The following is a 144,179-nucleotide window of genomic DNA, read 5'->3' on the forward strand; positions in this document are numbered from 1 at the left end:
CCCTTGTCAGTTTATCTAAAGTTTAACCTGCTATGAATGGGAGATGGGCATGCAGCAGTTGCTCACAGTCATCGAAGAGGAGGAAGAACTGGGTAAGAGAGACACACAGTAAAATCCATAAAGAAGGGCAAAAAAGGCATTCTCAAATGTGTACAACTCTATGGAAAAAATGGTGGTTGAAAGACTAAAAATACTCCAGAGAAAGCAGATGCTTCTCTCTTCACAGGTGACACATGAACTTCAGAAAGGTTGAAATGGGATTGTAAATTTACCTGTGTGGCCATCAGTCAATTTAAGACCCCAATACAAATACATTTCAAGCTACATTTCTGTCTCTCACACATGCACACCAACAGCAGGAGAGATGCTCAACAGCACTTTATTATTTATTAAAATGTGTAACCCACTTTTCCACTCTATGTGCCAAGGAAGCTAACAGTACAAATGCAATATAAAAATAAATATTAAAAAACCAAATGAAACCACAATTAAAAATAATAATTAAAAGCAAGAGCAGATAAAAACAGTAGAGCAAATTAAAAACAGCAGCCAATGAAAAACTAGCAGCAAAAAACCAAGTCACCTCAGCGGGCCAAAGTCTCATCGACATAAGAAGGCCTTTGCCTGCTGATGGAAAGTCAACAGAAAGGGAGTTAAATGGACTTCCTGGGAAGACAGCTCCAAAATCTTGGTGAAGCCCCTGAGAATGGCTTCAAGTGGCATGTGGGAATTTTGCAGTCAATAAAATATTGCTATTTACAAGTAAGACAAAAAAGGCGTTTTTCCTCAATGTTCTGTCATATGATTCTATATGTTTCTGCTGTCAGGGATTCCACGCTGCCCTTGGAAAAATTGCTGAGCAGTGCAATCCTATCGGGGTGGGGCAGGGGAGAATCTATGGTGAAGAACCACCAACTCCTGGGTTTGCACCAGCTAAGGCAGAAAGAAGGGGAGGAGTGGCTTTTTCCTCCCCACCATTTCCCCATTTTGTTGATTGGGGGGGGGGGATTTTTCCAATGGGAGAGAAACTCACTACCCCAGCTCTATGGCAGGTGTAGTTTCCCCCTCGTCTGGTGGCATGTCTGGGGAATAAGGGGGCTTTGGATCTGGGCCTGATCTGATAGCCCCCCCTGGTGGAATGCTCCATTTTGCCCTTACTGAGCACCAATGGCAGGGCAGCCATGCTGGTGGAAAGCTCTGCTGACTTCCAAGGAGAACATCTGCAAGTGCACCTCCTTCTCCACTTGTGGGTGGAGAGGTTCATAGTATTTTATGACCCCTGGGAGATCCTCCTGAGGACCATAGGATTGCTCTGTAAATTGTTAAAAGGTTCATCTACTTTAAGGGCACAGTCTTTTGGGGATGGCTGTAAGCCTCCAAGCTCAGAGGCTTATGGCCATCCAATGCAGACTGGGAGGAGTGGCGGAGATGATCTTGGCCTCCATGCTCCCCTTGCTCTGCATTTTAGGTAGACAGGCATTTTTGCCTGTCTAGCTGAGGCATTGGGGAGGGGAAGAGAAAGAGGCTGGGAAGGCCTCTGGATGTGATATAAGCCTCCCCAGTCCCCTCCCGGCCAACCATCGCATCCCCTTTACATTCCCTCTGAAGATGCTTTTGTGGAGAGACATGTGGCATGGTTCTCTCTGTGCCAGCTGGGAGGGGTGGAGAGCTCGAAGTCCTGGGTCTAAGGTCAGACCTAGGACTGACCCCAGGGTGCTGGGTCCAAGGTTGGAGCACTGTCTCTGACTTCAGATTCAAGAATCCAAACTATCCTATGGCCCCCCAGACTCTGTCCAGGGGCCATAGGATTGCTCCCTAAGTTACAAATGGGGGTGGGTGGGGGAGTCCAATTACTTGATGAGCTTTGGAAGAAAAAGGGTTATTACAGCTAGAAGCTACATATGGGAAAAATGTCTTGGAAAGGTATGAAATATATTCTTATTAATGTTCAGCATGACTGATGCTTTTTCCAAAGAAGCTCTACTTTTAAAATAATATCTGTATTCTTTTTATAACATATTTCTAATGTAATAGCTAGTTACTAATACATAGTTCTTCCAATAAGTGATTGGCACAATCTGGTCTCGGGTATTACCACATTAAAAACTCCCATACTTATCTTCCAGCTTTTCCGGTATTAAAATCCTAAGAATAAGAAAATGCTTGTGTGATTGGCAAATTCCCACATGGGATTAGTATAACTGCTGGTGGTGATGTGCCAGCCTCCAAATCCCAGTCATTCACCAGGTTGTCAGACAATAGCAGGAAGAGGAAACACTGCATACATGTGTGTGTGACAGTGAGAGAGAATATTTAATGTTCGTAGCTGATGAAATATGAGTCAGTCAAGCCTCAGTGGTGCTAAATAGGCAGAGTGGTTTAGAAAATAACTGCTTGATTATAGAATTATGGGTGTATTCAGCACAACTGAAGTTTCCCCGCAAAAGTACTGCTGTTAAAGGAATATTTATTTATTTATTTCATTTCTATACCGCCCAATAGCCGAAGCTCTCTGGGCGGTTCACAAAAATTAAAACCAAACAACACACAATAAAACAATTTAAAATATATAGAACATTAAAACCACAATATAACAATGCAACCACAATAAAACCTAGCAGCAGTACAGGAGTTTAAAATACAGATTTAAAACAGCAAAGATAAAAATTTAGAAAGCTAAAATGCTAAAATGCCTGGGAAAATAAAAAGGTCTTCACCTGGCGCCGAAAGGAGTACAATGTAGGCGCCAGGCGAATCTCACTAGGGAGCACATTCCAGAGCCGGGGTGCCACAGCAGAAAAAGCCCTCCTCCTAGTAGCCACCCGCCTCACTTCCTTTGGCAGGGGCTCACGGAGAAGGGCCGCTGATGATGATCTTAAGGTCCGGGCAGGCACATATGGGAGGAGGCGATCCTTCAGGTAACCTGGCCCCAAGCCGTTAAGGGCTTTAAATGTTAACACCAGCACTTTGAATCGGGCCCGGAAATGGACTGGCAGCCAGTGCAGCTGGAAAAGTACTGGCATAATATGAGCTGAATGAATATGTATATTCATTAATATCAGGAATGAGGAACACCCAGCCCGCTGGCTGTATCTGGACCATGGAGGTCCCCATTTGGCCTGTCAACTTCCCTGCTGGCTTATCTCTGATCAGAGAGTAGAGATAAGAGATTTTCCATCCTTCCTCCCATGCTGAAATTAGACTTTTAAGAAGCCTCCATTGGTGCCCATGGAAGCTTTTAAAAGCCTTATTGCCCTGGGGGGTGGCACATTATGGGGAAGAGGGAATCACTGGGGAGGGAAAGTCTAACCCTACTCTTCCTAAAACTGCAATGCCCCCACCTCAAAAAACCACCCCTCTCCTGCTGCAGTCAAGCTAAGGGAAGCTACAGGTCCAACCTGTAACCATCACATGACCTGTTAAAGGCTAATTTGAATGTCTGCAGACCCCCCTCCCTTATTCCATCTTGAGACTCTGATCATGCAGACACCATAACTCCACTCTTAAGTCAGCATCTTTTTCTCTCCTGTTCCCCCTCCCTTTGCTTTTTGTAACATCTAGCCTGATAAGAGATCTTGAGATCTTGAAAGCCTGCATACTTTGGTGACCTTTTGCTTGGCCTAATAAAGCTATTACACTAATATGGACTACATGATCAATGTTTAAGATCTTGCAAGCCTTAATCAGGTAAAAACCATAAACAAACATCCTCTGAACAAAATTTATCACTAGATGTATTTAGTTAAAAAGAGAGAGACCAAACCTAAGCAAATTACATAATAAAATCAACTTTATTACAATAATAATAAATAAGAAGTAATATATTTCTGTCCAGAACATAATAGAAAATGTGACTTTAAAAAGTACAAAAAACATGTACCTACTCAACAGATACTAGTAAGTCATGGAAATCCTCTAAAATGTTGATTCACAGTTTGAACCTCCAAATGCTGGGCAGCAAAAGTTGCAGTACAATGCTTGGGACGTGTGCTAATGATAGTAACGCTACTGTCTGGAGCCAAGAAACTAATTGGATATTACAGTTATATTCCAGGGTTATAGAAATGAAAAACATTAATCCACAGCACAATCCACCAACCTTTGTTCCTACAGAATCTCTTTCCAGCTTAAGTGATATCCCAAAAGACTTGTCAGCATCTTTATTTGGTGCAGAGAACCTCTGTAAAATGTACAAGGCTGTTACTGGTGGCTGCTCTTTTTATCTCTGTATTTTATATAGCTGTGATCCAATCAGAATCATAATGTATCAATTTGCATTAAGTTATGCCTAAAAAAAAACAGGTAAAGGTGTCCCCAACCAGTCGTGTCCGACTCTAGGGTGTGGTGCTCATCCCCATTTCTAAGCCGAAGAGCCAGCGCTGTCCGAAGACGCTTCCGTGGTCATGTGGCCGGCATGACTGAACACCGAGGTGCACAGAACGCTGTTACCTTTCCCGCCGAGGCGGTACCTATTTATCTACTTGCAATTTCTTGCTTTCGAACTGCTAGGTTGGCAGGAGCTGGGACTGAAGACGGGAGCTCACTCTGTCACGCAGCACTCAGGTCTCGAACTGCTGACCTGCCGACCTTCCAGTCTGCAGTTCAGCGTCTTAACCACTAAGCCACCGCGGCCAAGTTATGCCTACTTTACTTTAAAAAAACCCTATTTAAACAAAGTAAGTGGCTTTTTTGTTCTAGAACATTATTAATAAGTGGAAGGTACTACTGCACTGTATGTAGCATTACCCAAGCATAAGAGAAAGGATCAAGATTTAGGGCAGGTTGGTTCTTTGCTTTAAAGTCTCATGGGTTATGGTTGGAGAACAGAATTAAACTATTGAGCAAATAGGAAATATTGAGAGACTGGTAAGGCTTGGCATGGCACGGCATAGAAAACTAGAGACTGCTACACAGTAATTTCAGTTCAGAATTTGTAGCTGGGATGGGTATCTAAGTTCCCTGTGTTTTTTCTAACTGAAAAAATTGACATTATCAGTGCAATTATACGTGTTTACTTGGAAGTTAGTTACATTGTGTTCAATGGGTATTATTCCTAGGTAAATATGCATTGTGGGAGGAAAATTCTGAGAGTGCTTTGGACTGCAAGAAGATCAAACCAGTCCATACTCCAGGAAATCAAGCCAGACCGCTCACTTGAGGGAATGATATTAAAGGCAAAACTGAAGTACTTTGGCCACATCATGAGAAGACAGGATACCCTGGAGAAGATGCTGATGCTAGGGAAAGTGGAAGGCAAAAGGAAGAGGGGCCGATGGATGGATGATATTCTGGAGGTGACGGACTCGACCTTGGGGGAGCTGGGGGTGGCGACAACCGACAGGAAGCTCTGGCGTGGGCCGGTCCATGAAGTCACGAAGAATCAGAAGTGACTGAACGAATAAACAACAAAAATATGCATAGGATTATAGCCTCAGTTGCTCCTTTAAAATGGAATTCTATGCAAATTTACCTAAGAGTAAGACCCATTGAACACAGTGCAACTTATTTCTGAGTAAACATTCATTGTTGTTGTTGTTGTTCAGTCGTGTCCGACTCTTCATGACCCCATGGACCATAGCACGCCAGGCCTTCCTGTCCTGCGCTCTCTCCCGGAGTGTGCTCAAGCATAGGATTGGATTAATAATGTTCAGTTTTTCAGTTTGAACACCAAGGCCTCACCAGCTCTCACTGAAGTTTTATTTATTTTTAAATGGCCATAATAAATATAGCAAATTGCATTGAAGGAGATATAATGAAGTAGCAGTTTGGGACATTATCTACATATAATAGATATTGCATCAAGGTTCTTTTCTTTTACCAAGATTAAAACAAAATGACATTGTATCAATAGATTACTTAGCTTTGCAACTCTGCACTTCATAATAATTTTATATGAGTAAACATTTTTGGCACACCTAATACATGCATATTATATGTAAAGTTAACCATATTGCCTCATATTTGATACACAGTTATCTAGTAAATCAATGGATATTACATGTACGTTAAGGCTACAATCCTATACACACTTACCTGGAAGTAAGTCCAATTGAACTCAATGGGCCTCATGTATGAATATATACATGTATAGGATTGAACTGTAGGTCTCTTAATCTAAATGCCAGAACAAGTCATTAGTGGTCAGGATTGCACAGAACAGTTAGGGCACAATCCTATGCAGATAGGTGGCTGCCTCCGAACTTGGAGGTGACCACCTCTCCAATGCATGGCAGGAGAAGCATGGAGGGGATTGTTCCCTCCCCGCTTCTCCTGCTCTGCATTTTTGGCTAGACAGCTGATTGTGGCTGCCTGGCCACAGGAGGGCTGAGCGGGGGAGGAGGCTGCTGTACAACACATTGGATGTGTTGTACAGGCATTTCCGTCCTCCCCGCCCCAGAACACCCCTTTTTGGCTACTCGGTGCTCCTCTTGCAAGCGTGGAGGATGGGGCTGGTCCGCACTGCCTCCGAGGCAGCATGGAAGTGGGGGGAGGTCGGTTACTGGAAAGCCAGATACCCTATGGCTGTCTAGCTGCTGTCTAATGGACATAGGATTGCTCCCTTATTCAGCACCATAATTTGTCTATTAAAACCATTTCTTGGGAAAGCTGCTTAATAAAGAAGCCATTACTATAAATAATTGTACTCTAAACTGAGTGAACATCTATTTGTAATCTTTATTAGATCACTCTGAATCTTTGCAGAATCCATTAGTATAAAGGCAACAGCAAGTGCTTTTAGTGGAGAATCAGTGCCCCAAATCACTGTAGGCTACAGTGATGTCCCAAAATGGTAATCAGTATACGCCATTCTAAGAATTCATTTTCTGATGCCATAAGTCATAGAGTTATACCATTGTCTCTACTGATATTTTTAGACCTCTATGGGTGCTCACACATGCTTGAGCTCACATACAACACACATATTCCACTTACTTTAACCAAGTGATCATGTACACAGGCACATGTGTACATGATTATGTATGCAGACACAACTACATGAAGAAAAATATTAGGATCCAAAAGCTGCATGTACGAGCAGTTATGCACACCCAAGAGGGCTTTGCCAATTTTCTCTTCCAATTTCATGGTCCGTTAGAAGCTTCTACATGTCAAGGTTGATGAAGTGCATGGCTATACCCAAATGTAGCCTGTAGGTGTCTTCTTCTGTTGGGTTGTGTCTCCACAACAATGGAAGGAGAAGCTAATGGAGGAGTATCAGGGTTTTTAAAAAGAATCAGCTTTGCTGTGCTTTGGTCTCCACGAGCAGGTTCTCTGCACCAGTAAAAATCACTTCACAGAACATACTTGCTGGTGGGGCTTGGAGTGAACATCTGACTGGCAGGAGCTGCTCAACCAATAAGAGAGTCTTCCCCCCCTGATCTCCCCCCCCTTTCTCCTTTCCCCTGAAAGTCCAGATGCACCTGCATTTCAGGAGCAAGCCTCACTGAGCACAAGGGGAGTTACTTCTGAGAGGACGCTAATGGGTTTGTTGTGGGAAAGAAAGCAGTAAACACAAAGAGGGAAACCAGCCTCCATTTTAACCCACAGGATCTCTATAACGAAGGGTCAAAGTAGTTACTTCCTAAGGCAATAAACCAAACAAAGGAGAATCAGAGCCTCAAGATTGTGCTTTACTGCATTTAGGGAACTGGGCTTTAAACTGTGCCATGTCAATTGAGGGGGATCACTGTAAGTTTTGAAGTGGGCAAGCCTCATTCAGCACAATGGGAGTTACTTCTGAGAAAACACTAATTGGTTTGTGCAGGTATGGGAAACACGCAGGAAACTCCCCTTGATCAGGGTCTTGGTGAAAGGCACACCCCTAGGCAGGGCTAGCATTCCCGAGGTAAATGTGGAGGCTAGGGCACATAGCAACTATACTGAGGAGCACCCGACATAAGGAAAAGAATCATACTCTAAGCAGTCTCATGAAATCTGGTTTTTCCCTGATAAGCTCTGGGGTGGCTGCTGGATGGCCTCGACGTCATGTATCCCTAACGACCTCAACACGCAGCCAGCTCGGAATAAATCACTGGTGGAAACATCCCCTTGGTCATTTTACAGGTCAGTGTTTTGAGCTGGAAGTTTGTGCTGGAAGTGCAGCTAGCAGAATCAAGTGTTGTTAACCATGCCAAGGAATAGGGCCAGGCACCTAGTATTTACACCAAGCTTGGTCAACCCAGTATAGCGATGAATGAACACTGTTTCAATTTGAAATAGCCTCAGCATTTACACATGTCTTTGTTAAGCATTTGGAAGAAGGGTGTCTGTTTTCAGAGAATCTCCTCCTAGCTCATAACGCTGATGCATGTGTGTTGATGATGCCATGCATATCCATATTGTATTGCCCCTTGGGACTAGTCATTTGGTTTCACCTTCCTTGCATCCACAGTATGGTACCAGCTGTGGTAGAAAACTACCTTGGGAATTTGAGGTAGACTCTCCCCTCCAGCAAATAACCACAAAAGGTATTTGTAAGCGTGAAGAAATGCCACGTGTATAACTGTTGTTGTTCTGTAACTACTTTATGTGGCCTCTGAGAGGCTATAAGATATCTGTGTAGGACTGAGGCTTAGTGTTGTTACTGTGTTGAAGGCCTGTTTTTAGTAGTAGCTGCTTGGTGATGTTCTGAAGGGGAGAGAGAGATAATTGCTTGTAATACTTTTAGATGGGGCCTGGATCAGGTAAATTCAATTTTGATTGGCTGGGGATTCTAGCTAGGTGGAAAGAGCAGTTGCAAAATGACAGCTGACAGTTATGGATTCAGGGAGCCAGTCGTTAGTCTGTCAGGAGGAGATCTGCTTGTTGGTGGGTAGTGTTATAGAAGGACTAGGAGAAAGCTGGGGAGAAAGTGAAAAGCTAAGGCCTCTGTATTAAGGTATTCCTTCTCTGTGGAATAACCATACATGGCTGGTAAGGATCAGGAGTAGGGAGCAGGTGACTGTGTTATGCCAGGAGGCTGCCCTAAGATCTTGCCAGAAGGCCAGAAATACAAGAGGAGGAGCTTTGGGGATCAGAAGAAATCTGACCCAAGAGTGGGACATGGTTGTGAGTGTATTGGCTGGGGTGGAGGTTTAAGGAATTTGACCTGAGGTAAAAAAAAGTCATTAAGAGGTTTGCATTAGCAACAGCATCTCTTGAATCCTTAAGAAGCATCAGCAAGCACTCTTTTGAAACCCCCCAAGTAACTATTAGTGTTCCCTTATGTATAAAAATATCCCTTTAATAAATTAAATTCTTTAATACTTCATCTTTCTCTCATGTTGGTGCCCATCTCACACCTAAGCCTCTTATACCAAGCTAATAGGAGGTTTTAAATTGTCTAAGAGAACTGGTGGCAGCAGAAAAGGGTTAGCTTGAGTTATAGTGGCAGAGAGTTCCTTAGGCCCTGAAATATAAGCATTTGCTAAAAATAAGAAACCCCGTGGGTGGGACTCCTCAATTAAGGAGCAGTTTCCCCAAATGAGGAGGCAGCTCTGGAGGAGGAGGGAGAATCCCCTGTAATAAGAAACAATTAAGAGAATTGATTGACTGAAATAGAGAAAATATTAATGAAGCAAAAGCCCCCAGGGTCCATGGTCTGAGAATGTAGTTCATAGCAACCAACTAGAATTCCACTGATAGTAAAAGGTTAATGATGAAGAACATCTGGGCATGGGCCTATAAAGCCACTGGTTTTGGGTACTTGGTCTGCTGAATGCCGACTCTACACGCTTAGAATCTCGTATAATATTCCAAGCCAGAGAAGAACATGGGGGAAACAGCATGAAATACTTATCCACTCTGTTAAACATGTTTATGAGCACTGGCTTCCTTCCTTGCAATTATGTTCTACCAAGTCGTTGGTCTAGTCCTTTTTGTTTGTTTTGGCTGAAATGTTCACACATCACTAGCAGCCCAGGTGCTGTCAAGTCCTCATTCATATTTTGGTCGGAAAGAGCCATCTGCTCCTTTTAATATTTTGTCAGCGATGTTCCCCATATTTTTCTTCATAGTTTTCAGAGGATTCTCATGCAGGAGTGTCTGTATTAGATATTTCTCTCGTTTAATTTTGCTCTTGGTTTTCTTTGACACGTCTGGAATGGTGTATGAAATAATGAATTTCACAAAGTAGATGATATGCTGGAAAAAGAATATATCACCATTATTAGAGAGAAAAGCATTGCCAGTAATATATTTGTGGCCCAGTTTGGAATTCTATGTACACTCTGATAGAAATATGAAGCTCTGTTTATTCTCAGTCATTTCAACAGAGGGAGCTAATCCTCAGATACAAATAAATGTGCCCACAGACTGGTCTCCTCCACTGAACTGAAAAGGAAGGTGTTTCTTTAAGAATTCTTGCAAATTGCTAAGGGAGGTTTCTCAGAGCATGTCCAGGCAGCCCTTCCTTCCTTCCTTAACTAAATGCTTGTCTGCTAGTGAACTACCAGTGAAGCTGCTATATATATGTCACAATGTGACATATGCCATGCAGGCTACACACCTACCCATCATTTGTGCAATGTGGGCAGGGAAGGACCAGTACTGGGGTCACCAATGTGTACAGATTTTGTGAGGCAGAAATGTCCTGGCTGCACAGCCACCCTGTCAGAATCTAGATATGTTACCGGTAGCAACTGCATACCATTCTTCAGGGGTCACTTACAATAACCAACCAGGATGGCAGCGAAAGGGCTTAGTGGGTCCTAAAAATACAGATGGGCTTAAAATAAAGATCATGCCAATAAAATAAGTAAATATTAGAAGTGAATTCATAAGAGTTTCAACTAGCACAATATTAACTTTTGATCTCCCCTTTGCCTTCTCAGTCTTCATGGAAGCAGTGAAAATTCAGTATCCAATATCTGTTCTGTATTTGCTCATCCTCCACCCAAGAGGAGAATACAGACGAGCTGATGGCATTTGGTTAGACTCACTGTAAAGGAATAAATCCATGACGATTTATTTTTGCACACATCTTCACAATCTTCACTGTAATTTTCTTCACAAATGTACATATACTATAATATATACCATGAAATAAAGCTGTGCCAAAATCACCCAGCCAGTTCTGTTTTCATTTAGTGCCCCTCTATGATTGATTTTCACTGCTATTACATTAGGCAGTCTCTGAGTGACATGTCTGGAGTGGATTTACAAAAATGATACAAAGGGAGACTGGGGCAGCTCTGGGGTGAAGGAATGGAAAGACATGTACTGACATAATATAAAATGTTGAAGATACTTGCTAAAGTTCAGGATAAAAGATACTGACCTCCATGACAATGATAAATGATAACTTGGCTGCAATAACATGCCAGTAATAGATATTGTGTTCATACTGATGTTCATGCCCAGGAGGATATCGGAAGTCTCGGTATCTAACACAGTCAAAAACACAAGTAATTATTTCAACAGATTCTGCAATAATGTATTTTGGCCAGAAGGGGGAGGAAAACCTGTCCCTTTCCTCCGATTTTATATAGCGCACAATATATAAGCAACATGCAATTAGAACGACTGTAGAACTAAACTAGAGAATGTTAGATGCTGAGATACATCATTTCACCTTTATAGTATGTAAAATAATAAATATTTTGTAGAATCTTAAAAAATAAAAAAAATCATTTAAACTTTCCTTTGACAACTTTTGCCATTCAATGTAACTTTGCACTGTTGAGCAGTTCAATCAGCAGAGAAATGCTGTTTTTTTATTTCTAAAAATAAAAATAAAATAGATCAGCTATTTTAAATAGGTCCTAGGTCATAGTCTGAAGGCACATGAGGCAGCCACCTTGCTGAAGCTAGGCAGGTCTGGGTCTGGTCAGTGCCTGGAGGAGAGACCACCTAGGAACCACATGTAGCCACCTTGAGTGCAACAATGGAAGAAAGGTGGGATATAAATGGAATGAATGAATGAATGAAATAGGATAATAGACTTGCCTGCATGTTGTTTGGTTTGCAAACATGGGAAGATCAATTGGCTTGCTTTCATTTCTGAAGTCTGATACAGCAAAGACAGAAAGTGTATTGTTTATGTACCCCTTCATGGTATGACTGTTGTGATTTCCATAGGGAGGGACCGAAAATGACCAGTAATAAACCAGGCGTGGAATCATATCGGATGTAAAAGCAATTATCATGGCCTGCATTTGAAATGATGGGAAAATGAACAAAATTTAACAGCGCCTTGAGATAAATACTTTTCTTCCCTGTATGTTCCTTGAAAAGCAATATAAGCATATTATTGTACTAATTGGAAGCCAAGCACATCCAGGTCTCTGCAGCATCTGGTTGGCAAATCACTTGGGAGTCTAATTTTATTGTTATTGTTGTTCTAATAAGAAGCTATGTACAATAGCCTGTCTTCTTTGATGGAAGAGTGGGATACAAACATAACAAATAAAAAATAAGGCTTCTCTTCATAGACTATCACACATTAGATCCAAGAAACCCTACAGCCAAACACTGCTTCCTTTCCTGGTCACCACCAATCTGCAACTGCAGCTATTTATTTATTTATTTATTTGTGATATTATATGTCTTTAAATATAATAAAATCCCTAAACAGATTTCCCCCCTAGGTATTCTGTTCATATTAAACTTTGTCCTCATTTCATATTAAAAAATATGTGCCCTCCTCTTATGTGCCCTATTAAAGTTGAAAATGTCATGACTAATTTAAGTCCCATTGATTTCAATGGGTCTACTCTAAGTATGACTAAGTCTGGATCCAATACATAAATAATGGAAAACAACAAATAACATAACAAATAAAATAGCAGCATAAAAAAATTCAGTTAAAAGCACAGCATACTAAAATAAACCAAATGCAGGCTGAAATAAAGCTCTTTAAAAGCCTCCTAAAGACCAGCAAACGGGAGTCATATGCATTTCTTGGGAGACAGAATTCCAAAGATGTATAGAAATTTGTTATATGTATAAGTAATAACCTGGTGACTTTACAGAAATAAAGATAAGAGTCAGGTTTTACATACTATTAGGCAACAATGTCTTGCGATCATAGTATTATAAGCTTCTAGTGCTGCCACAGCATCAAAACATTGTGCTGCTTTTTCTGCATATGATTACACACTGATTTATCCCCCCACCCAAATGTTTTGAAATTCAGTGGGTTTTGTTTGCTGTCTTACACTGCCTTTCCCCCTAAGTATTCTTTTCATTTTAAACTTTCTCCTCTTTTCATTCTTGCCCTCTTTTCAAATGATCTCCAGATGTGCAATAGTCAGCTGTGTGCAGGAGAGTTAATTCTTCTGTGCAGTCTCTAAAAGGCAACATTCCTGCCCTTGATTTGTAGACTGATTTTTAGAGAATAATACTAGAAAAATACTCTGATCTCCATTTTCCAAGTTATAATGACTTTTCCATATACTTGAGAACAACTGAAAACTGGTCTTAAAATTGGCAACATATGCTCCTGTATGGTGATGTCAGCTGTGCTGGATGAACTATAAGTCTCAGGGTAGTTTTGCACAACATCCACTTATAGCTCTGTTGGTACTGCAGAGCTAATACATGAAGTGGAAAGAAATGGGGCATACTGTAATAGCCCAGCATCAATTTTAGGGCAGATTTACAGCATGCACCTCCATTGCTGGCAGTAACAACCGGGCTTCCTGGACCATGAATTTCCAGCCACTGCCAATATTGTCACCTGATTAAAGAAACCTTGATCAGCCAGTTAAATTTGAATATGAAGAAAACATTAATTCAGGAGAAAAATGGTGTTTTGTTTAGATGACTTGTGTTGCAGAAGACATATTCTTAGAAGAAACTTTCCTTCTAGTATGAGAGAAAGGGGAATACTACTTCTAACATGACGAAGAGTTTTGTAGCACCTTAAAGCCTAACACGTGTATTATGGCCTAGGCTTTCATGGTTACTGCCCACTTCATCAGATGTGAGGTTAACACTTCATGCATCTGATGACGTGCATAGAATGAAGACCTTATGCTTGACTGAAGACTACTTCCGCTGGTGAAATAACTATTCAGACTGTAACATTTAGGGCACAATTCTATGCATGTTTAGACAGAGAAAAGGCCTACAACTCCCAGGATGCCCCAGCAATCCTGGGGAATGCTGGGAGTCATAGGCTTTTTCTCTGTCTAAACATACATAGGATTGCACCCTTAGGGTAGGAAGTGGTTGTTGCTGTAAGAATGTACTTACGTTTGTCACCACAGCAAGAATGGTTATTCCTTGCATGATTGGTTGCCATGCTCCGATGTCCTGAGCTTTCTGAGGAACCATGCGCCTGAACTGTGTTGTAATCTTCCAGGCATCCACACGTATTTCCAGTAAATTGTTAAAGAGAGCCAGAAGGGGTGCCAGTGGGAATGATGCCACAAATAAGGTGACAAATCCAAATTGTATAACTGAGAATGACAAATATGACATATATTGGTGAAACGTTAGCATGGGCTATATTTTCAGAGGTCAGATCAGCCTAAGACTGTGGCTACACAGGTGACTCTAGGCCACCCAAAAGCACTGAATCCTTGATAAATACGGACTGTTGTATTACAAAATTATCAAGAGTCCTTTATGCTATCAGCACTCTGCAACCATCAAGGAACAAGGGCATCATGAAAAGGAATCTGTGTTGCTAATTAGGCCAGATTTTTGTGTGTGAGAGAGAACCTAAATAACCTTTGGTTAAATACTTATACCTTACTGCAAGGGAGAATCAATAAATAACTTAAAAGTTATAATTCATATGAAAGCTCACGGTGTAGGTATTTTGAGCATGATCCATGGGAGTAGCTTCATGATTGCAAAAAGACCAGCCGATCAGCACTTTGCCCAGCTGGCTTCTGCGGAAAACAGAAAGAAGTAGGGATGGCGGAGAATTTCTCCCCGAATCTTCGGGAGGCTGAGTGCCGACGCATTCGGCCCCCCGAAGTTGGTTGGGAAATTCTCCGCCGGCCCCCTGCCCCCCCCGGGACGGGACTTACCTCCAGCGAATGTCCCTCTGGGCGGCGGGTCCCGGCGGCGGTTCGTCATGGGCGGGGGCAGCAGCTGGTCTCCCGACCGGCCGCCGCCGCCGCCATTGCAAAAAAAAAAAAGAAAAAAACCTAAAGTAAAAAAAACCAAAACACCCGTGATAGGCTATGTAACGATTTACGTAGCCTATCACGGCTAGATTTCCAAAGTCAGCCATGATAGGCTACGTAAATCGTCACGTAGTCTATCACGGGTGACTTTGAAAAAAAAAAAAAAGCGCGTACACAAATGGCGGCGGCCCATGGGTGCCGCCATTTGCGTTCCTTATTTTGGCATGTCTAGTCTACGTAAAGATTTACGTAGACTACGGCGAAAATAAGGGCACGCTATTTGCGTTGCCCTTATTTTCGCCGTAGTCTACGTAAATCTTTACATAGACTAGACGTGCCAAAATAAGGAACGCAAATGGCGGCACCCATGGGCTGCCGCCATTTGCGTACACGCTTTTTTTTTCTAAAGTCACCCGTGATAGGCTACGTGATGATTTACGTAGCCTATCACGGCTGACTTTGGAAATCCATCCGTGATAGGCTACGTAAATCGTCACGTAGCCTATCACGGGGTCTTTTTCTTTTTTTTTACTTTTTTTTTCGCGGCCGGGGAGACGGGGTGCTTCTCGCGGCCTGAATTTCGGCCGGGCGAGGCGGGAAGCCTCCCCCCCGGCCTGAATTTCGGCCGGGTGAGGCGGGAAGCCTCCCCCCCTCGCCTGAACTTCGGGGGGAAAAGCGAAGCGCCTCCCCCCCACCGCGAAGCCAAGCTGCGAAAAGGTAAGTGACTTTCGTACATCCCTAGGAAGAAGTGGTTGCTCCCACACTCAATTATCTTAGAAAGATTGCACATCTGTCCAGAAAGGGGTAAGTGTGGATCCCCAGTGGGTTTATTGTTCAAGATATGTATATCTATTCATAGCCTTATTTGATTTGGAAGACTGACCAAAATATATCTACAGTGCAATCCTATACATGTTTACTCAGTAATAAGCCTCACTGTGTTCAGTGGGGCCTACTCCCAGGTAAGTGTGCACAGGACTGCAGCTCAGTGAGTTCCATACAACCCCAGTGAAGTCCTTTGTGTTAGGATTTTAAAAAAAGAAAACCAAACCCATCAAATCCACACACACTCTTTTTACACATTTGTACATTTCTAAGTAGCCTTAATTATTTAATAGAATTCTAGCAACATTTTTGGGTTCAGTAATTATCACATAAACAGCAAATAAATGCTGGCTTACCCATTTCAAGATATTCATAAAACAATCCAAGTTTGCCAATGGATTGCAGGTGGTAATCCTGTTCCCAGCGTGGGACAATCTTTTCGGAACGATTAGCTGAGCAGCATCTTCCAATCAGATTCTTAAGCCACCTATGAGTTTGGATCATCAACAAGATTTATTCTGTCTGCTAGAGATTAGTGAATGTTTGCTGAGCAATTGTTCATTTGGAATAGCCAGGTTTGGCTGTTTACTTTGATAATGATGGACTCTATGTTTTAGTGACTGGCACTCATGATCAGGAACAAACTACATGGTACACACAAGCACAGGTGTCTTTTCTCTGATGTTTTCTTTTTGTAACTAAAATAATCTCTGAAACTGTATTTCAGCAAGGGAATGGGGTGATGTTGGAGAGAGGAGTCCAAGGTCGATGAGGAATTGCACACAGAACATAGGAAGCTGCATTATACCAAGTCATACCGTCGGTCCATCTAGCTCAGTACAGTTTCCAGCCAGTTTTCCATTGAAAATCACCCTCCCACATAGTAACCAGAAGCAATTTTTCACTTAAAAACCAGGGGTGAGGGTGGGGTTGATTTTTAATAGAAACCCACTAGAAGGAAAAGTGTAAAATAGTCATCTTCATCTCCATTCCTTAGAAGAAATCTCACAGTCTTGGAGTTATCTTAGATTTTAAAAATTATAACAGGTGGCTAGGTATATTTTGGCCCTCAATACCAGCTAACTTGTATATAACTGGAGCAGTCGTATTTTACACCCACTAGGTACAAATGCTGAGAACAGAGGATGATACAGAGTAATTTTTCTGAATGATGATATTCTTCTTTCACTATGCTTCCCAAAGATGGAATTGCAATAAATAATTTCAGAACTGGCTGTGAATCAAGACAAAATTAGAACTCTTTGGGCTTGTTTTCAAAAGCAATATTGCAACTGCCTGTGGTTAAACAAAGGACAATTGTGATATTCTTTCTGGATGGCTACAGACTTTTCCAAAGTGATCACTCAGACATGCATGCATTTGAAACCCTATGCATGGCTACTCAGACATAGGTCCTATTGAGTTCTATAGGGCTTACTCCCAGGTAACTGCAGCCCTAGTTTTTCACTTGCTTTATATGAAACACCTGATTTCATAAGTAGACACACTGGTGCTGAAGCTTCTGTTTTGAGTTAGTTAATAATATCTAAAGGATCTTGAGCAGCTCCAGTTGAACAGTTGTACCAGGGCATCTTTGGTACCTTAGAGTTCCATCCCAGAACTATTTGTTTAACCAATTTTAAAATTTCAGAGCATCGGTGCATTGGTCTATTGCAGCAAAACAACAAATAATCTTGTGGCACCTTAAAGATTAACAAATCTATTCTGGCATAAACTTTCATGGACTATAGCCCACTTCATCAGATGCATGCAATTTTGCATAATACTACATTAATCTGATGAAGAGGGCTATAGTCCGTGAAGGTTTATGCCAGAATAAATCTGATCGTCTTTAAGGTGCCACAAGGCTCTTTGTTGTTTCATTTTTAAAATGTTTGCTTTATTCCCATGAAGTTTAAGGAATTGTTTTATTCCTTTTCATACTTGCTTTAACAAATTCTTACAATGACAAAGGTAGCAAACTTTGGAACGTTATCCTTCCAGGACTTGAAGGTCCATTAGTCAAATGTCTTCTAGCACTCTGTCAATGATGGTATCAAAGTATTAAAAATTTGGGTTCCATTCTGCACCAGGTTTATCAGTGTTTTTTAACCTCCTGATTCCAGTCCGTTTTAGATAGTAACTCTAAAAAATGGATCAGCAACTGATCCAGTCAGTCTGAACCAGTTCAGATAATTTTTTTAGATAACACTATAAACTCTTACAATTATAATGTAACCACTATAAAATTAATATCTTTAACATGAAAAAGTTACAATTTTTCAGTACACTAATTGCATGCACCAATTCTATATCCTCTAGATTAGAACTTTGTCAATCTTAGTTGTCCACTGAAAGGACAGTCCCTAAATTCAGTCCCTAAAGATGCAATCCTACACATATTTTAATACGGCTATATCCCACTGAACACATTGGGACTTACTTCCAAGTAAACATGCACAGGATTCTGCTGCACATATTCTTACGCTGACCTGCACAGGAGAAACTACGAAGTCAATTTTAGCCGATTTCAATTTTTTTGTTTAAAATTCTGCCAGAAGCAAAGACCAGCAAGCATGCCATTAAATGAATCTGTGGTATGACCACATATAATGCATGATGTACAGTTATGCTAACACATGTACAAATAATAACAGAGATCTGCAGAAGGCACAGAAAGGCACTTAAAATGATGAAATGTTTGGTACCTTCCTATGAAGAAGAGTTAAAGTGTTTTGGAATGTTTAGTTTAGAAAAAAAAAGTAAGACTAAGTGGGGATGTGACAAAGGTTTATAACATCATGCTTGGTTGAAAAGAGCGGAATGACATTTTCCTCCCACTATCAGTACTAGAACTCAGGAACACCTAAATGAGGTGAGTGGAAGTAGGTTCAGAATTGGCAAAAGAAAGTAGCTCTTCCTACAGTGCATAAATAATTTGTGAAATTACAAGATGTAACTATGAACAGTAGGTTAGATAGCTTTAAAAGAAAAGGTTTAGAGAAAGCTTTTGATAGACCTATCTTCCATTAATATTAGCCATGATACTTAAGTGGAAACTCCATGTTCAAATGAAGTATACTGAGTAGTACTAAATTTCATCTGAACATGGAGATTTCGTTTAACTATGATGACTAATAGAGCCAAAGAAGGCATGATGTAGGAGTTCCATTATCAGATCTTCCAATGATGAAGAGTGAGCCACTTTTTTTGCACCTGGAAAAGTCTTCCTGAGCTTCTGATAATTAAACTGCTTCTTTAAACTGGTTGCATGTTTTTGTAGTTAAGGGTTTAGTTCTGGTTTAAATTCAAGGCAACTGAGTGATTTTATGATCAGGTTCAACTCTGGTTCACTAAAAACATTTCTGAGCTAGTTTTTGAGTTCAGGTTTGATTCAACTCGACTCCCTGCTATCAACACTGTTTTACTTACGGGAAAAGCACTTCTTGAATGTTATTCCAGATTGCTTTGCCTCCCATTATTATTGTCAGCTGTGTTGTAAGTTCAAGAAGACACCCACCTGGATCACACTACAGTTGAAAGGAAAATAAAATTAACTGCAATTCTAATATTACTTAAAAGAACATTATGCTAGACTTATGAGCATTTTTCTACCCAAGTAACTATCCTAGTTTTGTGTAAATGGACATAACTGCACACACAAAAGTGACACAGCGTTTTTATTTACTTCATTTATACGTTCCTCAGAGGAGCAAGGAGGCGCTTACATAAGGTGCCCAGGATATCCTCTTCACAGAGTTTACAGGCCAGACCATCTTCAGAACTGAAGAGCTGCTCATGTACTTTTACTATCCTCTGCACGCCCCCCCCCCAATAACTGATAATCATGGTGGGGATGTGTGCACGCTTCTGGATAGAGACATAGCATCTGTTTGGACAAGGTAAGTGCAGGAGACAGGTACCTCTTGCAGTTAAGGATACACACTTAGAAGCATGCTTCTGTTAGTGCCCTGATCTGGCTCATGGTAAACTGGAGGGTGGGGAACACTAGGGCAGTATCAAGTTTTTTGTACAATTCCAGAAAAGCAACAGTATTAAATAAATGCAGTACTGTCCACAGTGGTATTACTGTTCACTATGTTCACAGCCATCATGAGAAGTCAGTTAATTAGAAATGATTCAACATGAATAATAGCTGCATGGGGGAAACCCACCCTTCACCTTGATTTGGAATGGGTTTGGCTAATGAGAGTAATTCCTCCCCAACTCAGAAAATAACCTGTCCTGCTTCCAAGCCCATTTTGAAGTTGGACCACATCATATTTATGAAGGCATCAAATACAGGATAGCCACGAGCACTTCTATAAAAATCACTGCAATTCCCTGAGCCCTTCCCCTCCCCACCCAATGGACCTGGTGGTACCTGCAACACAAGGGAGATCTCATGGAAGGCCTTTCTGTGGAGCCTAGAATGTTGAAATGAGTGTCCTGGGTGTCAGGGATCTTGGAATATGTAGTTTTTCAAAGTGCCTGAGTACTTAGCAGTGACATCAGGTGGCCTGAAACTGCATGCCCCAAGGCAAGAACATAAGAAGAGCCCTACTGGATCAGACTAAAAGGCCATCTAGTTCAGTGTCTTGTTTCTCAGGTGCCTCTGGGAAACCCTCAAGCAGGTCATAAAGGCAATAGCCATCCAGCTGTTGCTCTTGGGCAACTGGTATTCAGTGGCATACTGCTTCTGAAACCCGAAGATTCAATCTAACCATAACAACTAATAGCCACTGACCTCTCTCTCTCTCTCTCTCTCTCTCTCTCCATGACTTCATCTAATCCACCTTTAAAACTATCTTCAGTTCATGGCCATCACTACATTTTGTGGCAGCGAATTCCATAAATTCATTTGAGTTGTGTGAAGAATTACTTTCTTTTATCCATTCTTAATATCGTGCCCATACTGGTTGATCTTAAGCTCTAGTATTATGAGAAAAGGAGAAAAATGCCTCACTATCCAGTTTCCACCCTATGCATAATTTTATCAAACCCTGTCATGTCCGTCCTTATTCACCATTTTTCTAAACTAAAAAGCTCCAATTCATTGTTGTAGCCTTTCCTCGCAGGGAAGCTTCTCAAAGCCTCTAGTCATTTTGGTTGCCCCTTTCCCAGCTTTGTAATATTCATTTGAAATGGGGTGACCATAAATGTACACAGTATCTGAAGTGTGGTCTCGACACAGATTTTTATAAGAGCATTATAGTACTGGCCTAAGGCCTCTTGAATTATGGTGCCCTCTTTGGAGCTAAGTTAGTTTTTGGTGGAAGGGAAGGGAGCGGGTGCAGCCACAGGGAATGATGGCACTGAGGGAAAATCATTACTTTGGGCCCATAATAAGCTTGGGGGTGGTGGTGATAGTTGTGGAGGTGAAATCTTAAGTTCAGCATTGCAACACTGGCTAGACAGATATCCTGATATCTTTTATTTCTTTTCAGTGTACGTGTTCTGATAGTTGTTTTGTAAAAAAAAATAAAAAAATCTAAATAAATTTAAAAATAAATAAATACATTTTTTAAAAAGACTCCAATTTCCAATTTTGGTGCCATCTCTGTTTTGAGTGTACCCTTAGAACTGACAGTGTCAGCTGAGAGCCAAACTAGATGTTACATGCAGAGATGCGCAACATTATCTGGATGGATGGGATGTTTCAAAAATTGAATGAGGCTTTTGGAATGGGCAATCAGGAATGCAGCAGCAGGAAGAAGAGGAAGAGGAGTTCCTAGATTTTCCTTCTTGCTGTTTTTCTACTCCAATTTGATACCCCACTTCTGCCTTTTCCCCTGTTGGATTTCAAATCCATGTTTGTCCTACAGAAATAGAGCTGACGGTGAAAGGGTTAAGCATCCCCTTTCCATCCTGGAAAAGATGCTTTTAGCTTTAAAATGCAATTGGGGAAATGCTACATACACACATCTGCATGTTAATGTGTAGTCTGGCCCTGACATCCTATGCATGCTGAGACAGAAAAAAGTCCTACAACAGCATTCCCCAGCCAGCCATGCTGTCTAAACATGCATAGGATTGCTCCCTTAGGGCACAATCCTATGCACATGTAGACAGAAATAAGTCCTACAACTCCCAGCATTCCCCAGGCAGCATGGCTGGCTGGGCATGCTGGGAACTGTAGGACACTTTTCTGTCTAAACATGTATAGGATTGCACCCTTAGTTATTTAAAAAGCAATGACAAAAATTAAAAATGGACAGTTCATTCATACCTCTTCATTTCTGTATTTTCCCAGCCAATAAACTGGGTCACCAGGGTAACCTACAATTTTACCCTTAAAGAATGCAATGTAGAAACATGAAGAATAATAGTTGACGAACTGGAATAAAAACATCTTCATAGTCAGGCTGTTTTCATAATCAGTCTGTGTCCTTGGTAATTCTGCAGTTTGCAGGGCAAGGGAGAGAGAAATTGTTAACCTGAGAACAGCTTTGGAGACAAATATATATGTCTGTTGCAGCCTTGAATACAATTTACATTGTTATAATTTAGATTATTTCGAATTATCTAATATAGTGTACCCATTATGCTACTTCCATGGCTATGTGCTGGAAAAAAAAAAGGGGGGGGGAATGTACTGTTCCACAGGAGAACAAGCAGCAATTCTCAATGCAAAAAGCCTGTAGCAGATTCAATACATAATGAACATAACATTTTGATGTGATGCAAATGAAAGAATATTAAAATGCAGCTTCTTTAGATGCACCGAGATAGGCCAGTTCCTTTAATGTAAATGACCTCGATGGGAAGAAAACCAGCAGTCTTGCAATGGTTTAGCTATTTACTTAGGAGATAAAGCTTTCAAATAGTGATTCTTTTCCTATTTATTTACAAGAAAATGGCTATCCTATCTATAAACAATAGCTAATGTAATTTAATGTGTTATGCAGTGCTGATCCGTTTTCATAAAGCTGGAATTATTATAGTAATCTTCTGTGCTTTGTCAGTTTCATAAACATACAGCTTGATATACAATTGATCTTTCATGCTGGATATACAAGGATTTCTTAGACAAGAAGCTGAATGTCATTTCTTTGTTCACTGAGAAAGTCTGTATTTAAAAATATTTAGAAGTCACTGCAAGCAATGGTGGAAAAGTTCTAAAGTACATGGCCCATTCATTCTATCTGTTGGGTTACCACTTAGGAATACAGCATTTTTCTCCATTTACCCTGGATGTTTTGTAGTTGGCCTATTACATGCTAACCTTACCGAAGTCAGTAATCATGATTGCTACTTTCTCATAGAACATGTTCAGAATCATAATGATTACGAAGCTGATGACTGAGGCAGATACTGAAGTTGCTGCTTGTGGAGTCAGGTACTTCTGGATCGCTTCTGTTCCATTAATGTGCCTGGCAAGTGTTGCAGAAAACACCAGGAAAACAGACAGTCTGTACACAATTATGCCAATAACTGAGGCGATAATGAGCAGGATCTGGAAACAAAGAGCAACCGATATATCATTAATATATAATGTGTGCATACATGCACATTTGCATTTCTTCTTTTTTTAAAAAAACAAACTTTAATTTTGTTGGGGGGGTTTCCCCAGACTTCCAAATAGCATCCAAAATAATCACCTGCAGGAAGAAAGGGTGCTACAAGACAGTGGGCTTCTAGCATTACCAATCAAAAGATGTTGTGCAGCTATTCTGTCTCTCCCTTCTTAACAGATATTTTTATGATAAGAAAAAAAGACAAACAAAGCAAAGGGAAAACATGTGAAAGTTACAAATGGAAGATGACAACATCTGGACCTCACATAAAATTCCGTGAATGAGGCAGGGCAATTGCACAATAAAAACCTTGTTGGAAGGACCCAAACACACACGAAAAGTGAATAGACTATATAGGTAGATAGTGAGAATGAGAAAAGAGCAAAATGAAAAAGCAGATGGGGACTGGGTATTAATAAAGATTTAAAAAAAGAATACAAGAATAGCATGCAGGACAATGCATAATAAATAGGGATGTATGGATTGTGTAAAATCTGTTCTGTCTGTGTTTTGTGGATTGTCTGGCGCCTTTTGTTCTGTCATTTGCCCATCAGAAGAATCAGATTTTTTGTTTCCAGATTTGTGAAAATTTGCATTTGCACAAATTTGCACTTGTGAAGATGCACAAATTCTCCGCAAATACGCATTTTCATGCTTTAGCCTATAGGGGAAATGCACATTTTTGGCTAGGCTTTTTAAATTTTGTGTATTTTTCTACCGTAAAATCTGCATGAAATTTGGGAAAATTAGGAAACTGGTCTGCAAGTTTGCAGAATCTGCCCGACAGACGAAAAGCCAGTTCACTGCAGAATCCACAGGTCGGATTCATGAAAATCTGAACTCATTTGGTTCCATTGCGGATTTTGCCGACATCCCTAATAATAAAATACATGACTTCTATCTTGGAAATAATTTTAGCTTCTTCTGTTTCACCTCTTTCCCTCTTCTTAGCCTTTACAACACTTTCCTTGGGAGGAAGAAAAGTTTGTGGTACTACTGTCATGACTGTCTCTCTAAGGCCAAGGTAGTACCTGCAGCCATGATAATGACAATCCCACCCATCTTCATTGAAATGTCTTAAAGTGATGGGAGAGGCATTCAGGATAGCATCTCGATGCACCTTCTAGGTAGTGAAAGAGTGGTGTAGCAGCCAGGAGGACATACTATCATTTACTCCAAGCAAATTCAGCATGTTATGCTTGCTGCAGGTATAAATAGGACTCTACCCTCCATCCCAATGCAGCTACATTAAAAACCAGATGCATTAAAAACCAAACAAGTACTGGATATTTAAAACATGCTTAAAGTGCAATCCTATGCATGGTTAGACAGAAAAAAAGTCCTATAACTCCCAGCATTCCCATGCTGGGAATTGTAGGACATTTTCTATCTAAACATGCATAGGATTGCACCCTAAATAGTATAGTGATAAAATTCTGTCTTTTATTTCACTCCCATTCCCCAAGCCTTTTCTCCTACTTTACTCGGGGCCAATCTAGGGTTGATCAGGGAAGCCACAGGATATGTCTGCCCTGCTCACATATAAAGCAGAGTTGGGGAATTATTTTTTTACAAGTAAAAAGCATGCAGGTGAGGGAAGCTAAATCCACCCTGTTGCCTGCCTTACCTCACTGCACTCTACTACTTCCTTGAAGCACTTTGCTCCTAGCGCAGCTCCAGTGCTGGAAAGTGCTGGAAACAATGGAGTGCAGCAAGGTAAGGCAGGGAAGGATTTAGAGTGTCCTCACCTCATCTGTGTGCTCCTTTTCATGTAAAAAATAAATAAATAGACCTTCTCTGCTTTTGACCTGAATTGGACAGATTTGTGAATAAATGCATATGGTTGCTCCCATCTCATCTAGTGTGGCCCTCAGACTGAGACTAACAGTGGTTCTTGGAGGCATCAGTTCTTCTTGCTCTAACCATCTTAAACTCCAGAATATGAGGCACATGCCTAAATCAATATCAGTAAATATTATCATGGGCACAGCATTCCTTGGGATCTGTAGGGCAAGGGGATCCTATTCAATGTTGATAAAAGTGGATAAAGCCAAGGCAGGAGTGGAGAAACACTTTAACATGTTAAAATCCTGTACCCTGGGTCTAAATAATATCCTTCTCCTGCTCCTCCTATGGATTTTTGTTGTCCTTGCATGACACCCAAGGTGAGACCCACACATAATTCATTGAAAGGAATGAAACACACATTCAGATCTGGATCTCACTAGTAAGCATTAGCTTGGATTCTGAAGTTTTTTCCCCACTGGCAGGAATGTCCCAGAGCTCATGATGGGATTATCCCACAAGTGGAAGTGGGGAGAGGCACATTTCATTGTTCCTCCCTTTCTCCTGCAGCCCCTTATGACCCCCCAAAATCTGTTCCAGAGGTTTGGAGGACCCTCCAAAGTAGGATGGCAAGGTGCTGCAGGAGGAGGACAAAATTGACAGAAGTCGGCTCCTTTGCACCAGCGCGATGCTCTGCTGGATTGTAAACCCTGATGAAATTAATTTACAGATACTACTAGATATCAAGCCAAGGTCTTCATTGTATTTTGTATTTAAAAACACCTGCTTGGTAGCTGTGCTGTAATAAGTTCCTTTGGGGTATGTGGGTTATAATGGCAGCAGTGCAGTATTGTAAAATTGAGTTACCACTAATTTCTTATAAAGCAGAAGGTGCAGAGGGCAATTTTAAGGGCAGCATGGGCAGGCCCAATAAAAGAAAATCAGCTGGGGAGAAGCAGTTTTGGGGTGGGGAAACACAGTCAGAAACCTCTTGCCACCAACCCATGCTCCATATTAACCCCCCCCCCTGCAAATCGGCATGATCTATATTGGCCCTGTTCAGACATCATGCTAAACCATTATGGTTATGAATTTTGAACTAACCATGTTGGCTTAGTGTGCTGTCTGAACAGGTGTCCGTCCCATCCATGGTGGTTTATTAACCATGGACTAACCACATTCACTAACCACTTGCTGCAAGATGGTTAGTGGGCTCTACTATGGCTTAGGATGAAGTCTGAACAGTCTACGTGGTCAATTGAGAGCTGCCATAGAGCTCCGCAGCAAGAGCAGCCAAAGAAGGAGTAGCTGCCAAGCACCAAAATGGCCAGCAGTGCAAAGGCTGCTGGGATGCATGGTCACCCATCTGGAGGACTGTGGGTTCCTGCAAGAGGGAGGGAAGTTAGAGAATGGTTAGTCTAACCATGTTGCGGAACATGGTTACTATCACATGTGGCGGTAGCATTCGCAGTGGTTAGTAGTAACCACCATGCACCGTGGTTAGCCTAACCACCCTTCCCTAATGTGTGTCTGAACAGGGCCATTCTGACATATGAATTGTGCTACCTAGTTTGCACCTTCTAGCTGGTGTAAGGAAAAATAGTGGAATTCATAATGCCTCTTAGATAGGGGTTACAATCTGAACTGTACTTGATGAAAAAAAAGAAGCCTTACTCCATATTCCCTTTTCATGTGGTGGTTCCTGGGGGTGGGGAGGGGGTGGCAGAAGCGCTGTTACAGCACTTCCTATGCACTGTCCGGCCTCCCCCACCCCCGCTCTGAGGTGCCCAGGCTAGACAGTAGACATCAGCCTTCTAGCTGCAAATGCAGGGTGGCTGGAGCATGGAAGAGAAGATCCCGAGTTTGGAGGCGGCCAACTATCCCCATAGGATTGTGCCTTAAGTGGATTTTAAGTCCCAAATTTGTCTTAAAGTGCATTTAGGTTTATACAAAAAACTTGACATCAATGGCCACCATTCTCAGGGACCTATAATATACTAAGGTCTTTATGGGTTTTTTTAACATAAAGTGCTCCACGGTGTTACATTTTTTTCATGGTTGGCTTGACTTCTTTTAACTTTTACTTTTAATTAAAGCAGAAACATGGGGAAGATTAAAGGAGCTCTGCTAGCGGAAATGAAAAAGCTAAAAAAGACCCATTCATCTGTAACATGACATTGAACCACATTGCTGGAGCAACAAGTATGAAAAAAATAGAAGGGAGGTTAATTTATCTTCAAAATAACTCACTTTGCTTTTATGGTATGGAACAAGGCATTTAATAAAAAATGCAGTGTAAGGAAACAAGAGTCTAAATTTTCAAGCAAAGTCCTCAAAATTGAAAAGGAATTTGCCTAAGAACAGATTTGCATAACAAGTATCTACTTTGCATGAGCAAATATTCATTGAATAAATAGTTCACATACTATTCTGACCTAGCCAGTACAACAGAGCTACTGTGTTCAGTGCCCAAACACGACCTAGATTACAAAGACTGGACTTAGCTTCACTTCATGTGTGTTTTGCACAAAGGGAAGCCATGGGGAATCCCAGCTCCTTGGAATGTGACCCCTATTATAGAAGCAGCTTAAAAAATGTTTCACTGTGCATACCTGTTACATTTAGGTGCACTCTAAAGCATTTTAAAACATACCTTTAAAATTTGACCTGTGAAGTGGCCCATAGAATCCAAGAAATTAAGCTGAGAAACCTGATGTACAAGATGTGTCAAGAGGTGAGAAGGGGGTTCAGAAGCTGGGGGATCAAGTTGGAGTAAGAAGTCAGAAATCCAGAAATATAACCATCAGGAGGAAATCCAGCTGTGCAAAGATGCCTGGAATTCAATACAAGATAGCAGAAGGAAACAGGAAATGGGAGAAGGAAAGAGAGCAAGTCTGGAATAAGAAAGAGAAATGCTGGACTATTATAGGAAAAAAAGAAAGAAAAGACCAGGGATCCTGAGAGCCAGTTTAAACGTAGAGGTGCTTTCATGGCACAATCCTCTCATTTCATTATATTCTCTCAAAATACATTTGGAAGATAGTTTGTTTTCAAAATGCTCCAAGGCCAAAAATATCCCTCTCTGTTGAAAGCTTGAGAATGCTAGGCTTGAAATCCTTCTCTCTGATGTTAGATTTCCATGTACTGGGAAATATTGGGGGGTGGGGGGGAGGGGTACTTTGCAAAAGGCAAAGTCCTATACCATTCTGAGGCAGTACAGCCATGAGAGAGAACTGTACCACACAAGTACCTGTCGTTTAGGCAGGGGCCATATCACGTTGCTCATTTACGACATCTATCATGCTGATGGAGCTAAATAAAATGCTTAGTAGCAGTAGCAGTAGTAATTTTACCCAGAATAAGACAGCACTTGTACAGAAGGTCATCCTTATACACTTTCCACAGGCTGTATATGGGACATGCTCTTCTTGCTGTGAAGAAAGTTGATTGAGAATGAATTATTTGTATGTCCAGTGTCATATGCACACTTTTTTTTTTCTTTTTTTTTTTTTAAGAGAACCCACTTTAGTATTTGGTCTTTAGGAAAGACAGTTTGGGTTTCCAATCTTTTTCCAGACTAGAATCCTTTATGTTCCATGTTGGCTAGTCATTCTTTTAGGTTAAAAATGTCACCCTCAACCTCATTTAGCCTGATGAATCTAATTTTGACAGGCTTGGATGGCTTCCCACATTACAATTTCATACCCAAAGGCCAGGATCCAAGGAACCATTCAGTTAGTTACAAACGCCCTAGGGGGAACGGTTTTTTAAATAGGAGCCCCCCTCATGTCATATAGATATCTGTTTTAGAATTGAGCAGACTTTCAAAAGCAGTTTCTGATATGCCACGGAGATCTGCTCTTCAAGGAAAAAACCAAAACGCAAATCTCACTGGGCATCCCCAAGCCCTTGGCCTGCATGCCTGAAGTAATTCTTTGGATTGTTGCCATAGATGCGTGTATTTTGTAATGTTAGAATGTCTGTGTAAGTTTGGTTTTTGTGGCACAATATGTATGTCTGAAAAGAGAACTGGGAATCAGCTAAAGACATATTTGTGAGACCATTTCCAAATTACAAAATGCCCATCTTTGCACATAGTTGAGGAGCTCTATATATATTAAATGAGAAATTCAGACCCTTCAAGCCATGAGCCTAATCTGGCCCACAGAGGTTCCACATCCCACCTGTTGAGCCTCCTTGAGTTCCTCCAGTGGGCAGCATTTGGGATGCGGGTGGGATGGGGATGCGGGCGGTGACTGGACAGTGCTGGGAGGAGAACTCTTCCCAGTGCTGGTTGAGTCCTTTTGCATGGTATGCACCACCCCCACAGTGACAAAACCTGCCATGTGCTCAGCACTGAGAAAGGCAAAATGGGTGGGGCAATGACAGTTCCCCCCCCCCCCATACACACAAATTTGTTTGGCATGATATTGTAAGAAGCAGCCCTTGGAGTCCAATCCTAACCACATTTACTTGTAAGTAATTGCAACATATTTCAATCAGACTTCCTTCCAGGGAAGTGTGCTTAGAACTGCAGCCTTAGTTAAAGGACTCTTGTGAATCAGAGCTAAAATGACTTTTTAACTTTATGTCAAAGAAAAAGCTTACAATATGAAAGGAGTATAGAACAATTCCTTTTGCTTAAAATCAGAGAGCCAGTAATGTTTTAGCTTTTGCTTGAAAAATGCTCAAAATAAGGCAGCTTCAAAATCTTACCACTAAAATTAGCTATTGTTTAACACAAGATGCAAGCATCTTAGATTCATTCAAGTCCATCATGGAGTGACTTAAAAGGGAAGTAGATTATACTTGCAGTGTAATAAGAAATAGGATTCTGATCACCATAGTGAGGTCTAAGAGTAGTTCTCTCCTAGGTGAAATTGGGAGGTGATGCTTTCAAACGTTATTATAAAAACATTAAAGAATCAGCAACAAAGCACATCAGAGTGAGGAAAACATATCCACTGCTTTTCAACACCAAACCACAAAAAGAAGGGGCAGGGGAAGGAATGATTTTTCAGATGTTAATATCTAGTTGTTCATACATAGGGTAATAATGAAAGAATATCATAGGAAAAAATGCAACATATTAATAAACTGCATTTTGGCATCCATCATGCTCATGAAGATAATTTTGGGCACAAACTAACTGTGATATGATAGATTTCCAATATGGCTCTCATGGATAAGTATATTCTAGATATACTGGACTACAGAATGAAAAAAAATATAAGGTAGGCATTTAATTAAATCAGCTCTACAGCTTGTTTCTACTAAGGTGATTGAGTGGGTGGTGGCGATGCAGTTGAAGGCACACTTGGAAGAAGCCGATTATCTAGATCCATTTCAATTGGGCTTCAGTCCTGGGACAGAAACGGCCTTGGTCGCCTTGGTGGATGATATGAGGAGGGCTCTGGATAGGGGCGAATGCTCCTTACTTGTTCTCTTCGACCTCTCAGCAGCTTTTGATACCATTGACCATGGTATCCTCCCGGACTGCCTGGAGGGGTTGGGCATTGGAGACACCATATTACGGTGGTTCTAGTCCTTCCTCTCTGGCAGGTACCAGAGGGTAGCACTGGGAGAGGAGGTTTCAGACCCGTGGCTGCTCACTTGTGGGGTGCCACAGGGTTCCATCCTCTCCCCGATGCTATTCAACATCTATGTGAAGCTGTGGGGGCTATCATCAAGAGATTTGGGGTGTGGTGTCATCAATATGTGGATGACATACAGCTCTACCTCTCGTTTAAATCTTTACCAAGGTTGGCCGTAGAATCCTTGTCCAAATGTCTGGAGACAGTGAGTGGCTGGATGGGGAGGAATAAGCTGAAGCTGAACCTGACAAGACTGAGGTACTTTTGGTGGGAGACAAGAGGAGGCTGGGGGATGTTGACCTGGTGTTGAATGGGGTATGCTACCCTTGAAAGACCAGATCCGCAGCCTGGGGTCATTTTAGACTCCCAGCTGTCCATGGAGGCTCAGGTGTCAGCTGTGAGCCGGACAGCGCTGTATCAACTCCATCTGATACGGCGGCTGCACCCCTACCTTCCCAACCATCTGCTCCCATCAGTAGTACATGCCCTGGTCTCCTCTCATTTAGACTACTGTAATGCAGTCTATGTGGAATTACCTTTGAAGATGGTTCCGAAGCTGCAGCTGGTACAGAACATGGCGGCTCACCTGATTAAAGGCAGCCACCGGTGAGATCACATCACTCCAGTGCTGAAGGAGTTGCACTGGTTACCAGTTGTTTTCCAGGCCAAATTCAAGGTGTTGATTTTGACCTTTAAAACCCTATATGGTTCCAGCCCAGCCCATCTTACGGAGCACCTCCAGCAACACCAGACAGGCCACTCAACAAGATCAGCCTCGGATGGCCTTCTCTCTGTCCCATTAGCCAGGACAGCTAGGCTGGTGAGGACGAGGGAGAGGGCCTTCTCTGTGGTGGCCCCCACTCTGTAGAAGTCCCTCCCTAGGGAATTCCGCCATGCCCCCTCTTTAATGAGCTTCTGCCATGCATTAAAAACATGGTTGTTCAGGCAGGCATTTGGGGTGGGTTAGGGTATTTGTAGAAGTATGATGTTTTTAATGTAGAATTTTATTGTTTTAAACTGTTTTTATTATTGTACATCACCCAGAGTAGCTGGGTGACCAGCCAGATGGGTGATTAATAAAATAAATAAATAAATAAATAAATAAATAATCTATTTTATCCCTCATTGATTGATCAATTGATTGATCTAAATTATACACTTCACCTTCATAAAAATAATAAAAGGAGATGATTTCTTAACAAAGACTACGTTGCTATCTTGCCATCGCTCAGCCAAATATATTAATTTAATTCTGACAATTCAGCCAGCTTCAAAACTTTTGCTACCCATTCTTTCAAAGAGCAGTTTGATCACACCATTTCCTGGCACTAAAGTCTTTGCTTCTGTCAACAAATTTCAAAGTGTTCTCTCTCTCTCTCCTATTAAAGCCCTACACGGGCTTGGCCCTGAGTATCTCAGGGAACTCTAAGGTGGCCCTGTGCCCTATTTTACATAGGACAGGCCTCTTTTTGAAGGCCTCTCAGAGGACCATCCTCTATTTGAAGGGCTGTCCATTCCTGGTCTGTTTTAAAGATAAAGAACCATCAGAAGGGAGAGCTGGGCCTTGAAATTTCCCACCAACTGTGAGCACCTGGACAGAAGACTGAGCAAGGCACACAGTTAACCCGGTCACAGTTTTCCCCAGTATGGTGAGATGTACTATATTTCTATTGAAATTATATCAATTATTTCTAAATGTGCATTGATGCATATAAATTAGCATATGCAAATTTCATGCATATCTATGTCCTCTTTTGCCTTCTTTTTTGGTGTTGCTTTTCCTCGTTTTTTGGAGGAAAAAGGCCACCCTAGCGAACCCCTTTCTCCTATATCACTTCCATAGGGTTTTCTCCTATATCACTTCCATAGGGTTTAACATTTCCCAGTGAAGTTCTGCACATGTAACCAAAATGTAACAAAACTAGGGCCCTAGCTAGTGATAAAACATTTACTTTGCATGCCAAAGATGCCAGGTTTAATGCCTGGCATCTCCAGGAAAGGCTGGAAAAACTCATGTCTACAGTCTTGGAGTCCTGCTGCCAGTCATCATAAAGAATACTGAGCTAGATGCATCAATGGTCTGACTTCGTATAAGGCAGCTTCTTCTACAAAACATCACTCCTATCACTCTGTTCTGATGGTAGAATTCCTTTCTGGGTTATAAGGTTATTTTGTTACATTCCCTTACTTCTTAGTAATTCTGTGTAGTCATCTAGTTCACAAAACATTTTTAATTACAGAAAGTTGCCAACCTCTAAGTTGGTGAGAATCAACACAACTACCAGCAGAGACAAAGATGATCTTATTATGCTGACGACTAATTTATATCACCTAGATGTCTGACCTGACTTCTACAATGACCTTGCCACAATTTTTGGTTTTATATCTTTATGTTTTGAGCATCTTTAAGTACTACACTGCTGAAGACTGAGAGTGAATAACAGGAACTGGAATACTCATAAGGCTATAAACAGCTACTTTATAAAGGGTCAGTGGTCATTCTTGTCTATTTCACCAAGAGCAACTGGCAAATGGGTTTAAACTTAATTCTCCAAGTTTCCCTTTGAGACTTTTCCCAGTCCTTCTAATTAAGATCCTTGAAGTTGCGCGCGCGCACACACACGCGCGCGCGTGTGTGTGTGCACAGTATATGCATTCTATTGCCAGACTATGGGCAGTATCCAATAGCAGCCATGTGTGTGCAGCCAGCCTCGCTGGCCTCAGTCCGCACGCAGCTGCGATATAGCACTTCCAGGGGAAAGCCCTGACATGAAAGAAAACACTTGCTTATGGAAGAGGCGTGGCCTGCCCCTTCCAGAAATGAGCGTTTTCTTTTGCGCTGGGGCTTTCCCCTGGAAGAGCTATATCACAGCCACGCATGGACCTGGTCCTGGCAGGGCTGGCCATGCATGCAGAGTCCCTATTAGATACTACCCTATGACACCTTCTCCATAGTAGCTTTGTATCATCTGTGCTGTTAAACATCTTTTTAATATACACCCCTGGCCACTGACAAAGAAGGGATAAATGGGCAGAGCATTCAGAATTTTTCATATAATATTTCCAACTAAACAATTAAAAAAATTAAAATGCGATTAAAAAAAAATCCTTACCTGTGTGATTTCATTCACTACTACATGATGGCATCTTGCTTCATACTCTGGACGTACTTGTTCTTCTTGCTCTAAGAACTCAACAGTGTCCCATTCATATTCCAGCTCAGCCTGCTGTCGTTTCCAAAACTCCAGAAACAAAGTAACTGACCGAAGCATAAAATAAGAAGAACTAGAGCAATGTTCAAGAGTTATTCATTTTCTTTGCCATTCTATGCAGAAGCAGAGTATAATGGAATAGCACCAAGTTTTTATGACGGGAATAGTGAAACCTATTTCTTAAGAAAATGATTACTCTGATTATTTGGCTTCTTTTTGTGATGCATCAGCATTTCTATACATGCAGTAAAAAGAAGGCATTACTGTTTGTTTTCACCACTACCCTGGATACTATATATAATAAATTAACCTGAAATTTGTACTGCAAAATTGTCAAAAACGTCAGTGAACCCTTTCCACATCAACTTATTTGCCAAGGGACTCCAGTACATCGTACCAAATTCTGAGGCATGCTAAAGTACACACTTGCTTCATACTGGATACAGGTCAGGCGTATGGTGCTTCCTATTGCCTTTCTTGAACCTCAAATCCATGACCTAAAATATACCCAACACTCTCCTGTAGATACATATTGCAGAGGAAGATTACTATAAGGCTTGTAGTATAAGCTGTCTTTCAGGGAAACTTGTCTTCTGGTGCTGATTTTTTTCATCAAGAAACCCCTGATAAGTTTCTGACAAACCCAAAACTGGGACACAGTTTGAAAACACAACTATAGTAGGGAAAATATAAGCCCAGATCTATTCATTTTCCTATAACATCTGCCAAAGTGACCCTTCATCACTTATAGAAAGAGAACTAATTCTAGCATATGTCATATACGACAAATCACCTCTAAAACAGTGCTGGATAATGCCGATAACGTGGTTTTTTTTGCTGGCTGCATGTTGGCCCAATATACTTCAGTGTAGCATCCTATTCTTATTATTTTCAGAATTTCAAGTTTGATTATAAGCTGGATTGCCAGTGTAAAGCTGCTGACTCCTTAACTATGGTTAAGGAATCAGAGCAAGGATATGGGTTTTCACACCACCACCACCACTCTGGCAAACATTTTCCCTGTTGGTCTTAACTATGATTGGCACCTAATCTAGCCACAGCTGTTAATAAGGATTTGAAACTCACAGATGCCATGCTATCTCTTCGGACACAGCAACAGGAGACAATACACTAAAATAATGATGACTGTCAAATCTTGGTTATCGAAAATCCCTGCATCCAGTGAAACTACTACTGTTATGTAGTAGATCAAAACTAAGCTGTTGTTTTGTGCCAGACAGCCATTAAGCATTTTTAAACAGTTGATTGATGGATGGTGACCCACAGGTACTTAAGAAACAATGCAAACCTACATATGTCTACTCAGAAGTAAGTCCCACAGAGTTCAATGGGACTTACCTCCAGGTAAGAGTGTATAGGATTGCAGAATAAGGGCGCAATCCTACCGGGGTAGGCAGCCGCCTCTAAGCTGGGAGGTGACTGCCTATCCCATGTATCTTAAGGAGCACCTCCAGCAACACCAGACAGGCCGCTTAACAAGATCAGCCTTGGATGGCCTTCTCTCTGTCCCATCAGCCAGGACAGCTAGACTGGTGGGGACGAGGGAGAGGGCCTTTTCTGTGGTGGCCCCCACTCTGTGGAACTCCCTCCCTAGGGAACTCCGCCATGCCCCCTCTTTAATGAGCTTCTGTCGTGCATTAAAAACGTGGTTGTTCAGGCAGGCATTTGGGGTGGGTTAGGGTACTTTAGAAAATGTTTTTACTGTAGAATTTTATTGTTTTAAACTGTTTTATTGTATGCTGTACATCGCCCAGAGTGGCTGGGTGACCAGCCAGATGGGCAATTAATAAATTTAATAATAAATAATAAAATAAATATAGGCCAGGAGAAGCTGCCCCGCATTTGTGGCTAGATAGCTGATTTCAGCTGTCTAGCCACGGGAAGGCAGAGCGGTGGAAGCGGTTGCAGGATGACACGTTGGATGTGTCATACCAGCATTTCCGCCTTCCCTGCACCGGAACACCCCCTGGAACGCCCTGTTTTCGTCACTCCGTGCTCCTCTTCTGAGCATGGAGCATGGGGCCATTCTGAGCTGCCTGCAAGGCAGCACAGGGAGGTCAGTTTTCAAGGAACTGACCTTGGAGCATGGGCTCCGAGGTCATTTCCCAGAAACAGACGTATCCTATGGCCGTCTAGCCTCTGACTTATGGTTCCATTACTGAAATGATAATTACTTATACATATTTAGAAATTGTGCTGCAGAGTACATGACTGAAAAAGCTTTAAATTATATTTAATATAAATATGTTAGAAAATAAGTAGCTTTGATCCCTTTTAACATTAAGTTAGAAACAAAGCTGTGACATATTTAATGTAAAAAGCACATTTGTTCTTGTCAATTTGCAATGTTTGGCTGAAATGTTACAACAGCACTTTTTGTATATTAACCTTTCCACAGTGCTAATGGTAGTCTAAATGTTCCTTTACATACTGTGCAATTAGATTTCAATATAGCATTAGTTTTAATCACAAGCAAGTAAGTACACTGATTAAATAGGAGTGGTTAATGCTAGCTGTAGTGAGACCTTGTAAATGGCATCAATTCAGTCAAACAAAGTGCTTTCTGGGTAAACAACTTTACTTTGACCACTGAATACAACATTAATCAGTCAATGGGAACATTCTGGTTAAGGAAGTATTTTTCTTACCAAGAGATGGCCCTATTGCTTATAAGTACTGCATGCCTAGCATATCAACTAGGGACATCAGAGGAATCTGGTTGCAGGGGTAGAGCTTGGCATGTTTTTGCCATCTCAGCCCCCTGGACTCCAGCTTGCAGATTCTCAGGCTTGCCTGACTCGATGCACACTGAGTTGGGCAAGCTCACCATTTTCTGCTTTTTAAAATTTTTGCAAATCATGATTTGCACAAAAGTGTGGGTACAAATATTTACAGAAATCATGATTTGCACAAAATCACAGCTGTAAATAGCACAATTTGTGTAAAATTGCAGGCATAAATGGCCATTTATGCAACCATTTTGTGCAAATCACAATTTCCATAAATATTTATACCTACGTTTTTGTGCACATCGTGGCTCAGAGATTAAAAAAAGGGAAAGTTCCCAAGTTTTGGGAACTGACCTACTGCTCGGTGAGCATTGGGCCACTGAGGGAATCCATTGAGCCAAAAGTGATCAGGATTTCCTCCTGACAGCCATCCCCAACTACTAAAATGAGGAAAGGAGAAAGCATGGAAATATTTATAACCCTTTAGTCATTTTCTCTGACACACACCAGCTTCCTTCTTGATGTGATAGTTTATTACATGCAGTGTCTTTTTTTTAATGGGGTCACATTACAAAAAAAATCATACCTCCACCTGCAGTCTGCAATGGTACAGTCCAGTAGTCTATCACTCATTCTATCACCCCATTCTGCATAATCTGTAAATGGTTCTGCATCATTTTTGGAGTGTGAAATCAAAACACTATAAAAGGATTCATTCATTCAAGTACAAATGAACACATGGACGGATTGACAGGCGTCTGCTGGCATCACCTATGGCCAATGTGCCTTCAAGCGTATCATTCTCAGCAAGCCTAAGTGTGAACAACTGAATCTGCATATGGTTCTCTACATGAAATCTAGGACCCTAGGAAATTGAGGGTAGCATGCAGAAGCCTATGGACATTCTTGTGTATGTACCCATTCGCTGTACAAAACATAAAGTGTGATGGAGTATTTGAAATTTGCTTTTATATATCTTGTCCCAGTGCACATATTTAAAATCCCCCATCGAGAGTGGCCACATCAGCAACCACATGGGGAAAGTTGTGTAGTATTTGGAACACAGAGTGGCAGTGTGGTGTAATGGTTAGAGTGTTGGTCTGGGACTTGGGAGCTCTGGGTTCTAGTCCCCACTTGGCCATGAAACTCACTGGGTGACTTTGGGCCAGTCATCAACTCTCAGCCTAACCTACCTCACAGGGTTGTTGTGAGGATAAAATGGAGAGGAGGAGGATCATATAAGCCACCTTGGGTTCTTTGCAGGAGGTAAAAAGGTGGGATATAAATGTAACAAACAAACATCCTAATACCCAACCCCTACACTTATGCAACTTCTTGCCCTCATACTGGTGGTTGTGAGAACTTGCATGAGTTGGACCTCCAGGGGATATGTCAGATTGGACTACTGTAGTAATGGTGCCACTTTGTATGAGGAATTTTTAACAGAGTGGAGGAAATATGTAAAAACCTACTCCCAATATCCCATCAGAGGCTAGCATGACTTAGACATGCCTCTACATAATGTGATAAACTGAGATTTTTTTGGAAAATATATGAACTGGGACATAGATATAAATGATCCAAAATAACTATTACTGAAATATTTTAATTTATTTCAGGAAATTGAGATGCTTTCCTTCAAGGTGGCACAATTGTTGCAAGATATTGCTTTTTCCCAACATTCAAATCATACTACTTCATTGTTGAAAAAAATGTCATCCTTCTCCCACTAGTACCCCAGCCTCTTTTAGCAGATCCATTGTTCTTACAATGTGGCTTCATCAGTGTCATGGGTACTTATCGGACAATGCCTGTGTATTGTTAGCCGCTAATCAAGTCAGCTCTCCAGATGAATGCTTCTGCCATTTTGTAAGCGTATGTATGTATGTATGTATGTATATATGTATATACAGAGAGAGAATGAGAGAGAGAGAGAGAGAGAGAGAGAGAGAGAGAGAGAGACTGCTCTCTTGTGTTATCATTCAGGTGTAGTCCTTTACAAATGAAAAAAAATGAAGCAAACATCAGGAAGGGTACCCCCCACCATCTGCAACAATGCTCTGCCATTTGGTATACCATTGTTTTCTTTCTTTCCCTCAATTTTTCTGAAGGATATACACCCTCTATTCTCCATGAGCAGAGGTGTGATTTCAGGAAGGGATTACCATAGGACTCAGAGTCTTTTCTCTCACCTCCTATTCCTGGCATGCTGCTGAGGGACAATTAGGAAAGGGAAAGTGCAAAGAGGTTTATTTGAGTGTTATGCTGATCATTTCCTGTGTACATAGCTGTGCTGGGCTGGGCAATGAATCATGTTCGCAGTTTCCTACTCATCTGAATAAGCATGTAGGCAGACTCTGTGATGCCTGTACATGATCTTCATGCACAATTCTATACTACACAATTGCTGCAAAATATAAATGATGTTATAAACATAGCCATATGTTCCTGCTTTGATTTGCATTAAACAAATACTCCTACAAATAATATATTAGCTTACCCCATATTCCCATAAATACCGCAAACACCAGTGTTCCAAAGCTATCAAATATGCACAGTTTCTGGAAAACAGTAAGGGGAAAAATAGCTTAACATATAATGCTATATTATCTTTTCACACAGAAAAATAACATCCTCATTTGTTCCTGCGGTTATTGTTGTATACAGCCTGATTCCATGAGGAGTAATCAAGTACCAAAACAGTTTTTCATGTGCAGATCGACTGTTATGTCATGCAACCAACGGCTCTGTGCTTGATATTCTTGGCCCATGCACACAGTGCCAAACCAACAGTGCTCATTATCCTTTCTGTCTTCTTGCCCCACAGCTGATGAGCTGAAGGTTCTGACTGTTTGCTAGAGGGAAGAAAGTGGCTACCAACTGTCAACCACTTCGTTGCTGCTGTAGGAGAAGCCATCTGGTTAAGGGCCTCTTGAGTTTTATGGTTAAAGAACCCCATTTTCTAGTGTTCCACCAAATTTTATAAATCAGAAAACTGTAACACCAGCCCAGTTCCATATTATTAAAAACATGACCAAATTTGCTATAGATGGGATTTAAAAAGGGACACCATTTTTAAGCCTACATCATGTCCTGAAAAGAGGGACAATACTTAAATGTTAGGAATATGAAATGCATGCATTAAAAACCAGAGCAAACGAAAAACCAGGACGCAGATGAACTGCCTCAGGCTGGATTTAAACAATATGTTCCTTCTGTGATGGTAGCAACTGTCAGATGATAATGTGATTGTGTAAAATTAATATCACAGATCATCTATTCCAGCTGTTGCATACTTATCATTAAACAAAGTTCCACTAATGGAAGGCAAGCTATAATGTGATAAGCTTATCACATGAAAGATGTGATACATCTTGGTCTATTTAATAATGCATAGATTTTTTGAACGGTTTCAGCCTCTGATCTATTTTTTTTCATGTTTACCCTTTTCATATCCCTTACATTATTGTTCTAACAGGAACCTTAATGAAGAGAAAGGATATGCTAGCTCAGTGCTGCTCTATTTATGAAGGAGAAGAAAGTATTTTTGATCCCAGCTTTGCCACACATAGCATCAGACAATTACTGCCTCTTTGGACACAGTTGTGCAGGACAAGGCCTCAGGTATAGTGCAGCAGTTCAATGGAGTGTCTATTTTGTCACAGCTACTTCATCACAGCTACTTCAAAAATGAGCAGCACATGGGATACAGAAATATAACGTAGACGTTTGCTTGAAAAGGTATTTTGACTGTTGGGGATGATGAGGCCATGGGGGGAAAAGCATTCTTAGATCACTGAAGTCTTCACTAATTTTGCCCAGAAACAGTACTGTTTGTACTTTTTGTAACCACTTTGATATATTTTAAAAATATGGTAAGTGGCATATACATTTCTTAAATAAATAATACTGATTTCTACTTTCCTGATGCTCCTTCTCAGCCTCTAAATTAATAAATAAGCAGATTGTCTCCAAGATACCATTTGCACTGTTATGCATCCAGACTCTTTCAATAGTTAATGAGCCTTTCCTCAAGTTTGATTTACTCAAAACTGCCCATCAAGCCCACCCATGATATGCTAAGAACTGTAATCAGCTAGTTGCATTTACCCCATTTCTTTTCACAGTGAACTTGGTGTACTGAATTATTATATGAAGTCCTTCCTTTTTGTTGCTTGCATTTTACCTTTATTTCAAAATAAAACATCATGCCACCAAAAAAGAATGCATTTTCTTATGCTGCCAAAGGAAATGCTGTTACCTTGGATGATTCACAGGTGATTGTGAGGTTCCAATATGTACACTGTTTATCACATTGTGGGCACATGATGATGTTACCTCCTATGTTAGGGTCACATACTTCTTGGCTAAAAATAAAAAAGAATCCATCTTATATATTATGTAATTCAATGTACAAGTTGCTAAATCCACCGCTTTCATAAACCATTGTCCATCCCTACCATATTCCTTTAGACTGAAGGCAGACATTACTTTAAAGGCCTAGCTAGCAGCTGGGTCTTTTTACTCTAAAGTAAGTGCAAAATAATGATCCATTGACTTTAATGGATCACTACTTGGCAATAGAAACTGCAGACATGGGGGGGCAATCTAGATCAGGACCACAGCAAGGGGGACAGGGTTAAAGCCCCCTACCCCCACATTATGGTGCTGATCCAGGTTGGGTGCCCTGGTCTTAATCCAGAGTAAAATGGGGGCGGGGCAGGGAGGCATAGCTGCTAGGTACGTCTTTAACATAATGTCTACTTTGGCTCTAAGATCCCACTTCACAAGGCCAAACAGATTTTACATACCACAGCTGCATTTGTTTCAATGGCCCTTTTTTAAACAGGAAGAGCAAGCAGGAAAAACAGTTGAGTGGAAGAGGTGCTTCATCCTTTTGCCATCCACTGTTACTCTGTTCCAAATTACATCCCTCCAAGTGACTCCTTCCACTAGGATATTTAGCCTTGGATAGATGGATTAGAGTAACTTATTTTCTATTGCTCTTGGACTGTCATCCTGAAACCCCTTGTCTAGAATAACCCATTGATTTCCTCCTTTATAGTTCCTTGTTAGTGTTCATTTTATTTTATTTGTCATGACTGTCCCATGAAAATTTTTGATTCATAAATCAAATTATTGTTTATATTGGATCATTAGTTTTCATAGGAGAATGCTATATTAATTTCAGCTAGGAGTTAGATGAAAAGCTGCTGATATTTCTCTTTATGCTTATCATATGCCCAAAGGAGGATGCTTAAAAGTCTGAAAAGAATATTACTCAAGAGAACTATAACACAAAGGAACTACCAGCAGCAGGGACAAAAAGGAGGTTTAGAAACTTTGTCTTAGATAACAGATTTGTGGGGCACTTATAACAGCACTCACTGAAAATTAATTGTCCTTAGCATATTTCAACCTTTCACACTGAAAGTGGTTATACAGTAATAAAAGAGTGTCATCTTTTCTTGACACCATTGAAAGCTGGAATAACTATTTTACCCTATGTAAGTTATTATAAAATAACTACCAATGAAATCCTATGCATGTCTGCTCACAATTAAGAAAATGATTCTAACACCCAGATCCTCTGGATGCAGTGGGTATCTCATCCTTTCATGGAGAGGAGCTCTGCTGGCTGGGGGCACATCTATTCTGATGGCCCTGAGTACACTCATGGAAAGCTCCATACACACAGATCTACTGCTGCTCGTGTTTCTGCCAAGGGTAGGCCCAAAATTGGGCATTCTGGAAGAAGAGACAGGTTGTATGTAGTCTTAGTTCTGCTGGACCCACAAGTAGGATATGTCTTCATGTGCCACTTGTGGGTTTCCCACAGGCAGCTGGTTGGTCACTATGTGAACAGAATGATGGACTTTTGATCTGATCCAGCATGGTTCATATGTTCTTATGTCCTCTTTGTTCCCCTGAGAGATCCAAGGATTGGCCCCCTCACATACACCAGTCTGGAGCAGGCATTGATATTTCCCCTCCAGCTGAAACCAATGGGAATGGAAAACAAAACCAAAACAAAGATCTGCCAGAGAAGAAAAGAAAGAAGAGATCACCCCTCCTTGCCTTCCATGAGCCTGCAATGCTTTGGAAGTGGTGGATGATCCGCCACTTCACTTCTCCTTCCCCTGTTCCACTAGGATTCTTCTGCCCATCCTACTGAGTTCAACTGAACTTACTCCCAGGTAAGTGCTTATAGGATTGTACCTTAGGTTTACTAAGCTGGAAAGACAAATCATTATATGAGAATGGTGTAATGAATGAGTGAGGACCTTAATGCTGGATCATATATAACATGAACTACATGAAATGTTATAGGTTACCTCCAGGTGCAGTTGTCCTTTGTAAAATAACCATACAAAAAGCATCCAAGTCCAACTACTGCTGCCAGGAGTAACATCTGAGTATAGAATCCCAGCCAGGCAAAATAGATCCCAATTTTCTCACCATAATATTTCCTGTGGATACAATACATCCTTTGAAAATTAATAAATTATTGTGCACTGCCATCACTTCTGTGCTGCTAGATTCCTTGTAGTAATTGAACTTTGAGGCTTCCTTCTGTGTTAAGGAATGACCCAAAAGATCATTCAAAAGTAGTGATTACATCTTTTTCCCCCCTAGCAAAACTTTAACTACCTCATGAGGATATTTTCTCAGCAAGGAGATGCAGAAATGGAGAAGACTCCACTTATGAAATTTCTGCTCATCACTAACAGAATAGAAACTTTCCCAAGACAGGCCCTATCCATGAGCACCATAATATTTCCACATGTGTTAACATTCATACAATGAGGGAGATATTCTCAGTGGATTCTCCACAACTGTGAAACTTTCCCTGGATTTTTGCCAAACCTCAGGCTTGGCCATTTTAAGACCTTTTTGTCTGGGGTTAAGTTTTTGTAGCTGCTCTGAAGCAGGTTGATTTTGTTACAGTTCAACATTTTTATTTTTAAAACTTTTTCAAACATTTTCCCACTCACACTGCAATATTAGGATAAGGAGGGATATAAATATTAATTCATTCTTCTAATTAAGATTCACATCCATGCATTGTAATTACAATGACTGTAATTCAATCATTGTAATTACACTGTAAATTACATCTACAAATCCATTAAATAACATAAAATAATTTCTTCCCTACAAATAAGGCCTTGATTCTGATTTATTATACAAAGATGCATAGGTATTTTGAACATGTGATGAGCTGGATGATAATACAAAATCAAACATTTAATCTCTGAGGAACTTCAAAGCAAAAAATTAGGGTGAATAAGCCTGGTCCCTCAAGTGTAATGTGTTTAACATGTGTTTTATACAAATAAGATTTCCATGTAAGGAAAAGCATATGTGTTTAGATCATCAGGTTTGATGATGGCACACATGCGTACACAAAGCAAAATGTACACATATACAGTTGTCCTGCTTGATTATCTACTTGCACTTCCATGTTTTCCCTGTAAAGCATTACTCTCCATAGAAAGGGGAAAAACATGCACACATTTGAAGTGGCCCTTCAATCCTTCTGATGTCTCTCCAAGCCTACCTGACAAGATCTAATGGCTGCAATTTGAAAATATTTAGAGGATGGGCCCATTCTCTGTATAGCAGGTACCGTTCATTTGGGCAGCTGGGATCCTCAGACTGGTAGTTGAATCTTGACTGTAAAACAGAATTTTTCCCCATTAAGTGGATGATTACCCCAACCTCTTTGAAAATACAACTCATATCCTATCTTTTTAAAAATCAGCTCATGTTTAACCCCCCGCATCAACATGAATCACTTGTCTTGAAGCATTTTAAGTTACACTTTACCATTATCACTTAGACGGTGCTGTTAGGGAGGAAAGATAGCAGCAGAAAGCATGATGGGGCTCTGAGATCCCTAAACAAGGATTCAAGAGGTAAAATGAAAGAGAGTCAACAACTCCTGGTAAAAGATGAGCCAGTTAGCTCTGCCAGCAATGTGTTTCCAATTGCTTCCCTAAATCTCTCTGAGCTCAGGCTTTCTTCAAACAATGGTGTTTCTCCAAACAATCAACAGATGGTCAGAGATAACAGCTTTTACCTACTGAGCATCTGCTTACTCTTCTGTCTACTTTTTTCAGTGAGCAAAGCTGGAGTCTGAATTGGAGAAAAAAATGGAGCTTGGAAGGAGAGTCCAGTGAACCCAGTTATAATTCTGCAAGTAACCATAGGAGTGTTTGCTTCCGTAGCCACCCAGTTTACTTTCTTTAAAACAATTTTGGCTTATTGGAAGAGGAGGCTTGTGGAAGAAACTCCCCTTCCTCTTGTTTTGACAATAGGGAAGGTAACCTGAAGGGGGCAGTTCTGTTGGCAAAAGAGACTCATGTTTTTGATACTAAAGAGGTTTACATACTGGAATTGTAAATACTCAGGTGCTGAAAGTTTCATCAACCAGCTGGGAAATGGAAAGAAACCAATAATGTCAGAGCTTCTTCCGTCTGGCAATAAATTGTGAGTCCTGGGGTTTGGCTTCAGAATATTTTTGGAAAAGACCTCAGGGTGGGGGGGGTGTATTGTATTTTGTAGCCTTATTGATATTTGCGGACTGACTGCAGCTGGGAATCTGTGTCACCTAGTGTGGAGTGGACTCTGTGGCCCAGTTCACACATAATGAGAAGCCACCATGGCTGAATTTCCCTGTGGGGTTTTTCATCATGGCAACAGCCACCACTTTGATTATTCAAGCCACAGTGGGCATGCACCATAGCTTGTTGTTATGTGCGAACTCAGGGAGGGTGAGTTGTTGGGGTGGTTGATAAGCCACCCACAACCCATGGGCTATTTTAGGGTTGCAGCTGGTTTTTTAACCACTCTAACAGCTCACCCTTGCTGGGTTCACATGTAACGACAAACTATGGCACACCCCCACTGCAGCTTGAATATTCAAAATAGCCTCCATCACTGCAACAAGGAGGCCTTTGGGGAAATTCCCCCACCGTGGCTTCTTGTTACATGCGAAGCAGTTCTGTTTGTGCTTGAATTTTTTTAATGAGAAGGCTGATAAACTGTTCAGACTAAAAACCACCAATGTGGGATTCTAATAAGGGAATAGTGTAAAGGTTCAACTGGAGGAATTCATATAACAGCACTTGGCCCTTTGACATCTCTATTGGAATTCTGATAGTGATTATCTATTGGTTGGGTAGAATGGTCCTTACCAAAGTTGGGTATAAACAGCTTGGTCAGGCCCCTATGAAAGAGGATGTAGTGTCTTATGTAAAGGCCCTTAACTAATTTAGGATCACAGATTATTTTCTGTGCTAAAAATGAGGGCTAGCAAATTATGGCTCCCAAAGACCCTGAAGCTTCTGACTAGTCCATGGGCTCTCACTGGATTATGTATGTATGTATGTATGTATTTAAAACATTTATTGACTGCCTTTATGGGCAGAAGCCCCCCCCCAAGTATTCACTTGCAGCAGTGAAATACATAAAAACAATTAAAATATTGAAAGCGATAAAAACATAAAAACAACAATAAAACCAGCAACAACAATAACAGCAGTAACAGCAGCAACAGCAGTCATATCAAGAGAAGGCCACAGTAAAATAATATGTTCATAATTATGAAGCCTCTGGATCTGGACTTGGAGGATGGTGGACACAGTTTGGCTATTGAGATGGCTTCAGCTCAGAAGAATTCAGGGATAAACAGTTAAGTGATTCTCTACCATTGTTCAATTGAACCATTACAAGGTAAAATTAAAGTGTCATTTAGCTCTCCATCAAAAATTGCTAATAACTGTGGTTATTCTTCATCACCTTTATCACTGCCTGCCATTATTCCATCTAAAAACACGTAAAAGGAAAGTAGTTGCCCCCTTTTTAACAACATATCTCCTCAGCATCCAACATGAGATGACCAGAAGGCTGTTTACTCTCTGGTCAGAGGATATATCTTTGAAAAATAACTTTTTGATATTGTGTAAGTAGCTGCTGACAATATTAACATATATGGTGTTGGGTACATGAAAGAAAAGGAGTATTTAGGGCAATACCATTTGCTTTCAAAAACGCAGTTATTTAAAAATATTGGACTTACATCGTGGAGTGGAAAAGCTGCCTTGTAGATCCCAGAGTCCAGTAGCTTATTGATGCCAAACTTTTTCACGTTGTCTCTTATAGCATATTCCCCACGGCAAAGAATAAAATAAGCCTGAAAAATTAGCAAAGTTATTACTCAGCAAATAATGAACTAGACTTGTAGGAATTAGACCAGGATAGATTCAGGGAATGAGGTACTAGAAATATGGATTATCAAGATCATGGCACCCTAGACTGACTCTATATAACTCAAACCCAATAATCATATTATATGGAAATGTTCTTCTTACTGATGGTTATAGCTATTTGGAATTTATTATTTTATTTTATTTTTAAAATTTATTGGCCTCCTTTCAGGGCAGAAGACCTCCCAAGGCAGCTCACAGTAATAAAATACATAAAAACAGTTAAAATATTAAAAGCAAGTGACTGAATACATTATCTCTCAGTTAGCTATCAATGACCAAACTATAATGTGATAAATACATTTACAACAATCACAACAAATGGGAATAATAGGGACATGAAAATGTGTGAATTGTATTTGCTGCAAATTTAGGAACCAGAATGGACCTATTTATCATGGGAAAAATACATGAATTATTGCACCTGCCTGCTCCAACATTCTGTTTGCCTCACAGGTATTAAAAGCACAAGTGCCTTTCTCAGGTGAGTGGTTTGTCTCTCAACCCACCTCAGTCCCTGCCAACAATTATTGTATTCTCAAAAAACTGAAGAATGTATAAAATCAGGGTACTGCACATCTTTCTTCCATGCGGACTGCATCGTCCGTGGTGACTCTGTGATCCCTGATCTGTCATGCAAATGAGTGATCCACAACAGTTGTGGGGATCAGATTTGTGTCAAGAGCCAGTTCCAGTACTGTATTTTTCTCACATTCTTGAGATTGCACTCTTCTGAGTAATGATACCTTGTGATTTCTGAAGGCTGGAAAATACTTTTCAAAGATGGGGAAGCTGCAGAGGCCAATATCTGTGAGTCACAACCCACACATGACATCATTTTTCATGTGAATATGCACTTGGCAAAGGTCAAGACAAGTTGTGAGAATAAAAATGTGTCAGTGAAACCAGCCAAAGTGATAGTTTGGACAACATAGGAACATAGGAAGCTGCCTTACACCAAATCAAAACATTGGTCCATCTAGGTCAGTGTTGTCCCTGTTGGGCATGTTCGCACGTCAAGCTAAGTCACCCTGAGGAAAAGCCATGGTGGGTGGGTGGCTTGTTCCTTACTCCCGACAGACGATCACATGCTTGGCAGCTTTCTGTGACTTATTTCTCTGTCAGTTGCTATCAGTCTTCCAGGCTGCTGCTGGCACATATCCCAGGAGCCTTGGCAACAGAAATTCTCATTTCCTCGTTCCCTACGTCAGCACCCTTTCTGCAACTGGTCTGCTGGGGTTCCCAGCTGATGAGGGAAACTCATCCCCTTCCCACATCAGATTGCAAAAAGGAAATTATTTTCCAAGCCCTTATGAACGTGGGAATACATTCACATGCTTCTTTTCTTTTTCTGGAGTCTTGTGTTCTTCTGCTAAGGGAGAAAGACCGCCTATCTGCTATTAAGCCAAGCATACCTGTATCCCCCTCTTGTCAATGTCCTCCTTTTGGCACTTCCCTTACACTGAAATAAAAACACCCACCCCTAAAGCACCGTCTTTTCTGCAGCTGCCAAGCATACCTGTATCCCCCTCTTGTCAATGTCCTCCCTTTGGCACTTCCCTTACACTGAAATAAGAACACCCACCCCTAAAGCATCTTCTTTTCTGCAGCTTTTTTGCCCCCCCCCCCCACACCTTCATGCTTCTCATTTCCCCTCCACCGGTTTCTGTTGCTAGCTGTCAGATATTCATGAGGGTTACATCAGATTGCAAAAAGGAAATAATTGTCTGAGCCCTTGAGAATGCAGGAAGATGTTGCAAGCTTTTTTGGGGGGTTTTGCACTCTACTACAAGAGTGAAAGACTGCCTGTTCACAATCTAGTCAAGCATACTCTTAGCCCCCATCAATGTCCTTGTCAATTTCATCCTCCATTTTGCTGTTTCCCTTGCTAATGAACACCTTTTTTTTAAAGGCTGCTTCACATTCCACTGAAATGAAAACACCCACCCCTAAAGTGCCTTCTCTCTTGCAGCTGCCAGCTGTTTTCAGCTCCCTGCCCTCTTCATGGTTATCATTTCTCCTCCATTGGTCTCTGTTGCTTGCTGCCAGATGTACATGAGGGTTACCAAGCAGTGAGCAGGATTGCAAAAATTATGCAAAATTCATGGCAGAGCAGTACAATGGAGGGGAAAATTGCACAGAACGCCTAGCAGCAGTCATTTGCAGGAGTGACAATAAAAAACAAAACAACCCCCTCTTGCGAATGCATTGTGGATGCTCTGCAGGGTTTGCCAGGTGGCCCTCTAGCCTTTCCCAACAACCAACAGAAAAATCACCCTGCTGAGTTCGGACATCATGCTAAGCCACCCTGAGAACAAGCCACCCTGAGAACAAGCCATCCTAAACAACCATACTACAAGGCAGGGTTTTCAGGGTGGCTTGTTTGCTCAAAACTATTAGACGATTATAGAAATGTAATAAATAAATAAAAAATGAATAAAACTACCCACAATGGGAAAACCACTCTGGGTTTAGACATTACCTTAAGCCACTCTGTGGCCACCCATGATAACAACCCACCATGGCTTAGTGTGACGTGCAAACCCAGTCATTGACTGACATCAGTCCTCCAGAGTTTCAGACAAGAGTCTGAGCTCTACTTGAAGATGTTGTGAATTGAACCAGGAACCTCTAGCATGCAAATCATGTGTTCTTCCATTGAGCTGTAGACCTTCTCCAAGCTATGGCCCATCACAAGCTATGATTTTTCCCTAGTGTTTGATAGTACCATGCAGTGCATTTTTCACTTTTAAAATTTACTTTGATGCTTGAAATAACAAGAGAAAACAGTAGCCTAGACAGGAACTTAAATAGAAAGTAATATCTTTATGAATATCTTTGACTTACTATTCGGCTCCTTGTTGCTGGATTGAAAAATGTGTCCTTGTCCTGAATGCAGAAGTCTGACAAACGGTCATTTTCAAATGGGGCAGTAAAAAACTCCTGCTCTGGTTTGATGATGTTTTCATCCACACGGAAGAATCTACTAAGCCAGTGAAATGTTGAGTCATGGGTTTTCAGGTCATTGAGCTGCAGGGGCAATTTGATGTGCATAATCTCAGCGTAACTGCACAGCACCTCCCAAGGTACATGCACTTTTACAAACGTAAGCTTTTCATCCAAGACCTGCAGTGAAAAGATATCAAATTATTATCTATATATTGCTAAAGACTTTGTTGTATTCTAAACCATCCTTAAATCTATTCAGACATCTGACATTTTGGATGCAATCTACTGGAAAGTTCTGCACAAGCCCCACTGATAGTAATGGGAGCAGCAGAAGAGTGGTGCTAGCAAGCTCGTACTGCTTCATTTGTGAGAAAAGAAGTCCCAGAGTGCAGCCTGGCTGGAATCCACCGCACCACCACGGGGGTGCAGTTCCCCAAGTTGAACTTCACCCCCATGCACAATGTCTCTCACACAAATCTTAGTGATTAATGATGGGGGTGAAGTTCAACACCGGGAAGCTCAAAATCTAAACTCTCCCAATCCAAGAACATAAAAAGAGCTGTTCTGGATCAGATCAAACTCCTATCTAGTCCAGCATTCTGTTCACACACAGAAGCCAACCAGATGGTTATGGGAAGCCCACAAACAGGACATGAATTCAGTAGCATCTTCCCAATTTTGATCCCAGAAAACTGATATTACTGAGAGGCATACTGCCTCTGATTTGTTTGTTGTTTATTCGTTCAGTCGCTTCCGACTCTTCGTGACTTCATGGACCAGCCCACGCCAGAGCTTCCTGTCAGCCGTTGTCACCCCCAGCTCCACCAAGGTCGAGTCCATCACCTCGAGAATATCATCCATCCATCTTGCCCTTGGTCGGCCCCTCTTCCTTTTGCCTTCCACTTTCCCTATCAGCATCTTCTCCAGGGTATCCTGTCTTCTCATTATGTGGCCAAAGTACTTCAGTTTTGCCTTTAATATCATTCCCTCAAGTGAGCAGTCTGGCTTTATTTCCTGGAGTATGGACTGGTTTGATCTTCTTGCAGTCCAAGGCACTCTCAGAATTTTCCTCCAGCACCACAGTTCAAAAGCATCTATCTTCCTTCGCTCAGCCTTCCTTATGGTCCAACTCTCGCAGCCATAGGTTACTATGGGGAATACCATTGCTTTAACTATGCGGACCTTTGTTGTCAGTGTGATGTCTCTGCTCTTCACTACTTTATCAAGATTTATCATTGCTCTCCTCCCAAGAAGTAAACGTCTTCTGATTTCCTGGCTGCAGTCAGCGTCTACAGTAATCTTTGCGCGTAGAAAGACAAAGTCTGTCACTGCCTCCACGTTTTCTCCCTCTAGTTGCCAGTTATCAATCAAGCTGCTTGCCACAATCTTGGTTTTTTTGAGGTTTAACTGCAACCCAGCTTTTGCACTTTCTTCTTTCACCCTCGTCATGAGGTTCCTCAGCTCCTCCTCTCTTTCAGCCATCAAAGTGGTATCATCTGCATATCAGAGATTGTTAATGTTTCTTCCAGCGATTTTAACTCCAGCCTTGGCTTCATCAAGCCCAGCACGTCGCATGATGTGTTCTGCATACAGGTTGAATAGGTAGGGTGAGAGTATACAACCCTGCCGTACTCCTTTCCCAATCTTAAACCAGTCCGTTGTACTGTGGTCTGTTCTTACCATTGCTACTTGGTCATTATACAGATTCCTCAGGAGGCAGACAAGATGACCTGGTATCCCCATACCACCAAGAACTTGCCACAATTTGTTATGATCCACACAGTCAAAGGCTTTAGAATAGTCAATAAAACAGAAATAGATGTTTTTCTGAAACTCCCTGGCTTTCTCCATTATCCAGCGGATATTGGCAATTTGGTCTCTAGTTCCTCTGCCTTTTCTAAACGCAGCTTGTACATCTGGCAATTCTCATTCCATGAATTGCTGGAGTCTTACTGGGAGTATTAAAAAGGCATAATGACTAGTAGACATCAATAGCCTTGTCATCCCTGATTTTTTCTAATCCCTTTTAAAACTATCGAAGTTGATGGACATCACTACATCTCAGGGAGCAAATTCCATAGTTTAAGTACTTCCTTTTGTCTGTCTTGAATCTCCAACTATTTGGCTTCATTGGATGATCCCATGTTCAAGTGTTACAAACATATTTCTCTTGGCCCATTTTTTTTTGCACCATACATAATTTTATACACTTTAGTCATATCCCCTTTAATCACTTTTTTTTCTGATCTATGAAGTCCCAAATGGGAGCTGCTCTACCCCACTGATGATTTTAGTTTCACTTTTCTGCTCATTTTCCAGCTCATTATCCTTTTTGAGGTGTAGTGACCACAACTGTACACAGTATGCAAAGTGTGGCTGTACCACAGATTTGTATAAAGGCATTATGGTATTGGCAGCTTTATTTTTAATTTCTTTCATAACAATCTGCAACATGGAATTTGCCTTTTTCACAGCAGTCACACGTTTTCACCAAGGTATCCATCACAGCCCCAGGATTCCTTTCTTAGTTGGTCACCACAGCTCAAATCCCATCACTATAAATGTGAAGTTAGGATTTTCTGCCCCAGTGTGCATCAATTTACACTTGCTTACATTGAATCAGCCTGCATTTGCCATTTTAATGTTCATTCACCTCGCTTGGGGAGATGCTTTTGGAACTTGCTATTCCTTTTTGTTTTAACAACCCTAAATAACTAGGAGTCATTAGCAAATTTGGTCACCTGATTGCTTACCCATAATTCCATTTTGGAAAGCAAAGGGTATGGCTCAACTGCTGGGCTGCACCACACTCCAGTGAGTATAAATCTAGGGCCCCATCTACCCCGGGCTTTTACTTCGGGGCAGGTGCGAGTTGAGGTCCCTCGTGATAGATGACATAGTTGCAACTTCACAGCCATCCGTGGTTTTCACCCAGAAAAAAATTGAGTTCCAAGGAGTCATTTTACTGAGATTTTTGGGGGTTGCTGTGGGTTCCCCCATGGTTGCGGGCCATCTGTTCCTTCCCCGAAATAACTTCGCATCTTACAGTGGGCATGTTGCAGGCATGTTTAGTGCCTGCATCACTCTGTGATGCCTCTTTTCTCCCCCATCCCTTCACAACTGCACAGATACAGAGGCACAGAGGGGCATTTTCATCTATTTAATCACACTTTCACACAGTTTTGCAGCTTTGTATCTTCGTATCAACCGTATAACAGTTGCTTTTGGACTCGGTGCCCAGGAGCTGGGGAGGGTCTTGGGGGAGGAAAAACATTGTTCCGGGCACCATTTCAGAGTGATGGCTAGGCACATAGTGCACGCTTGTGAGTGTGAACTATCTCAAGAGTCTCAGCATGGGGAACTGACAAACTGATGGAGTGGAAATGAAGGGGCAAAAAACACCCAATTTTTACCTAAAACAGGGTCAGAAAGACACAGCATAGCCTCTCTCTCAGATATAAAACAGCCACTGAAGTGTCACACCCCTGCACTCATGGGACTGCACAGCTGTGCATTTCAGTATAATGGCAAAAAAAGAAGAAGAGGGCACGGCGAGTCTCTTAGGGAAGCGCACAGTACGTCGTGAGTGTATCACAGGAGATGGTGATTTGAAGCTGTATTGCTGCGCGGTTGCGACGGGGTGGGGTGGGTCAAAGCAGTGCCATATAGATGGGGCCTAGGTTGGTTGAGAGCCATATCTAGTTGTGTGTCAAAAATTTCTTCCACATCATTTTTGACAATTCTTACTCAATTTGATAAAAAAGAAATTGCTTTAAAAAAGAAATTGAAAAGAGAAGAATTTTTTGGAGAAATGGGTTGGGTTCAGGTTTCTTGTGCTTACCTTACTTAAGACATGCTACAGTCCCTGCCAATGGTGAGCCCAACGTGTGAGAAATTGTTGAGAATTTCTTCTCCCCTTGGGGAAATTCCCCCTGCCCTGCAATTTCTGTGCCCAGAAACAGGGTGGAGAATTTCAAGATGCCGTTTGTGCACAGCCCGAGCCAAAACAGATATGACTTTAAATCCATATCTATGTCTTCTTCATTTTTACTATAGAGTAAGCACAGAGACCCTGATCTGGATCTTAAAAGCTTCCTGCTTCCCATGCTAGGGTCCCAATCTGGATTGGGGGTGGGCTGCACCTACTCTAGAGTAGTTTTTGTTTTTTTTTAAAAAGAGCCAATGTTGCTAGATATGGATTTAAAGTAATGTCTATTTTAGCACTGACTTTCCTTGAAATGGGGATTTTTACCATGACAGTGCACGATGAGCGGGGATTAAGGAAAGGACTGTAGTGACATGTAAAAGGTAAAGGTAAAGGTAAAGGTGTCCCCAACCAGTTGTGTCCGACTCTAGGGTGCGGTGCTCATCCCCGTTTCTAAGCCGAAGAGCCAGCACTGTCCGAAGACGCTTCCATGGTCATGTGGCCGGCATGACTGAACACCGAGGTGCACGGAACGCTGTTACCTTTCCCACTGAGGCGGTACCTATTTATCTACTTGCAATTTCTTGCTTTCGAATTGCTAGGTTGGCAGAAGCTGGGACTGAAGACAGGAGCCCACTCCATCACGCAGCACTCGGGTCTCGAACTGCTGACCTGCCGACCTTCCAGTCTGCAGTTCAGCATCTTAATCACTAAGCCACCGCGGCCCCTCTTCATGTAGTGACATGAGGTAAGCCCAAATCTTCAAGTTATGGGTTTAGGCTCTGTTTGCCTTGAATTGTGTTCACAATCCACCCACAACTGCTGTCTGCAAGCTATTCTTTCCTCTTTCCTTTCTTTTCCCTTTGATTCTTCCAAACTTACTTAGTAGCTGAGCAGGGGTAATAGCAGAGGCTGTTGAAGTGCTTTGTCTCTCTCCCTGGCTCCATCTGTCTGCTCCCCACTAAGGGAAACCTACTTCTCCAGAACTTCAGAGCCAGGCCAGTCCATTGACTCATGACCCTTGAGCTTTGGATGCTGACTTCTAAGTGCCCTGATAAAGGTAGGGAAAACAGCATTGCCAACTCTGCTGCTGTGCTTGTCTCATCACTCACCTCACCAGTTTTGAGAGAAAGGAATGGAAGAAGATGCAGGGGAGTCTAGGGGTTCACAGGTATGTTAGGTATCATCGCAAAAAGCAAGTGTAAACTGAGGTGAGCCAAGGGGAGTTCACTCAGCACCACCTGTGATGATTCAAAGGTGAGGGGAAGGCATAATAAATGCCCTCTGAGGCATTTTTGTCTATTCTGTTGCTTTGCTTTCGGGGGATAAGACTTTGCTTGAAAATAGGTTGTGAGTCAAACCTCTGGAACAAATCAAGCCCCATGGAAAGGAAGATAGAAATGATAAGATTTCACCAGGGAGAGGCATATATTAAAGCGACAATTAATAAGTAATTAAATCTGCCAAGATGTTACACACAAAGTCTCATAAACAACAACAGAAAAAAAAATCCTGTTACAAATTGTGATTATGCATTTACCTCAGCAAGCAAGGTGGCTGTTCTGAAAATGTATGGTCATAAATATCACCAAGTTGGATCTAAAGCTTGATTTGCTTTTGCTTTTTATAACTAGCCTATGATTTGAGCCACATATAATATATGCAGCTGACCTTCCCTGTCCATAATAGAACATACCTTTCTATTATGAACTGGTGCAGGTGCTGTAAATTGTGCCAGTTTGAAGATGGGCATTTTTTTCCTTCTCTTCATCTTATTGCATTTTAGCAGTATGTGTGGATGGATATCTAAAAGTAGGCATGATTGTCATGCCTATGTGAGCCGCGGGGCAATTTTTATCAGAGAGTGAAAAAAAAAGTGGAACAACATAGAGGGGTTATGGAAGCTAAATTATGTCAATTCATGTCTAGTGATTGTACAGTCATTCCATAACAGCCTAGCAAGTGCAGACAGAGAATAAACTTCTAATACAGGAACCCTGGAAGGAACAGATGACCAGATAAATATGCTCTGGAAACATTACAACTGTACATTATTTCAGGTAAAAGCAAATTAACTTGCAACACTGAGTACGCTGCAGCATGCTCGCAGAACTCTTGTGAGGGCTGGTTTTCCCTTTCATTGCAACGAACGTTAAGTGAATGGAGTATTTCCATTTAAATATTATGACAAAGACATTGTTGTCCCATGGTGGGACATTTGCCCTAATGTGTGAAATAGTCTTCAGTGCACCAAATCCATTTCAGTGCAAGTTCTTGGACTGAATTGATCACTGTCACACACATACCAAAACCTGAAAAAACAGCATGTTAAAAAGAAGTGGATGAGATGGTTATTATCCTCCCCTCCCCTCAGTTTAGCCTGCTTTCAAAATGAAAGAGGAAGCAGCACATGCGCAGATTTCAGTGCCAATTCTGTACAAATCTAATGTTTTCCTTTTTAGATGCAACCATTTACATTTTTCAAGTACAACGGGAACTGTACTCACCGACCTTGTTGCTTCAAGCTGTAAACCGCGGCTTATCAGGTTAGACTCATATGCTTGCCTCTTCCTCTGTTAAAAATGATTGGAAAATGGTGAAACTTCTGTTCCTGATTATTCAAACTGTTCAACCAAAAAGAAAATAACCTGAAGCCAGAGATGTTTTAGCAAAATTAACAAATCATTGTTCAAACTCAAATCACTTATTGTTGAGACTAGATTGAGAACCTGGCTTTCTTCCCACACTACTAGTTCACACATCAAGTTGTTAAGATGTCCTTATGGAATATTTCATGTACACATGCAAAAGTAAAATGAATACGTGCAACAAACAGATGTCAGAAATTGCATGCATCCAATAAGCTCCCAACCAGGGAGTTGAGACTGGACATTGCTCTGGCGAATGTATATTAGATGGCAAGTATGGGTATAAAGCAGACTTCATTCTCAAAGACTAAGGTCAGGTGACGTCATTCATTAAACAGAACAAAAATAAACATATAACATATATTGGATTATAAGAAATAATTCCATACGTAACACAGACCACTAAATGCTTATCCAAATAAAAGAGCGAACATACTCAATGGAAGATGCTTAGTGTAATTGTAGATGCTTCACAGTTAGTTGTATCAATAACAAACAAACAATGGCCCAGTTTACACATAACCACAATTCAGGTTGAGTTTTTTTTTTTAAATAATTGGTTGTTGTGAACCAGCCAGTATGCTAGTTCACACTGCTTGATTGTTCCTGCTGGGCTCCTTCTGCCAGCAGGAGTGGCTAAAAAACCTGTTCAGCATAACATCTGAACCTGGAACTCTGATTTGTCTCTCCTGCAACAAGCTAAAGAAATAATCCATAGTTGGGTTCCAACTCTGGTTTGTCAAGGGAGAGACAAGTCAGAGTTCTGGGTTCAGGTGTCACATTAAACAACCCAGGAATGGAATGTCCCTGGGTTGTTTAGCTGATCCTGCTGCAAGCAGGAACAATCAAGCAGGAACTAGCATGCTGGCTCATTCGAGACAACCCAGGATTTAAAAAAAACCTCTGGGCTGTCATTTTGTGCAAACTGGACCAATGGTTATTACGATAGAGGTTGTTGCTTGGAGTCAAACTATGTTGCATTTTTAGAGGAATGGAATAGCAAAATGCATGGGTGCTACTATCAAGAGACTGGTAGATGAAATTCTAAAGTGACAAACGGAAGGTAACGATGATAAGTAAAGCTATTTGTAAATACTTCCAATGATAAATAAATTGGGACCGCAATACCTGACTGAGCGCCTCTCCCAGTATGAACCTGCCCATACACTACAGTCACCATCTGAGGCCTTCCTCCAAGTACCTCTTCCAAGGGAGGCTCAGAGGGTGGCAACAAGGGAGAGGACCTTCCTGGTAGTAGTGCCCTGATGGTGGAATGATCTCCCCACTGAGGTCCACCTGGTGCCAACATTGCCATCTTTTTAGTGCCAGGTGAAGACTTTCCTCTACTCTCAGCTTTAATGTCAGTCATTTTATTAGGTACCAGTATCTTATTGTAACTGTTTTTAGCTGTTTAAATTGTTTTTAAATTTTGCATGTTAAAGTTTTTATATTATTTTTGTGAACTGCCCGGAGAGCTTTGGATATTGAGTGGTATAGAAATAAAATAAGTAAGTAAGTAAGTAAGTAAGTAAGTAAGTAAATAAATAAATATTTCAGGGCTGTATTTTTTAGTATTAGTGTATTTTTTCCTGGAAGCACCTAACATCACATATAGGAATTTTGTAGAGGGTGAGGAGAAAGATAGGAATGTGTTGTCAGTTTCATGACTTTTCCGCTTGCTTTTCTGTTCCTTTGGTATTCATGTCTTCTTCTCCCAACTCCTGACTACTGAAACTGACCCTTTTTTTAACCAATAACTAGATATGTTCATGTAGCACATGCTAACTCATGTTGCCTTTTCTTTGTAGTATCCCCAGGATAAAACATAAAGGGAACTGATTCTTTATACAAATTTAACCTTTGCTTTAAAGAAAACTGTTCAAACAACTTCTCACTTTGCCAAGCATTCAAACCAAATTTGAAATACTTTATCTGAAAAGTATTTTTATTACAAATGAATCAATAAAAGATGGTTTACTTCTCAGAGACTGCTAAACTGGAAGTTCTCTGGTCTGCCTCCCATGATAAATCTACAAGATAAAGAATCTGTTCATGGTTTGGTACTATGAAAACAAGCCCTGTGCTCATTGGTTCCTCCTTCCCTCATGCACTCTGTTTCTTAGCTACTACCTGGTTTGCAGCAAACCATAGTTTGCAGTTACATGCATTGTTTGCACTTATCTTCCAAACCAAGATAGCAAACCTCAGTTTCAAGCTGGTTTGCAAGCCTGGTTTGGAGGACAAGTGCAACCATACTTGCCAGTTTATTTTATTTTATTTATTTATTAAATTTATTAATTGCCCATCTGGCTGGTCACCCAGCCACTCTGGGCGATGTACAACACACCATAAAACAATTTAAAACAATAAAATTCTACCATAATTTTTTTTTTAAAATACCCTAACCCACCCCAAATGCCTGCCTGAACAACCACGTTTTTAATGCACGACGGAAGCTCATTAAAGAGGGGGCATGACGGAGTTCCCTAGGGAGGGAGTTCCACAGAGTGGGGACCACCACAGAAAAGGCCCTCTCCCTCGTCCCCACCAGTCTAGCTGTCCTGGCTGATGGGACAGACAGAAGGCCATCCGAGGCTGATCTTGTTAAGCGGCCTGTCTGGTGTTGCTGGAGGCGCTCCTTAAGATAGGCTGGGCCGGAACCATATGGGGTTTTAAAGGTCAAAACCAACACCTTGAATTTGGCCCAGAAAACAACTGGTAACCAGTGCAACTCCTTCAGCACTGGAGTGATGTGATCTCGCCGGCGGCTGCCTTTAATCAGGCGAGCCGCCGTGTTCTATACCAGCTGCAGCTTCCGAACCGTCTTCAAGGGTAACCAGTTGAGAGGCAATGGCAAACTATAGTATGTGCTAAAAAAAAAAAGATAATGTCAAACTATGGTGTGTGCTTATTAAGCTGAACATGGAAGGAGAGGAGGGAGAAATATGGGAGAGGGAGCACAAGCCCATAAAATGCAAAACTGTATGTTACTACAGTTTTTCTCTTCATGCATATTGTGAGGGCTGTAGTTGCACTAGTATCTTATGACCATATTGCTGTTATACTGTTCTCACTTCCATATTGGACGTTTACTATTAAGCCCAATTTAGTTACAAATTAGAATTGGCTTTGAGCATTCTAAGACGATTTGAGTATTAAAGGGCCAATGAGTAGAGTTCTGGGATTTAAAATTACACCTTCTGTCCCATAGAGTAAAAATGGTTGGGTAGAATGGACATTTTGGATGCACATTCCTTTCTCTCTACAGAAGAGCATGAGTTAGCAATAATTACTTTTGCAACATGAAATGTGGTTGGCAGGAAAACTAGGATTAAAACAAACATTAAAAGTAAAATAGTTCAAGCATACCACAGCAGCACACTGAAGAATACAAATGTACAGCTGGATATCCTAAGGACCCCCTAGACTAGAAATTCTCCCACAATTCTCTATGATCTTGCTAATTAAGGACAAATGTTACTAAAATTTTGAAGAATGGCATTTTGCTGGAATTGGACTTGCTAACGACAACAACAACAACAACAACTTTTATGTGCACAAAGTGTTTCAGGTACATTATCTCAATAATCTTTCCAGCAACTATATAAGGTAGGCCAGTACAGGGTTTTTCAAATTGCAGGTGGAGGACTCAGATAATATAGTGACCTGGTTCGCATGTAATGACAACCCATATTCTGGGTTGATTATGGGTTGTTGAATCCTAGGTTGTTGTTATGTGCAAACTCGAAACTATGGGTTAACGCTGGGTTGTTAACCACAATCAGCCCAGGGAGTGAGCCCAAGGTTTCTTGTATCCCAGTTTGGAACTCTGGGTTGTTTTAAGTATGGGTTGTCATTATGTGTGAACCCAGAACCATGGATTGTTTCAACAGGCTTCAGAGGCAGTGGGCAAGTGTGGTACACTCCCCCCTCAGCTGCTCTACATGCCAGTACTACAGCACTGCAAAGGCATTTGGGATACAGGAAGGGAGTGGGAAAAGGAGGAGGGAATAGAACAAGCCAGGAATTGAAAAAACAACCTGTGCTTTGCACAATAGTCTGGCAGACGAATCATGTGTAAACTCTGGGTAAGGCAACAATCTATATTCTGGGTTGCCATTATGTGCAAACCAGGTCACGGTGTACCCTTGCTTAACATGTAGCTGTATGAACTCAGAACAGAGAGGAGGAGACTCTCCTCCTAGTATGGTGTGCTGGGGAAAGTATCATTGAGGTTTTTCTGGTGTTGATATAGTGCTGACTGCAAGGTACCTTCAGCCCTGACACACATTGCTCTTTAGGCAGAAAGTGGATGTGCAAATGCCTCTGCAGTCCTCAGCAGAACAGGATAGAGTCCTCCTTGCCCAGTATACACATGCTCCTAGTCCTCCAGCTAAGGTTTGCTTCATGTCCCTGAGTATCAAAAGTGGGCAACCAAAGTAATTGGTGGATGTGTATCTTAGGACAAAGCACATGAGAGTAAAGTGTACCTTGCAGTGAATTATTCATTCACTGATTCAAAACTTTAATTAACACCGCTAGAAACGATGCATAGATAACCAATGTGCTGGAAGCCTTATGAACTGGAATTCAATAAACAGCTTGGAGTTTGAACTGGTCAGGATATTTGCAAAAGAAAACATGCGTTGAAACATATTAAACATGTTTGTTTTCATTCTGTTTTTGGTGTGACTTAAGACATCACTTGCTCAGTCATGTGGATTTTACCCTATCCTAATTTGTGCTTGTATCTTTGTGGTCAGTGACTACGTTTCTCTATGTTGCACATATTTTGCAAGATGGTGTTGGAAGATACAGCTCTTCAGAAAGAAAAGATATGGAACTAAAGTTCCCACAGTTCATACAGTGCATTTTAATTTTAACTGTCTTGATGTGTCTCTTTCTGAGCCGGGATAATTAAAAAGTTTAGAGCTTCCCTCCCATTTTTTTACTTAGTTTTGACAGAAAATCATACATATGCAAAAAAATCATCATCATCATGAAATACATAGCATATGACAGAATATGATTTCTTAATGTAAAAGGTATTGTATCAACATTAAGTTTTATGTTTTTTAAATACAAAACTAGGAATTTGGGGGGATATTTAGACTGGTACATACTGAGGCATAATAAGAGTATTCTTTTAAAACAAAAACTTGGTGCATTCAGAATATGGTGCTTGGGCTGATTATTTTGTGAACTGATCAGGTAAGTAGTGAAAAAATAGCACAATGTGTGGGAAGATAGCAAGAACTCTAAAGATGCAATCCTATGCATGTTTAGACAGACAAAAAGTCCAAGTCCCAGCATGGTTGGCTGGGGAATGCTGTGAGTTATAGGACTTTTCTCTCTCTCTCTAAACATGCATAGGACTGAGCTCTAAGGCTGCACTCCTATATTCATTTACCTTGGAGTAAGTCTCATTGAACTCAATGGGATTTACTTCTGAGTAGACAAATTTGTGTGCATTTTTCAAAAGTAACTTTTTTCATGTACATTTTTCAAATGTCTGCATGCTGTCAAATGCAATGTTTTCGGTCCATGAATCGCACTGCAAGGTTGGAAATGTATGGACTTCAACCACAGATTGCATCCAAGTCCATGTTCAATCCAGTAGGTGCAAACTGGGTAAAAAATGAACTGAAACAAATTTCTGATACGACCCTATAAAAAACACACTGTCATAAACTCTTCTGCTAATAAGATCTCTCAAAGTCCAATCAGCATATCTGCATTCCTTGAGATAGCTAAATATCTCTCAGCCTTGGACTAGGGAGACCTAACTCATCAAAGACGTTACTGCTTTTATTATATCCACTCCCTGGCTCTATTCATCTACTTCATAGTCCTGTTATGCAATCTTCCCTGAAATAATGCTTGCCTGGCTGATTGCTCTTCACAACAGGACTTCTCATCTTTGCTCCTCCCTCTTTTCTGTTTCTTCCACACCCTTCTATCTCTCTCTCTCTCTGGCATCCCAGCCCCAGCCCCTTCTGGGACACTGTCATTAGTCGGAGCAGCAAGCCTAGTAGAGTTTCCACACACAATCTCTCTTACACACATACAGAAGAATGACATGGTATACCTTTCCTGTTAGCACTTTTGAATTTGGATGGGGGATGATGTGGTTGGACAATCCCCCAGGCTAAAGACTCCCTGCTTATGCAAGTAAAGGACAGTCTGGTTTTCTATGTTGTTGTGGTGGTGGTGGTGGTGGTGTGTGTTTATATCTGGGAGGCATTCAAACATGCATTCTGGTGAATTCCAGGAAAGCTATATAGGTCTATACATTTGTATACAAGGCTATATATTTGTAAGTCACTTTGAGACTGCTTTTTGCAGAAGGGAGCAATGCATAAATTTAATAAATAATGATAATATAAAAAGTAAAAGGGGAGAAGGGGAAACTGTCATGTGTTACATGTCTGTGCAGAAGGTATAATGTTAAAAGGTTCTTTTTCTCATGGCAGGTGCTAAGAAAAGAAATGAAACATGCCAGGACCAAGTACATCTGAGTTAGATAATATAGATAATAAAAGATAATATATCTTTCAACTATAAGAAGAAAAACCAAACTATAAGAAGAAAACCCCAAGAACAAGCAACAGAAAAGCCAAAGGGAAGAGCAGCAAATCCTATATTTGTTTGACATTATATAAATGATGACTCAGATTATACTATCTAAGGGTGGAGTGGGGAGATAGGAAAAGGCACACCTTTGGAAGTTGCTATTATATTTGATTAAGAGGTTAAACAGGGCAAACATGCTGAAAATATAACCCTGGAATCACCCATAAAAGTAAATAAAAATATCAACAGCAGCATACAACAGAAGATAATTCATACCATTTGCTTTTTATGAAAGCTCTTCTTATGGCCTTCCTTTTTCCTCTCATCTTCATACACTAAAACAAAATCAATTCTTCTCTGGCCATCATTAAAGTACAGGGAATCCGGTTTCAGATTAAACTCTGCCTATAAGGAATAAATAATACCTTTAACATTATAATGATTTATTCATTACATCTTTGTCTACCACAGATAAATTTGGATAGACTATCATACTGAACACAAGCAGCACAACTATAATAAGCAGTTCAAGAAATAGCACATATATGGTTGGTTAGTTGAGGATGACAAAAGTACGTTAGAAGAGTCCCATAGTAAAAGCCCAGTGTACCTATGTGCAATTGTTCATTTAAGAAGGCCTTCTTGCCTCTCCTTGCTATTCTCTGGAACTCTGCATTCAGTTGGATATATCTTCCCCTTTCTCCCTTGCTTTTTGCTTCCCTTCTTTCCTCAGCTACTTGTAAAGCCTCATCAGACAGCCACTTTGCTTTCTTGCATTTCTTTTTCTTTGGGATGGATTGAGTTGCTGCCTCCTGAGCAATGTTATGGACCTCCGTCTATAGTTCCTCTTATAACTTGTTCAAAAAGAACAGGAGGAACAGAAAGGGAGGTGGGGTTGTACTATATGTGAAAAATACATATCTCTGCACAGAAATACAGGAGGATGAGCTTGGTAGCCCCATCAAGAGCATCTAGGTTAAAATAAATGAAGCAAAGAATAAAAGGAACATGGTGGTCGGAGTCTACTACCGGCCACCCAATCAAGGAGAAGACAACGATGAAACTTTTGAAAAGCAAATAGCCAATGTTTCAAGGAAGCATGATGTAGTAGTAATGAGGGACTTTGATTTCCCCGATATTTGTTGGGAGACAAATTCTGCAAAACATGGCCCCTCCAGGAAATTCCTGACTTGTGTGGTAGATAACTTCCTCCTACAGAAAGCAGTGGAAGGAACTAGAGGATCAGCTATCCTTGATTTGATCCTAACCAACAGAGATGACTTAGTGGATAAAGTAGCAGTTACAGGAACTCTGGGGGAAAGCGACCATGTTGTACTTGAGTTCTTGGTTCTAAGGGAAGCAAAAGCCGAGCGTAGTCAAACACGTACCCTGGATTTTAGGAAAGCTGATTTTAATAAACTCAGAACAATGATCAGTAAGGTCCCATGGCAAGTGACGCTAACAAGAAAAGGAGTCCAAGATGGGTGGGAGCTTGTAAAAAAGGAAATTCTCAAGGCACAATTACAAACAATTCCAACAAGAAAAACAGGTGGAAGACAACAGAAGAAGCCAATGTGGCTTCACAAAAAGCGTAGAGATGACCTCAAAACAAAAAAAGGACACATATAGGAAGTGGAAGGAAGGACAAGCAACAAAGGAAGAGTACAGGCAGATAGCACAGAATTGCAGAGATGGCATCAGGTAGGCTAAAGCTGAGAACGAGCCGAGGTTAGCGAGGGATGCTAAAAACAACAAAAAGGCTTTCTTCAGATATGTACATAGTAAAAGACAGAGGAAAGAAATGCTGGTTCAACTATTAAACAAGGATGGCAAAATGATAACAGATGACAAAGAAAAGGCACAAGTGCTCAATTCCTACTTTGGCTCAGTCTTCTCCCAAAAGAGGGTCTATGACCCCCCTGGCAAAGGCGAAGTACAGGCTGAAGGGGCAGGATTGCAGCTTGAGATTGATAGGCATATGGTCAAGGAACACCTAATTCCTTTGAATGAGTTCAAATCACCACGGCCAGATGAATTGCATCCTAGAGTAATAAAGGAACTGGCGGAAGAACTCTCAGAACCACTGTCTATTCTCTTTGAGAAATCATGAAGGACGGGGGAAGTGCCAGATGACTGGAGGAGGGCTAATGTTGTCCCTATCTTCAAAAAGGGTAAAAAGGAGGAACTTGGGAACTACAGACCAGTCAGTCTGACATCAATCCCTGGGAAAATTCTGGAGCAGGTTATAAAGCAATCTGTCTGTAAGCACCTTGAAAACAATTCAGTGATTGCTCTAAGCCAACATGGATTTGTTAAGAACAAATCCTGCCAGCTGAATCTGATCTTATTTTTTGATCAGGTAACCTCCCTTGTGGACTGTGGGAATGCCGTAGACATAATATACCTCAACTTCAGTAAAGCTTTCAACAAAGTGCCCCATGATATACTGATGAGCAAACTAGCTCAAAGTGGGCTAGATGAAACAACGATCCGGTGGATCCACAGTTGGCTACAGAATTGGACTCAAAGAGTGTTTATCAATGGGATCTTCTCAAACTGTGGAGAGGTAACGAGCAGGGTACCGCAGGGCTCAGTCCTGGGCCCAGTGCTCTTCAACATTTGTATTAATGACTTGGAAGAGAAGGTGCAGGGAATGCTGATCAAATTTGGAGATGACACAACATTGGGCAGGATAGCTAATACCTTGGAAGACAGAAACGAAATTCAAAGTGATCCTGATAGACTGGAGGGCTGGGCAGAAAACAACAGAATGAAATGTAATAGGGATAAATGCCAAGTTCTGTACCTAGGAAAAAGAAACCAAATGCACAGTTACAAGATGGGGGATACTTGGCTCAACAACACTACAAGACAGAAGGATCTTGGAATTGTCGATCACAAGCTGAATATGAGCCAATAATGTGATGTGGCTGCAAACAAGGCAAATGCTATTGGAGCTTCCAAATCCCGGGAAGTATGAGTTCCCCTCTACTCACTGGTTAGGCCTCATCTGGAGCACTGTGTCCAGTTCTGGGCACTGCACTTTAAGAAGGATGCAGACAAATTGGAGAGGGTTCAGAGGAGGGCAACAAAGATGGTCAGGGGACTAGAAACAAAGCCCTATGAAGAGAGACTGAAAGAACTGGGCATGTTTAGCCTTGAGAAGAGAAGACTGAGGGGAGATATGATAGCGCTCTTCAAGTACTTGAAAGGTTGTCACAGAAAGGAAGGCCAGGATCTCTTCTCGATTGTCCCAGAATGCAGGACACAGAATAATGGGCTCAAGTTACAGGAAGCCAGATTCCAGCTGAACATCAGGAAAAACGTCCTGACTGTTACAGCAATACAACAATGGAACCAATTACCTGGGGAGGTGTTGGGCTCTCCCACACTGGAGGCATTCAAGATGAGGCTGGACAGCCATCTGTCATGGATGCTCTGAGATGGATTCCTGTATTGAACAGGGGGCTGGACTTGATGGTCTTATAGGCCCCTTCCAACCCTCCTATTCTATGATTCTATGAATATCAGTTGTTGGGGATCAACAGTGGGAGATAGCAATTGCCCTCATGTCCTTTTTGTGGGTTTCTCATAGGCATCTGGTTGGCCACTGTGGGAACAGGATGCTGGACTAGATGGGCCTTTCCAGCAAGGCTCTTCTTATGGGATTCACACTTCACATTATTGCCATATATTGAGAGTATAGTCGCTGATTTGGTGCTTTCCTAATTGAAGCAACTAAATAATTTTCAAACTTGATACAAATAATCACTCTTTGGTCAGTACCGTATTCTCTGCTCAATTAGATTAAACAAATATTGATCAAAACATCTACATAGCACAAAAAATAGTGTAACCCTTTTAGTGTAATTGCATTAACATATATTAAGTGGGGCTTCTTTGTACACACAGAACTGTACTCCTTATTTCCCATTAAGTAGGTAGTAAGGACTAATATCATTTCATGTCATTAGAAATCTGATCAGTTGTGTGAAATGATGGGCTAATTCCATAAGTAAAGGATCTTGCATAATGATTTAAGAAGCACCAGCAATCTCTTTCATACTTTCATTAGCCTATCTCAAGGAGCGCCTCCAGCAACACCAGACAGGCCGCTCAGCAAGATCAGCCTTGGATGGCCTTCTCTCTGTCCCATCAACCAGGACAGCTAGGCTGGTGAGGATGAGGGAAAGGGCCTTCTCTGTGGTGGCCCCCACTCTGTGGAACTCCCTCTCTGGGGAACTCCACCATGCCCGCTCTTTAATGAGCTTCCGCCATGCATTGAAAACATGGTTGTTCAGGCAGGCATTTGGGGTGGGTTAGGGTATTTTTAGAATATGATGTTTTAATGTTTAATTTTACTGTTTTAGATTGTTTGTACTGCTGTACAACCCTCAGAGTGGCTGGGTGACTGGCCAGATGGGCAATTAAGAAAATAAATAAATACATACATAAATGAAAATACTCTAGAGGTAGCAATTACTTTAACTTTGAGACTAGCCAAAATCCTAAAGCTTCCTTCCCCTTTCCACTCACCTCTCTTAATTAGAGCTTGCTGACATGTAACATAATTTATACGACTTGCTAATTACTGAGGCATTATATGTTTATATGAATACTCTCTTATGAGAGATTAGTTAATTAGCAATGACACTGAATGAAAGAGACCACATGATCTGTGCATTCCAAGCTTGAAACACTTCTATTCTTGATTAATTAGTCAGCTATTAATTGGCATACTAATTTAGAATTAACATGACTGTTGCGTATTTTTATATGCCACAAATTTAGCCCAGCCCAACAGGGGGGACACCCAGGGTTGATTTTGTGCTGTGCATTCAGTAAACAAAACACAAGATAAAACAACAAAGACTGTTGTGGCATCTTAAAGACTAACAGATTTATTGTGGCATAAGCTTTAATGTGCCAGAAGACCACTAGTTTTGTTTAAATAGACTAACATGTTCCTGAAAGAGACTAACAACAACAGACTAACAACCCCTGGAAAAAGCAGGATAATAACTGCAATGTGGTGTTAAAAGTCATTCCAGAGTCTGTCAGTCAGTCTCTGTCTGTCTGTCTGTCTGTCTGTCTATCTATCATTGTCTGTGGTGCGCAGGGAAATCCCCAGTGTTATCTCTGATCACAGATCAGAGATAAAACAGGGGCTCTCCCTTATTTAGTGCACTGCCCCCCTTCCAATTGGAGGTGGGAGCAGCATGCTGTGCTTTGCCTGCCCCACATCCTCTCCAAAGGGGGAAGGCCCAGGGCAGATGAAGCCGCCCTGACCAACATGTGACATGAAGGAGTGCTACTCTACCTGGTGCATCAGACAGGGTGGCTTTGCTGTCCCAACTGAGGAAAGCCAGTGCACAGCAAACCAGCTCCCCAGTCCCCAGCTGACGCACTACCTGGAGGAGCTCCAGCCAGTGCTTCAGCCGGGTCTGTCAGAGGACATGGCCATGGCACCTGATATCATCAGGCCTGTGGAGGCCAGTTGGAGCGGTCATCCAGCCCCCACCTCATTTATGTCCCCCACCCCTGTTCTATGTCAATGACAATTTATCTCCTCATAATGGGTGCTTCCAGATGGAGGGCTCCTGTTGGAAGGTGTTGTGCAGCTATTCTACTTTCCACTCCTTAACAGATTTTCTTTTTGTCATAAGAAAAGTTATAGAAGCAGTGAAGGGAAAATATGGGAGGGTTACCAGCAGCAAATGACGTCATCTAGATCCCTCATAAAATTTTATGAACGACAAGTGATTCATTCACAAGAGACTAACAACAACAGACTAACAACTCCTGGAAAAAGCAGGATAATAACTGCAATGTGGTGTTAAAAGTCATTCCAGATTCTGTCTGTCTGTCTGTCTACCTATCATTGTCTGTGGTGCGCAGGGAAATCCCCAGTGTTATCTCTGATCACAATAAAAGCTTTGTCTGGAAGCACCCGGCATGTCATGAAGCAGTTTCCTTTTCTTCACATGAGAAAAAGTGATGCGAGGTGGAAAATAGATGGTATCGTGGCATGGCCCATATATCATAATGATGGTCATACTAATTCCCTATAAAGCATCAGGAGATTTAATGCCCAGTGTAAGTGGGAGGAGATGGAGATCCTTTCTCCTACCCATATGAGGCCTCCCCAAAATAAAATTTATCCCCAGCTATTTTTTTCCTGGCAGGGCTAACTTCAGGTCTTGAAGTGCCTCCCCTTCCACCCCAAGCTCTGGACTGGACTGTCATATTTTATAAGAAAGCAAAGTGAATGTTACGTGAAATAGTACCTACCCATTCTGGCATATGAAGTGCTGGCTGGCTGGGTACTGCTCCATAGCTGGGAATTACTGTTTGTTCCAATTCTTGCAAAACTAAAAAGGTAAGAAGAGACATTTTAATGTGATTAGAGCCTTCAAGTATATGACCTTTTCTTTATTTTGTGTGTGTGATTCTCAGCATTGCCCTTTCATCCCCACATGTTTCATTCATCATCTGAGGCCCTATTTTGGATTCCTCAGCTGACTGAGGCCTGGAGGGTGGCAAAAAAGGAATAGGGCCTTTTCACTGGTGGCACTCACCCTGTGGAATGGCCTCTGAGCTGAGATTTGCTAAGCCCCAACACTTTATGGTTTTAGGTGGATGGACACCATAGCCCTGGGTTAGGCAACCTTTTTAGGCCATGGTCACATTTGGTAATTTGAGAAACTGTCCTGGATATCACCACAAAATGGCTGCCTTGGGAGGCATGGCAAAGGATAAGTAACCTGTCCAAAAGGCTGAGCATAAGGTAGAGGTGTAGTCTAAGCTCCTTTGAAATCACAGTTTTCAGAATAAACAGAAACTTCTTTTGCTGCAATCTCAGCTGCTGATACGAAAATGTGTTGTTTTTAAATTTGGAGGATAGGGCACCTTGCTGGGTGCTAAGAAAGGTGTCCAGGGGCACAGTGTTGCCTACTCCCACCCTGGTTGTTTAGGAAGGCCTTCAGCTGAATTTCTCTTAATCTTCGTTATGACTGGTCAAGACTGTTTTTCTTTTTCTGTGCATTCACTTCAACGTTTTGGTTTATGAGTTGTTCTTTTGTTGATTTTTTTGGTTTTATGTTGTTGGTATTTTCTGATAATTGTTGAATACGTGTTGTGGATTTTGTTTTATTGTATGTATATTTTATTGTTGTAAGCAACTTTGATTTCCTTTTGAGGGAAAATCATGAGATATAAGTTTTAACAACAACAACGACGACGATAATATTGCTGTTGTTGCTATGTACTGCTTCACAATTTTTGTTGTTGTTCAGTCGTTCAGTCGTGTCCGACTCTTCGTGACCCCGTGGACCATAGCACGCCAGGCCTTCCTGTCCTCCGCTCTCTCCCGGAGTGTGCTCAAGTTCATATTCATTGCATCGGTGATGCTATCTAGCCATCTCATCCTCTGCCGTCCCCTTCTCCTTTTGCCTTCAATCTTTCCCAGCATCAGGGTCTTTTCCAGGGAGTTTTCTCTTCGCATTAGGTGGCCAAAATATTTGAGCTTCAGCTTCAGTATCTGTCCTTCCAATGAGCACTCAAACCATAATTAGGTTAGGAATCTGGAGCACCCTGTGAGCTTCCTCCTCCCCTTTCTGTTAAATTCTTCCTTCTTTTATTTTGGACGGATGGTTCACTCCAAACTACACTAGAAGTTTTCAGTTTATTCTTAAATCTCCACATTTCTGTAAATCAGACTTCCCCAACCTGGTGCCCTCCAGATGTGTTGAGCAGTAACTCCAATCACTCCCCTCCAACACATCTGGAGTGTACCAGGTTTGGGAAGGTTGATTTAGGTTGATTTAGATCATCATCCCAAGGAAGAGAGCAGTGAGAGTAGATAAGAAATTCTGCAGAACACTATGTAACAAAATAAACATCCACCCACAGAAGATGGCAAAGAGGGGATAAATGTGGGTAAAAATTCAGGACTAGACAGGCAGCTTTCAGGGACCTTCACAATAGGCTAATTTACTAATCTTAAAATACTTATGTTTGTGTAGTCTCTCTACAGCACTGGTGTAATACTGCACTCGCATAGTTATTGGCAAGTCCCATACTGTGCAATTGCTAGCACTGCTCAGTTAAAAAAAATTGGGCAGTAAATCAAACATTTTAAAAAGCTTTGTTTTCTAAAGTTATGTAATTGTCCAGTACAACAATTTTTAGCCATTTGGTAAATTAGACATCATCCACAAAATATTCAGACCAAGGGTCTTTCCATACAATAAATGAGAAGCTGTTACTCACTTATTGTGAGGGATCCAAATACCTGAATGTTTCCTCTTAAGGGAGCATCTCTGTTATGGACGTATTAAATAGTGCAGTCAATTGGATATCACTTTTCCTATCCCGGATGTGGGTACAATGGATGCCAAAATAGAAAGGAAGGGACAGGTCCCTAGTGATGGGTGAGACAGTCTGCCAAGTTAAGGAGGGGGAAAACATGAAAAAAACATTAATTGTGGATTTGAGAGGGGAGGGAATCCCCACATTGTTGGGGAATTCCCCACAAAAGTAAAATAAAAAATAAGGCCCTTTCAGGAAAATAATTTGTCTGGGCATGCACATTTGGAAGATTCTGAGGATAAACATTGGCAGGTTAGTAGATGGAATGAGAGTGGTATGAGAGAAGGTAATACTGAGTAGAATGTGAGTGAACTGATGTCAGGCTCCCAGCCAACCCAAGCCCAGGGAAAACCTTTTTGGAAGAAGATTATTTTGATACCTCGTCACAACTTGCTCCCACAGAAGATGTGGAGCAACCTGAGGACTCCTGTGGCAGGAATGACTTGCTTGAGGTCCCAAAGACCTCCTTGACCCCTGATGTGGTTCCTGATTCTCTTCCCTTATCCCATGGCTCTCCAGAGCACCAGCAGCAACAGACTAGGTGGAACACTGACAGTCATCACTGCAGCACCAACCTGGACACCAGAAAACCCAGGGTTTACTCAGGAGGAAGAAGTCCCAGCTGTAGCTCAGGAAGAAGACCCAGCTGAAACTGTTGAAACAGGGACAGCCAGTATATAAGCCCTCAATGTTTTACCAGACCTTTGAGCTATCTCGCTCCAGCCGTGTGCTCAGGACAACTGAGCATTTCCACTCGCTTCAAAATACATGGGGAGTGGGAAGAAAGGCTGAGCAGAATATGAATGGAGTGAACACTCCATTCAGCTACCCTCCAGGACTATATTCTACAGGAATCACACTGTTATTTCATATCACCAAAACAACTGACATGGTGTGTGTGTGTTTTGAGGGGTGGAGTGGGTGGGTTTTGTTTTTTTAAATAAGAAGGATAATAGAGAACATTATCAGAACATTGGGAGTGCACATATCCACACTGCTGAAGCTATGCAAAAGAAATAAGCATAAACAAGTAAATAAACATTGAAAAGGAATACTTAACATCAACAGAAAGATAAATTCCCAATAGTAGCAAAAGGGGATAGATAGATGGAACAAAAGGAAGAAAAACAACATACACAACCCAAGAAAATTCTTCATGAGACCTCACTTGTACACTCTTGAACAGTCAGTTCTCCGAATCCTGTCTGAGGCTTGATTCAAACACTACTCTGGTATCATGGTTGTTTCCAACAAGGCAAACTATGTTGGTGCTTCTCCCAGTGTTTGATATTTCTTTTATTTATTTCATTTCTATACCACTCAATAGCTGAAGCTCTCTGGGCGGTTCACAAAAATTAAAACCAAAAAGTGCAGGGTAAAACAATAAAAAATATAAAAGCATAAAAACCACAATATAACAATACAACCACAATAAAACCTAGCAGCAATGCAGAGATTTAAAATACAGCTTTAAAACACCAAAGCTAAAAGACTAGACAGCTAAAATGCTAAAATGCCTGGGAGAAAAAAAAGGTCTTCACTGGGCACTGGAAGGAATGCAACGTAAGTGCCAGGTGAAGCTCACTAGTGAGCTCATTCCACAGCTGGGGTGCCCTCTTCCTAGTAGCCACCCACCTCACATCCTTTGGCAGAGGCTCATGGAGAAAGACTGCTGAGGATGACCTTAGGGTCTGGGCAGGCATAATATGAGAGGAGGCGATCCTTCAGATAACCTGGCCCCAAGCCATTAAGGGCTTTGAATATTAATACCAGCAGTTTGAATTGGGACCAGAAGGACTGGCAGCCAGTGCAGCTGGAAAAGTACTGGCAGAATATGAGCTCATTGGCCAGTCCCTGTTAACAATCTTGCTGCCCTATTTTGGACTAGCTGACATTTCTGGACTGTTTTCAAAGGCAGCCCCACATATAACACATTGCAGTAATCCAGATGAGAAGTTATCAGAGCATGGATAACTGTAGCTAGGCTATCTCTGTCCAGATAAGGGTGCAGTTGGTATACCAGCCTAAGCTGATAAAAACTGCTCTGAGCCACTGAGTTCACCTGTGCCTCAAATGACAGTTCTGGATCCAAGAGCACCCCCAAACTACGAACCTGATCGTAGAGGGAGTGCAACCCCCTCCAGAACAGGTTGAATATCACCTAGCCAGGCAGACAAACCACCCACTAACAGTACCTCCATCTTGTCTGGATTGAGTTTCAGTTTATTGGCCCTCATCCAGTCCATTACCATGCCCAGGCACTGATTCAGAACAGCCACTGCCTCACCTGGGTTTGATGAGAAAGAGAGGTAGAGCTGGGTGTCATCCGCATATTGATGATGCCTCAGCCCACACCTCTGGATAACCTCCCCCAGCGATATCATGTAGATGTTAAACAGCATGGGGGATAAAATAGAGCCCTGTGGAATCCCATGGCATAATTGCCATGGCATAGAGAAATAATCCCCCAGCAACACCTTCTGGAATTGCCCATCCAAGTAGGAGCAGAACCACTGCAGTGCAGTGCCTCCAACTCCCAACCCTGACAACCTATCCAGAAGGATACCATTGTTGATGGTATCGAAAGCAGCTGAGAGGTCCAGGAGAATCAACAGGGCTGCACTCCCACTGTCCCTCTCCCAGCAGAGGTTACCCACAGGGTGGCCAACGCAGTTTCCATTCCAAAACCAGGTCTGAAGCCTGAGTGAAATGGATCTAGATAATCTGTTTCATTCAAGAGTGCCTGGGGTTGTCCCGCAACCACCCGCTCAAGCACCTTGCCCAGGAAGGGGATGTTGGCCACTGACCTATAATTTTTAATGTCCTCCAGGTCCAGGTTAGGCTTTTTCAGGAGTGATGTGATTACCGCCTCTTTTAAAGAGGCTGGCACCACTCCCTCTCTCAAGGAGGAATTTACAGCCTCCTGGACCCAGCCAGACATCTCCCCCTTGTTTGATGTAATAAGCCATGAAGGGCAAGGGTCAAGCACACAGGTGGTTGATCGGACTTGGCCAAGCACCTTGTCTGCATCCTCAGGCCTCAATAACTGAAACTCATCCAATAAAACTGGACCAGACAGTGCTCTGAACGTCTCTACTAATGGAACTGCATTAATCATGGTGTCCAATTCATGATGAATCTGAGCAACTTTATCTTCAAAGTGCCATGCAAATTTGTCACAGTGTGCGACTGAGGGTTCCAAAGTCTCTCTCCCTGGCCCAGACTATAACAGGCTGCAAACCACTCGGAAAAGCTCCACTGGACGACACTGAGAAGATGCAATGCTGGTGAAAAAGAACTGTCTCTTTGCCACCTTCACTGCCACACAGTAGGCTCTACAATGAGCTCTAACCTGTGTTCAGTCAGACTCGGCACGAGTTTTCCTCCACCTGCATTCTAGCTGTCTCCGCTCTTGCTTCATTGCCCTCAGCTCAGGTGTATACCAAGGAGCTGGCCGGGCTCTGCTCAGAGGGAGAGGGTGCTTGGGCGCGATCATGTCAACTGTCCGAGTCATCTCTGCATTCCACAGAGCGACCTGGGCTTCGACAGGAGCACCAGCCATACCAGCAGGAAAATCCCCCAGAGCCCTCTGGAATCCATCTGAATCCATTAGTCTCCAGGGGCAGACCATTTTAATAGGTCCCCCACCCTTGCAGAGGGGAAAGGCTGCTGTGAGTCTAAACCTCAGCAGGAAGTGATCTGACCATGACAAAGGGACAGATGTTAATTCCTCCACTTTCAGATCACCATCCTCCTGCCCAGTCAAGAAAACCAGATCAAGCATGTATCCTTTTACATGTGTTGGGCTGATGACATGTTGGGACAGCCCCATGGTTGTCATGGCAGCCATGAAGTCCTGAGCTATCCTGGATACCGCGGCCTTGGCATGGAAGTTGAGATCGCCCAGGACCATCATCCTATGGGTCTTCAACACCAAGTCCGAGACCACCTCTGTCAGCTCAAGCAGGGAATCTGATGGGTAGTGGGGTGGGCGGTACACCAGCAGAATCCCTAATCTGTCCCAGGTACCCAACACAAGGTACAAACACTCAAGATCTGCACTCAAATGAGTAGGAAGCCTAGAGAGGGGGATCAAATTCCTATAGACCACGGCAACTCCCCCTCTCCAACCCTCGAGCCAGTGATATTTGGATTAAGTGGCCTTTTACTCAGGCCAATTTAATCACACCACTGAACCTCCTAAAGAAGATGGGGTTTTCTGACCTATATAAAATTGGTTGAAACCACGTAGGAGTTGCTTCACGCAAGTGGATTTGTACATTGAAAACATTCCATCTAGGTTGTCTTCCTGGCAGGAACTATGGTGGCAGTACAATATATGAAATGGATCTAGGGTTGTAGCTGTGGGTTGTGACAATCTACACATATTGCTAGTTCTGGTGCAGGACACAATCCTATGCATGTTTAGTTGTGGGCTTTTTTCTAAGTTCTACAACTCCCAGCATTCTCCCAGCCAGCATGGCTGGATAAGGAATGCTGGGAATTGTAGGGCCTTTTTCTGTCTAAACAAGCATAGGATTGCACCTTTAAACTCAATTTCTTATACAAATGGGTTGAAACTTTTCTTCCAGATGCAGAGAATTCCATTTCCAGCAAACTCTTGTGATGGTGGTGTAGCATTTATTCCTGGGAGGGAAGCAAGAAAATCTTGCAAACAATTTTCCATCAACATTAAACTTCAGTAATATGTGAGTCATAACTTAAACGTTGGCCCTGTTCAGTGATCACATTTGGTTGGCTCTCAAAGTAAGAATGGAGTTTGGCATAGATGGAGCAATTATAGCAAGCTCTTTGAAAGCACAGCATTTTAAAAGCCAGATTAAAAAAAGGCATTCAAGGGGAAACCCCTTAGTGATCTTACACATAAATTATGAACAATGAATATGAAAATGGATACTTGTACTGCAGTGATGTATCCACAGTATTTTCCACTAGTGCTATAAAACTATGTCTGTCTAATACTGTACATTTTGAAGTTTGTTGGCAGTATAAAAGAAAACTGAAAAATAACTGCTTTGTCTGCCAAAACGTTCTGTGAAACCTATGGCAACTCTAGTTGGTCTGACAAAAGATATTTTACTTATTTTGTGTCCCATAAGGAAACACTACATGCTGGATCTCTTGTATTCAAATGACAGCAGGGACTGAATAGAAGAAAGAGAGCTATAGAATACCCTAGAGTGCATCTTACACCTTTGTTTAGATGGTGCAAGCACAAGAGCCAGGGCCTGCAGGAGAGGCTACCACCACCCCCGGGGAAGAGGCGGGCCTGCTGCTGCTGGGCCTGCTGTTGCTGGGCCTGCTGCTGCCACCGCTGCCACCACCACCAGGCCTTCCCTGGAGACTTCTGCCTGCCAGACCGCCAGTCCCTGCAGGACCAGGCCCCCAGGTACCTAGCCAGCTGTGCTGCTCCACCTGCCCTCCCTGGAGGGGCTACATAAGCTGGCTGGCTGAGGTGGCCTGGAAGAGCCAGGGCCTGCAGGAGAGGCCACCACCATCACCGGGGAAGAGGCACGCCTGCTGCTGCTGGGCCTGCTGCAGCTGCTGCCACCACCACCACCACCACCACCACCACCACCACCTGGCCTTCCCTGTGGACTCCGGCCTGGCATTATTTTAAGGGGATTTTTAATTGTTTTGTGTGTGTGTGTTTTCTTTTTCCTGGGGGATTTTGTTGTGGTTTTAGGGGTGGGTAGCCTGCCTGATAGGCTGGAGCAAGGAGGCATGTGTCCACCTGATGGAGGCAGCGGGGGGGGGGGAGTATTGGGGGCCAGAAGATACCGAGGCTGGGCAGCAGGCGCTGGTGGAGCGCTAGAGGCAGGCCATGCCAGGTAAGGGGAACAAGGGAGAGATGTGTAGTATCTGTCCCCTGCTCCGGGCCTGTCCAGAGCTAAAGGATGGCTGGGGGAGGCGTGACCCCATCTTCTGGCCTTCGTTTGCTGCTCTGCAGTGCCAGGTCTGTTACCCAGAAAACCTCCCTCATCCATGACATGATCCTGGATGAGGGTGCAGACCTGGCATGTATTACGGAGACCTGGCTGGCCGAGGCTGCTGCTCCAACCCTTGCAGCCATGTGTCCAGCTGGATTTTCGTATGCACAGCAGCCGAGGGCTGGGGATCGGGGAGGGGGAGTGGCTGTTATCTACCGGGAGTCCTTGGTCTTCACCAGACCCCCTCTCCGGGAGACCAAGGTTGCTGAGTGCATGTACTGGAGGTTGGGCCCGAAGGGCAGTCTGAGGATTCTGCTCGTGTACCGTCCACCCCGCTGCATGACTGACTCCCTGGCCGAGGTGCTTGAGGTGGTCTCTGATGTGCGTGTACAGTCCCCTAACTTACTGGTGTTGGGGGACTTCAACGTACATTCGGAGGCCATCCTCACAGGAGCACCTCGGGACTTCATGGAGACCATGGCCTCCTGGGAGCTGCACCATATTCTAACTGGGCCCACCCATGTAGCCTGTCATGCACTAGACCTTGTGTTTGTTTCTGGAGCAGTGGGGAGTGATCTGGAAGTCGGGGGTATATCCACCACCCCCTTGTCATGGTCAGATCACTATCTGGTGACGTTGGGACTTCTCAGTTCCACAACCCCTCTGCAGGGGTGGAGGACCCATTAAAATGGTCCGCCCCAGGCGTCTTATGGATCCAAATGGATTCCTGAACGCGCTTGGGGATTCTCTGGGGCATGCCAACGGCCACTTGGTCGAGACCCTGGTGGGTGGCTGGAATGCTGCAATCACTGGGGCATTAGATCAGGTGGCTCCGAAACGCCCTCTCCCCCTGAACAGGGCTCGGACTGCACCATGGTTCAATCCGCGGTTACGAGCTCTGAAACAGGAGGTGAGACGGTTAGAGCGCCGGTGGCGGAAGTCTCGCTCCAAAGACGATCAGACATGGGCTAGAGCTGTATCTTCAGCATATCACGTGGCGGTGAAGGCAGCAAGAAAGGAATATTATGCTGCCTCCATCGCGTCTGCAGAGTGCTGTCCCAGGAGGCTGCTCCAAGTGGTCCGGAGCCTGGTCGGTCCTGTGGCTCCGGAACCACTGGAGCATTCTAAGGCCTCCTGTGAGGCCTTGGCAAGGCACTTTGCAGATAAAATTGATCAGATTAGGTGTGTTACTCTGCACGCTGTGGATACAGTTAGTGAGCAAGAGGCGGCCTGTGGCAAACTGGTTTTGTGGGATCGATTCCAGCTTCTTCCTCCTGATGAAGTGGACAAGGTGCTTTCATCGGTACGGCCGACCACCTGCTTACTTGATCCTTGCCCATCTTGGCTCATTATGAGCTGCAGAGAGAGACTGGGTGAGGGGATCAAGGCGGTGGTGAATGCCTCCCTTGAGGAGGGAGTGATGCCATCAGCCCTCAAGGAGGCAGTGATAAGACCGCTCTTAAAGAAGCCCTCCTTGGATCCTCAAGTTTTGAACAACTTTCGCCCAGTCTCAAATCTGCCATTTTTGGGCAAGGTGATTGAGCGGGTGGTGGCGGTGCAGTTGAAGGCACACTTGGAAGAAACTGATTATCTAGACCCATTTCAGTTGGGCTTCAGGCCTGGGCATGGGACAGAATCGGCCTTGGTTGCCTTGGTAGATGATATGAGGAGGGCTTTGGATAGGGGTGAATGCTCCTTCCTTGTTCTCCTCGACCTCTCAGCGGCTTTCGATACTGTTGACCACGGTATCCTCCTGGACCGCCTGGAGGGGTTGGGCATTGGGGACACTGTATTACTGTGGTTCTGGTCCTTCCTCTCCGGCAGGTACCAGAAGGTAGCACTGGGAGAGGAGGTTTCGGACCCGTGGCCACTTACTTGTGGGGTGCCACAGGGTTCCATCCTCTCCCCGATGCTATTTAACATCTATGTGAAGCCGCTAGGGGCTATCATCAGGAGGTTTGGGGTTCAGTGTCATCAATATGCGGATGACACGCAGCTCTACCTCTCATTCAAATCTTCACCAAGGTTGGCCGTAGAATCCCTGTCCAAATGTCTGGAGACGGTGAGTGGCTGGATGGGGAGGAATAGGCTGAAGCTGAACCCTGACAAGACCGAGGTACTTTTGGTGGGAGACAAGAGGAGGCTGGGGGATGCTGACCTGGTGTTGAATGGGGTACGGCTACCCTTGAAAGACCAGGTCCGCAGCCTGGGGGTCATTTTGGACTCCCAGCTGTCCATGGAGGCTCAGGTGTCAGCTGTGAGCCGGACAGTGCTGTATCAACTCCATCTGATAAGGCGGCTGCGCCCCTTCCTTCCCGACCATCTGCTCCCATCGGTAGTACATGCCCTGGTCTCCTCTCGTTTAGACTACTGTAATGCGCTCTACGTGGGGTTACCCTTGAAGACGGTTCGGAAACTGCAGCTGGTATAGAATGCGGCGGCTCGCCTGATTAAAGGCAGCCCCCGGCGAGATCATATCACTCCAGTGCTGAAGGAGTTGCACTGGTTACCAGTTGTTTTCTGGGCCAAATTCAAGGTGCTGATTTTGACCTTTAAAACCCTATATGGTTCCGGCCCAGCCTATCTTAAGGAGCGCCTCCAGCAGCACCAGACAGGCCGCTTAACAAGATCAGCCTCGGATGGCCTTCTCTCTGTCCCATCAGCCAGGACAGCTAGACTGGTGGGGACGAGGGAGAGGGCCTTCTCTGTGGTGGCCCCCACTCTGTGGAACTCCCTCCCTAGGGAACTCCATCATGCCCCCTCTTTAATGAGCTTCCGTCGTGCATTAAAAACGTTGTTGTTCAGGCAGGCATTTGGGGTGGGTTAGGGTATTTTAGAAAATGTTTTTATTGTATGTTGTACATTGCCCAGAGTGGCTGGGTGACCAGCCAGATGGGCGATTCATAAATTTAATAATAAATAAATAAAAATAAAATGTATCCTAAATTAACATGACATCACCAAGACACCCTGGGGAAATGATGTGGTGGACAGATAATGATAAAAAGTAAAACAACAGACCAACAAAGGTGAGCCAAGAAGTCGTATACAAATCAGATCAGTTACAGCACCTGTGAAGAAGCTTCACCGCCCAAGCATTGCAACTCACATGTTTACAAACACTCCAAATTAGTAGAATCAGCTGAAAGTCCAAAATTAGACATACAGTAAAGCTCACTGAAAAAAGTATCTGCTATATGATAAACATCTCACCATCATCAGTGCAACTCAGTGAAAACTGAGTTCATTCAGTGTGGTGTAGGGCACAAGTGAGCAGAAGGTAGATCTCCAGATATTTTGGACTTCAACTCTTAGAAGCCCCTTTCATCATAGCCAATGGTCAGGAATGCTGGGTGTTGAAGTCCAAACATCTAGATATCTTTTTTCTGCCACCCCTGGTAGGGAACTGAAGGCTAGTCACAACTTCTCAGCCTTATCTAACCCAAGGGATGTTTTGAGAGTAACATGGGATCACCTCATATAAACTGCTATGAATTCCTTGGAGAAAAGGTAGGCTACAACAAACAGGGTAAGAGCACTCTTACAGCATCATGGAGTACCTCAGTAAATACTGCATGTATACATTGTCTCCTAATGCAATTCCCATTAATTCTAAGGCTCTGCATGCCTTACCTTTTACTTTGGAAGGCTAGATCTACACTACTGCTTTATAGTGATACTGAAGTGCACTGATAACTGTTGGGGCACATTACATGTTTGATATACTGCTTCTGTAGTGTTATTTCCTGCTTTTTTATTCCACATTATCCAATATACTGCAACAAATGTCATTGTGTATCCTATGAGCTATAAATGCGCAAGAAGTATGTAGTGTTACCATGATGGGATAGTAATGATATGACACAAGGTGTAGATCTGGCCGAAGACACATTATGAGACAAATGCTAGGAATAAGAATATGTATTCCATGCAGATTACTTAGTGAATTATTTCGCTTTTTAATTCAAAAACTAGAAAACAGTATTCATCAGTATGAAAGCCCTAGTTTGAAAACATAAAGCAAGACAGAAGAGCTGCAGCTCAGTGGTCAGGTGCATGCTTTGCATGCAAAAGATACCAGGTTCAATGCACAACATCTCTGGCTAGGGCTAGGAAACCCCATAAAAAGCCATTGCAAGTCAGTGTAGACAATACTGGAGTAGATGGACCAATGGCCTGACTTGGTATAGGGCAGGGGTAGGCAACCTGGTGCCCTCCAGATGTTTTGAAGTACAAACCCCCCAATCCCTAACTGTTGGCCATGCTGGCTATGGCTGATGGGAGTTGTAGCCCAAAACATTTGGAGGGCAACAGGTTGCCTATCCCTGGTGAAGAGCACCCTCTGCTGTGTTCCCCCTCTGAGCCCTTCATATGTCAAGGGATCTTTCTGCACTGCCTCAGTGCACTGAAATGCATGTCTGCACATTGGCAGGGCTCTACATGATTGGAAACCCTGCTTATTTATCCTCATGTGGGATGAGGGGAGCAACTTGGGGGAGGCAATTTGGAGCAGATAGGCAGCAGGTGGAGAAAGGATCGGGTTTCCATCCCATTCACAAAGTTCCATTTCCTTAGCAGAACTTTCCCTCAAGATTTTATTTACATTAGTGTGTAACACGTAGTTTTGCCCCTATTTTGCATTGTAGAAGACAAGCTACGACAAATAATATTAACATATACAGTCTTGTCCAACCTTCCCCACACAGGTAGCTACTGTGAGCTGTGCACCACTGTGAGTTGTTGCAGCTATGTATGTCTTTTAGATCACAGTGACCACTACTTTATTTCAGTTGTGACTAGCACACTTCTCTTCCAATGCCAGGAAATAATGTACTATTATGCTCCACCCTTGAAATTCAACAAAGATTAAATCATCATCATCATCATCATCATCATCATGATGTTGACTTTTGATTATGTAGAGAGGTCTCCTGCAGTCCCCTTCATGGATCACTGCCTTGTTGTGGCGAAGGGGCTTGCATAACTCAGTGAAGCCATAAGCTATGGCGTGCAGGGCCACCCAAGACGGACAGGCCATGACAGAGAGTTCTGACAAAATGTGGTCCACTGGAGAAGGAAATGGCAACCCACTCCAGTATTCTTGCCAAGAAAACCCCATGGAACGTATCGCAAGGCTAAAAGATATGATGCCGGAAGATGAGCCCCTCAGGTCGGGAGGTGTCCAATATACTACTGGGGAAGAGCAGAGGGTATTTCCAAGTAGCGCCAGAAAGAGTGAAGTGGCTGGGCCAAAGCCGAAAGGACACTCAGCTGTGGATGTGTCTGGTGGTGAAAAGAAAGTCCGATGCTGTAAAGAACAATATTGTTTAGGAACCTGGATCAATGAATCAAGGTAAGCTGGAGGTGGTCAAACGTGAGATGCCAAGACCAAACATCGACATCTTGGGAATCAGCGAACTAAAATGGACAAGCATGGGTGAATTTAATTCAGGTGACCATCATATGTACTACTGTGGGCAAGAATCCCTTAGAAGAAATGGAGTAGCACTCATAGTCAACAAACGGGTGGGAAAAGCTGTACTGGGGTACAATCTCAAAAACGATAGAATGATCTTAGTATGAATCCAAGGCAAACCATTCAACATCACAGTAATTCAAGTCTATGCCCCAACCACTGAGGCCGAAGAAGCTGAGGTTGATCGGTTCTATGAAGACCTACAACACCTTCTAGAACTAACACCAAAAAAAGATGTCCTCTTCATCATAGGGGATTGGAATGCTAAAGTAGGAAGTCAAGAAATCACCGGGATAACAGGCAGGCATGGCCTTGGTGTACAAAATGAAGCAGGACAAAGGCTAATAGAGTTTTGCCAAGAGAACACGCTGATCATAGCAAACACTCTTTTCCAACAGCACAAGAGGCGACTCTACACATGGACATCACCAGATGGTCAATATCCAAATCAGATTGATTATGTACTTTGCAGCCAAAGATGGAGACGCTCTATACAGTCAGTAAAAACAAGACCTGGAGCTGACTGTGGCTCAGATCATGAGCTGCTTCTTGCAAAATTTCGGCTGAAACTGAAGAATGTAGGGAAAACCACTAAACCATTCAGGTATGACCTCAACCATATCCCTTATGAATATACAGTGGAGGTGAGGAATAGATTTAAGGGATTAGACCTGATAGACAGAGTGCCCGAGGAACTATAGACGGAGGTCCATAACATTGCTCAGGAGGCAGCAACTCAATCCATCCCAAAGAAAAAGAAATGAAAGAAAGCAAAGTGGCTGTCTCATGAGGCTTTACAAGTAGCTGAGGAAAGAAGGGAAGTGAAAAGCAAGAGAGAAAGGGGAAGATATACCCAACTGAATGCAGAGTTCCAGAGAATAGCAAGGAGAGACAAGAAGGCCTTCTTAAATGAACAATGCAAAGAAATCAAGGAAAATAATAGAATGGGAAAGACTAGAGATCTCTTCAAGAAAATCAGAGATCTCAAGGGAACGTTTTGTGCAAAGATGGGCATGATAAAGGACAAAGAAGGCAGGGACCCAACAGAAGCAGATGAGATTAAGAAGAGGTGGAAAGAATACACAAGAACTATACAGGAAAGATCTGAATGTCCCTGATAGCCATGATAGTGCAGTCACTGAACTTGAGCCGGACATCCTCGAGAGTGAAGTCAAGTGGGCCTTAGGAAGCATTACTAACAACAAAGCTAGCGGAGATGACAGTATTCCAGCTGAGCTATTTAAAATCCTAAAAGATGATGCTCTTAAAGTGCTGCACTCAATATGCCAACGAATTTGGAACACTCAACAGTGGCCACAAGACTGGAAAAGGTCAGTTTACATTCCAATTCCAAAGAAGGGCAATGCCAAAGAGTGTTCAAACTACCGTACAATTGCGCTCATTTCACATGCCAGCAAGGTGATGCTCAAAATCCTACAAGCTAGGCTTCAGCAGTACGTGAACCGAGAACTACCAGAAGTCCAAGCTGAGTTTCGAAGAGGCAGAGGAACTAGAGATCAAATCGCTTATGGAGAAAACAAGAGAATTCCAGAAAAACGTCTATTTCTGCTTCATTGACTACGCTAAAGCCTTTGATTGTGTGGATCACAACAAACTGTGGCAAATTCTTAAAGAGATGGGAGTACCAGACCACCTTACCTTTCTCCTGAGAAACCTGTACGAGGGTCAAGAGGCAACAGTAAGAACCAGACATGGAACAACCGATTGGTTCAAAATTGGGAAAGGAGTACAACAAGGCTATATATTGTCGCCCTGCTTATTTAACTTATATGCAGAGTACATCATGAGAAATGCCGCGTTGGATGAATCACAGGTTGGAATTAAGATTGCCAGGAGAATTATCAACAACCTCAGATACGCAGACGATACCACCCTAATGGCAGAAAGCGAAGAGGATCTAAAGAGCCTCTTGTTGAGGGTGAAAGTGGAGAGTGCAAAAGCTGGTTTGAAACTCAACATTAAAAAAACTAAGATCATGGCATCTGGCTCCATCACATCCTGGCATATGGAAGGGGAAGAAATGGAAGCAGTGACAGATTTTACTTTCTTGGGCTCCAAGATGACCGCAGACGGTGACTGTAGCCATGAAATTAAAAGACGCTTGCTCCTTGGGAGGAAAGCTATGGCAAACCTAGACAGCATAGTAAGAAGCAGAGACATCACCTTGCCGACAAAGTTCTGTCTAATCAAAGCTATGGTTTTCCCAGTAGTAATGTATGGCTGTGAGAGCTGGACTATAGGGAAGGCTGAGCGCCGAAGAGTTGATGCTTTCAAACTGTGGTGCTGGAGAGGACTCTTATGAGTCCCCTGGACTGCAAGGAGGTCAAATCCGTCAATCCTAAAGGAAATCAACCCTGACTGGTCATTGGAAGGACAGATACTGAAACTGAAGCTCAAATATTTTGGCCACCTAATGCGAAGAGAAAGCTCCCTGGAAAAGACCCTGATGCTGGGAAAGATTGAAGGCAAAAGGAGAAGGGGACGGCAGAGGATGAGATGGCTAGATAGCATCACCGATGCAATGAATATGAACTTGAGCACACGCCGGGAGAGAGCAGAGCACAGGAAGGCCTGGCGTGCTATGGTCCATGGGGTCATGAAGAGTCAGACACGACTTAACGACTGAACAACTCCTGCAGCATTTTTCTCTGTTATATTAGCATTAAGACATTTTTCAAACAAATAGTTACATAAAAGATGAAGCTACATCTCTTTTAAACTTTACTGACTTTTTTGTCCGTTTGCTTTTAATGAAACATTTAACTTTTTAAAAGTCCATAAATCATTTTCATAGGCTTGGGTAGGGAAATGGTATGCTTCCAGGCCATGTGGAAGGCATTTTTTTCTTAAGCTCCAGAAGAATCCCCCAAATGCAATGAAAATTGCTATTTAGTTGCATTTTCCCACTTATTTATTATTTGATACAATTTGGTACAAATCAAGAACAAGGTTCAACAGATTACTGGCCCTTCCCTCCTGTGCTCTCCTTTCCCAGGCTGTTTTCATCAGTTCAGTCCCAGGGGTAAGTAATGCATATTTTGTATATGTTTAAATGTATGATTAACAATACGTATGCGTAATTTGTCAAACAAAATATATCTTTCTCTAACATTTCACCTGTATGTCTTAACTGTCTCTTCCTCATCAGCACAGGTTTTGTAGATTGTGTCCTAAGGTTGTTTCCCACCTCCCAGCTGAGCAGAGTAGAGCAGAGCAGAGCAGAGCAGAGCACGCTGCTCCAGGGACTACAGAAGCAAGCAAGCTCCCAGAGAGCGAGCGACCAGAGCGAGCGAACAGGGGGAGCAAACAGGAGTTGGCCAGGGGAGCTGCAGTGGTAGAAGAGACAAAGGAGACAGAGGCTAAGAGGTAAGTGGGCTGCAGGAAGCCCAGGGGGCTGCCCTTTATCCTTCTGATTGGCTGTGAGCTCACCAGGTGCTTCTGAGAGCTCCAACTGAATTGGGTGTGTGTGGCCTGAGTACTCCCAGCAACTGAGTGGGCGGGAAGCTTCAGTCTGTTTCCCGCCTCCCAGCAGAGCAGAGCAGAGCAGAGCAGAGCAGAGCAAGCTGCTCCAGCTGGTCCAGGGACTACAGAAGCAAGCAAGTTCCCAGAGAGCGAGCGACCAGAGCAAGCGGACAGGGGGAACAAACAGGACTTGGCCAGGGGAGTTTGGCAGGGGAGGTCAAGGGGGAGGCCCCTAACATTTATTTTATTTTATTGTATATTTTTAACTAACTTTTTTTTATTTATTTGTCTTGTAACACACACTTCCACACCAGTGGGACTCTGCTTTTAACCTCTACTGAGTAGAGGAGCAGGCACAGGCTAGTCTAGAACAATCACAAAGCTAGACACAAAAAGGGAAAAGAGGCTATGGAAGGACAAGACTCTCCAATGGTGGTGACCTGCAAGGTGTGTGCAATGTTTGTTTTCTTGCCTGAGAACAACATGGCCTACACCTGCAACAAGTGCAAGTTGATCATGCTGCGGGAAGAAAAAGTAAGTGGACTGGAGCAGTGACTGTTGACCCTCCGGAGAATAAGAGAACACGAAGAGTTCTTGGACAGAATGGGGGAACTACAGCATCAAAGGGAAGACCAGAAGCTTGAAGAGCAACAGCAAGATGAGGCAGTGGGAAATGCTGAGGTGAAGAAAAATGGAGTAGAGGAGACTCCTTGGAAAAGGGTGACAGTTAGGAGAAGAAGAACTAGACGCCACTCCGCACCAGTGGAAGCAGTGGAGCAGTGGAACCGATTCCAGGTACTTGCGGATGAGACTGGAGGACAGCCTGCAGAGGAAGAATCACAGGGGAACCTACATGAGAGTGAGCAAGAGGCTGAAGGTCAGTCAAACAGAGGCGATGAAACCCAGACCTACAAAAAGAAGAAGAGAAGAGTGGTAGTAGTGGGAGACTCCTTGCTGCGTGGGATCGAGACCCAAGTATGTTGCAAAGACCCATGGACTCGCCAGGTATGTTGTCTCCCGGGAGGACAGATTAGAGACGTGACTGAAAGGTTGCCTGCACTCATGAAGCCCACTGACAGGAATCCCTTTCTTCTCATCCATGATACTGCCAAGCGGAGCTACGAAGAAATCACATCAGACTTTGAAGCTTTGGGAAGGAAACTCAAGAACTTTGGGGCCCAGATAGTTTTCTCATCCATCCTTCCAGTAGTTACAAGAGGGATAGAAAGGGAACGAAAAATACTCTGGGTGAATGACTGGCTACGAAAGTGGTGCCAACGAGAGAGATTTGGATTCTGGGACCACGGCCTATACTTCCTGGAAGATGGGCTGTTGGCAAGGGATGGGTTGCACCTCACAAAGGAAGGGAAGAATGTGTGTGGCCACAGCATGAAGAACTTCATCAGGAGGGCTTTAAACTGAATCCTACGGGGAAGGGAGATGTAATGTTGGGGGTAACAATGGACGTAGGCGCATGCACTGCAATGGGGAGAAGAGCTCTGATAGCGCCCAATAATAGTCTTCAGACACATGTAGGAAGAAAGCCAGACTATGAAGCACATAGTCTTCGATGTCTATATACTAATGCCCAGAGTATGCGAAACAAACAGAACGAACTTGAACTCTTAATACAGGAGGGAAATTATGACTTGATAGGTATAACTGAGACTTGGTGGGATGACTCTCATGACTGGAATACAGCAATTGATGGATATAACTTGTTCAAAAAGAACAGGAGGAACAGAAAGGGAGGTGGGGTTGCACTGTATGTGAAAAATACGTATCTCTGCACAGAAATACAGGAGAATGAGCTTGGTAGCCCCATCAAGAGCATCTGGATCAAAATAAATGGAGCAAAGAATAAACGGAACATGGTGGTCGGAGTCTACTACCAGCCACCCAATCAAGGAGAAGACGAGGATGTAACTTTTGAAAAGCAAATAGCCAATGTTTTAAGGAAGCATGATGTAGTAGTAATGGGGGACTTCAATTTCCCCAATATTTGTTGGGAGACAAATTCTGCAAAACATGGCCCCTCCAGGAAATTCCTGACTTGTGTGGCGGATAACTTCCTTCTACAGAAAGTAGAGGAAAGAATTAGAGGATCGGCTATCCTTGACTTGATCCTAACCAACAGAGATGACTTAGTGGATAAAGACTAAGTTACAGGAACTCTGGGGGAAAGCGACCATGTTGTACTAGAGTTCTTGGTTCTAAGGGAAGCAAAAGCCGAGTGTAGTCAAACGCGTACCCTGGATTTTAGGAAAGCTGATTTTAATAAACTCAGAACAATGATCAGTAAGGTCCCATGGCAAGCGACGCTAACGAGAAAAGAAGTCCAAGATGGGTGGGAGCTTGTAAAAAAGGAAATTCTCAAGGCACAATTACAAACAATTCCAACAAGAAAAACAGGTGGAAGACAACAGAAGAAGCCAATGTGGCTTCACAAAAAGCGTAGAGATGACCTCAAAACAAAAAAAGGACACATATAGGAAGTGGAAGGAAGGACAAGCAACAAAGGAAGAGTACAGGCAGATAGCACAGAATTGCAGAGATGGCATCAGGTAGGCTAAAGCTGAGAACGAGCTGAGGTTAGCGAGGGATGCTGAAAGCAAGGAAAAGGCTTTCTTCAGCTACGTGCATAGTAAAAGGCAGAGGAAAGAAATGGTTGTTCAGCTATTAAATAAGGATGGCAAAACGATAACAGATGACAAAGAAAAGGCAGAGGTGCTCAATTCCTACTTTGGCTGAGTCTTCTCCCAAAACAGGGTCTACAACCCCCCTGGCAAAGGCGAAGTACAGGCTGAAGGGGCAGGATTGTAGCTTGAGATTGATAGGCATATAGTCAAGGAACACCTAATTCCTTTGAATGAGTTCAAATCACCAGGGCCAGATGAACTGCATCCTAGAGTAATAAAGGAACTGGCAGAAGAACTCTCAGAACCACTGTCTATTCTCTTTGAGAAACGTTGAAAATAAATGTGCTTTTCAACATTTTTATTAATGACTTGGAGGAGGTGGTGCAGGGAATGCTGATCAAATTTGCAGATGACACCAAATTGGGCAGGATAGCAAATACTTTGGAAGACAGAAACAAAATTTAAAGTGATCTGGATAGACTGGAGCGCTGGGCAGAAAACAAAAGAATGACATTTAATAGGGATAAATGCCAAGTTCTGCACCTAGGAAAAAGAAACAAAATGCACAGTTACAAGATGGGGGATACGTGGCTCAACAATAGTACAAGCGAGAAGGATCTTGGAATTGTTGTCAATCACAAGCTGAATATGAGCCAACAATGTGATGTGGCTGCAAAAAAGGCAAATGCTATTTTGGGCGGCATTAATAGCAGCATAGCTTCCAAATCCCGGGAAGTACTAGTTCCCCTCTACTCAGCACTGGTTACGCCTCATCTGGAGTACTGTGTCCATTTCTGGGCACCACACTTCTTTAAGAAGGATGCTGACAAACTGGAGACGGTTCAGAGGAGGGCAACAAAGATGATCAGGGGAGTGGAAACAAAGCCCTATGAAGAGGGACTGAAAGAACTGGGCATGTTTAGCCTTGAGAAGAGAAGACTGAGGGGAGATATGATAATGCTCTTCAAGTACTTGAAAGGTTGTCACAGAGAGGAAGGCCAGGATCTCTTCTTGATCATCCCAGAGTGCGGGACACGGAATAATGGGCTCAAGTTACAGGAAGCCAGATTCCGTCTGAACATCAGGAGAAACTTCCTGACTATTAGAGCAATACGACAATGGAACCAATTACCTAGGGAGGTGGTGGGCTCTCCTACACTGGAGGCGTTCAAGATGAGGCTGGACAGCCATCTGTCAGGGATGCTCTGGCCTGGATTGCTGCACTGAGCAGGGGGTTGGACTCGATGGCCTTGTAGGCCCCTTCCAACCCTACTATTCTATGATTCTATGATACTTAAGGTAAAGGTGTCCCCAACCAGTCGTGTCGGACTCTAGGGTGTGGTGCTCATCCCCGTTTCTAAGCCGAAGAGCCAGCGCTGTCCGAAGACACTTCCGTGGTCATGTGGCCGGCATGACCGAACACCGAGGTGCACGGAACGCTGTAACCTTTCCCGCTGAGGCGGTACCTATTTATCTACTTGCAATTTCTTGCTTTCGAACTGCTAGGTTGGCAGAAGCTGCGACTGAAGATGGGAGCTCACTCTGTCACGCAGCACTCGGGTCTCGAACTGCTGACCTGCCGACCTTCCAGTCTGCAGTTTAGCGTCTTAACCACTAAGCCACCGCGGTACTTAAGATACACTCAAAAACCACTTTTTTCCATATTGTTCTCCTGCAAAATCTGAGTCTTTTATAATAATATTTGTCCACTGAAACTGCCAGCTTAACATTAAAAGGTCTGCTGCCTCTTGATCAGATATGTGCTTTCTTCCTGGACACTCTATCGCTTGTGGTTCCTTTGGCTGTTCTCCTTACCTGGCAGTTGTTCCATGTAGCTCCAGAAAGAAACTCTGTTGGCAGCACTGCGACTGGTGATGTGATTCGTTTTTGCTGTCTGACTCTGGCAACTCGTTTTTACTCTTGTGCAAGAATGCCGAGTACAAAAAAAGTCCCCCTAAATAGGCCTATCATTATAAGCCTAAAAGTTTTTCTTCAGAATAACAACATTTGAATTGCCATAAATATGCCAACTTCTTTCTTTAAAAAAACCAGGGCATGGGGATGGTTGGGGAGTGCTTGCCAAAAGAAAATAGCAAGGGTTTTATTCTGGCCCACAACAGTTTACTATGTAAATATTCATTCTCTCTTTGTGAGTAATGTGAAAAAAATCTTGAAGAACCTGACAGACAAGAGTAACATAGGGCATGCTGCTTCTCAAGAAACTGAAAAGAAAAAAATGTTACCAAACCCTTCCTTTCCAGATATGGCATTCAGAAGATTTATGATTCCAAGGCTAAGTATATAATGTAAACTCTAAATGAAAAACTAATTCAAGTTCTTTACATCCATTTGCACATGACACCAATTAACAGTGGAAGCAGCATTAGCAAAGACCATTTACACAAATGGTGTAAAGAAACCTTTACACAATTATTATTTAAGCTTTAATCCTTGTCTTTTTTTCCCTTTTGGACACAAAACAATTAACCAGCTATATATGCAGCATGAAGAATAATATCTTTCTCCAAACAACTAAAGGATTTCCTGGCTTTTCCTATACAAGAAGCTGGTATAGGTGGCTTGGATGGTACCACTTAACAAACATCATCTGTAAGTATTACTAATACAGCTAAACCATGCATCCAAACAACGAGTTCTTTTCTTGGCTCTTTTAGATGAAACATTACCAAGCATCTGAGCAGTTTCATTGCTGGATTTAAAAATGACATAAAGGTACATCAATGCTGTTTCATTGGTATGACAAAGCTTAGAAAAAGCTACAATCAAAAGAGCAATATTACCATTAATACAAGCATTTCAAGAACATCTCTGTGTTCCACATGCATTTTGTGAATCCTATACATAGGGAACTGGGCCTGCATATATAATCACATGATTCAGGGTAGAACTATACGTTAGCAGAGACACAGGACTGCCACTGAAAATTGCTTGCCTGTGTCAAGTCTTCCCTCAGTCCTCTGTAACATGGAGTAATGCTTACCATAGGACATAATAACGAGCCTTGTGATACCTTGAAGATTAACATATCATCCTAGCATGTACTTTCTTGCCACTGTCACATCACCAGTGGCAGATGTGGAGTCATGTTTCAGCTGAATTTAGAACTTCTTTCAGCTCGAGGGCTGAATTCAATGTCAAGAAATTTTTGGTGGGCTACATTCCAGTGGTGGGTGGGGCCGAAGGCAAAAGCGGGGAGGGCTAAAGGCAAAATGGGCAGATCTAAAATTTTAGCTTAAAGCTATTTCCGCCAGTAACTATGCCTAAGGAGAGGCTTTTCAACCTATTCGAATGGGGGAAAAACTGCACAAAAGTCAGGAAACCACCAAATGATAGGTGGTCAGGGTAAAGAGGTTGTGGCCATCTGGGGAATCCTGGAGGGCCAGAATAGGATCCTAGGTGGACCAGATTGGGCCCATGGGCCTGAGATTCAATACCTCTGTATTTCTACATGTCATTACGATTAGGTGCAGAACTCTACACAGGGAAGCCACTTTAATGGCAGCCTTGTGGCTGTAGTAATGTGTAGTTCTACTCAGATTCTGGAGCAGTGTATTTTCTTCTGAAACTGTGCAAATATCACAGATTCAGATAGGAATGCATTAAAAAGAAGAAAGGGCTGATTGTTAATCTCAATAGAAGCCTTATAAACAGGACCAGACTTCAAATAAATAACACCCTGGGCAAGGAACACTTTCTGTCCCATTCCCCATCCCCCCACCCCACACTCTCCAGTCAGTACCATCCCATTGCCACTGCAAACCTAGCAAAGTAAAGCTGTGTTATGCTGAGTTTTATCTTGAACAAAGACTTAAACCTGGAAATCGGGAGGTGGGAAATACTTTAAACCTAATTGGTGGAAGTTTATTTTTGTAGTTAGTACCCAAACAATCTGTAGAACTTTGAAAAAACGGGTTAAAGACACTTCCTCCCATTCTCCCACGCCCCAGGCAGACAAACAAATGCTGAACTACTGAACAAGCTCAGTGTCAGCTTGCCCACTGCTAAGGCCAGGCCTGCTTTTAAAGGAACATATCAACCTTCCAATGCACTGAGAGCTCCTTCACATGGGTTTTTGTGTGTGTGCAATTGTCATTCTTCATTCACGGTATTTCCCACATGCAGTACACAATGTCATTGTCCTGCAGCAACTGTCCTGCGCCTTCCCCCTGTTTTCCCCATGATATTTCTGAATGTGGAAGATACGGTATTATTTGCAGCCACGCAATGGATCCTCCATCACCTGCCCCTGTATTGCTGACATCATGCTACAGCATGCTTTGTGTAGGAGGGGGTTGGGCGGGGCGATGTTGATGTCACCTAGTGATAACCATCAGGTGGGAGTGTCACCCTCCCATGCCTCCCTTCACCTCCAGCCCTTTCACCATTCTGCTGCTGGGAACAACACTGGGAACCTCAGAAGTGCAGTATACTGGCGTTTCACTAGAACACCATGGCAGAGACTGCCACTGCTCCAAACGCCCACAATGTTACAACCCCTTTCCACTCAAGCCCCTCTCCCAGTGTATACTCAAACAGGAAAAGTGTTACTGCTTGCTTTTACAGGGACAATACTGACTTGTGCACATGGGGGGTGGGGGAAAAGGAGACTTCTGAAGTTTCAAATGTACTGTGGATTGAATATAGAAGTTGCCAAGGCAGGGATCGGAGGCAGCAGAAGTGAAAAGGGGAGGCAAGGAGGTTGAAATGGAAAGGTTCATGCCAAAGTTGGGCAGACGTGTAATGGGCCAGACAGAGGGCTTCCAGGACAAGCTGTGGTGCCAGTGTGGCTCAGCCAGTGTGCCAACATTCAATTGTTGGGCAGACGTGGCATACGGTGGGAGCGCCTCTGGTATGGTGTGGCACCTGGGGGGAATGACCTGGGTGTTGAAGGGGGAAGCCCTTATCTTTGGTGCATTAAAGGGCAAGGCCCTTACTTTGAAAGACTTGGCTGACATGCAAGTTATGCAACGAGGTTGGCCGTAAATTTTTTAATTGGTCATGTTTATTTCCGAGGTTGGTATGGAGGGATGGACTGAATCCTCAGACCCTTGACAGGGTCCACAAAACAGTGAATAGGGAAATTAGCAATTCTTTAACCAGACAGGGTGATGGGTTTATACTACTTCCAGATATTTCCCATGCACGGAGGGAGCTCTATAGGTAGGATGGGATCCATCTTTCTGACACGGGCAATGATTTGTTTTTGGCTGATGGGATGTGCTGGAATTAATTCAGCACAGGTGGGGGGAGAAAGGCTAAGCATAGGCTTGTTATCCTCCTCGGGGTTTTGTGCAGGCGCCTTGGCTTGGTGACCATTCTGAGGCACCATTTCTGGTGACTGGTAACGCCTGAGGTTTTCAGTTCAGGGTTTTGCGGACCCAGTTGGAAGATAAGGATTACTTTTGAGGCCAACTCCCCTCACTCACTCGGGAGTTTTGTGGCCTGAGGAACAGAGGTGACAGGTGAAGGCCTCCCATCCCAAAATTGGGCACTCCTGAGGGGTGGCCAACAAAGATGCCACTTTATGGGCATTGAATGTCTCATGATATAATGCCAGGCTACTCTGGCTTAGAGAAATTGCCTGCTTGGGTTGCCCTTCACAGATCTGATCAATTTCAATAAATGTGGCCCATATTTTATACCAACTACTTGTGTCCTGTCAATTTATTCCCCCCCTCCTTTCACCCATAACGTGCTACAGCATGCTTTGCGTAGGCGGGTGTTGAGCAGTGATGACAATCAGGTGGGAGTATCACCTTCCCATGCCTCCCTTGATCTCTAGCCCCTTCACCATTCTGCTCCTGGGAACAACACTGGGAACCTCAGAAGTGCAGTATACTGGTGTTTCACTAGTACACCATGGCGGAGACTGCTATTGCTCTTACGCCCACAATGTTGCAACCCCTTTCCACTCAAGCCCCTCTCCCAGTTTCCTCAAACAGGAAAAGTATTACTGCTTGGTTTTACAGGGAAAATACTGACTTGTGCACATAGGGGGTGGGGGAAGAGGAGATGCCTGAAGTTGCGAACATACCGTGGATTATATATAGAAGTTGCCAAGGCAGGGATCAGAGGCAGCAGAAGTGAAAAGGGGAGGCGAGGAAGTTGAAATGGAAAGGTTCATGCTGGGGGGGGGGCTAACCCAGAGGGGGTGGACAGAGGGCGTACAATGCTGCTGACATCTCTTAATATCCCACCAAGCTCCACTCACCAGTGTAAATGGCAGGTAGCATTATGCAGTAAAAGAAAAAATGGCTGTGTAAAGAATCCAGAAGCAGAAGCCCCAGTAAATTGTGGGATAAAAAGCCTGGTGTGGTGAAGCCCTAAGATAACCCATTGAGGCTCTTTTCCAGCTTCCCCCACCATCAGAGATGAGGCAGTTGGTGACCAGGGAGAAAGTGTGCTTGGTTGTAGCATATTTATGGAGCTCTTTCCCATGGCAATTTGTCTGGTGCCTAGCCTGTTATCTTCTAGGGAGCTGGCAAAACCTTTCCATTTCCCCAGGCATTGTATATGTGTTTTATAGTGTAGTAAGTATTTTGAATGTTCGGTTGAGGTTGCTGTACTCTGCATTCTGCTGTTTAAAGTTTCCTAAATAAGGTTGCCAATCCTATGCATGTTTAGATGGAAAAAAACTCCTACAATTCCCAGCAATGCTTAAATAAATTATAACTCGGAATGAACAGAAAATCCCTACACTGACATATTTGTTTGCTTATTTAAGTTATTTGCATACCACCCTGTCATTTTTCCATCATTATAGTGAATGCAGTTTCTATGCTGATAGACTTGTGTGTATGTGTGTGTTCACTATAGTCATTGTTTAAATACAGGTAGCATGTATCAGATAGTTTCATTGGCAACTCCAATAAATGCATAGTGAGGAATGGGAGTAGTGGTATACTTGTTCCTCAGTTGCAGGAAGAAAGAATGAAACTCTCCTTTCAGGTAAATCTTAGGAATAACTGGGTCTGGACTCTGGGTAGTGGCATTTGGGGCTATTTGACGCTATCAGTGTGCAGGGTTGACCTGGGGAATTGCCATGGTTTGAGGAGAATATGTTGATAAATGGCACCTTTGTGCCATACAAGACAGACTATAGAGATGGAACAATTCATAATATTTTCTCATACATTACGTGCATCACTTTTAAAAGGTGGTGTTGTATTTGGAAAAGTACACCTGCCAATAAGTAATGATTTGAGCTGCAAGCAAACTCAGGGGCATCGCAAGAGGAACTGTTTCCCATTTTATATCTATTTAAATGGTTATGGGTCAGGAATCTGTTGAATAATGTATCTGTAAAAAACGATCAACACTTAGATGTTATCTTGCCAGCAGATATATACACAGACGAAAGTGCTGCAGAACAGAAGAAGAAGGAGGAGGAGGAGGAGGAGCAACAGCATTTCTTTTTACTATGCTATAGAGCTTGAAATTAGCAGCTGGTCTTAGGACAACTTTCCTTGGCTCAAGTCTTATGTATGCCCAATATAAGATACGGGAGGAAAAAACAATAATCAAAAACTCCAGTACAATCCTGCTCAGGTTTCACATACTGCTAAATCTATTCTACAAACCCATGGCAACTTTATACATCGATGGTTAAATGAAAATGTATAATACCATTTTGAGGAGTACAACTTATCAAGTGCAAAATTATGAGCAGCTAGTACTGTGCACTGGTCACATCCATTTTTTGTATGAAGGTGAGGTTATGAGACAAGGTTAATGGTAGTAATGGTAAGCAGCCAAGTTTCTACTTCCCGTGTTTTAAACATGGCAATGGGAACCTCCTTTTTTTAATGTTTCCTTTCCCTGGTTTGGTACATCTATTTGCAAGTCAGCTTGGTGAATGGTCCAAGTCATTTCAACTTCTCATGAAATGACAAGTTTCAGAAGTCAAAATAATAATGTCAGAATTAAGTGCCTAACAATAATCCAGCTGCTAAAGTATATAAAGGAAAAGGAATTATCCTGCCCTTCCTTGGTATATATGTCAGTACTGTGTTGAAAAAGTATTGGTAGTATGATATAAAGTAAACCTGCATGATTACCTGATTTGTGTTTATCATATGAAGAAGTAGGCTCAAGGTTCTTTAATAGGACTGCAGAACAGAAACCAGAACCTTCACTCAACATCATCTGCTTGGTCTTGTTGGCAACACTGAAATTAATTTTTATTTCAAAATAGCCACAAAACCTTTTATTCCATCTTCAGTTTCTTCAAATAGTAACTTGACTGTAAAGGAATGCAGCTAGTTAAAAAGAGTTTCAAGAAAAATAAGGAAAGAACTACTGCTTTTTGCAGTGCATATCTTAGTTCTGGAGCTCACTGAAGTAATATTTTACATTTGTGGGATGTAGCTGCCAAAAAGGGACCATGAAGGTGCACTTCTATAGGATACTATGAAAGGCCATCCGCATGGCCCCCGTAAAATCACCGAGTGAGTATGATTTTAGCCTATCTGAAAATGACCTATGTCATTTATGCTATGTCACTCACAAATATAACATCTGAGGTGGGACTCTGATGGCTTTAAAGGGCTGAGAGAAATTATGGAGGATAGGTGTCAATTATGACAAATTAAAAATGGAAAATTCCTCTTCATAGATAGTATCATAATACTAGATGCTGGCAATAAATGACAAAAGATGAGCACATCATGCTCCACTTGTAGACTTCCAAGGGGCATGATGTGATGGCCACTACTGGAGGGAGAATGCTGGACTAATGGACCCTTGTCTGATCTTGCAGAGCAGTTATTATGTTCTTAACAGTTTAATTTTAAACATTATTCAAGAGCAGTACATGGGTAAAGCCACAACAATTTTCATGAACATGACAGATGCTGGAAAATGTGCAGCCAGAATTGACTTTTGGCTCTTTCTGTGTTTCTGTCTGACTCACACAAACTTTCTTTCCTATTGTTCTCTATCTGCATACTTAATAGAGAAAATCAGCAGTGTATCTGTGTGTAATGTGGCCTGGAGAAAAAAGCAGATGTTCTATATAAAAGGCAGTACATTTGATAAAAAGGGGGCAGTACAGAAGGACTTTCTTTTGTTTGCTTTTTTGCTCTTGCTTTTTTGTGTGTGTGCCAGCAACTCACTTCAGTTAGTATTCTACTGGGACCCTACTACTTTAAAAGTGCATCAGAGGAAGTTGTATATTAACCCTTCAGCCCCTCTCCTGTGCATATGCTGTTTAATATGTTCTGCTTGAACTGCAATTGAATTTCCCTCTTGTCAATTATTCTTCAGCAGACATTCATTTTGCATTTGCTGTTCAAGATAAAGGATGATTGATAAGTTCTTTAATTAGTATGTAGCTGGTTACTAAACATAGAGAAATACCTGAAGAAAAACATTGACATTAGTGAGACAAAATAGGCATTTTGGAGAATTCAAGCCCTGCTGCATATGTCCATAAAACACAGATGGAAAACATCTCAGTATGAAAATAAAATTGAAAGATGCCAACATAGTTGAAAGGCCAGATGCAATATTAACTCATCATGTCCAAGCCCCAAACTGAGTGCAGATAAGACAATGGCTCCTCAATTATAACCTTTACGGCAGAAAAAAGGAAGCATATATTCCCTGAGGATAAGAATATACAATATCTTTGTTGAGTTGCATACAGCTGACCTTTCTATTAAAGTATAAAATACTTTGTTATCTTCAAATATTTTCTATGAAATAACCCTGTCAGAGTAAAAGGGTTTTACTCCATGAATTGCAGCCTATACAAGTCATCAGTTTTCATTATAAATAGAATCTGGAAGTCATAGAATCACAGAATCATAGAATAGTAGGGTTGGAAGGGGCCTACAAGGCCATCGAGTCCAACCCCCTGCTCAATGCAGGAATCCAAGTCAGAGCATCCCTGACAGATGGCTGTCCAGCCTCATCTTGAATGCCTCCAGTGTGGGAGAGCCCACCACCTCCCTAGGTAATCTTGTAACTGTGCATTTGGTTTCTTTTTCCTAGGTGCAGAACTTGGCATTTATCCCTATTAAATGTCATTGTGTTGTTTTCTGCCCAGCGCTCCAGTCTACCCAGATCACTTTGAATTTTGTTTCTGTCTTCCAAAGTATTCGCTATCCCGCCCAACTTGGTGTCATTTGCAAATTTGATCAGCATTCCCTGCACCTCCTCCTCCAAGTCATTAATACAAATGTTGAAGAGCACTGAGCCCAGGACTGAGCACTGCGGTACCCCACTTGTTACCTCTCCCCAGTTTGAGAAGGTCCCATTGATAAGCACTCTTTGAGTCCGATTCTGTAGCCAACTGTGGATCCACCGGATCGTTGTTTCATCTAACCCACTTTGAGCTAGTTTGCAACAACAAATATCGGGGAAATTGAAGTCCCCCATTACTACTACATCATGCTTCCTTGAAACATTGGCTATTTGCTTTTCAAAAGTTTAATCGTCGTCTTCTCCTTGATTGGGTGGCCGGACTCCAACCACCAGGTTCCTTTTATTCTTTGCTCCATTTATTTTGATCCAGATGCTCTCAATGGGGCTACCAAGCTCATCCTCCTGTATTTCTGTGCAGAGATATGTATTTTTCACATACAGCGCAACCCCACCTCCCTTTCTGTTCCTCCTGTTCTTTTTGAACAAGTTATATCCTTCAACTGCTGTATTCCAGTCATGAGAGTCATCCCACCAAGTCTCAGTTATACCTATCAAGTCATAATTTCCCTCCTGTATTAAGAGTTCAAGTTCGTTCTGTTTGTTTCCCATACTCTGGGCATTCGTATATAGACATCGAAGACCATGTGCTTCATAGTCTGGCTTTCTTCCTACATGTGTCTGAAGACTATTATTGGGCACTATCAGAGCTGTTCTCTCCGTTGCAGTACATACGCCTACGTCGATTGTTACCCCCAACATTACATCTCCCTTCCCCGTAGGATTCAGTTTAAAGCCCTCCTGATGAAGTTCTTCAGTATAGTGATGAAGTACAGCTGGATAGACAGCTTTACACACTTACCTAGGAGTAGGACTCATTGAACCCCACTGTGCATACTTCTGAGTAGACAAGCATAGAGTTAAGCTGTAAGTATAATAATGAAAGGGAATCACTACGAACTTGAAGGCTGTAGTTACTCCTCTCTAGGGGCAGCGCCAGCCCAAGACATTTTGCTGCCTTAAACAGAGCTCTAATGGCTAAGGCCAACCCTCTACACATAGTGGTTTTATTTACCTTTGCAGCCCTGATTTAGATTATAACCATGGTGCTCTGGTACGGGTGGTGATGGGAGTCAAACATTCTACCTACCTGTTGTTGTTTTTCCCTGAAATCCTTCTCCCCACGTCAGGGGGTTAAAATAGGGGGGAAACCTCCTTTGGCATCGATGGGGGCTTTTTTCTTCTTTTAACCCTTCCCCCTGTGGGGAGATTTCAGGGGAAAATGGATGGGGAAAAGGTTTAACCTACCCCTCCTAGAGCACCATGGTCCTGAACTGAACTGGGCCACGTGCACTTACACAAGGGCAAGTAAAACTATCATGCATAGCTTCACTTTGTGTGATTAGCTGAACTTTTAGTTTGTACCCCAGTATGACAAAGGGGGTGTCTCCACGGCCAATTTGCAGCAAATTGGCTCCATTTATTCATTCATTCATTTCATTTCTATACCACCTAATAGCCGAAGCTCTCTGGGCGGGTCACAAAAATTAAAACCAAAGAGCACACAATAAAACAATACAAAATATATAAAACCTTAAAACCACAGTAAACAATACAACCAGAATAAAACCAGAATAAAACCTAGCAGCAGTGCAGGGATGTAAAATACAGATTTAAAACAGCAAAGCTAAAAGCCTAGAATGCTAAAATGCCTGGGAAAATAAAAAGGTCTACACCTGGTGCTGGAAAGAATACAATGTAGGTGCCAGGCGAACCTCACTGGGGAGCTCATTCCACAGCTGGGGTGCCACAGCAGAAAAAGCCCTTCTCCTAGTAGCCACCTGGCTCACTTCCTTTGGCAGGGGCTCACGGAGAAGGGCCCCTGAGGGTGATCTTAAGGTCCGGGCAGGCACATATGGGAGGAGGCGATCCTTCAGATAACCTGGCCCCAAGCCATTAAGGGCTTTGAATGTTAATACCAGCACTTTGAATCGGGTCCAGAAATGGACTGGCAGCCAGTGCAGCTGGAAAAGTACTGGCAGAATATGAGCTCATTGGCCAGTGTCCCTGTTAACAATCTTGCTGCCCTATTTTGGACTAGCTGAAGTTTCCAGACCGTTTTCAAAGGCAGCCCCACGTATAATGCATTGCAGTAATCCAGACGAGAAGTTATTAGAGCATGGATAACTGTAGCTAGGCTATCTCTGTCCATAGAAGGGCATAGTTGGTATACCAGTCTAAGCTAATAAAAACTGCTCCATGCCACTGAGTTCACCTGTGCCACAAGTGACAGTTCTGGATCCAAGAGCACCTCCAAACTACAAACGTGATCCTTTAGGGGGAGTGCAACCCCCTCCAGAATAGGTTGAATATCACCTATCTGGGCAGACGAACCACCCACTAATAGTACCTCCATCTTGTCTGGATTGAGTTTCAGTTTACTGGCCCTCATCCAGTCCATTACCGTGCCCAGGCAGAACAGCCACTGCCTCACCAGGGTTTGATGAGAAAGAGAGGTAGAGCTGGGTGTCATCCGCATATTGATGACGCTTCAGCCCACACCTCTGGATATCCTCCCCCAGCGGTTTCATGTCGATGTTGAACAGCATGGGGGATAAAACAGCCCTGTGGAACCCCATGGCATAATTGCCATGGCACAGAGCAGTAATCCCCCAGCAACACCTTCTGGAGTCAGCCACCCAAGTAGGAGCGGAACCACTGCAGTTCAGTGCCTCCAACTCCCAACCCAGACAACCTATCCAGAAGGATGCCATGGCTGATGGTATCAAAAGCAGCTGAGAGGTCCAGGAGAATCAACAGGGTTGCACTCTCCCTGCCCCATTTCAAGGTCATTCGGGGCACATGATGTTGTGGCCATCCCGCAGCCACCCTGGAGCTTTTCGTGGAAAAACCAGATTTCCTGAGACTACTTTAAGTCTAATTTTTTAAATCAAGTCAGGTTCTCTGCAGAGTATTGTTGTTGTGTACCCTAACCCTTGCATTTACCTCGGGTATGCTAGCCCTGCCCGGGGGTTTACCTTGCACCATGACCCAGTCAAGGGTGTTTCCTGTCCCTGCGTTTCCTGTCCCATGTTTTCCAGCACAAACCAATTAGTAACTACTCAGAAGTAACTCCCATTGTGGTCAATGGGGCTTCTCCCCTGAAGGTGCACTTCAGAATTTATAGAGATCCCCCTCAATCGAAATAGCATATTTTAAAGTACTAATTCCCTAAAGGCTATAAAGCACTATCTCGAAGCTGCGATTCTCTCTTGTTCAGTTTATTGCCGTTTGGAAGGAACTAATTGGCACATTTGATCATGCGCAGCATTGATTTAGAAAGGGGGCTGCTTTCCTGTCCCAGTCTTTCTGGTCGCTCTCTTTTCCACCACAAACATGTGTGTGTCTACTCAGAAGTAACTCCCATTGTGTTCAATGAGGCTTGGCTATGTGTTTACTTTCTTTCTTTTTGGAAGTAATTAATTTGCAGCTTTGCTCCTTTGCAGCATCAGGAGTTTCAGGGGAAAGGGGATTAGAAACAGGGCTGGTTGCAGCCAGGGTGCTTCACAGGGTTAAGTCTCCTAAAGGCTCTGAAGGGCTTTGCAAGCTGTAAGGGAGTAGTTAATGCAGAGCTTTGCTCAGTGGAAGCATTCCTAGCTTTAATGGAGGGAGAAGGATCTACAGCTGTGTTTCCTTAATGTTTGGTGCTCTAAGGAAGTAATTAATGGGGGGGAGAGAAGGAGAGTGCTTTTGTGGAGACTAGGAGTGTACGAACCCCACTTACCAGTCCGCTCCTCTGGGGGGGGAGGTGATCTGTCCCTCCCCCCAGAATCCTCCCCGGCCAGTTCCACTCCGCGGCAAGCCCAGGGAGCCGGCGGCCGGGCCCATCCACAGCCGGACTTCCGTCTAGGGATGGCAGAGAATTCCACCACGGATCTTGGTGAGGCCGAATGCACTGGCATTCGGGCCCCCGAAATCTGTGGCGGAACGGCCTGCCACCCCCCTGCCCCCCGCGGATCCCCCCCCCGGAACGAGACTTACCTGGGGCGGATCTTCCGGGCGGCGGCGGCAGCTTCGGCGGCTGGTCTTCTGACCGGCTGCCGCCACCGCCATTTCCAGTGTTGTAAAAAAAAAGAAAAAAAAAAGACATGATCGACTACGTAAATCTTTATGTAGCCTATCACGTCTGACTTAAAAAAAAATAAATGCGCGTATGCAAATGGCGGCGGCTACGGCTGCCACCATTTGCGTTCCTTCTTTTTGGCCGTCTTAGTCTACGTAAATATTTACATAGACTAAGATGGTGAAAATAAGGGGGAACGCAAATAGCGTCCGCTACGCTATTTGCATTCCCCTTATTTTCGCCGTCTTAGTCTATGTAAATATTTACGTAGACTAAGACGGCCAAAAAGAAGGAACGCAAATGGCGGCAGCCGTAGCCGCCGCCATTTGCGTAGGCACGTTTTTGTTTTTGTTTTTAAAGTTAGATGTGATAGGCTACGTAAAGATTTACGTAGCCTATCACGGCTGACTACAGGGATGCAAACGGCGGCAGCTATGGCCGCCGCCGTTTGCGTCCCTGCTAGCCAGTGGCCGGATGTCCGGCTGCTGGCAGAGCCGGCCAGCGGCTCCGCGGAATCCCCGCAGAGTGGAGCCGGTTGGCCAGGATTCCTGGGGGGATTCCAGGGGGAGGGACGGAGCGCCTCCCCCCACCAGCGGAACCCGGCGAAGCCAGGTAAGGGCACTTTCGTACATCCCTACTTCTGTCCACTGCCGGGCTGTGGATGCAAATGTAAATATTTACATAAATATTTACGTAGCCTATCACAGCAAAGAGCAGGGACGCAAATGGCGTAGTGGACACCATTTGCGTCCCTGTCCTTGGCCATGATAGGCTAAGTAAATATTTACATAGCCCATCACGGCAAAGAGCAGGGACACAAATGGTGTCGGCTATGCTGGATGCCATTTGTGTCCGCAGTCCGGGGCAGTGGATGGATGGCTGCAGATGGACCTGGACCAGCTGGCAGCAGGTAGAGTCCGTCTCGACTTTAGTTCATGGGGTGGCACGGAGGGGGAGCAGTCTGTTCCGCCACGGACTCTGGGGGGCTGGATTCTTTAGAACTCATTGGAGTCCATGGCGGATTTCTCTTCCATCCCTAGTGGAGACACAGGAGAAAACCTCCCAGGATTTTATAGAAAGAGAAACGGGGGGTAAGCTTCTCTTATTGGTTGAGCAGCCCCTGCCAGTCAGATAATGTTCACTCCACTTGCCCCAACCTGGAAGTATGTTTTGTGAAGTGACTTATGCTGGTGCGGTGCAGTCACTCACGGAGCCCTGCACAGACCAAAGCCAATTTCTAGGAAAATCCAGATAATCCTCCATTTCCTTCTCCTTCCGTTGTTGTGGAGGAAACCCCCAAAGGCAGCATGCCTATGTACACCAGTTGCTGGAGAACATGGGGGTGGTGGTGTTATGCTAATGTCCTGCTTGTGGGTTTCCCCTGGGCATCTGGTTGGCCACTTTGTGACCAGAATGCTGAACTAGATGGACCCTTGGTCTTATCCAGCATAGTTCTTATGTTCTTAAAGGCCTGATCTTATCAATGGCCTCTGCTGTATGTCTTACCATCACCTTGCACCACATCCCATTTAAGTTAGTAGTGCAAATGTCAATGAACATGGAATTTACCATTTGCCATCATTTGCAGTCAAGGGAGGAATGGAGAAGGAGGATGGCCTTTGGTCAGTAGGAAAAGAGATTTAAGTGATGGAATTTTAGGCTGGCAGAATGGAGGGGAGGCAAGCTGTTTTGGTATGTGAACTGCACCTACAGTACTTTGTTTTTGATGTTTACGGAAGACTTTCCTGTTCAGGCAAGCACTTCCTGGCTGATGAGTATATTCCAGCCATTGCTTTATTGATCTATTTGCTTTTACTGTAACTGTTTGTATTTCGTGTTTTACTGTATTGACACTGCTCTGATATCTCTCAATATGGAGTGGTTTATAAATTTCATAATACATACATACATTTTGGAGGCAAACAATGGCATGAGGGAAAGGAATTAGGAAAGGAAAGGGAGTTGGGAACTGCATGTGAAAGGATTTAGGCAGGCCATATCTGGAAGGGTGACAGGGATCAGTGGTACAGGCTAGCCTACAACTGGCCCTCTGTCAGTGCTCCCTGGATATCTGCTGTGTAGGAGCTTGGCCTTTCAACCCATTTCAGTCTGACATTCTGATCTACATGAAGTGGTTGGGTGAAGTCATCCAGGAATTTGGAGTGAGGTATCATTAGTATGCTGATAGTATTCAGCTCTATTTTTCCTTTCTGTCATATCCAGTTGAGGCAGTGGATTCTCTTAAGTGTCTGGAGTTGGTGATGGGAAGAATAAATATGAATAATATCAACCTCAATCCAGACAACATGGAAATGCTGACAGTCACAAAGGATAGATAGATGTTTTACCTGTTTTGGAAGAAGTCACACTCCTCTTTAAGAACCAGTTGCAAAGTTTGGCTGTTTGCATTGTTTCAGCATTGTTTCAGCATTTTTTAGGAGCAATGTTCAAGGTCTTGATATGGATCTTTAAAGCACTATGTAATCTTGGCCAGGGTATATCAGAGACTGCCTTTTCCCTGAAAATCTCTGATAAGATCTTTGGATGACGTCTATTGTCAGTGCCTTCTTTATCAGAAATTACATTAGCAGCAATCAGGAGAAGGGTATTCTTCCTGGTGGCATCTTTCCTTTGCAACTCTTCAGGATGTTTACAGGGCAAACTCTCTAATGATAATGAGAAAACAAGTTAAAATTTTCCATTATGCCTTTGGAGAGAGTAGGCAATTTAATATTTTTATGGATCTGTTTTTAACTCTCATTTTTCTTTGTGCTGCTTAACTGTGGAACTAACATTTTATTGTTGCACTACTGATGATGTTATTTTAAAAGTATTTATTACTATTGTAAGCTATCATGTGACCCTATATACATAAAGGCAGGATGGTTATATACAAATAAATAAAATACCATAAAATATAAGGCAGAGAAAACATGGATCTTTCTACCAAGCATCATCATTTGTAATAATTCTTAAGCAGCTTAATTCAGACTATGGTCAGAAGAGACTATCTGACAAAACTGAATATGTGTTTTGGCAATGGAACGTATAAAGGAAGGTCTGGTCTTAGAGGAAGAAGGATAATGAAGATGATTTGAATCATTAGTACAGTTTATTCCTTCATGCCTCCCAATTGCTATAGTAACCAACCACTTCAGAGTTCTTAATGTATTTATCTCCAAAATACTCCTGTGCTTCTGGAGGAAAGAAAGTAATATTTGTTTTCCAGTAAAGGATTAAGGCAAAACAAAAATATAGAGGAAGTGGAAGAAAGAATTACATAATTATTTGGTAGAATGGAGAATTGATCCCACATAACTGGTTAGCTCTGAACCATTTCTCTCCCCATTTATATTGCATCAACTCAGGTATAATTGGGGTATAAATGAGTTGAACACTGGTAAGTGCAGGGAGCATTGGTCTAGACAATTCAGCAAATCAGGATATCAGAACTGTGTAGACATTTGTCCTATATAGATTAGAAACACTTACAGTGAGCAGAATCATATCCATTGACACCCGCTTTCCCCACATTTATAAGCACTGCAAGCAAAGTATAAACCATATGTGTGTATGCTCTGGATGCACAACAGGGGGACAGTTTCACAGCTCTTGGATACAGAGATATTACTGCTGTGGTACGAACCCAACTACATAGAAATAGTTCCCAGGTCACAACACAAACATGAATTGGCCCTGAGATGGCTGCTGTAGCAATATGCAGCTATCCAAAGAATAGCACTTTGTTTCCTTGCTTTTGGAAAGTTTTTTGGAAAGTCCCACCCTGTGTCTCTTGGGAAAGCAAGAATTCAAGTGATTTCCTTGTTGGCAGCTCATGTTACTACTGTAAAGCTGACTAGTTAGTATCGGTTTCCTTGACAATTAGATATAATACTTTGGATAGTAGTGAAAAGCACTTCCCTTAATTTAGGATTAATTTTGAACAGGATGAACAGAAATAAGGAATTGAAATAGAAGGCTGTTTAGACTAGCAGTTGCATCTAAAACAATGCAGAGAGTACAGCTTCAGAGAAGTGACAAGGCAAAGGAACTATAAATGGGATTATCTTGGAGAAAGTTGTGCCCACAAAAATATCCAAGAGATACAGCAAAATCAGGAAAATAACATGACTTAAACTATCCTAAGTAACTGAAAGAAGTTGTTCAGCTGCATTTTAATATTGTGGATGTCATATTTCACACCCATAAACTCCTCAGAGAGCACTAAAGAAGTCAGCAATTGTTCGTAAAATGAATTTTATATTACAGATAATGTATCATTTTTCACTGTATCCTAAAGTCTCTAAATAAATAATTTAGGGCAGTTCCAAATTATTAAATGTCTGTCTCAGAGAGACTAGAATGCATTCCCTACAGCAGAGGCAGGCAGAAAATAGATCTTGATAAACTGGTAGATACCTGGATGATTTCCAGTAGATCAGAAAGGATTTCTGATTCCCACTTGTTTAACAATGGCACCAATAAAATTATTTCCTCCATCTTAAATTATACGGCTGAAATGGAGAAAGCTTGAAGTAGCCAGTAGTGGATTTTGGGGTGGAAGGACTGTGAACTCCGTTCAGCTCTGATATTCAGTGTAAATTCCTAGGCTCAGTTGTAAGATATCTAAATGGATATCTTTTGCACCAGGCTCTGGCTGGTGGATCTTGGGATTGGTGGATCTTGGGGAACAAAATAAATCCTGCAAGACTGAAGTCTTCCCACCCCTGCCCTATATTGTCACAGAATCTTGGGATACAGAATCTTTGGAAAGTAAAAAGTAACATCACTGCCATGAAGGGTTAAGATAATAATCTTTTCCACTTGCTGAAAAGGCTGTTGACTTGTTGTAATCTTTATTAAAGCATAACTTCAAGTTGGGAAATATTGCCCAGGGAAAAATATTGTACAATCAGGCACTAATTTAACGATAAAATAAATGTGGGATTTTAAAAATAGAGGCAGCAAGTTAAGGCTTGGGGCCTTGGAACAGGGGATGGAGAAGACAGCCATACCCACTTTGATCCTGCTCAAATGCTTTCAACACCCCTATTACAGACATCTTTTTCTCCCACACCCCTGACAGTGGGACTAACAGCACCTTCAAGGGGCAATTTCAACTGGGGAAATGAGATGGTGGAAAAAGGGAAACACATACCCCAGCAGCACAGCCCCAATCCAATTCAGGCCTCTCCATGGGTGCTTTTCAGCTTTGACAAAGGCATCAAGATCACAGATCTCCAGCATCTAATCTAGTTTGTCCCCAAGTATAAATGACATTTTTGCACTAAACTCAAGAGTTATGTATTTTTGCACTAAATTCAGCAGAATTTATTACTGATTTTCTTCTGCAACATTTGCTTTTCCACATGAGCCATGGTTTTGTTATTTGGCATCCCTCTCAAAAAAATCAGTTCAGGATAAAGGACCTTTTTCACTTGTGCAGTTTTCCACCTAGTGATAGTGAACCAAGAGCCTTGATGTTGTCGATTGTCAGAGCCACACTAGACATAAAGTAAAATGCATTTTTGCATTTAACGTGCAGGTTTAAAAAAAGTGCAAATAGCATCAACTGGCTGGAGTGGTGGTGACAATGTTTAGTATTGCAGCAGGGATGGAGAGGGAATGTAAACTTTTCATCTACTGATGCATTCCTGAGGAAAATCTCCCTTGGAGGAAGAATTTACCCCCTTCCTGTCCTGCTGCAGTCCTAAGGAAATTTCCCTTTTAAAGATGCTGTTTGCAATGGGAGGCAATCCCTCCCCCATTGGTGCCAATTTTTGAGTCTTTAGGATATAAGGTCAGCATATTTTGTCCACCTATGATGGCTAGAAATTTATTTTTTCCTCTACAGAATGAAAAAAAATGGAGAATGATGGGAGTCTAGCAAACGCATGGAGGTCTGCAAACAAATATGCTGTGGATAGCATACAATCTCCTATATTCTGATTCCACAAGACATTTATGCCCCATTTAGACACATTTCTACTATATTAATGGGGTTCCATGGAAGTATATGAGAGAGGCTAATTGACTTAGGTGCAATCCTATGCATGTTCAGACAGAAAAATGTCTTACAATTCCCAACATTCCCCAGCCAGCAAAGCTGGCTGGGGAATGCTGGGAATTGTAGAACTTTTTTCTGTCTAAATAAGCATAGGATTGCACCCATACAGTCATAGGAAATTGCCTTATACCAGGTCATACTATCTGTCTACTCTCATTCACAGTGGCTCTCCAGGATTTCAGGCAGACGTCTTTAGGCATCACCAGCTCTCTGAAAATGCATGGAATTGAAACTGAGATCTTCTGCATGCAGATCTACCACTGCGCTATAGTTCCTTCCCAGAACCTATGCACAGTGGCAGCCAAACTAGAGTATGGGGTGTACCACTAAGCTTCCAGAATAAGCACAAAAGGGGCACCTCATCTTATTGCTCCACTGCTGCTAGCAGTCCTTGTCCCTTTGCCAAAGCATCAGTACACATCGTGATTCTATGATTCTATGATTAGCACCACACAATACAGGCACGCTGAATAAGGACTGGATTAGAGAAAGGGAAGAGTGGAAAAGGGGTCACTGCCCCATCCTAATAGAGTACCTAATATCAGGGAGCTGTGTCTGTGAGGCCTGCGGCATTGAATCCCTAATTTCTGCCACATGAAGGGCAGAGCTGTTTGTCTAGGTCTTACTTGCTTTTCACAGGGTACCACTGTCACTGTTTGAGGATCAAGCCTTTACTTGAGCTGCAATAATTGGGGACAGGAAGGATTGTTTGCATCATTGCAAGCTATTTACTCAGAAGCAATCTCTTGAGTTGTAATAGGACTCTTTGTCTAGAATAAAGTAATTGTCTGTGGATTGCAGCATCGGTTCTTAACAGCAACAACCAAGAATATTTATATTGAAGGGTGGCTTAGAAAGTTTAAAAATAAAGCAAATAACAACAAACTGAACAGTTCAGTTTCTCTCTAAGGAATAATAACGGAAAGAAGACATCATGATTTGATTATAAAACCACAACACTGACTGAACCCATCAAGGAAGTGGTGACAGGCGTAGTTCCTGTCAGTTCTAACTGACACGGGAGCTCTGAAATCTCTTTTAAACCAGGCTGCCTTGCCTGCATGTTCAGCACTAGCACACCAGGGATCCATAGTCCAGAAACATGGCATACTGATGTGCTAATACTGTATACATTGCAGCTGAGAACCTGTTTTAAACATGGAATGATGCATAGGTAAGGTTTTGTTGAACACCCACGGTCACGTTTAAATTGAGCCTCACTTTAAAAACCTGTCTTCACATTTATCTTTAGCTACATTTAGCTAAGATTTAACACAGTGAAACTATAAGTCTTCCTGAATATCAAATGATAGTTGCATATACAATTTTGCTACCTTCTGACAAATACAGACATTTGATCCAAACATACAGTAAATGGCAACAGACACATTTATATGTCTAGTGAATTTTACTTTGTTATAATTTGAAACAAAGACGAGAAATTATTCAGCCATTATCCTTTTGATAAATCTGGACAGTTCCTAACAGCCAGTCTCCTCTGCTTGCATGCATCCCTGACGGATATTACACATATCAGCTGTCTGTTGTCTCTGCTTTTTTTAATTTCCGTTAACAACTTAGGCAGAAGTAAAAGATTTCATGATTGCAAGGAGGACTCATGTCAAATATGCAGACCTACTTTATAACTTATAAGAGATAAATGTCAGATTCAGCTTACAAATTGGAAGGAGAAGATTTGACAAAAAGGAGTTTCTGTATTGAATTAAAAAACATTTTTGAGGCAATTTTCTACTTTTACAGAAATGTAGTTATAACTAGGGTTGGAAAGTGTTTCAAACTGGCATGAGCCAAGATCAGATTCTTAGGTGCCAATATCAAAATTCTGAGTACTGGCCCTGTACAGTGCAGTAGAAATATTTCCGATTTCTAGCTTCAGATTTCCAGTTATCTGGTTGACCACATTCCTGTTCTATTCCGGTCTATAAGCCTTCTGCATATGTTCAGAAATGCCTCTGCTTACATTTGATTCTACCATTTGTTATCGCCCAGGAAAAACCTTTCTCTATGTTCTCTTTTTGAGTTTAGGGTGGTTGTGTCTGAAGTAGAGGCTGATCTGGGGTGGCACCCCAGCTCTGCCAGTCTTTCCTTAGGGATGCCTATGAAAGCCCCTCCTTATATTATTCTAGAGCACAAGAAGTGATGTTTTAATGTATGCTGGCATATGGAGTATAATAGGTCAAGGCTCTTCTAGGTGACCTTTAATTTGTACTGCTTTGTTTTGTTTTTTATGAGCCAATAGTTTTACACAGTTTTAGTAGACTGTGTTTTTATTGATTCTTGTTATTGCTATTTTGACTGTATGAGGACTTGAGCAACAAGTTGTTTGAAAAGACAGTTGATAAATATGTGGTGTGAGTGCAGTCCTATGCATTCTTAATTGAAAGTAAGTCTCACTATATTCTTTTTTTTCATATATAATCATTAATTTTAACAGCAATTATATAATCCAGCTTTACAAAACAAAGTACAACAGATATTATTAAGATCACATTGTCAAAATGTCTGTTGATACTAAGCCAAAAGGCCTGTACCTGCTCCAAAACTGAATAAATAAAAACAAATATTTATTATGTTATTCTTTGCCTCCCATACATTTTGATAAGCTGTTATTCATTTTCATAGTATTCCGTATTTTTGTCACCATTAACTGAGAGATGGTAGAAGGGCAGATTTCCAACCTTTTGCCAATAATATGCATGCATCAGTTAGCATGCAAGTAACCATTATGGCGTGCTTCGCACATAATATTACCCCATGGTTTGGGTTGTTGAATTCTCGATTGTCGTGAATTCTGGATTTGTCAACCTTGAACAACCCAGAAAGAGAAAGTCTGACCTGGTTCACATGACATGGTGCGGTTCATCATGGTGAGCTGCAGTGCCCGTAAGCACCATTTTGCATATCCAACCTGCACTTGGGGGTTGTTGTGTAGAGAGAACCCAGCGAGCATGGGTTATGTGAGGGTTAAACAACCCTCACATAACCCATGATCTGTTCTTGCTGGGTTTGCATGACAAAACGCCCAAGTGGTGGCTGTATGTACAAAATGGTGGCCATACGTGCCCCGCACACACCGCAGCCTCACTGTGGGTTAATTAACCCATGGTGGGCTGTCCTATTGTACAAATTGGTCATATGCCTTGTTGTTGGGTTATGATTGTTTAAGCCTGTCAGAGCTGGCTTTCTGGCACCCTCCGCAAGTCAACACAGATCACTGATAGCAACAAAACTCTTTATTGCAGTAGGTCATGTTAAACAGATCAAGCTTTTCCAGAGTGCATGGCATAGTTACATGATTAGAGCCCAGATAGGATAGCATAGGCAAAAGGCTATAGGCACATTGCTTTGTTCAAGAAAAAGTCCCAAGGCTAGAAGTCACGCAGAGTCACAGTTATAGTCCAAAGTGCAGCAATACATTCCCAGACAGAGGCTTAACTGTACAGAGTTCAAAGGTGACAAGAGTCCAAGATTCATAATAAATCCAAGAAAGAAAGCATTTTGGGCATTTAAGATGTTCTCAGCAAAGGCTCTTCAGCCTGTACACCAGCTTAAATACACGGGAGGTATTTAACGCTCTTCTGACAGGAGAATCTGGCCAGTAAACGAACACTGCATCTGAGGGATCATCTCTGTTCTGCTCTTTTCAGTTGGCACCATAACCTGGGTGACACTCCTGAAGCCCCCTCCCCTCCAGAGTCCTACTCCCATTCAGTTCCACAGAAGATTCCTCAGGTTATAAATTCAAGTCTGTATCTGCAGTTGTGGCTGATAAGGAGTATCGCTCTCCTTTGCCCTGCAATCAAATGGAAAGCCAGGCACAGCCAGGCTCCCAGGCCATGAGCTTCCCATGACTGGACTGGGTCCTAAATCATTGTGCTCTAAGTCTGAATCAGATTCTGATTCCAAAACTGTAGGGCCCACAGCAGCACTGGAACTAGGCCGAACAAAACCATGGGCTGTCATTACATGTGAATCCAAAGCCCCCTCTTATCCAAGCTTCAACATTTCCTGTTTCTCTTGCTTCTTTAAATCCTATCTGTTAATTACAGTTGCTAAAGGGAAGATATCAGGGACAATACTGACCTATGTTTATCCCAAATTTTTGAAATAACATTTCTTACCTTATTTACACATACTGTTCTTCTTTCCTACCGATGACCTCAAATCCATCCAGATAAAAGCATGTCAAGCCCTTGCTGTTCTAATATCCAGGTTGGAGCATTTTCATAGGTATGAAACCATTGAAGTCCCACTTTATTCATCAGGGTTCATGACTAGCTTAAGTCATTTTAATGGGATTTAGGGTGCAATCCTATGCATGTTTAGCTGCTGGATGGGGAATGCTGAGAGTTGTAGGACTCATTGCTGTCTAAACATGCATAGGATTGCACCCTAAGTCATGACTAACATTTCCTGGACTGTGCCCATAAATGACTAACCTATTATTCCAAAGTGCTGTCTTTCACATGGGAAAAAGGCAGTGCTATTGAGTGTTTCCAGATTATCTGGTGAAAAGACCTGTGTGGTGTAGTGGCAAGCGTGTTGGACTAGGAGCTGGGAGATCTGGGTTCTAGTCCCTGCTCGGCCATGGAAGCTCACTGGGTGACTTTGGGCCAGTCACAGACTCTCAGCCCAACCCACCTCACAGGGTTGTTGTTGTGAGGATAAAATGGAGAGGAGGAGGATAATGTAAACCGCCTTGGGTTCCTTGCAAGAGGAAAAAAGGTGGGGTATAAATGCAATAAATAAATAAATAAATAAATAAATAAAAATTCTGGCTTCATTTTTCCTCCCAATGCATCATTTGTTTTCTGACTCACATTTATTTGGAAAAGTGACAATTCACTGCTCTTTAAACTAGTATGAAACCAAATTCTTTACCAGGCTCATCAAAACACACATCGCAGGCAGCTTTCCTTGCCCACGTCCCAGTCAAATCAGATTGGCATTTTAAAATCGACAGTGATGTGGGTGTGAGAATGACAACACCGGAGCTCCTTGACTCAGGAGTTGAAAGACTTCTCTAGACACAGGGACATCCTCGGGCAGCAAATCTTGCATGTCACACTATAATAAGGGTGAGGTTGGGCAGTGAGCCAGGCGGAAGAATTCGGAAGCAAAACTTTCCAGTTAAATTGTGCTGCCAGCAGGACCGTCAAAAGTGCGGGCAACCTCTCAAGAAGTGAGATGAACCGAAGGGCACCAATGGCACAGGTGAGAAATCATCTTTCCTTCTCCAATCTTGGAGAGACTTTTAAGATATTCATCTGTCATGAATGCAAAGAAAGGGGGGAAAACAACTTTTCTCTGTGCCTTAGGTTGTTAACTTACTAGTTTGGATACACGTCCTCCATCGCTTGCTCTCTCTCTCGCTCTCGCTCTCTCTTTCTCTCTCCCTCTAATTTCCTTCCTGGTCCTTGGCTACTTCTGCACCTCCATCCCAATCTCCTTACTCACCAATATCCTCTTCCTCCTCCTCGAGGTCGTCGTCGTCTTCCTCCTCCTCGAGCTCCAGCAGCACATCTTGGTTCTCCACATTCATCCTCGCCACAAATCTGTCGCTCGCGGCTGCCGTCCTTTTTCTCTTGGACGAGAGAAGCAAACTTGTGCCGCCGCCGCCGCCAGCAGCAGCTGCCGGAGCAGCAGTTGTGGAGCGGCGCGCAGACAGCAGGCGCAAAAGAAGGGGCTTTGGCGCCGAGAGACCACCAGCCTGAGGAGTGAGACGAGGCGCCTTGGGCACCGCGCTGCTCTGCAACGAAAAGCCCCGCTTGCTCTGGCAGCTCTCCACTCCGGGGTGCAGGAGCGAAGCGGAGAAGGGCGGGGCGAGGCGGGGCGGGGCGAGTTCTGCAGCAGACGAGGGCTCCTTTTGGCCGGCTGCCCCGCAGAGATGAAAGAGGCGGGAAAGCCAGAGGGGAGTTTCCTCCTGTTGTCATAGAGACTGTTGTGTGGCTGGGACCGTTTGTTTTGCTTTCTCTCTCTTTCCCTTCAGGGCACGACGGGGCCAGAAAGTTACCTCAGCAGGGATGCTGCTGATTCACGGCAGGGCAACTTTTGTGGCCCTCCTCCATGCAGTTTGGCCTACAGCTCTCATCAGCCCTAGGCAGCATAGCCAAGGGGGAAGGAACGTGGGAGTTGTGGTCCAAAGCACCTGGAGGAGGGCCGCAAGTTGCCCACCCCCGTGCTAATGGAACCAAAGCAGTGAGCAGTGCCCGGCCTTACACATCCAACGGGCGGTTCTCCCTCACTATTTGACTTAAAGATGCCTCAGGGACAGTTTGTCTATTCATACATACACTCCCACTCATTTCATCCATGAAAAGATAGGACCACACTTGCTGTTTATTCGTTCAGTCGCTTCCAACTCCGTGACTTCATGGACCAGCCCACGCCAGAGCTTCCTGTCGGCCGTCGCCACCCCCAGCTCCCCCAAGGTCGAGTCCGTCACCTCCAGAATATCATCCATCCACCTTGCCCTTGGTCGGCACCTCTTCCTTTTGCCTTCCACTTTCCCTAGCATCAGCATCTTCTCCAGGGTATCCTGTCTTCTCATTATGTGGCCAAAGTAAGTATCTAAGATATTATTGGAAACACACACACACACACACACACACACACACTAAAATAAGAGGTCAACAGCTCAAAATATACCCCTGCAGGTGCAGGTTGTCAAATAGCCTGTGCGTTGCATGCATGTATGCAGTACCAGATGTGTCCACTCTCCACTGAATTTCTCTAGAGACTCTGTGGAGAGTGTTGAACCCTGAGCAATGGCAACTTTAGAAACTCGTAGTAGCAAACAAAAGGCAAAAACAGGGGCACAATACTAGGGACAGTGATTGACCATGGGCAGTTGGAGTGTGCCGGTGAGCAAGCCAGCCAAACACCAGTCCTAAGGGGGATGCTGTGGCAGTGTCACAACCTGCCATATAATATACGCATGATGATAATGGCAATGATGATGGTGATTAAAAAGCCCTTTCTGACAGTATGAGGTGTTTGGCAATGGAACAGACTGGCCCTGAAGTGGTGAACTCTCTTTTGTTAGTTTTTTTAAGCAGAGGCTGGATGGCCACTAAGTGGGGATGCTGCAGCAGTGGATTTCCCACATTGGCAGGGGGCTGGACTAGATTACCTTTGAGGTCCCTTCCAACTCTATGACTACAATTCTCTATGACCCTACAAATCTACAATTCTATTATTAATAACAACGACAACAACGACAATAAATATTATTAGTTATTATGATTCACTCTTGTTCCATGGACCTTTCTTTCATGGAACTTGGGATTGCATGCATGTTTATAATTATCCTCACAACAACTCTTTGAGGTAGGTTAGGTTAAGAAGAGTGACTAGCCTAAGCTCACCCAGTGAGTTTCATGGCTGAGGAGGGCCTTGAAACTGCATCCGGGGTTCAGTGTTTTATCTGCTACACCATAAGAACATAAGAATTGCTGTGCAGGATTAGACCAAAGGCCTATCTAGTCCAGGAGACTGTTCATACTGTGGGAAGCTCACAATACCACATGCATGCAATAGCACCCTCTCACTCAAGTTCCCCAGCAGCTGGTATACACAGACATTCTGCCCTTGATCCTGGAGGTAATATATAGCCATCAGGACTGGTTTTAGTTATTTTAAAACTAGACAGTGACATTGGTGTGGGTGAGTGAGACAATAAACCATCCAATAATAAAACCATAAATGAATTAAAAATTATCCAGAACTCTCCCTCAAGTTACTTGGTTAAAGGTAGTAGACAGACATGTCAGGAAAACACAGGTCTTAACCTGGTGTCTAAATGTATATAGGGAAGACATTTACCTGGGAAGGGAATTCCACAGATAGGGGGCTACTACAGAGAAGGCTCTTTCCCTAGTAGCCCATGCCACCGTGGGCGGCAGCACCCAGAAAGATGATTTTAGCAATCAGGCAGGAACATATGGGAGAAGGTGCTCCTTCAGGTAGGAGCTGACCTCCTAAAGGTCAACACCAACATTTGGAATTGGGCCCAAAAACTGACTGGCAACCAGTACAGTTGACACAGCACTGGAGTAATACGTTCAGAGTGGCCAGTCCCATTAAGCAGCTTTGCTGCTCTGTTTTGCACTAACTGAAGCTTCTGGATTGTCTTCAGAGGTACTTCCATGTATAACACATCAGAATAAACTAGGCAGGAGGTTACCAGTGCATGGATAACTGTAGCCAGGGTACCTCTGTCCAGGTAGGGTTGTACCTCATATGGCAGTTGAAGCAGATAAAAGGCACTTTGTGTCACTGAAGTGACTTGTTAAACCAGGCAGCAAAAATAGGAGAGAAAAATGCAACCGCGCTGCCTGACTACATTCTGTTTGTCAAACAGATATAGTGCTGAGACCCAATTCCCAAAGGCTTGAGATGTGTGTGCTAAACTGTAACCTTTTAAAATGCCACATTATGTGATAAAAGGTAACATATTTAAAACATATTTTTCTTTTCATTTCTCCAGCACCAAGAAAGGCTGCTTACTGTTTTATTATGAACTGAAATATTGAACAAATATGTTGATACTTGCCAGAGGAAGAAATAATAAAAAATATATGTCGTTGGGTGCAGCAAATTAGTAGTTTTGACCTTTGAGTCATGTCCTGTGTATGTGTTTGCATATAATTTGATTCATCTTTATCCACTAATTCCATTGCTGAGAATGACATCAATATCAAGCAATCTGAAGTTCTATAGTTGGACGTGCAATGTCAAGATTCTGTTGCAGAACTCTGGTTAACATTCAAATAAATAGCAAATAAAAATATATAAACAATCTTTATATTGTCATTAGATCCTTTTCACACACCTAATCTCAGAGGAACATTTTATATTAAAAACATTGTTAAAACAGTCCAGAAAAAAAATTCTTTCATTTTGTGAGCTTGTTTACCCCCCCCCCCCCCCGCGGCTAAAACACATTTTCCAAACTCTGCAGGGACTGATACAGACAAACAACAGATTCCTATGACTGGGCTGCATTTCCAAGCACCAGAATTTACTTCCCAATATTTCCATTTCTTTTTAATGACAGGCAGGCAGTGAAGCATTAGAGGAAATGACAATTACTGTGTTTACAAAAACAAAAAATGGTGGGAAACAACCATGACCCATTTTCCTGTTGTTTCCTGTTGTGTTTAATCCTCCAAAGACCTGTTAATATTCATGCTTCCATGCAACTTCCAGTGCAAGATGATGTATCTTTTGCCCTCTACTGATCTGAGTTGGTAACAACAATTGACAATAAAATATGAATCAAAAACTGAGCTCAACTCAACAGAATTGAGATCAGGATGAATATAACAGCATTTAGGGAAAACATCCGTATTGAACTATGAGTCATAGATTTGCATCTGCTACTGTATAATTATTTAGTTATACAACAATATGTTCTTTTTATACCAGTTACACTAGAGCAAAATCATTCTGCCTGGGAGAAAAATTGCCTGGAAAACACTTTGCCACCAATTGAAAACAGATACCAATTTCCCAGTTGGATCCTTGTGGCATGTATACACAGCAGTCTTGAAAAGCTTAGATGTGCATCCAGTGTAGTTCTGTCACCCACTACTTCAATTTAGGATTTTAGTCCATGATTGCCCCCATCTGTCATTGCTCATTCACACTGCAGTTGAGATTGCCAGACCAACACATGCTGTGTAGTGTGCATGGCAGGATTCATGTGTTAATCGTGTGTGTGTGTGTGTGTGTGTGTGTTGGGGAGGGGAGGGGATAGGTACTTCACATACTCTCAGTTTTGTGCTAGTGCAGCCAGCTAAGAACTTTTTCACACATTGCTTGGGAACAATTTTGGGTTACATCCAGACTACATTAGTTGCACTTCCACTGAAATGACACTCATCTTGTATATTTGGCTGTACTTTGAAAGCATGTGTTCTGAAGTGCCATTTATCTTGGCCTGTTTATGACATTAGTATTTAGAAGATCCACATTTTCTGTGACCACTCACTAACAGTTATGCATCAGTTTTATCCAGTTCTAAAAGTGTATGGTTGCAGATGAACCTAATCAAATGTATATCTTCAGCTTTGTAGTTTTATTGTGTTAGTCCAACAGTCGACTGATAAGGTGCATGCATTACTGAACCTACCTTTGACAACAGTTTATAGCAGGTGCTAGAGAGAAAGTGTGGAACAGCAGGTTAATTTACTCCTTCTATTTAATATGCCATTTCAAGTAAATGTACCATTTCGATTTTAGGATACATTTTTCTTCCTCTCTCATAATACTAGAACCTGTGGTCATCCCATAAAGATGATTGGTGGAAGATCCAGGGCAGATAAAAAGGAAGTACTTCTTCACACAATGCATAGTTAAGCTATGGAATTCACTACCACAAGACATGGTGTTGACCACCACTTTGGATGGCTTTAAAACAGGCTTAGACAAATTCATGACAGAGAAGGCTATCAATGGCTATGAGTCCTGATTACTATGGGCTTCTCCACATGAGGCTTTTATCCTGCGATTTGCCACTCCTTTTTCTTCTGGATTCTTTGCACAATTTTAAATTGGCTCTTTACACAGCTGGGTTTTCTTTACTGCATAATGCTACCTGCCATTTACACCAGTAGGTAGAGCCTGGCGGAATGTTTTTGGATGTCAGCAGGATTGTACACCCTGCTGTCCACGCCCTCTGGGATAGCCCCTCCCCCCTCTTGGCATAAACTTTTTCATTTCAACTTCCTTGTCTCCCCTTTTCACTTCAGCTGCCTCCAATCCTTACCCGTATCCCACAGTACTTTCACAACGTAGGAAATCTGCTCCCCACTCACGAAGCAAGCAGTTACATTTATCTCATTTGTGTGTACATGGGGATTGAACAGAAAGGGTTAAAAGTTTTCTGGGCAGCACTTTCAGAGCAGAGCACTCCCCTGATCCCATTGTGAAGTGCTGAAACTTCACAACTTTGGAAGTCCGCCCCCCACCTACGTGTGCAAGTCAGTATTGTCCTTGTAAAAGCAAGCAGTAACACTTTTCTCATTTATTCATTCATTCATTCATTCATTCATTTCATTTCATTTATATCCCACCTTTCTTCCATTGTGGAACTCAAGGTGGCTACCTGTGGTTCCCAGTTGGTCTCCCCTCCAAGCACTGACTAGACCCAGACCTGCTTAGCTTCAGCAAGGTGGCTGTCTCATGTGCCTTCAGACCATGCGAGGGACCACATGCCTGTTTGTGTATATACTGGGAAAGGGGATTGAATGGGAGGGGTTACAAGTTTTCTGGGCAGCACTTGCAGAGCAGAGCGATCCCCCAATCCCATTGTAAAGCACTGCTGGGGTGGCAGTGGGAACAGACAAGAAGGAGAAATGGAGAAGAGGCAGCAAAGCCGCTCTACCAGTCTTACAGACTCCCACCATGTTGTGCTCTGCAGACAACCAATGGCAAAGAGGCTAAAGGTGCAAGCACGGCAGGGTGACACTCCTACCCCATTGTTGTCACAGGTGTCATCATGATAACCACGACCCCAACAACCACTCACACAAAATGGCTCCTTGCGCCACAGCAGAAGTACATGGGCAGGAGGTGGTGGTTTGATGGTGCTACCTGAGATAATACTGCATTTTCCACATTAAGAAATAACACAGGAAAACGGGGGGGGGGGGAGGCAGGACAACAGCTGTAGGGCATCAACGTCATGTAAATCACATGAGAAAAACTATGACTGAAGAATGACAATTACACTAAAAAAATATCCATGGGAAGAAGCCCTCTATGCTACCTCCAATGTCAGAGGCAGTATGCCTATGTACACAAGTTGCTGGGGAACATGGGTGGGAGGGTGCTGTTGCACTCAAGTCTTCCTTGTGGGTTTCCCATGGGCAATTGGTTGGCCACTGTGTGAACAGAATGCTGCACTAGATGGCCCTTGGTCTGATCCAGCATGGCTCTTATGTTCTTAAGGTCTTAGGAGTCATATAGATAGTAATTTTTCAGAGATATGTCAGTGCTCTTGCCCTCCTCTTGTACAATGCACCCCTTTTTTCTGTTGAGTTTCCATCACAGGCAAAATGTGGTTGCTTCCACACAAGGCTTTTCTTGTGCAACCATCCTGCCTCATTCATGGAATTGGGGGGGGGGCAGATGTTATCATCTTCCATTTGTAACCGTCCTGTATTTCTCACCACTTCTTCCATCTTTTTTCATACCACAGAAAAACCATTAAGGTAAGATGGAATGGCTGCACAATGTTTTTTTTTTAATTGTAGCACTAGGAACCATCAGTCTGGAAGCGCCATGTGATGGAAATGCTTTCATCACATTCCAGGTTTTTCAAAGTGCCTCAGAAAGTGCTAAAATACAACCTTGCTTCCATAGTGGTGCTGTTGTGCTGAAGGCATCAAACTGGGGAAGCCCTATGGATTAGAGGTTAGTGTTCTTCTCCCTGAATCAGCTGGGCTACTGGCCCAAAGAGGGAACTACCTGCACATCAAGTTGGGACACTTGCACAGCAGCACCGAATCTTCCTGGCACTAAGTCAGATGACACCAGGAGGTCCATCACATGCCACGGATTGATATAACGTTCACAGATTTTCTTCCCGTCAGACTAATTCCTGATGGAGGCCACCTAGTTGTCCCTTTATACTGCCAGACTAATGGGCAACTGGCTGACACCTGCCTGTCTGTTTGCCCACTGTGTATATGTGTGTGTGTGTGGATAGTTCATACATCATCACTGTTAAGAGACAGCTTTCCCCTGTGCCATATAAATGTGCTACGCTAAATAACTGACCATTTGCTGACCTTTCGATGGTTTCTAAAACCTGCTGCTTGAGGCACCCACTCGTATCTACCCAATAGGAGTTCCATGTCCACAGGAACTTGTGCATGAAGTTTACAGGATTTTGAGGGGCAGGGGAAGAGAGTGGGAATGAATGGCAACCAGTCCACTAAGGTCAGTAATAGGAACAATTTACTTCTGTTTCTTGCCTTTAGGTTTTGCATAATCAAATCCAGTTTTGTCCAGTTTTGTGTGGATTGCAGTACACAGGTGAATGAGAATTCTAGAATGGGCAAAATGCATTGGGTGATTATGTGGAAAAGTAATTTTAAAATAAAATATACAATCTAGTCCACTGGGTCCCACTGGTGGGTTTGAACCCACAAGTGAGTCATGCCTCTAAGCCTATGGTGGGTGACATTGGTGGCACCACCACTATTTTAATTTGTTTGTTTGGGGTTTTTTGTAAAGTGAAGAAGAGAAAGAGACTGAGGGAGAGAAAGAGAGAGAGAGAGAGAGAGAATCCAACCATACAGAAAGGAGGACAGAATTCCTTTATCTTTAATAGTTGTTAGAAATATATGTTTTTAGTGAGCCAGTGTGGTGTAGTGGTTAGAGTGTTGGACTGGGACTCTGGAGATCTGGGTTTTCGTTCCCATTCAGCCATGAAGCTCACTGGGTGGCTTTGGACCAGTCACTGACTCTGAGCCTAACGTACAACACAGGGTTGTTGTGAGCATAAAATGGACAGGAGGATGATTATGTAAGCTGTCCTGGGTTTCTTGCAAGAGGAAAAAAGGCAGGATATAAATGTAATAAGAAATAACATTAAAAATAAGAAATATTTTGGCGGGTTCAGCAGCTTTTTCACCCTTGAATGACAAGCTGCACCTGCAACCCCACTCCACTCTTCTACAGAGCTATTAAAATGTAGGTGCCCTTCCGTCCTTTGTATCTGGTCATGTTAAGGGTGGGTTGGGGAGGGGGAATGAGCACACATGGTTTTAAAATATAAAAATTGGGTGACATGCTGCAGTTTGGGACTAAACGGGAGTCCTGTGTCTACAAGGCTACTGTTAATATCACAATTCCTACCAATTTGCAGTCACAGGAAACATGCCAATCTGACTGCGTTCCCTGCAAGCTTGTAGCCAACTTGTAGGCAGTATGGTGGAAAGATAGGGTATAAATATCAGGAAAAAATAAAATAAAATAAATAAACCAGCCAGGATGTAGAGAAGACTATTTGACCTGAACTATTTGAACTACTGGGAGGCTGCTGCTGTACTTTTTCACCTGAGTGCAAATGTGTGCCCCCTCCGCCTTGTATTTAACTTTGTCACACTTCTTCCTTTTGGCTATCTGCCAGTGAATCACCTAGGAAACCCAAGAACTGGTTGCCATGGGCACTTTGCTGAGCATATGTTCACTTCCCTGCATACTATATCCGTTTAGGGAATGTACGGAGATTTGAGGTATTACAGGGGAATGGGTAGCTTCTGTCTTCATTTACCCTGTGCAACCTTTTGCAAAACTGCCAGCAACCCCCGCCCCATTCCCCGCAATGGACTGCAGCAATGAAGTTATTGTCATTTTGGGACACTGCAGCCAGATGGGGAAAGCCCTTTTACAGCCTTGGCTACAATTCAGTACAAATAATAATCTCAGAATGAGCCAAAAAGAAGGAAGAACATCCTGTCCCTTAGCATATGCTGATGCAGATGACAAAACTAGTACAGACACGGACAGTATATGGAAGCAAGTATAACTTTATATACCCTAGATGTATTGACAAGTTGTATTGGGATCCTGCTGAAGGATATAAGAATGTGGCAAGGGGTAGGTAGCATGGAATTGTAACCACTGCTTTTGCAGAAATGCCATACCTTAAAGGCCTCTTTCTTGTGTTGACAGTATGTCAATCATTTTGTTCCCTCTTGCCCTTGGGAACTCCATCCAACAGCATCTTTGTCCCTTACCTACCACCTCTGATCATTTTTCAGTAACTGCAATCCATGATTTGACCACATGAGAGCACAGTTATACAATCTTTAACTACAGACGCATTTTTTTCTAACCATTATACTATGTAACTAAAACTGCACGTTAACTCGCATCAGAACATCAGAACATCTTAACCTTTGCTTTTCAGAAGTACAAGCATGAATCTTCAAAAATATAGAAGTCAGATTAATGTACATAAGGAACCTTTCCCTTAGCGTCATACTTTCTCAGACATGTTCTGTAGTCAGTTTGCAGACATTCATTAAAATTCTCATTCCTTTCAAATGAAAGCAAATAGAAATTCCTCCCAATGACAACGGAATAAAACCCATCCTGTGTGTGCTTATTTGACAGCTTTTTCCAACTAAAAGAAAAAGTACATAAACAGGGGGAAAAAATCACCCTCAGAAATATTTTCTCTAACAAAACTACAATCACAAAACACATTAATACAAACTTGATATTAAATGCATTTTCTGGAGAACAGTCAAACTGTTCCTCAAAGCATAAGTTAAAGTTTCAATGTACATTTCCCCAATTTGTTGTGCCATAAAAGCAGATGCCCCACCCCCCAAAACTAGATAATAATTGGTCCTAAAGAACCTAGACAGTATGCCAACTGGGGATTATGGGAGTTGTAGTCCAACACATCTGGAGGGCACTGGGTTGGGTAAGGAATCAATAATGCTTGGAAGACTATTCAAAATGCACATATCTTCTTTGGACTATGTAAAACGAGTATTATATTTAGAGACCGATTGTTAAAATTAGAAACAGCAAGTTTCCCCAGGCATATGCTTGATTCTTTTTCAGCTGGTTTTGCTGCAAATTATTTCTGACACTAAACATGGGTAGAATCATGATGTAGATATTCTTAGGCTAATCGCAGCCATCAGGCCGTGATGGGGCAGGTGATACAAAATGCAAAGGGAGGGGGATTATGACAGTGGACATGGACACACCCACTGACCTGAATGGGTGTGGCCCTATCCACTGATGTCATCTGGACTGTGCAAGGCTTGTGTGGGGGCAATTTGGCCCACCTTCCAAATATAGTTCTGCAGCCCTTCATTAGGTATACAGCTTTTTACTACATGTGTGTGGGGGACAGGGGGTGGGACGGGGCGGGTAACTATTCTGAACAAAGTGCAGCTAACATTTTTGGTTTCTTCTCTGCCTGGCCCTATTTAGGAAGAATTGCTGGTTTATTCAGGACAATATTCTGTTTGTTACTGGAATAACAACCACAACCACATTTGTATAGTGCTCTCGAGCATTCAAAGCGCCTCACATGCCTTATCTAGTCGTAATCCTTGCAACAACCTTGTTAGCATTATTCTCCCTCATTTTTCAGATGGGGAGTGGGAATGAGGCTATGAGAGATTGTCTCGCCTAAGACACCCCAGCAGTACGAGGGACAATTTGCAGCTTGGTCTCTTAGCCTGACTACACTATACCAGGTGTTCATTAACAGCCATGTGACAACCATGTCAGTACAATTACAAACATGTCCTGTCATGCCTGCTTGAGGTAGATGCTAACAATCACTTAACCAATGCAACTTTTTAGCTGTAATTACTATATAGCCTCATTAAGGCTTTCCATTGTTATCATTCCCCCCCCCCCCCCCCCGTGGCTTTGACAAATGCACCAACACAGTTTTATAGCTACTCTATGAACTTCAGTTAACTTTATTCACATTGGCCTCCTGGTGGCGGTCATGTTTTAGTTTGCCGTCTCAAGCAGCAGCAGCTTCCACTGCCTCTGCTGCATTGCAATTGACTAAAAAAACTTGACTAGTGCAAGGAACAGGCTCTGCTAGATTTAAGAGCCAAAGCTCTGATCCTAATGGAGATTCCTAGATCTCCTGGCTTGGAAGATTTCAATTTATACTACAACTGACCTATAAATACCAAATAAATTGCTAGAAAAATCTCAGGCATTTGATTAACCAGCAGCAATCTAAAAACACAAAGCAGGTACAAAGGAAACCTGAATATTTCTACAGCTCTACCCAAAGCTCTTTTAACTTGTAGAAAACACACAAGGAGCTGCAGGAACAGGATCAGAGATGTGGGTGGATAGGTGCAGGGCCACAAAGTCATCTCCACTTTTCCTCTTGCATGATGGTAATTGTGTGGGTCTCTGTCTGGGGAGAACGACTGAATGGGGCTAGTTTAAACAGGTGACTCTTCTTTTATGTTTATTTAAGTCTATTAGCATGGCATTCTGAACTGGTGCAGCAATGCTTTCATTCTTGTCCTATCCAAATATTCTATTATTTGAATCAGCCACAGTGGAAATCATACAAGAGGAATTTTGTTAACCCCAAAACCTTGAAGAGGGAAATAAAGTTAGTTATTACTGGCCTGATATGCACAGATACTGATAGAATTTATGACCCAGTGCTTGCCAAAAAATGATGGCTTATTGTTATAGGGGAGGGCATAGTGATAGAATCTCCAAGATGGAGGTGTTGGTAGCGCTTAGCTCAGTTGACTTGTTCTTGATGGGGTTGGGGTGGGGGAGGTTCATTGGTGACAGGAAAAGCCTTGGAGAACTAATCCTTAAGCCTGGATGGTCCCAAGAATACTGGGTATCATTTCTTGCTATGGTGTATGAGAATTCTTGCTGTGCCTTCCAATTCAATGAACTGGGCTGTGCGGAAAAGCACAACTACAAGTCCCAGGCATTCTGGCAGGAAATGATGTCCCAAACATGCTTAGGATTGTCCAGATCATAAGGATGAGACCTATAAGTCCCGCCCTTCCCTTCACCAGTTTGTCTGTCTGTCTGTCTGTCTGTCTCTCCCCCCACCCCCAGCTTTGGAAGAGTCAGTTTGCTTGGAGAGGAGCAGGGTTGACCCTGTTGGAGGGACAAGGGCCATGAGTCACTTAACCTGAACTTGAGGGGTTAATATGAACCTGAGTAAGGTGGGAGGGGATCTCTGAGAGTCGTTCTGCCTTTTCCTTGTCTCCTCCCTCTGCTCTCCTATTCTTCTTCCTTCTTCCTCCTGCAAGTGATGCTGACCATGGGGTTGACCACAGCCAACTTACCTTGAGATGTAAGTTTGTTATATCACCAGTAAAGTCTGTTCTCAACCCACCACTCAAGTGTGTTTTGTCCACATCCGTGGCTACGGACAGGGGGCTGATTCAGACCAGATCCAAGACATTTTGCTTCCTGGGGCAAAGGACAAGATGGTGCACTTCCTTCATTCCACATACAGAACCTGACAGGACTGCTAGCTGAATCTTACTTCAATAGTTGTGATGAGATAGTAGCCTCCATCACACCTAAGGGCAGCAGGCAACTTTATGGGGTGCAAATCAGGCCATGTGACACTCGCAACTCCGTCTTCCAACAGAGGGGAATGATTGGCTCAGGAGGAACAGCCACTGGGCTGCCACTGTTGCCCCCCCGCATCTGCCACCTGAGGCAGTCGCCTTACTCTGCGTAATGGTAGGGTCAGTTCTAGAGAGGAGATTGGCAGTCAGTGCTCAGCACAACTTCTCTGACAGCTGGATTTTCCAAGCTTTCTCAGACAATTGCTGGAAAATCCTAAGGGTTTTCCTCCCCAGAAAATTATCCAAAGGATCTCAGGAAAAAATGAAAACAAATTAATTATGGGATGAGAGTCAGGTTGTCGTGTGCTCATCTGTCACTACTTCAGAAATGCAGTTGTCAAGTCCAAGTGCTTTCCGCACTGATCGCATTACTCCAGTGCTTAAAGATCTGTAGTGACTCCTAATCTGCCTTCCAGTATAATTTGAAGTGCAGCTGATGACTTACGAAATTCTAACAGCACAATCCTGTGCATGTCTACCCAAAAGAAAGAATTCAGTGGTGCTTACTCTGAGGAAACCAAGTATAGGGTTGCAGTCAAACCCCCTTAGGACCAGTATATCTGAAGAAGCATCTTCTCCCACATCAACTGGCCCATATGGAATCATAGACCAAGGTCTTGCTTCAGGAGACCCAGCACTGTAAGTTAGTTTAAATAAATAAATAATAAACTTTTAAAGCCACTTTTCAGCTCACAAAGTGCCATACAAACAAAAGCATGGTCTGTCTGATATAAGACATAACAGCTGCAGTAGTGAGCCCTTGCCAGCATCCAGATGGACACATTTTGTACCAAGTGAAATTTCTGAACTATCTTCAGAAGCAGACTAGAGTAAAGTGCATTGCACTAGTCCAGTCTGGAGTTAACCACTGCCTGGATAATCAAGACCAGTTGCAACTATTCCTGATAGGCCCACCTCTGGCCTACAAGCTGGAGCTTGCACAAAGCACTCCTGGCCATGGCCACTACCTGTAGTTCAGCAGATAGTGATGAGTCCAGGGGCATCCCCCAAGCTGCTCACTGGTACTTCAAGAGGGAGTGCATCCCCATCTAAGAATAGTTTCACACCATTATCCAGATCAGTCAACTTTCCAACTATCAGAATCTCCAGCTTTCCTTGATTAAGTTTCAGCTTGTCCTCCTTCATCCATCCCAGGACCACATTCATATTGTTCAAGAGTTCCATTACCTCCCTTGGACTCTTAGATGGAAAAAAGAAAGGGGGAGCAGCATGCCATCTGCATACTGGTGATAACAAAGCCCAGACCACCAGATGATCTCTCCCAGTGCCTTCATATAGATGTTGAAGGGCACTGGGGATAAAATGGAGCCCTGTGACACTCCATAAGCCAAAAACCATGATGTGGCAGAACAAAAATCACCCAATACTACTTTCTGGTACTGACCATCAAGGAAGGACTGGAACCACTACAATACTATGCCTACTCACCCCAGGCCCAACAGTTGGGACAGAAGTGTACCATGATCAAATGCTGCTGAGAAACTGAGAAGAACCAAGAAAGTTGCACTCCCACCGTCCAGTCCCTACCGTATAAGGCATCCAACAGGATGACCAAGGCAGTTTCAGTCCCGAACCCAGGACAGAACCTGGACATGAATGAATCATAGAATAGTAGGGTTGGAAGGGGCCTACAAGGCCATCGAGTCCAACCCCCCTTAGAATGGATCTAAGTATTCAGTTTCCTCTAAAATCTCCTAAAGCTGAGATGCCACCACCCTCTCCAACATCTTACCCAGAAAGGGAATGTTTGAGACTGGATGCAATTGTCTAAGTTCAAAGGGTTTAATGTTGGTTTCTTTAGTAAGGGTCGCATCACTGCTTCCTTAAGGGCGGCCAGGAGTACACCTTTCTTCAAAGAGGAATTAACTATCTCTGAAGTTCAAGTCGTCAGTGCCACCCTGGTTGCCTTTAATAAACTGTGATAGGCAAGCATCTAGAGAACAGGTGGTTGGTTTCAAACCTCCAAGCAGCTTGTCCACATCCTCTAGTTCAACAAGCTGAAAAGTACTCGTAACAACTTGACAAGACAATGAACTAGCTACATCCATCTCTGACCTTGTTACAACTATAACATCTCACTCTGAGTGAATATGAGCAATTTGACCAGTAAAATGTGCTGCACAGTGAGCATTCCACCACCTGCTCCTATGGGTTTATGTGGAGCAGAATATCTTTCCCCACCGAAAAAACCTCTGCTGGCCAGTATTGCATGGACGTAATGGTGGCAGAGAAGTAGGACTTCTTGCTGGCTGGGGATGCTGGGACTATAGACCAACAGACTGGATGGCACCTGGTTAGGGAAGGCTGGTATAGCACATGTCAAAAGGGGTGAGATGCATATGTGTAAACTGTCAGACAGGTGCAGAACTCCCATATATATGTCCTTTTCATTGGCTTGGATGAAACAGTTATATAATTTAGTTTTACAACCACTAGGAGAAAAGCCAGATGTTCATGACTAATCTTTGCTTGCAGTAGCGCACATTCGGTGCTTGCTGGGAAATGTCACTGCAAAGAGACACAACATAGGGATTGTATGGTTGTGTTTCATGAGCAGCAGCACAACAGTTGCATGAGATTTTTTTTCCTAACAAAATATGTTTAAAGGGAGCAAGGGAAAAGGAAACAAGAGAAGGCACCTGTGGCATTCCTGCCTATCTACCAGTATGAATATCTTTTCTATAGGGCCTTTCCCATAGCAGGCAACACCTTACACCACACACACAGTAACGCTGCCACCAGGACCTTTGCCTCAGGTCCAGCACATTTACTTCTCACAATGTGAGGGCACACCAGCTTTTTATTCTGACATATATTATTCTCTTTATCACTTTTAGCCTTTGGTAGCCATGAGCTGTAGGTACATGATTTTGAAAAGCAGAGAAATATTTATTGTTTACAGAATTAAGGTGTTAAACAGTAAATAAACACTTTACAGTAATAAGTCACTTAAAAACCTTCTATATATCTTGTCACACATGCACACTCAGTCACCGCTATAAACACAGATCTTAGACACTCACAAACCCTATCTATCTCTTCCCTATCTAAACTCCACAGGCACTGCTCCCTGTTTATATATCAGACACCATTTCTTCCCCCCACTCACTGAGCCAATCATCTCACATATGCAAATACACCATACTTCCTGTCACTCATACCACTCACATTCTAGATCTACTTACCAGAAAAATACAGACTCATAACATCAATGCATATATACACACAGATTCATAACATATATACATGTGACATCACAGCACCACTACAGGAAACAAAGAGATATGGACACCTCAAAAATGCAGAGAAACCAGTTTATTAATAGTGCAATATTACAGATGCTTACTCAGAAGTAAACTCCACTGAGTTCAATGGGACTTACTCACAAGATGCTAAACAAAGGGCTGGATGTGCCTGCTCTTGTCCGATCTTGGAAGCTAAGCAGGGTCAGCCCTGGTTAGTACTTGGATGGGAGACTGCCTGGGAATCAGGCTTCCTGCACTGAGCAGGGGCTTGGACTCGATGGTCTGGTAGGCTCCTTCCAACCCTACTAGTCTATGATTCTAAGTATATATTGGATTGGCATACATGGCCTTAATACACTAACTGATGCCTGTACAACTTTGAGGCTTCCTCTAATCTTTGTTTCCTCAACTGGTAAGGTAGAGGCAAGTAATCACCTTCTATGCACGGCTAATGCCTGGCATAACTTAGTGTACATAGAACCATGAGAAAAATGCACACTAAATATAGAAGCACAGGTGTACAGGAAGGAGAAGATTATGCAGAGCATATTGACTGTACAGAACGCAAACCAAAAGGTTGCTGGGATATACTATTGATTATTTGGATACAGCCTTAGAAATGAAACAGTAAACACACTGCTCTATTTCAGGGAGAATATAACAAATTGGCACTGCACCTGCTAAATAGGCATAATAGGAGGACTGGGAGCAGATATTTAAAGAATGAAGGCAATTATATAAAAGTACAATTTAGATCTTTATAGGATGGGGTCTCCAACATGTTACCCATGGGCATCCATGCGCCCACAGACACTTCTCTTAGCACCTGCTAGGCTCCCTGCCCTTCCTGATTTTTATTTTAATAAGTTTATTGATGCAGCTTTAGAAAGAAAATATATACAAAACAGTATCACACAGTATACCTATATAGTTTTCTTAAAAGGATTGCACATTGTAAAATGATGCATACAGTAAGTAGGGACATACATCATCTTCAAATCTATCATTCCATTATTATTTTATTTTTTAGATTTTTAAATTTATTGTTATTGTTAAAACTGGGAGGCTGGCATGCTACCAAGTGAAATGCTGGCCATCGGCACCACTTTTATTTCCAAGAATGTCTCTGGCCCCTCATGGCAGGGAACATCCCAGAGGGTTGGGCAGAGGGGGTACTTCTCCTGTGTGTGTGTTAGCTGGTTTGTTTGTTTAGCTGTGCCATGTGTTTTGCCTGGGTTTTGTGTGTGCGCGCATGTGTGTGTATGTGTAATGTGGGAGCTTGTTTTGTCCCTGTGTATATTTGTGTTTCTCTAAGCATCACCAGTTTGCCTTCTGTAAATGGGCATTTTCTTGTGCTTTGAGAGGGCAAATATGTCATTTAGCATTTGTGGCTCAGACCCCATCTCTGCCTTGTACACAGTTTCTTGGCCAAGTTACTTTCTCTGAATCTGATCAGTATGCCTTCTGAGAAAAAACTGTGGGTCCAAAAGCATGGTTTTATGTTTTTTGAGCTCAGATCCCTATCTCTGCCTTGTTACTTAGGTTCTTGGGCAAGTTTCTTATCCTATAATCTCAGCAGTTTGCCTTCTGGGAAATGGGCATTTTGTGACTGGCCACACCCATCCTGGAAGTCATTTTGTGAACAGATAAGCCCCACCCCCAACCCAATGGGAGCCATTTTATGAGAGCACCCATGAGACTTTCTCACAATTCCAAATGTGCCCACAACTGAAAAAGGTTGGGGGCCCTGTTTATAGGGCACATGCAGCAGTATTGTTTATGCCAATGCTGAATGGAATAAGTGTACAAATTTGTTTCTTGGGATCTTGCAAATGGGGCCAAATCCCATAAAGATTTATCCTTTCCTGAATGTGCATTTTGACATAGAGATAGTGTTCTGTGGATTGGTTCTAAGGGCAGTATCCAGTGTGACACAACCACTAACATAAATTAAGTTGTGTTTGCATAAACAACCTCTAGCACAACACCAATAGTGCTTGCTAGTACACTGGGTTCTCCAGGGGAACTCATACCAGCAAGCACTATTGACATTGCACTAGATGTTACTTGTGCATAGTGCAACATTACATTGGATAGTGCCCTAAATAGGCAATTCTGATTCTTTTATTATTATTTTTATTTAAGCTTGCTGGCATGAACAAGTTCAGCAATGCATTCATTCCATTCCTATGTAAATATTCTGTTATTTGAGTCAATCATAGTGAAAATTTTACAGAGAGATTCCCTACCCACCCACCTACCGACCCACCCATCCACACTAAGATCCTTAAGAGGAAGTCAAGTTGGTTATTATTGGCCTAATGTGCACATATATCAATATTGTTTATGATGTAGTACTTACAATCAAAAGATGGCTATTGTTCCAGGAGAGGGCAAATTTGCAAAGTTATTTCATACCCAGAAGATTTCCAAAGTCCAGCAGCGCTGACACTGATTTAGTGCTACCACTCTGTGATAATCTCTGTATAATATGAAGGGTAACAAATACCTCATTCACGGCATGCCCTAAACTTTGCATTTGGTGACATTCTTGCTGCTGTGTTAATATCAGGTCTATTAAGCTGGACCTCATGGTCCATTACCCTTTCTTTAGGCCTGACCCCGTGAAGTTTAGGGGTCTTGAGCACAGTGTGAAAAAGCAATGGGTTTCACTCTCACCCAAGGAGCTCATTAGGACTTTATAGAAAGACAAAACACAAAAAACAAAAAACCCTCACACAGTACCAACATTTGCACTGAGGAGCCCTCATCAGACAAACAGCCTGGTGTCAGGAGGCATTCATTGTTCTCTTTCTCCAGCCCTGCACACCAATTTCGCAAGCTAACCAAAAGGAGGGCTCATTTGTAATCCACCATTTCATCCTTTGTTGCAGAAATTCATTTACCAGCATCTCCATTGGTCCTTAAGTTCTGCTTCCTGAAATTCCAGCTTCATTCAGGAACGGATGGGTTGAAAATACAAATGCACCTGCCATCTACTAACTGCAGTATCTGGAATCCCTTTCTTTCTTTCTTTCTTTCTTTCTTTCTTTCTTTCTTTCCTTCTTTCTTTCGCAGAACATCCCATTTCGACAGACCTTTTAAAGTATATTTGCAGACCCAAAGTTAGCTTCTGATGATCTTGTCTTCCATATGCACAGGAAGTACTTCATTCATCACTGTCAGTGGATCTACTTTGGAAGAGTGTGTGTGTAGGTTTGCATATCACACAGAATTGTTTGTTAGGCAGTAAAGAAAATAAAATACTAATTTTCAGCGATATGTCCAGGTTATTTACAAATGCAGATGCAAATGATTCTGTATTCAGGTTATAAACACATTACTTGGAATTAAAGTCTTTTTCGTTTCAGTAGATGTATGCATAGTATACTATGCATAGTATACTATGCTATGATATGGAGGTGATCCCACAAAAGCTAGATGAGCTTTCACATCCCATTAAAATCAATGTGATATAAATATGCCATTGCCCAATTTACTTCCATTTACCTCAATGGGATTTTTTTTAGGCATACCTTAGTGCCCACAATCCCAGATAGTTTAAAAAGTATTACTATGCAGTCCTATACATCTCTGCTCAGAAATAAGTCCCATTGAGTCAAATGAGCTTACTCTCAGATAAGTGGCTATAGGATTGCAACCATCAATCTCTGTGGTCTTAAGCATGCCTAAATTGGTGCTCCAGAATTGTGATCAATTTGTTTAAGATTGTGGTTACTATTAAAGTTGACCCAGGTTATATCAACATCAGTTATTCTCCCCACCCCATCCCCCCAGCTCTGGAATATATGCTAAAACTTATAATCGCTGGTAGAATCTTTATTTGGTGATGGGGCATTTCTGATTAAGGTTCCAATTCTGAATGTTGTATTAGCTTCCTTGAAGAGGTCTACAAATCTTCTTGCAGTTTTCCTCATGGAACAGGTATCATAAAGCACATTGATCCCTCTAAACCAACCTGGTGCCCTCCAGATGTTTAGGACTACAGTTTTCAGCATTCCTGATCATTGCCCATGCTGGCTGAAGCTGGTGGTAGTTGAAGTCCAAAATATCTGGAGGGCACCAGGTTGGGGAAGGCTGCTCTAAAGCTTGCCACTTACAACAGCAAGCAGGAGAGCCTACAGAGAGTAAACCTTGTTGTGGATAGGCAATCCAACCTGCCATTTTTCAAGTGGCACATTTGATTCTCATCACTTTCCTTGTTGCTGATCATTCCTGAGCTGATGTCTGAACGCTTCTAATGCAAATCCTCGAAGCAGCACAGGAACAAAAGAGTATGAAATCTATATAATGAGGGACCAATCAAGATGCAACAAACAAGCCTACCTTTAATCTGAGAGCCTAACTAAGTCTACCTACATGTAAATGATTTCCATTCATTTAAGTCAGGGATGAGCAACTTGTGGCCCTCCAGATGTTTTGGCTACGATCCTTCCCCATTGGCTGCACTGGCTAGGGCTGATGGGAGTTGTAGGCTAAAACATCTGGAGGGCCACACCTTGCCTATCCCTGATTTAAATAACTCTTACAAACCGCAGCACAGTGGCTACTTGAAACGGGACTGAGCCATAAGAAGCTGCCTTATACATTTGTCCATCTGGCAGTGGCTTTAGCTCTCTGGCAGAGATATTTCTCAACACCTGGAGCTCAAACCTACTTGAGGATCATCCTTTCTCCCACTGACATCCCTTGCCTCTTACTCTGTTTCCAGGTCCTATGTACAGCAGCAGGCAACCTGTGGCCCTCCAGATATTGTTGGACTACAATGCCCCAAACCCTAACAATGTTTTTGCATAGGCTGGAGAAAGGCAACTGGGAACTGGTCACACCCAAGGACCATATTTTTGCATTCCTACACCAGAGACCTGACGAAAGAGGTCCATTAGTCCTACTTAGAGTAGACCCATTGAAATGAATGGTGCTTAAGTTAATCATGACTAACTTAAGTCCCATTAATTTTAATGGGTATACTCTCAGTAGCACTAGCATTATTTATTTATTTATTTATTAAATTTATTAATCGCCGATCTGGCTGGTCACCCAGCCACTCTGGGCGATGTACAAAGCATATAATAAAACAGTTTAAAACAATACAATTCTACAATAAAAACATTTTCTAAAATACCCTAACCCACCCCTAATGCCTGCCTGAACAACTATGTTTTTAATGCACGGCAGAAGCTCATTAAAGAGGGGGCATGGCGGAGTTCCATAGGGAGGGAGTTCCACAGAGTGGGGGCCACCACAGAGAAGGCCCTCTCCCTAGTCCCCACCAGCCTAACTGTCCTGGCTGATGGGACAGAGAGAAGGCCATCCGAGGCTGATCTTGTTAAGCAGCCTGTCTGGTGTTGCTAGAGGTGCTCCTCAAGTTAGGCTGGGCCAGAACCATATAGGGTTTTAAAGGTCAAAACCAACAACCAACACCTTGAATTTGGCCCGGAAAACAACTGGTACCCAGTGCAACTCCTTCAGCACTGGAGTGATGTGATCTCGCCGGGGGCTGCCTTTAATCAGGCGAGCCACCACATTCTGTACCAGCTGCGGCTTCCGAACCGTCTTCAAGGGTAACCCCACATAGAGTGCATTACAGTAGTCTAAACGAGAGGAGACCAGGGCACGTACTACCGATGGGAGCAGATGGTCGGGAAGGAAGGGGCGCAACTGCCATATCAGATGGAGTTGATACAGCGCTGTCCGGCTCACAGCTGACACCTGAGCCTCCATAGACAGCTGGGAGTCTAAAATGACCCCCAGGCTGCGGACCTGGTCTTTCAAGGGTAGCCGTACCCCATTCAACACCAGGTCAGCATCCCCCAGCTTCCTCTTGTCTCCCACCAAAAGTACCTCGGTCTTGTCAGGGTTCAGCTTCGGCTTATTCCTCCCCATCCTGCCACTCACCGTCTCCAGACATTTGGACAGGGATTCTACGGCCAACCTTGGTGAAGATTTGAATGAGATGTAGAGCTGCGTGTCATCCGCATAATGATGACACCGCCCCAACCTCCTGATGAAAGCCCCCAGCAGCTTCACATAGATGTTAAATAGCATTGGGGAGAGGATGGAATCCTGTGGCACCCCACAAGTGAGTGGCCATGGGTCTGAAACCTCCTCTCCCAGTGCTACCCTCTGGTACCTGCTGGAGAGGAAGGACCGGAACCACCTCAATACGGTGTCTGCAATGCCCAACCCCTCCAGGTGGTCCAGGAGGATACCGTGGTCAACGGTATCAAAAGCCGCTGAAAGGTCGGGGAGAACAAGGAAGGAGCATTCACCCCTATCCAGAGCTAGTATTAGTTACAAGGCTGCATATTGTCACCCTGCTTATTTAACTTATATGCAGAGTACATCATGAGAAATGCCGGGTTGGATGAATCAGAGGTCGGAATTAAGATTGCTGGGAGAATTATCAACAACCTCCGATATGCAGACGATACCACCCTAATGGCAGAAAGCGAAGAGGATCTCAAGAGCCTCTTGTTGAGGGTGAAAGAGGAGAGTGCAAAAGCTGGTTTGAAACTCAACATTAAAAAAACTAAGATCATGGCATCTGGCCCCATCACTTCCTGGCATATAGAAGGGGAAGAAATGGAAGCAGTGACAGATTTTACTTTCTTGGGCTCCAAGATCACCGCAGACGGTGACTGTAGCCATGAAATTAAGAGACGCTTGCTCCTGGGGAGGAAAGCTATGGCCAACCTAGACAGCATAGTAAGAAGCAGAGACATCACCTTGCCGACAAAGGTCCGTCTAATCAAAGCTATGGTTTTCCCAGTAGTAATGTATGGCTGTGAGAGCTGGACTATAAGGAAGGCTGAGCGCTGAAGAATTGATGCTTTCGAACTGTGGTGCTGGAGAAGACTCTTACGAGTCCCCTGGACTGCAAGGAGGTCAAATCAGTCCATCCTAAAGGAAATCAACCCTGAGTGCTCATTGGAAGGACAGATACTGAAGCTGAAGCTCCAATATTTTGGCCACCTAATGCGAAGAGAAAACTCCCTGGAAAAGACCCTGATGCTGGGAAAGACTGAAGGCAAAAGGAGAAGGGGACGGCAGAGGATGAGATGGCTAGATAGCATCACGGATGCAATGAATATGAACTTGAGCACGCTCCGGGAGAGAGCACAGGACAGGAAGGCCTGGCGTGCTATGGTCCATGGGGTCACGAAGAGTCGGACACGACTGAACAACAACAAATCAAGTGTTTTCCACCAAGGACTTGTTTGCCTTGCCAGGCCAAGCCCTAACTTTAAGTGAACGAACTTGGCAATAAAAGCATATGGTTTTGTGCCCTTTATGTGGTTCTAAGTTTGGGTGCTGGTTAGACTTGCCACTTATTTCAAAGAACAGTTTCTTATTTAGTACTGAAGTTTAGTATTTCTGAATAAGGAACAGGTGGCAAGCTTAGCCTTGCTAGGATGCATGTAGTTTCTGTGGTATCTTTTATAAATAAAGGAAACATGGAACTTGAAATCAAAAACTCCAGGGCCTCTGTAGTTTAGCATGTGCTCAGTTAAAGCTACAGTTTCCTATGCACAGCTACTTGGGAGTAAGATCTGTTGGATGCATTGGAGCTGACTTCTGTGTAAACATGCTTAGAGTCATGGTGTAAATAAGACTCACTTTAAACCTAGTCTGAAGTCAATTAAATTCAATACAAATGTTGTACTAATTCCCAAGGGGCCTTGAACTGATCGTTATTCATATTTAATTACCCAGTCCTAAAAAATGTACCATCCAGACATCTGCAGTGGCATGGCATGGTATGGTCCTGCTTTATTAAATCTGTATCCTCAGGGCCACACAGACATTTCTTTAAATCTAGCAATATGTCTTCTTCTTTTTTTTTACATTTTTACTGAAAGTAGGCTCAGAGGACCCAATCCAGATCTTAAAAGCCTTCCTACCTGCCCCTGCCCCTGCCCCACATGCTAAGGTCCTGGTCTGGATCAGGTCCCCTGCATCTACCCTAAATTAAAAATAATAAAAAAAAGGTGTAGCTGCTAGACACAGATTTAAAGTAACGTCTGTTTTGGCCGGCAGTCTTTCTTTGGTGATGCAACAAATGTTAAGCTTTGACTGAGGCTTTACAATATAGAAATAGATGGTGTTCTTTCGATATTTTATATTTTAAAGCTGAAAGAAAAGACTAATTTTCTGTGTTCACTTTTTTTTTTACACTAACACTGACAGCTATTCATTGTTTATTCCTGTGGGAACAGTTGTCTTCAGCGTGTGTTCGCTTCACCTTTAAGAAAAATCTCAACTAACTCTCAGTCCCTAATTGTCTTTCCACCTGACAGTCAAAGAAATCTGGGCTTCTGTAAGGAGAAAGTCAGGAAACACTTTTTAGCAACAACAAATTGAAAACATTTACACAAGGAAGCAGCTCTTTTAGAAGTGATGGGAAACTTCAAATTTGATTACAAGCAACCTTTGGCTTCCTATCTGTTGAACAATAGGCCATGTTGTTAAGGGCAATTTCCATGCACAGCATGTGGGTCCCATTTTTTCATCCTTAGACATGGTTGTTTACTGTTCTGAACTGTTTATGCATTTTAATCAGCCTGATTCAGCAGTCCTTAATAAATCACCCCAAAGTGAATGTTCCAAAACAAGAACCGTTGTGCTGGATTTCTTGCTGCTTCTTTTCTTTCTCTCTCTCTCTCTCTCTCTCTCTCTCTCTCTCTCTCTCCTTCTTGCATTTCCAGTGCTTAGTGCCTTGGGGCACTCGGTGGATATGAAAATAAAAATCAAAGGCTGGTGGAGTCAATGAAATGATCGTTAGGTGCCTGACTTTAATGTCTTTCTTCCAACATTTGCTTTCAGCAGCTTTTCTTTAGCTGCAGGAGTCTGACTTTAAATTCAGACCAGGCAAGGATAGTTTCACAGCTGGAACCTACCATAAAGTCTGGAGGCTTCAGTTAGTGCAAAACAGAACATGAGGCTGCTTAATCGGACTGGCCAATTTGGAACATATTACTTCAGTGCTATGTCAACTGCACTCCCTGGAAAAGACCCTGATGCTGGGAAAGATTGAAGGCAAAAGGAGAAGGGGACGGCAGAGGATGAGATGGCTAGATAGCATCACCGATGCAACGAATATGGACTTGAGCACACTCCGGGAGAGAGCGCAGGACAGGAAGGCCTGGCGTGCCATGTTCCATGGGGTCACGAAGAGTCGGACACGACTGAACGACTGAACAACAACAACAACAACAAATGTCAATGCACTGGTTGCCAGTCATTTTCCAGGCCAGATTCAGAGCGTTGGTGCTGACCTTTAAAATCCTAATGGTGCAATCCTATGCATGTTTAGAGAGAGAAAAGGCCTACAACTCCCAGCATGCCCCAGCCAGCATGGCTTAGGACCAGTCTACCTGAAGGAGCCCTATATGTTCATGCCCTATTGTTAAGGTCAACTTCAGAGGCTCTTCTCTGCCCACAATGGAACAATAAGTGCCTAACAGGGAAAAAGCCTTCTCTGTAGTGAACCCCTGTCTGTGAAACGCCCTTCCCGGGGAGATCTGTCTGATGATTTTGCTGTATACATTTAGATACCAGGTCTACCAGCAGGAATTTAGTCTGTTGCTCTCATTGTTTACTTTACTGCTGTCTCTTTATTGTTATATATTTTTTAATGTTTTAATACCTTAATGTTTTATTATTTTAATATTTTGATATTTTCGTTGTTGCATTTATTGTTTGGTTGTTATTTTATAGTTGTTTTTATGCTTATAAACCACCCTGAGGGCATATTGCAGTTTGGTGGCATATAAATTAAACAAACAAACAAGCAAGCAAGCTCTTAGAATGGGAAGGTCTTCTCAGTGGGCTGAAGCTGATGGCCTTGTTTCTGGCAAGCATTCTCAACAGAAATGGCTACCTCTAGATGTGCAATTTCTGCAACAGGTATACAGTTGGGACATAAATGAAAGGGGAAACCTCCCCCCACCCCTGTGCCTCACGCACTCTCACACATGTAGCAAGTGAGACTGTGCCTTTCATTGTGCAAAGAGTTGTTTACAATTCTGGAAGTGAACTTTTTGCTGACAGAATTCTTCTCAGGTGTAGGGTTTCGGTACAAAACTAAAAGATGTGACATGCTAAGGCTGTTAACCTATTAAAGCAGACTATTATTTGGGTCTGTTCACACATCACGTTAACCCATGTGGGTGGCAAGCTACACTGGGTAGGTGGTTATGCAAAAACTACTGTGCGCCCGTCAGACAATCGGGAAAACAAGCTACACAGAGTAGTTTATTTAACCCCCCTTACCCTCTTCATCCTGTAGTCCTCTTACCCAGCTGGACAGGTGTCCCATCTTCCTTTCCAGCAGGAATAGAGATCACTTGAGATGAGCAGAGCGGTGGCAGCGTTTTTGGCCGCTCTTGCCAAGCAGCTCTGTAGGTGATCTCCATAACCAACACTAGTGCGACAGATAACACTCTAACCCACCATAGATAAAATAACCCTTTCTGTAGAGCATGGGTTCTGAGGGTGGATTAATCGGGGGAATTAACCCATCATGGAAAAACATTCCCCCGCCAACATGCTAACCCAACATGGGCAGCTCAGGCTGCTTACCTGCCATGACTTAGCATTACATCTGAGCCCAGCCACTCACTGCTCCAGATTAGGCTTTTAGTGTGCAATCACTCTGCCTCATTCATGGAATGTTATGGAAGGTCCAGATGTTGTTGTCTTCCATTTGCAACCTTCCCATTGTTTTCCTATTGCTTCTTCTGTCTTTTTCTTAAAAATACCACAAACATCTGTTAAGGAGGAAAAAATAGAATAGATGCACAACGCCTGTTGATTGGTAGCTCTAGGAGTCCTCCATCTGGAAGCATCCTTTGATATTTCTATTTTTAAAACATCTTTATTGTTTTCAACAAAATAATGATAGATGCAGACATAGCTACACACACTCGAAAACCACACACATACACCTCAGAGTGCAGGGATGGGGAGTTTTAAACTTTCCTTCTCTGTCCACTGAGACTGAGGGATCACTGGGGGGCTGGGAGAGGTGCTTAAGTCTCTCCCAACCTTCAGTGATCTCCACCAAGCAGGGCCAGCCCTACCATGAGGCAGAGTGAGGCAGTCACCTCAGGCAACATATTTTAGGTGTCATAAAAGGGCAGTAAATTGTTAGTAATTTCCTTTGTTATTATTGTATTTCTACTGCCAGGGATGGGGAGAGGTGCTTATGAGATGTTCTACCTCATGTACCAAAATAACTTGTCTGGCTTTGGATATGATGAACCTTGGGTGGATGGGGTGTTATTTGCTGCACTGCCTCAGGCAGCAAAATGTCTTGGGCCAGTCTTGCCACCAAGATTCCTGTTTTGCCACCACTACCAATGGGAAAACTGCAATTTTGAGATTGCTGTCCCAGCACAGCAGCACAGGAACAGCATTTTTCCCCCCTCTGCAGTCCAGCTCGGCTGATGGGTGACTTCACGGGCCACACTAGGAGCTAGGGGTAGCAGAGGGCCATATTTGGCCACATGAGCTATGGGTTGTGCATCCCTGTTCTGCACCAAACTTGATCCAACTCAAGTCATATGCCACTAGCTGTGTGCAACAACTAGAAGTCCCTGCTGGACATTTGCATTCTCACCTAGATCCCTCACCTAGTAGGGATGTCACAGGAGATCAAGGGGGTGTGTGGAGTCCAGCAGACACTCCCCACTTGGCCTCCCAGACCCCGTTCGCCAACCTGCCATGCATTTGTGCAGTCCGTGAGCACTCATCAGCTGCCCTAGCCCTTGGTGAGCCTCCATTTTGCAAAAAAAGGCAGCTCAGGTTTTTCCGTAAATGAAATGTTATGAAAATGGTGGCCGTAAAGGGGCTATTTACACAACATTACAGGTTTAAATGGTCCATTTATGACCGTAATGTTGCGTAAATAGCCCCTTTATGGACGCTATTTATGCAACATTACATTTATGGGAAAACCCGAACCACCCTTTTTTGCAAAATGGCTGCTCACTGAGGAGTCAGGCAGCCACCAAGTGCTTGCTGGCCGCCTGTGGACCACATGGCGGCTTTTCCAGTGAGCCAAACTGGGGTGGAAGGATGGTGGTGGCTTGATGAGTGCCCGGTGGCTTGGATGGAGGTGAGTCCATCTATCCTTAATCAAAAGATGCATTTAGGCTGAAATCCTGTAACTACTTAACTAAGTAGTTACAGGATTGGACTACACTGTATAGGACAACACTGAGAGATGCATGTTTGCACCAGCTTTGTGCTGGCTTTGTGCCTGTGAATAGGTTTTTCTGCCATTCATATTAATTGCAAGCTAAATAACAGCCTTAAGAATCCTCTTGCTTCTTGCTGTTTGGTTGCCTGAAACAATCCTTAATTGGCACAATGCACTTCGGTGTTAATTAACTTAAAAGCAAAGCAGTTTTAAGAATATGGCTATTTATCAGTTATAAATGTGTGATTTAGGGTCAGAACGAATGCAGTATTTAATGAGAACATTTTCCACCATGGAAATAGGAAGGTTCAAAACTCTGTCTGTATAAAGGTCTGTTGTTCCTTGTAGTTTCACTCTGAAGATGCAATCAAGAGCCATTAAAGCCGCTGAAAGTTTTCAGAAAACAAAGGCTGTGCACTATCTGGTATGTTACAAAAGTGGAGGAACAGACACTCACCAAATATTCTAAAACTGGAGAGAGCTCACAATAAATTACCCGGCTTCCTTCTTGCTTCCAATTTTCTATTGTCTCTCCTAAGCCTAATTTTATATGACAAGCTTCTCCAGGCAGAAACACTGCTTGTTATGCTCTGTATAGTGCCATGCACATTTGATGGTGCTATATAAATAAGTAATAATACAATTAACACCTTCAACCTCAATTGAATGAGACTGCAACCCTATGCATGCTTACTTGGGAGCAAGCCCCACTGAAGTTAGCATAGCTTACTTCCAGAAAAACCTGCTGTAAGAAGGGCTACATTTTGGAATGACAATCATGGTTTGTTTATTACATTTCTATACTGCCCCATCTCTGGTGCTAAGTTCCAGAACAGATTCTTCTTTCAATTCTTTATTGGTATTTTTCAGGACAGAGCTAAGGAGCTGTATGACTGATCCATGATAGGGTCTTCCAACTGAAAAGGTACTTTCATCAATAAAAAATAAGAATAGATTAAATGGGGGCATGAATGCCAGTATTTTGAGAAAATTCTTCTAGCAATCTGGCTACGGAACCTCCATTACTTTGCAGGAGACTCATTGAAATGAAATAAGATTAGGGTGTCCAGATGCAAAAGAGGATTGAGGTCCTGTACTTTCAGTAATTCTATAGAGGAGGGACCATCAACAGGTATAGCTTGCATGACAACGTCCCTCTT

General features: G+C 42.8%; 1 protein-coding gene across 1 annotated transcript; it reads right to left on the bottom strand.

Annotated features, from left to right (window-relative positions):
• Positions 1-6,652: 6,652 nt before the first annotated feature.
• On the bottom strand, positions 6,653-115,177 carry ANO6 (anoctamin 6). Its single transcript, XM_084810660.1, has 20 exons — positions 114,860-115,177; positions 69,400-69,479; positions 63,385-63,513; positions 56,395-56,460; positions 49,861-50,139; positions 46,827-46,940; positions 44,304-44,419; positions 43,078-43,212; positions 41,004-41,109; positions 39,243-39,303; positions 33,894-34,039; positions 28,540-28,617; positions 23,115-23,340; positions 22,114-22,283; positions 19,317-19,414; positions 16,241-16,371; positions 14,176-14,381; positions 11,926-12,128; positions 11,258-11,363; positions 6,653-10,122 (listed from the first exon to the last, which is right to left on the bottom strand). Exons 1-20 carry the CDS (start codon positions 114,942-114,944, stop codon positions 9,916-9,918), a joined length of 2,742 nt encoding a protein of 913 aa, XP_084666786.1. The 5' UTR covers positions 114,945-115,177; the 3' UTR covers positions 6,653-9,915.
• Positions 115,178-144,179: the final 29,002 nt, after the last annotated feature.

This window comes from Heloderma suspectum, chromosome 7 (genome assembly GCF_057233095.1).
Source record: "Heloderma suspectum isolate Gila_16-S chromosome 7, 16-S_ref, whole genome shotgun sequence".
NCBI classification, from domain to species: domain Eukaryota; kingdom Metazoa; phylum Chordata; class Lepidosauria; order Squamata; family Helodermatidae; genus Heloderma; species Heloderma suspectum.

Bases quoted from the DNA above. Each gene is read 5' to 3' on its own strand.
- ANO6 (XM_084810660.1), bottom strand. From the start codon at position 114,944: ATGAATGTGGAGAACCAAGATGTGCTGCTGGAGCTCGAGGAGGAGGAA. The intron at 28,618-33,893 runs GTAAGGATTTTT...CTTTCTTCACAG, and splicing joins TAGTGAATGAAATCACACAG to CAAGAAGAGCATGTCCCATA. The intron at 22,284-23,114 runs GTAAGGTTAGCA...TGCAAACTGCAG, and splicing joins AATCATGATTACTGACTTCG to AATTACCAAGGACACAGACT.